The sequence below is a fragment of the Symphalangus syndactylus genome, chromosome 18 (genome assembly GCF_028878055.3).
Source record: "Symphalangus syndactylus isolate Jambi chromosome 18, NHGRI_mSymSyn1-v2.1_pri, whole genome shotgun sequence".
NCBI lineage: Eukaryota > Metazoa > Chordata > Mammalia > Primates > Hylobatidae > Symphalangus > Symphalangus syndactylus.
In genome coordinates this window covers 46,656,742-46,800,920 of record NC_072440.2, presented here as the reverse complement: position 1 = coordinate 46,800,920, position 144,179 = coordinate 46,656,742, and the positions used below count along the sequence as shown (strand labels likewise).

At 38.7% G+C, this 144,179-nt stretch overlaps 2 protein-coding genes across 2 annotated transcripts; one reads left to right on the top strand and one right to left on the bottom strand.

Moving 5' to 3' along the window:
• Positions 1–45,520: 45,520 nt before the first annotated feature.
• ITGA2 (integrin subunit alpha 2) lies at positions 45,521–114,511 on the top strand. Its single transcript, XM_063622351.1, has 30 exons — positions 45,521–45,611; positions 47,600–47,720; positions 63,503–63,612; positions 66,386–66,477; positions 69,796–69,910; positions 70,073–70,200; positions 72,822–72,970; positions 76,946–77,096; positions 77,392–77,557; positions 79,414–79,490; positions 81,259–81,397; positions 82,287–82,432; positions 84,172–84,315; positions 86,589–86,792; positions 87,512–87,648; positions 88,782–88,921; positions 91,763–91,914; positions 93,589–93,699; positions 94,265–94,347; positions 94,771–94,912; positions 96,318–96,410; positions 96,993–97,069; positions 97,153–97,236; positions 100,732–100,834; positions 102,464–102,574; positions 103,548–103,652; positions 105,293–105,406; positions 108,920–109,009; positions 111,842–111,958; positions 112,416–114,511. Exons 1-30 carry the CDS (start codon positions 45,521–45,523, stop codon positions 112,494–112,496), a joined length of 3,573 nt encoding a protein of 1,190 aa, XP_063478421.1. The 3' UTR covers positions 112,497–114,511.
• A 5,439-nt stretch (positions 114,512–119,950) lies between these two features.
• Positions 119,951–131,191, bottom strand: MOCS2 (molybdenum cofactor synthesis 2). The gene is made up of 7 exons (XM_055252113.2): positions 131,064–131,191; positions 130,518–130,639; positions 129,073–129,217; positions 124,078–124,205; positions 123,340–123,490; positions 122,309–122,432; positions 119,951–120,553 (listed from the first exon to the last, which is right to left on the bottom strand). Exons 3-7 carry the CDS (start codon positions 129,168–129,170, stop codon positions 120,488–120,490), a joined length of 567 nt encoding a protein of 188 aa, XP_055108088.1. The 5' UTR covers positions 129,171–129,217; positions 130,518–130,639; positions 131,064–131,191; the 3' UTR covers positions 119,951–120,487.
• Between the last annotated feature and the right edge of the window lie 12,988 nt (positions 131,192–144,179).

Genomic DNA, 144,179 nt, shown 5'->3' with positions numbered 1-144,179 from the left:
GCGTGAGCCACCGCGCCCGGCCCTGCAGAGATTTGAGTTAAATGTCAACTCCAGAGCTCAGATCTTCTCTTTCTCAGGGAAGTCCTATAGCAGGGTAGTCTATGACTTCTCCCTCCTCTGAATTTCGATGGCAATTACAGTCTTCCCCAGTCCTTATGGCATAAATGGTATTTTATTTACCTGCATTTACCCATATAATATCTATTATGGGCCCATGTGAAGGTAAAACTGGGCTCATATGAACAGTCACAAACATCCTTGGATATATGGACACTCTATGAACCGCAGTCTCCCTGCTGCTGGCCCTTAGAAATAACCTCTTCCAATTCTTTCTGCTCTTTGTTGTAGCTCACCAACAGAAGCCAGACAAGGCACTTTTTAGTAATCAAAGTAGTCCCTTCTTTCCGATTCTAGGTCATTGCTTTGTCTATCTTTTTAATTAAGGTAAGTTCATCATTCATGAGGCTCCTCAGTCCAGAGAGCAAGTTGACTCCCAGCGAATTCTCTCACCAATTCAGAGTCAGAGGCTGTTACTGCATGAGTATGTCTCACTCCACAGCTGACCATCAGCTCCTGAGGAGAGGGCACATTGCACTTCCGGTTCTCCCTCACTGTGCTTTCCATGCAGTAGTTGGCCATAACAGGAGCTCAATAAATAAATGCTGAATGGAAGGAAACAGTACCTACCTAGCATGAAGAAAGAATCGTTTCTTACCGCACAGGGTTCGAAAGTTGGCTGAAGGTGAAAATGAAAATGAACACTAGATTTTCCAGCACATGACTGAATTGCATTTGATGGTATTGTCAGGGAGGCTTCTTTGGACTAATAGAAATAATTAAGGAAGACGGACTGCTTCAGACACCCTAGGGGCTACTTAGCTCTCCAGTGAGGCATTTTGCTTTTATGTTTAAATATTATTTTCACTGATTATAAAAAGAAACATCCGTTCTCTTTTATCACTTTCTAGTCAAGGCAGCCAAATGTGCTTAGATAGATGGAAAGTGCCTTTTAAGTAAGTGATTACCTGTGAGGAATTAGTCTCTCTTCTTTCCTTTCCTAGACATTGCGGCATTAATATTGGCATTTTGTTTCTTTAAATGGCATCCTAAGGTCCCCTTCCACCACAGCTCCTTCCCAGACGGCTTACTGTAGACCAGACTTTTTACCCTACTCGTCTCCTTTTCTAAAGACTTTTATTTTCTTTTTAGTTTGCACTTTTCAAACTCCAGCCATAATTATTGGGGTATAATTTATACACAGTGAAGGTTATCCTTTTCAAGTCAATCGTTCAATGAGTTTTGAAAAATTGATATAGTCATGTAACCACCACCACAATCAAGATATAAAATCTTACTATCACTTCTAAAAGTTTCCTTGTGCCCCTTTTGTCAACTTCCTCTCCCCATTTCCAGCCTCTGCAACTGATCTGATTTCTGTCGCTTTAGTTTTGGCTTTTTGAGATTGTCATATGGATAGAGTCATAAAGTACATCGCCTTTTGTATCTGCCTTTTTTCATTTAGCATTCATTTGTGATCGTGATTCATTCATGTTGTTGAATGTATCAATTGTTCATTCCTTTTTATTACTGAGTAGTATTCCATCCTATGGATGTATTTTGTGATTAATGTTTATTAGTTTGTCTTCTTGTTTGTAATATTTGTATGCGTGGTGGGTTGGAAAAGATTTTGTTTCTATTCATAGTTGGATTTTTTTCACTTTGTATTTCCTATCAGACGATATGGTCCGATAGGAAGACTCATGCCTGGTAGTGAACATATTTACATGCCTTGCATTGTTCAGGCAGATATGTACTCAGATCCCATATGCTGTATAAATGACCTACTGCATATGTGTGATAGTTCTTCCTGTAGTTTTGAAGAGTGTGATCAGGGATTTTGTATCTCAAATTGTGCAATTTAAAGATGAGCAGTTTATTATTTAGTTATAATTATATAATTAATTATACCTCAATGCAGCTGTTAAATAAAAATATATAAAATCACTGTTAAAATCTTATTCTTATAAGAAAAATATACACATGCAGCAGGGGTTTGTGGTAGGGCTGGAGCTGAGATGTAGTGATATATGTAATGTGGAAGTAGGTAGTTGGAGAAGGCAGAGAATGGAAAAGGACAGAAGCCAAATTGCAGGGAAATATGGAGGGAAAATTCTGAGCCAGATTCAGAAATGGAGCCAAAGGTCAGGAGGAGACAGTGTTTCTGAGTCTACAGTGGTTCCTCTCATTTGAATGCTGGTGACCCAGCTATTCTGGATGCACATAGGTACCCTGCCAGTGGGGCATGGGGGAATGACTACAGATAAATAAGAATGTGTAACACATTGGGGTATACAAAAGACTTCTTTGGAATCCCTCTAAGAAAATGTTAGTCTGAGGGAAAGCAGCAGTCTCCTCAATTTCAGACAGACTCGAACAGACCTGGCACAATAACATCCAGTGTCATCACACGTTGTTGAAATGGACAGGGATCTACTCCAATTTTGTGATGGATAAGTACATGGGCCGCCAAGTAACAGGTCAACAGCAGCTAGGATTGATCTCTAAGCACAGCGAGAAATAACTCAGGGGTTGAGGAACTTAGTTCATTTGTGTGGCTACAACAAAATACCACAGACTGGGAATTTATAAAGAACAGAAATGTACTCTGTCACTGTTCGGGAGGCTGTGAAGTTCAAGATCCAGTCACTGACATCGGGTGAGGGTCTTCTTGCTGGAGCCTTACATGACAAAAGATGCAAGGGCAAAAAGGAGTCAAGCTTCCTCTGTCAAGCCCTTAATCCATTCATGAGAATGGAGCCTGCACCTCAACACCTCCCCAAAGACTTCACTTCCCAACACTGTTACATTGGGGATTAAGTTTCCAACACATGAATTCGGGCAGACAAATTCAGACCATAGCCGGGCCCTATATATACAAGTGGCAACAGTGAGAGGAGGACATCTGGGCATTTGCAGATAGGACCTCATTTGTACTGAGAGGCTGGTGAGGCTGATAATTTTCAGTTTACAAATGAGTAAAAGTCATTACCTCTAGGTTTATGGGCCACAACTCTAAGAAGGAAATGGGCCTCTATGTATAGGTTACAACTACAAGAAGATAATAAACTGCATTACCATGATATATCATGTGAAAGTTTATGGTTTCAGGGGCTTTTAAAATGTTAGTTCCTCTCAAATTTAAGCCTTAGAATGTCTTCATTTATCTACACATACAGAGTTTTTTGATGGTACAAGCCATCTTCCATATAACCGTACTTTTATAAAGATTCCTGATGCATCTAAAGAAAATGTGTCTAGGCTGGGCATGGTGGCTCACACCTATTCCTAGCACTTTGGGAAGCCGAGGCAGGCAGATCTTCTGAAGTCAGGAGTTCGAGAACAGACTGGCCAACACGGCAAAACTCCATGTCTAATAAAAATACAAAAATTAGTCACGTGTGGTGGTGTGTGCCTGTAGTCCCAGCTACTTGGGAGGAGGCTGAGGCAGGAGAACCACTTGAACCCAGGAGGCGGAGGTTGCAGTGAGCTGAGATCACGCCACTGCACTCCAGCTTGGGCAGCAGAGTAAGACTCCGTCTCAAAAAAAAAAAAAAGGTGTCTAAACGTTCTGTCGTTCCACTGAATAGCATAAGCCAGACTGAACTTCCATTTTTTCTGCTCATATTCAAGCATATTATTTCAGCTAGAACAAGATTCTATCTGGTAATGAGATTTCAAGCCCACTGAGCATAGCTACTGAGGGTAGTCATGACTGATTCTCAACACTGTGCTTGGCTCAATACTTTGCACATTGTAGATGCTAAATAAACATGTGGTAAGTGAGTGAATGTTACAAAACTGAAGAGAATGCAAGATTCTCAACTTAATCCAAATGATGGATAATGTTAGAAATAATAAGAATCTGTGAGAAAAAAGAGACTGGAAGTCTGGAGAAAAATTATGCAGAGAACTCAGATTCTCAACTTAATCCAAGTGAAGGATAATGTTAGAAATAATAAGAACCTGTGAGAAAAAGAAATAGAAAGTCTGGAGAAGAATTATGCAGAGAACTTAGAGACAAATATTAGGAGACCATGAAATAGGCCACCATTTGTGAGCCAGGAATACTAGCTGTTGCTTTCTCATACTGCATAGTAGGAAATGTGAAAGCAGAAAATATTTAGATTGTGATTAAAACTGAGATCCTTGGAAAAACTGAAGTTCAAAATCTTTCTGGGCTCTCCCAGCTTCACTGATTCCGTTCTTTTGATGGGCAAGCAAAGTTCACTAGTCTGCCAGTCAAATAGATGCTAATGGTAAAATTGGCTCTGTTTGACTTTTTGATGTTACACTTTTGAAATGTGTTTCCATCTAAAAGGACAGGCTCCAATCTAAATGGTACCAACAAAATTACTTCAAACAAAACAGGAGTTAATGTCACTCAAGATGCACTAAAAGTTAAATTGCAAAATGGCTGAAAAGGAGAGGTCTTGGATTCAGAAAAGAATAATAACTACCTAAAGAACAAAAGTTTGTGTTCTTGGCAGGAAATTTTAAAAAAAGAAAAATCATCTGGTGTGGTCATATAGTGTATCAAACTGAAGAAGACCCTTTCTTTACTGAGTTAAAATTAAGTCTATAGAATCCTAACTGGAGACAAGCCACGGAAAACTAAAGGCATTTGCCAGTTGAAGTTAAGGGGCAATGGAAATGATGAGTAATGAAGGAGGAAGTCAGCCTACAGAGAAGACAATAGAGCAGGTACACACAGAGAAGCAAAGCCAGCAAGTCATGCATTCCCTAAAAGTTGCAGAGAGTTAATTAGGTTCTTATCTTCCCAGTCTCCACTTTAAGTACCCAAGGGCTATAATTCCTGTCTTTGGGTTCTCAGAAATTTCTTCATATCCTTGCAATTAACTATTCTTTGACTTGGGCTAGTTTAAATATGATTTATTTCCCCCCCTGAAAAATAACTGCTAACTGGAACATGCAAGTTTTCTAGACAGAGTAGAGTAGCAGATAGCCATAAGCAGCCTTAATCCTTCATATGTCACATTTCTTTAAAAAAGTCTAAAGTATGGATGAACAATGTTTCCCCTTCATTGAGCTTTTCTGTGTCCTAAGAGATAAAATTCTTCTTCTTTTTTCAGGTTCATCTTAACAAATCAAGACATTAGTCACTAGTTGAAGAAGTATGTTTATTCATTTGGGGAACAAACATTTGCTGAGCATCAACTCTGTGTCAGGCCCTATTTTAGGAACTGTGAGTGAAAGAAGTTAATGAGACATGTTAACTTGGAAGTCCTTAAGATTTCCCAGAAGAGAGACAGATATGTCTTAAAGGTAGTCTAGTACAAGGACTAGAAACCTGCTCAAATTAGCTTCAGAGAAAAAGAGAAACTTTTATTAGGTTGGTCCAAAAATAATTGTGGGTTTTGCCACTAAAAGTAATAGAATGATACACAGATATTTCATGAAAGTGAACCTAAGAAGAACAGCCAGATCTCACACAACGGCAAACAAAATTAAAAGACCTAGAACAATCTCTCTCCGTGTCTCTCTCTTTCTCTGTCTGTCTGTCTCATGCATGCACACCTCAGTTTCTTGGTCTCTCATATCTGTCTCTGTTTTTGATAAACAGGGCAGATTGGCTTTTTCCACACTCATTGAAGAAAATGAATGGGCTGGGCATAATTCCAACACTTTGGGAAGGTGGGGTAGGGGATCGGTTGAGGCCAAGAGTTCCAGACCAGCCTTGGCAACACAGTAAGACCCCATCTCTATGAAAAGAAAAATTAAAAAATTAGCCAGGTGTGGTGGTGCATGCCTGCCCAGCTACTCGGGAGGCTGAGGTAGCAGGATCACTTGAGCCCAGGAGTTTGAGGCTGAAACGAACTATGATCACACCACTGCACTCTAGCCTAGGCAGCACAACAAGGCCCCATCTCAAAAAGAAAGAAAGAAAGAAAGAAAGAAAGAAAGAAAGAAAGAAAGAAAGAAAGAAAGAAAGAAAGAAAATGGTTGTACAAAGTGAACACAAATTTCCATTTCATGTGATCAGCAAAGATTCTAGAATCTCTATACCATGAATATAAATCCCTGGGAGATTGATCGAGCTTGGTCAGGTGTTTGGCTTAGTGACAAGGAGGCAGGATTATGTGACTCAGTGACTTCTAGAAGGGGATCATGGAAGACTCTGAGAAAGCCCTATTGGCAGAGCTGGCAAATAGCTTTGCATGTCTGCCACACACATGAAAACAAGTAAGGCCAGTCAACCGTAGTAGTGCTAGAATCGAAATATGAATATGATTCATCAGTGTATTGATGGGTCCAGGAAGCTAGGAAATCTAGAATTATTTTATTTGTTTTGTTTGTTTTTAAGTTAGGAGTGTCTCTTTTATTTTGGCTATTATGCACCCCAGCCAGTGCTTAGAGACTTGTGTGTGAGTCAAGCTCAGTGGATTCTAAGCTTTACTCACTCATGCCACGGATTCATTGAGTAACATTTGAGAAGTCACTGGTTACTCCACTTCAAAATTACTAGGACTTACCTAGAAGTTCATATTTACCACCCTTTTCAGGTCTAGGGAGAAGAATGTGGAATTGTTAGGAAACTCATTTCAATGTATTATAATAACTATTAATATTTATTAGAAATGTATTTACTAGATATAGGACCAGACTCTTATAACAAAAATGTATAAGATTTCAAAGACCCAGCATTTAAATGAGAAGGTAGAGTATAAACATATAACTCAATATTATATTACTCTGTAACACATACAAAAGAAAGTTTATTTGGGAGAAAAAACAAAAGCAAAAAAAAAGCTAGAGGAAACCAGAGCCAAGAAAGAAGAATGATTAGTTCTCAGTGAAGAAGATGGGAAAGGTTGGGCTAATAATATAAAATTTGACTGGAGCCTTGAAGTAGAATTTGAAACAATGGAAGAAAAAAAGAAAGCTATTCTAAGTAGAAAAATAAGGAATTGACAATGAACAATGGGAAAGGCAGGCCAGTGAATTGGTGAATTTGGCCTAAACATAGTGTGCAAGACGGAAAGATAGCCACGGAGCCCACAGAGGTGAGGTGGAGCCAAATCGTGACCTTAGGCACTAGGGTACTTTGAATGTCCTGAAGACATCTAATGATTTTCAGCAGATCAATCCTGCATTTTTGGATAATTGTGACAACAGGTGTAAAAGATGAACTGGAACAGGAGAGGAGGAAGCACAGAGAGATTATATGGGAGTTTGTCACCATGGTGAAAGATCAAAAGGGTTTGAACCAAAGAGATTAGCAGTGGAACAGAAAATAGGAGACGGCACAGAAAACACTAGCAGGGTGTAAAGACAGAATTGGAATGGGATGTTAGCAGGGGGCTGGTGGTGCACCTGGGGAAGAAAGCAGAGGTTTCTGGTTTGGGTGATTGTCTATGTGAAAACAAGATAAGCAAAGGACGGCAAGGCATGACAATACAACAGATCAGAAGGAAACACTGGGGAAACTTATCTGAGCCGTCTGCCCCAACAAAACTCTGTCTTGAGCTAAGGAAAAGAAAAAGAGGGGAAGGCCTCACTTCACCCCTGAGTGCTTTTTGGAGTAGGGTCTCTGGGTCTCTCAAGATCCTTTCAAGTGGCCAGTGAAGTCAAAACTATTTTCATAACAATATTGAGACATCACGGTGTTTTTCACTGCGTTGACATTTGCCCTCATGGTGCGAGAACAAGGATGGGGACTGGTGGTCATCGTATTCTTCATCACTGGGCACTCACAGGAAGAGAAAGGGAGAGGGACAGGGAGAGGCCAGCAGATCAATGAATTTTAATGCCACAGAATAGGAAAAACCATTGATATGGTTTCAGATTCCACATTGCAACTTTAAGAAACTACCACTTGTTGAGTTTTGGTGTAGTATCAGGGGATTATCCAGAATTATCTCCTGTTATTTCTAAGTCCATATCTGTGTAACACCAGATTAATCAATATAATTTCACCAAAACCACATGCCACAACAGATTGGATGCAGAAGCAGATCTGAGAATCCAAATGTCTGTTTTTAAGCCAGATATTTAAAATATTAGTAAAAATGTAAAGCAATGCCACTCTTCTCCTGGATTCTTTCATTTGGAGAAATATAGTTATTTTTCATAAAATGTACATTATTTATGTTCACACGTAATAGACTTTTTGTTAAAGGACTTACTGAGTAAAGGGCTCTTGAGACCAGAGTTTGAGAAGCCCCAGCTTAACCTTCCATATTTCCTGCTCTGAATGTGGTGTCCCTCACAACTGCACCTAGGCAGGAGCGCACCCCGGAAGGGGTTCTCCAACTACTTTGTCTCAGGAACACTTTATCCTCTTAAAATTAATGTGAGGCAGGAGTTTGTTCTTTGTTTCTAAAAGTTTTGCCTGGCTCTGGAAAATCGTAGCTCCTGACTTATTCTGCGCTTCATGCCAGTGTAATGTTAATTTGTCCAGTTCTGAGAACAAAAACCAAGAAGGATGCATGTTATTTCCCCCCACCCCCAGAGATAAAACACAAATTCCTGTCTCACATTAAAGGAACTGTCCTGCCTCCCAAACACAGGTCTGTTCCAAACACTTACTCACATTTCAGTGAGTCAGAAGGAAACAGACGGATATTCATCTCCCTGAAACCTGGCTGACTTCCTTCAAAAAGTCTGTAAGGAGCGTCAAAATTGTGTCACGGGTTAGTGAGCGGCCACCTAAGAGCTCTCAGGTGATAGCTGGAGTTGTAGTAAGCAAGTGAGTACCCCAGACAATTCAGAAAAAAATGCCTTCAGGTGTTTGTCAAGGTGAGTAAGTACAGCCAGTAAGTGACTGATAAGAAAACAGGAAAGGGCCTGGGACTATATAATTTGGGTTCAAAGGGTATTAGTCGTAACCCATCAGCAGCAACATCTGATGCATACCAATTTAATACTTTAACAATGTGACACTTCAGCCCTATCTATAGTAAAGAGAAGAGCTTGCTTTTTATGAATTATTAAGTCCTTCCCACCTTGAGCCACTTTGCTTCCTAGAGGCAGTATCTCAGGCATCTCATTCTGCTCATAGTAGCATTCCATGAAGATCTGGATTGATGACAATAATGATGATTATTAGACCCATAACTCCTTAAGCTTGATTTATGAAAACAGTTGGTTCCTTCGCAAAAGTAGTCACTGGAAGAATTCTGGTTTCAGTAATGTGCTGGAAATTTGTGGCCAAACTTTTGGGTAAAACATAAGATTCAGACAAGAAAAATTAATATCCTATTTCTTAGGTTTTTAACTAAAAATCTCGGATATAGAATGTTCTCTTTCCAGATGTGAGACTGAAATAATGGAAGAAAATGGTCACAGTCTATGTCACGGTGTAATGTAGACAGGGAGAGTCAGAAGTGCATGTGTGGGCTCTCAGCCTTCTCTCTGGCCTTGAAGTTAATCTCCTAAACTCGGTCATTAAATCAGCTGTTAATTATCTCGGAGGAGAGGAAGTAATGATTTCTCTCTCTCTGTCTCTCTCTCTCTCTCACACACACACGCACACACACACAGCTCTTGCAGCAGGTATTGCTTAAATATCACCTCGGATAATCATAACTTGTGAGCAGATCTTCTTTCCTGATGACTTAGTTTCTAACCTGGTCATTCTGCGCTTATTTTTGTCCCTTTCTCCACCCACTTAGGAAAAACAGAGAAAGGGACGCACCGCGCAGCCCCTAGGCACTGTGGTTTAGGGCTAGTGCCCTCGGCACCCGCTGCCAGAAGCCGGGCGCTGCCAAGGGCTGCGGAGGGGTCACGTTCTCCTGGGGACTGGGGCATCTCCTGCAAGCTGGCGACAGGCTGCGGGGGCGGAGTGGTGCCAGGGCGGAGGCTCGCCCGTCGGATGTGCCCACCCGTCCCGTCCAGGGCAGGAAAGCCTGCCAGGGCGCCATCCCCATCCCCACCGCCTCCAGGCTGCCGGGCCTGGGCCACTGTACGGGAGCCAAGGTGCGGTGCCCCGGGTGTGGACGAGCCGAGGTGTAGCCCGCGGGGCCGCAGGGCCGGGGTGGGGCGGGGCGCGGCCGGGGCAGATCCGGTGTTTGCGGAATCAGGAGGGGCGGGCCTGGGCGGGGCCTCGGCGCTGCAGGAGCTGCCCAGAAACTTTTCCCTGCTCTCACCCGGCGGGGGAGAGAAGCCCTCTGGACAGCTTCTAGAGTGTGCAGGTTCTCGTATCCCTCGGCCAAGGGTATCCTCTGCAAACCTCTGCAAACCCAGCGCAACTACGGTCCCCCGGACAGACCCAGGATGGGGCCAGGACGGACAGGAGCCACGCCGCTGCCGCTGCCTCTGCTGCTGGTGTTAGTGCTCAGTCAAGGTAAGCGGGGATTTCGCTCTGCATCGGCTGCCGGACGGACCCGCGCGGGTCCCTGGGGCTCGCTGGAGGGATTGGGCGGAACTAGGGAGCAAGCTCCGTGTATGTTCCCTCGGATTCCACGTAGTCTCGGGCTCCCAGCCACCAGGACCTTCTTGGAAAGAGATACTTCTTAGTCCCCTTCCTGCTCTCCCAGGCCTTGCGTCCCCATTGGGCGCGTCTCGCCCTGTCTGTTAAGCACTCTCCAAAGTCATCTCAGTGAGTGCTTTGTTTTAGGTACACACACGCACGCACACACACACACGCGCACATACACACACACAGTCACAGACACGCACGCACTCAGGCATGGACAGTGTGGGGATCCACGGTGTCCTGGAGACCGCGAGTCCTGCAGCCCAACTTCCCCTGGCTCACACAGGTGCCGCGCCTGCCAGGGACCAGGGGGACCCGGAATCCAGTGCTGATGGCGGCCTGCAGCTCCCCAGCGCGGTGCTTGCTGGCTTTGCAGAAGCCTCCGAGCGCCAAAATGCTTATTTTTCAACCCAAGGATGTGAATAATGCCTCTATTTCTTACTTGAGGACGAAGCGCTGTGTTTCTTCCCGGGGCGGGGAGGACTTGGAATAAACCGAGCGCCACTTAAATACTTGGCAGAGGGGAATTCTTCCTTCTCTTCTGCCTTCCTCTTATTGTTGTAACATTGTCTATTCGACGAATGTAAACTTAGGCTAGGAAAAGTTCTTTTCACTTCTGGATCCTAGATGCCGCAATGAGAGAATAAACCGGAGCAGCTGCTCTAACTGTAGTGCTGTGGCAGTGGGGCCCGCCCACCTCCTGAGTTCTTTTACACTAACAGGAGGAAATAAGGCTGGGTGGGGAGCTTTTGTGGGACCATCGCGAATACGTGAGTACTTTTTCCCTGACCATTAGGCAGAGCTAGAGTGTGGTCAAATTTAAGAATTGTAGTTTATTTGGAGGGAGAAGGAGACACGTTTGTATATTGTAGTTTGAACAGCGATCAAAACAAAACAAAAAAGTTGTCTCTGATTTTAAAGTGTGTGTGTGTGTGTGTGTTTTACAAAGAAGATAAACATTTCCTAAGCTGTCCTCCTTTGAGACTGACATTCAGCTACTTGCTATTCTTTATTGTGGAGGAATGAATCCTAGTCCACGTCAACCTGGTGGCATTTTCTCCGGGTCAGAGATAAGAGAGAAATAGCACCACTGTCCCCAGCCCCAGCAGAAAATGGGCATCTTAGGTTTTCTGTCTCACCTGTACTGGGTGCTTCAGATACTTTCTCCGGGAACCAGATGAGTTGTTTTGAGGGGCCACCAACCCTAATCTACGGATTTCAGGTAAAGTTGTACTTGACATTGAAAATGAGTCTCTGGAATACCACTAAAGCTAATGGAAATATAAACCCAAGCTTTTCATCTCTCTGTGATTACCCAGTATTAAAATAAGCTATGGGAACATAACGTCATTTTCTTATCTTTGAAGTGTTGAGGCTTGTTACATAAAGAGCAGTGAGAAACACTTTAATGGAATGTAGCACTGCAAGGCATGAAGTCAGGAACAGAGACTTAACCTGGAGTTAATAAGGACACCTCAGGGCAAGCAAGCAGAGATGATGGAAAATAACATCTGCAAAAGTTTTGTGCGTTTATTCCCTCCTCCTACTCCAGTCATTTGTATACTCAAGGAACAGGTTTTCTCTTAATTTAAGATCATCATAAGAAAGCTCTCTCGTTTGTGATATCACTTGAGGTTCCTGGAGGAACCTCAAGTTCACTTGAGGTTTTTTGATACCATGAGTATCCCAGGTTAACATGAATAAGTGAAATGTCTAGCTCAGTAGTATCTAAAATTTTGTATGGCATTACCCTTTCTGTATAAAATTTCTCATTCACTATCATTACACACGCACACATATAACTATTATAAAATTATATGGATGTACAATTGCATAATATGATCACATAGAAAAATTCAAATTTAAAAGCTATGTATGTGACAGAGCTTTATTATGATGATCTTAAGTTAAGAGAAAACCTGTTCTTTGAGTATTACAATATGCTGTGATTATATATACACAATTGTATATACATAATATACACATACACATACCTGTTAATATGTATAAAACACATGTGTGTTTAGACATCTTGTATCATCCCTAGCATACATGCAAACCACTTTAAAAACGTATCACCTTCAAATCTTATTTTAACACTTACATTCAAATTTGCTTTCCAGAAACCTTTTCAAAGGTGCTTAAGAAGAAACTGTACTCATAATTTAGTCCCATATTTATCATCTTTCATTGCTCATTTCTAAGTGCTTAATATCATGAAAATGGTAAATGGGCAGTCTGAGGATGAAAAAGAGAGAACATAAGAGGCCTAGATAATCTATAAAATAAATATAGGCCCTTAGCAGAAGGCAAATGTAATTTTGAACTGAAGGCCATCACGTATTTTCTCCAGTATGTTCACAGGTCAAGGATAGTCCTTCCACCCAGGTTCTAGACCGCATCTTTTCTTACTATCCCTGAAACCCTGCCCCAGCACTCATCCCTCTTCAGTGCACGTCTTCAAATTCTCTCCCTAATGTAACTTCCCCTCAGTCTGTAAATATTCTAATTTTTCTTATTGTAAAAAATATTTCTTTTGATATTTAATTTCCTCCTGAAACATCCTGTACTTCTGGCTTCTGTTCTCTTCCTGTTTTTCTCCTCCTTTCCTCGCTGCTGTCCCGTTATCTCCTTCACAGGCTCTTTCCTTGTTGGTGTTTGCAGAGTTTCATCCTGAATCCTCCTCTTCATTCTGCAGATTGTCTCTGGGCCCATTCCCTGCACAAGTCACTATCTCCAGCCAGCCTCCCCTTCTGAGTTCCAGATCAGTATTTCCATCAGCCACCAAATTTCTCCAGCTAGACAGTCTGTAAGTAAGCCAGATTCAACATTTCCAAAACTGAATTTAATACGTGTCCTCCAAAATTTTCTCCTCTATTGGCTACCATTGTTTAATGGCAGTATTATTATCACACAAACATGAAAGCCAGGAATTTGTCCCCATGTTTTCAACCTCACAGCCACTCTCCAAATTCTCTTGGCTCTCCTCCCATCCATGCAACTCCTGCCACCCAGTCAGTCCCTCATCTTATGTCTGCATGTAACTTTTAAGCTGGATTTTCTTTTCTTATCTCTCCAACCCATTCTCTTCATTTTCACCAATGATATCTTTCTAAGACACTTATACGTATCCAATTACTGCTTTGTTTCAAATGTTAGTGGCTCCCCATCTCAGGTGGGGTAAAGTGCCAATTTCTTGGCATGTCATAAAAAGGTACCTTCTACCTCTCCAATCTTTTCTTTACCGTATGCTTTCTTGAGCACAAATACACATTCACACACACACACCACACACACGCCCACACATGTACACACTCTAAAGCCATCTATATACACCATTCTTTGTTATGACTACACCTGATCATACCATATTTAGTGTGAAAATATTTTCCAAATACTCCCTTTGCCTTCATTGCATTGTTGCTTTCACTCCTTTTCACTCATCTCTTTGCAACTGACCATTATCCAATGCTAGAAGGGTCAATCCCAAGCAAAATTATAAAGTAGAGAACTTTTACTTTTGCAACAAAAAGGAAAGCTTGAGGTAACCTACCTTTGCTGGGTCCTTCCCTAAACCACCTCTCTGGTCTCATCCTCAGCCCCTTAATGGACTTAGGCCGCCCTCTGATAAAGTAACTTTGCTCCCCTATGGCTTAGCAGTTATACCTGCCCAACCTCAGCTAAGCTTTGCTCTCTTAATACTAGGTCCTGAGCCACTGTTTGACTTAAATTTATGGACTGGGGTTCAGGATTCAGTATTTACAATGGCTCATATGTTTCTGATGTATGGTCTGGTTTGGAAGTGATTGCTTAAATATCATCACTGCCTTCCCACTTTCCTAAAATTAAAATTCCAGTGCTACCCACCCCATACCACCTTGTGGGATGACCACCAAGACAGGTAGATTTCAACATCAAGAGTTAGTGGCTGTGAGCGGCTGTGTCAGTTAAATTCCTTCCAAAGTGGATGATGACTACTCCCTGTCTTCATGTGCTGACAGCCCTGGAGATATTAAAAGGTAGAAGCTTGTTAATGTAAAGAGATGAGCTTCTTATGATGGAATTTTAGACATTCGGCAAAATAAAGACACATGTTCAGTCAGTGTGTATAAAGTCAAGAATTTCAGGAAGAATGGGGAAAATATCTGGGGCCAAAAGTGTCCAGGCATCACACAAATTCTACCACCGAAGTCAAGTCTTGACTACCAACACTGCTCAGCTTGGGATATTACTAAAAGATTTAGCACAGCATAAAAGAAGAGAAACCATGAAAGATCACTGCTCTGATTGGCAAGTGAAAGAAATGGAAGGTGGGTGGGGTTCTTTTTTCCAGTTGTTACAGTGACCAATCATTTACCAGCAGAACATAGAGAAGAATGGCTCCCTACAGGGGAGAATCCCAGCATTGCAAATCATGAGACAGTAAACTCTGTGTATGACAGTGATTCCTGTGCCCCTTCAGGTGATCCATAGAGGCTTTATTGATTTGGCTACAGTGAATTTCATAAAACTAATACTTGATAATATTCTTATAAGGTATCTACTTTATGTAAGGCTGTGTGTTAGGCTCAAGGTGGAATCAGAGAAGACTTGAAACATGGCTGAGAGAGGTTGGAGTTTATTTGGAAACAAATCCAAACATAGGGAAAGGAAATTGTCTCAGCCCTGAAGCATACTTAACCAACTTCAGCCCCTTGTCATCTTCCTTTCTAGCAGAAGTCCATTTATTGAGTTACCATCCTCTTGTGCAGAGCTAAAAAATTGAGGCAATGCTGAAGGGTGATTAGACTGGTCCCAGGCATCTGGGCTGTGTCTGGTTTAGCCATGGGCATGTAATGCAAGGTTGGCCAATGAGATCTGCTGGGTGACTTATGGGAAAGCAATTTTCATTCCTAAGAGAGATATTTGTTAAAGAAAATATTGTCAAGTTTATACGTGAAATTTGGAACAACTACAGCCATCTTGCAACTGCAATGTCAACTAGCTTAAGGATAAAGCCAGTATATTGGAGTTAGCCTTATGGAAAGAAATGGACTTTGATGTTGTCTTTGAACTTCTGAATTATTGGAATTTAAGACTATAGTATGTCTTGGTGTCTTTAAAATTTTCCTATAATTTAAAACTTGGTTATATCATTTTCTATAACTTAGAGAGCTGTAACATAAGTTTCCATAGCATAATAGATGTCATGTGTTCACAATTAATGAGTGGTACAGATAACATGTTGAATTTAGAAGATGGAGAGATATCATTGTGATACATTGAAGTGTTGAGCCTCTTGAGATGTCTTCATGGAGACAGGTAAGAATCATTACAATTTAGATCTGCCACGAAGAACCTCAGAGATCCTGTAGTACAGTTTCTACCTTTTAAAATGGGTGTGAGTGATACTAGAAACCAAGCAGCATAACTAGCAATAGGACTCATCTCCTAGTTCCTGGGGCAGATGTTTAGGTTCTTGAATAGGATACTGACACAATGAAAACAGAAGGTCCTTATGCCCACAATGTGGTATTCAAGTTGTTCCCAGGGAGTGAAAGCTGAGTTTCAGCCACCAGACCCTGAAGGGCCTTGGAAATCATGATATAGAGCAGGGGTTCTATCCTGAGGACAATAGAAAGGTCTCAAAGGGCCTTGAGCAGGGGAGTGACATGATCAGATGAGGAGAGTGGATTGGATGGAGGCCAGGTGGAAGGCACCAAGATCATTTAGGAAAGAATATGTTTGGGTTTTAGTTTTAGTTTAGGAGACCAGTTGTGAGATGATGGTGGTAAAAACTCAGATAGTGGCAGTAGGGAAAGAGACTGGAGGATTTATTGGAAAGGCATTAAAGAAGAAGAATGAACAAGATTTGATGATTGATTTACTATGGAGGTAGAGAGAGAGGGAGAAGATAAGGCTGATGCTTAGGTTTCTGATATGGACAAGTCAGTTGATGTTGTGCCATTCACTGAGATAAGCAGTGCTGAAGGAGAGCACGTTGGAGGAAAAAGATGATCAGTTCAGGTCAACAGATTGAATTTGAGACGTCTGGATGTACACCTGGATGTATATGTCTAATTAGCAAATAGTTATATGTAGCGGTGTTAGGAACAGGCAGGAAAGTAAGATGGGGATAGAGATTTAGGAGTCATTGGCACCTAGAGAATAATTGAAGACATGACATTAACAAGATGAGTCAGGCAAAGGGACTAGAAGAGGGCTTTGGCCATGGCTCAAGGAACTGCTTTAGAGGGTCAGGTGAGGAAGAGGAGTTGTGAAGGGAGAGAGTAGGAACAGCTGGAGAAGTAGAAAGACAACTGCAAGAACTGGGGCAGCACAGAAATATTTGGAGAAGGAAGAGGTAGTGAATAGGGTCAACTTCTTCAAAGAAGTCAAGCAAGTTGAAAGTCTTGAAGGGCAGTCTACATGGAGTGAAAAAAGAGAAATCAGAACAGAGTGGCCAGAGGAGTAAATGGAAGATGAGGAAATGTAGAGAGTGTGAGAAAGTTTGGTATGACAGTAAAAGGGAGGAGAGAGTAGCAAGAGAGGTAAAATGGGAGCAGCTGCCTTTAAGCAAACATGGGAAAGGCTTGCATAAAAATTATTATAAGGAGATTTTTTACTTCTGTTACTTATGGTGCTGCATGGTACACTTGTAATGTTTTCAAATTGCATTGAGGTATATGTATGTGGCAGAGATTCATTGCACAAGAGAAACTGAGGGAAGGGTAGGAGCTTTGATGACCATACAAAGGATATTATCAGAGAGAAAGGAGAGGAAGAAACTTAGGTATCCAGCACCAGTAACAGCTTTGGCAGAAAGGAGCCCCTGCTTAGAAGCTACAGGTGATCATGGGAAGGTAGGCAAAGCAGACTCTGGGCTATGAAATAGAGAGGATATTAACGAATCAGGGAAAGGTGAAGTTGATCCAGGTATGCAAAGAGGGAAAGAAAGCAGAGGGATGGAAAAAGATACCTCCCATCCTCCAGGGTGGCTGCTTAGATTGATGAGCCCATGTATACATTTTGGTTTCAAACATACTTTTCACGCTAATGTAGTTATGATTAATAAGCTGTTTTTAGGGCATGTAATATATAACACTCCCAGTTGCAGAATTAATATCGGTGCTTTAGTCACATTTCCTAAAAAAACAAACAAGTTCTTTTAGAAATATAGATTTATGTTTCTCCAGTTAAGCCTGCAATTCCTTATTTCTATCTAGTTTAATAAAGATCTCCAAAATAATCTTGTTAGAAATAACAGTCCCATATATCAAAGAGAAATAGTGTTGTCTCTGAAAGATTTTGCTAGTAAAATGTGAAAGCTTTTTGCCCTGTAACTTAGTGTTGTTTTCAAAGCATTTTAAAACATTTTCATTGAATCATAAATTAGAAAAGAAGTTGATGTCTATTCTTAATTTTGTTAGTCATAATTAAAGTGCTTATATTCAAATGTTTTATCCAGTCTATGCCTGCTAACTCTTGAACATGTAATTTACATTTTAGAACCAGTATAAACTTGAACTGCATATTTGGCTAATGTTTTCAGCTCCATAGACTGTTGGGACAGTTAATGATTTTCAAATATATTTTACTTCCTTTGAGAGACTTGTCTGTTCTTTTGCCCAAATAGGTAACAGAAACTTTGCAATTCTATCAGCAAAGATTCCTGCATTATTATCTTGTTCTGAAAAGGTGACTGAAATTCTTTCATTTATTAAAGTGTTTAGAGATAGTTTTTGTTACAGAAGCCATATATAACTCCTGACCACTGAAAGGCTTTCTGTATAAAAATGAAGTTAATGTTTAAACAGAGCAATGGAAAAAAAGTGTTCAAAAAATGGAAATAAAACAGAGCAATGGAAATAAAAGAATCACTGTACTGTCAATGTAAGAGATTACTTCATTGTGTTTTGAAAGGCATGAGCAAAGCTATTGCACCGATGGACGCCTTGAACATTGGCAGTTGTCATTCTCCCGGATTCATTTGAAGGTGGCCTTTGTTTGTCTTTGTGCAGGCCTGATCTCATTTCCATGGATACCATGTAGAAATGCAGACTGAACACAAGCTGGCTTCGGGTCAGTTCAGTCAGACAACTCTATTCCAAATTGTTTACCAGTTGCCTTCAAGTCCTTTAGCCAACAGCTTCTTAGATGCTTGTTAGAATAGAGACCCCAAACCATCCTGGATTTCATAACCTCTTCTAAACCATATTCTGAATGCTGGTGCATAAAAATAGATATTTCAATACAATTGATTTAGTTTTCTATGTACTTATTAACATTGTTTTCTGGGTAGAGGAGGGGAAGGAAAAACTTAGCCTTGGAGATTGGGGCACTTTTATGTGATCTTTATTATTCTTTCAGTATAAAAATGTAATAAATAGCCCTAATGAGAAAATCTAATGCCACATTGAAAAATGATTAAAAATTTATGTAAGTAGTCATGGTAATTAAGAAATGCCTTTATTATTACACAGTATTTAATTTTTGCCCCTCAAATAATCAGGCTTTATTATATTAGTGTCATTTTATTATTTTTTTTGCTGTGGTTCAAGTGAGCTATCACCTTAGCTCTTTTTAAAAGTGAAGTCCTAGACCGAGTGCAGTGGCTCATGCCTGTAATCCCAGCACTTTGGGAGGCTGAGGTCAGGAGTTCAAGAGCAGCCTGGCCAACATGGTGAAACCCCATCTCTACTAAAAATACAAAAAAATTAGCCAGGGTTGGTGGCGGGTTCCTGTAATCCCAGCTACTCGAGAGGCTGAGGCAGGAGAATTGCTTGAACCTGGGAGGCAGAGGTTGCGGTGAGCCAAGATTGGTGCCACTGCACTTCCGCCTGGGTGACAGAGCCAGATTCTGTCTCAAAAAAAAAAAAGGCAAAATCCCATGAGCTCCTGCCTTTGTTCATGTCCTGTCTTTCTGGAATACTCTTTAGCCCCAACCTCCATTCTGGGCATCATTTAAATCTTAATTTCACTGAGGTTCATGCACCCTAGGAACCCTACTAATCTTCTAATCCAATTTAGGTATCACTCCTCACTTGGACCCTTCCATAGCAATGTTACATTCTATTTCAATAACCCATTCAGAACTCGGCTATAGGTCTTACAGACTGCAAGCTGAGAAGACAGGCCCATATCATCTTCACTTGTATCAAGGGTTCTTGGCACCATTTTGTTCAATGAGTGATGAATCTATACGCCATGTATGACAGCTATTGTAATGGGATTAAGGACACACTTTCTGAATGAAGGCCAAGCTGAAAAATTTCTACTTCTTTCCAATTAGTATATGCAAAAATAATTCTATTTGTAAGTGTATCTGAATTTGCTAAAATATTCCTTTAGTTGATAAATTTGTTTTCACTTCTTTGACAGAGTTTGTTTGCTTTTAAAATGTTTTTCCTTTTTCATAACATGTCTAACTAGGATAGCTCTGTTGACAAGTAACAAGATTAATGAAAGTATTAGGATAGTACAGATATCATTTTTTTCCCAAACCCTTTTCAGTTCCCCTTTTCTGTTCTCATAAAGCAACACCATAATTTATCTTCAGCTTGACTCTCTCTCCCACTGAATACATTCTTTAAGATTACCTTCTGTCCTATTTATCATTGTATTTCAGGAGCCTGGCTCATAGTAAGCACTCAGAAAATGATGTATTAAAAAAGGAAGAAAAAAATCAAAATTCAAATACAATAAATTGTAAAACCTTTATTTATTGTAAAATGTAACATACATGTAGACAAATGCATAAAAGGTAAATGTACAGCTTTTTAGGGTTTGGGTTTCATTTTACTCAAAATTAGTACTTTTGTTTGTTACTATTTCATGGACGCTGGCAGAAGACATGAAACTTCTAGGTCAGAGACAAAGGTCTTTATTACTCATTGCACAGCAAGTAACTTGATCAGCATATCTGTGTTGATACCCTTTGCCCACTAAGACACAGAGGGGCAACACAGAGGGCTGAGATAGATGCCTAAACATGCAGTAAGTTGCATTATAGAAAAGGAACACTGAGCTTGGTGAATCTGCTGTTTTGTAGCAAGTCAGAAAGCCTGTTCTTTGTCCCACAGGGAGATGTTACCTCATTCTTCAAAGCTGCTCACTGCAAAGACACCCCTGAGAAATGCTATGGTAAACAGTCATTAGGGTCTTGCATCTCAGGCATATTCAGCAGATATGTAGGTGTGTGAGATCTCCATGGAAGCATGTCTCCCAACACAGCTTAATACATTATTGTTTAAAATGTTGTGTAACCACAACTCAGATAAAAAAATAAAAATAAAAGATTTCCAGGATCCCAGAAGTCCTCAATATGTTCTTTTCCAATCACAAATCCATTTCTCTAGCCTTATTTTTTTGGCAATAATTTCCTTGCTTTCATTTATACTCCTACTAGTTAAATATACATCTACATTCAAGGGTTAAATTTTGCTAGATTTTAAGTGTACACACACACAATTATACAATGCATATTATTTTGTTTTTGACTTTTTTAACATTGCATTTGTGAGATTAATCTATATGTTGCACATAGATGTAGTTCTTTTGTTTTCACCACTGTACAGTAAATAGTATAGCATTTTTATCATACAGTTCTCCATCACTAGATTGCTAAGAGATTTTTTAAAGTGATAATTGAGTATTAACTTTTATAAATATTTTTCTGCATCTATTGGTGATTACATAAATTTTTCTTCTTTATTAATGTGGAAAAGTACATTGATTGATATTAAAATATGATGAAAACCTGGTATTTGTGGTATAAACCCAAGTTGATCAACATGTTCTTTTTATAGGTTGCTGGATTTTGTTTAGAATTTTTGTATTCATGTTCATGAGTGTGATTATCCTATAATTTTTATGTTTCTCACTCCCTCTGCTGTATTGTCCCTCCATATGTCTGCCTACGCTTCATTCTGGTTAGTTTCTTTTATCCTATATTACTATTCACTAATTTTTGTTTCAACAGTGTGTATTCTGGAGTTAAAACATTCATTGAGTTCTTAATGTTGGTTATTATATTTCGCAGTTTATGAGTTTCTATTTGGTTCTTTTCTAAATTTCTTTGCTAAAATGTTTAAGTTTACCTTGTCCCCATCACAACTTTTGTAAAGTTAGTGCTGGTTCTTATTTATGTTGCCTTCTTTCCCCTGGTGCCTGCTTGTCTTAGCTAGACATTATATTAGAAAAAATTATTTGACAAAATAGTTTGAGGCTTGGGTGATATTTTCCTACATAAAGCATTTTCTTTTTTTCTTTTTCTTTTTTCTTTTTTTTTTTCTTGATGAAGTCCAGCTCTGTTGCCCAGGCTGGAGTGCAGTGATGCGATCTTGGCTCACTGCAACCTCCAACTCCCAGGTTCAAGCGATTCTCCTGCCTCAGATTCCCGAGTAGCAGGGAATACAGGTGTGCACCACCATGCCGGGCTAATTTTTGTAGTTTTAGTAGAGATGGGGCTTCACCATGTTGGCCAGGCTGGTCTTGAACTCCTGACCACTTCAAGTGATCCACCCACCTCAGCCTCCCAAAGTGCTGGAATTACAGGTGTGAGCCACCACACCCAGCAAGAAAGCATTTTCATTTGCTTCTACTGAGACAATACCCTAGAAGCTTTGCAGTGGCAGTGTGATGACCAGTGAGGTTTATCTGAGGTGTGATTATTGCTAATTGAAGCAGCGCCCTGGAGGTACTAGAATTCCCTATCAGTTTCATGCAATTTCAGGGCTTGATTTTTTATAGGTTACCCAGACAATTCATTCAAGGGCTGCTTTACTTATGGTTCACATGTCATGTAAGGAGCAGTGGTTTTGAGCATAAACTCTATTCCTGGAGTGATTTATCGGATACCCCACTTTTGACAGGTCTTGGATTTCACTTTTCAGATCCTTTTTAGGATTGGCAAATCCCTTTCCTCACTGTCCTCTAGCAAGACAAAAAGTGATTCAACTCCCCAGCACTTTGGGAAGCAAGGCAGAAGGATTGTTTTAGGCCAGGAATTTGAATCTAGACCAGTCAGTATAGTGAGACTCTGTTTCTACAAAAGAAAAATTTAAAAAATTAGCCAGGAATCGTGGTGCATGCCTGTAGTCCCAGCTACGCCAGAGGTTGAGGCAAGAGGATCATTTGAGCCTGAGAGGTCAAGGCTGTAGCAAACCTGGATGACAGAACAAGGCTCTTTCTAAAAAAAAAACGTGATCCAACTGTCTGCCTGAGTCATTTATCTGAACTTCTTTCTTCACCCCATCTTAGCAATTTGAGGCTTTAGAAGACATTTTAAATATCTTGTTTTATATTTCTTCCAATTTTTCAGTGATCTTCAGTGGGAGAATTGGTTAAAATAACAGTCTTTTATTGCTAAAGGAGAAAATCTAGAGTAGTGTTATAGAGTACCCTTTTAAAAAAATATTGATTTTTAATTTTGCAAATTCCCCTCATAGTATTAATTGATGTGGCATTTTAACTGATCGAAAATTAGATTTTTTTCAAAATAGCTTAAAACAATATTCAATGTTGGTTAGCATTCTAAAAATTTAATTTTATAGTATAAAACATTTTTAACCAATAAATTCAACTCACTTTTTAATATACATCTGCATATTTGCTTGTATTAATTACTCCCTTTAACTGTGAAGTAAATGTGTCCATTGAAACACTAAACTTGATTAATAATTTTATTTTGTGGATTTTCTTTATAAAGTTGAATATTTAAATATCTTTAGAGAAAAATGACACATACTAAAATACTCAACAGAAAAAATATTTATGTTTCTTTTGATATTTACATGTGATTATGTGAATATAACCTTTTCATAGATATACTCACTATTTATATGCAAGTGAATACTGCACTTTTTTCACTTAATATATTTTGTATATACTTTTCCATGTGAGTTTTATATTTATAACTTTAATGCATCCTGCCATGCCATGGTTAACTATTGTCCCATTGTTGGATATTTAGGTTGTTTCCTGTGGGATATTTTGCCCCCTACTGTAAATAATGTGGCTGTAAACATCATTGTACAAGAAGTTTTTTCTTTTCTTTTTACTTTTGGATCATTTCCAGAAGGGGCATTACTATGTCAAAGAGTGTGTGTTTTTTAGCTCTTGTTGCATATGGAACAGTGTAGCCATCTGTAATGTGGAATTTACCAATTTCACCAACATTAGATTTTCGTTTACTTCTTGAAGTTTGATGGATATAAAGTGGTGTTCCATATTTATTTCCATTCTTTTTATTCATGAGGGTGCATTTTTTCAAGTTATGATTTAAAAATGCCTATCTTTTGAAAAAAATATTTTTAGATTAGGGTATTCTAGAAATTTGACCTAGAAGAAACCTCAAGATATCATCCAGTTCAGCGTCTTGCTTTATTCTTATGATAACCAGCCTTGAAGTGACTAAAGCCCAGGACTCCAACCTGAACAGAACACTCCAGCCAGTATAGTGTCCATCATTTTAAGCTACCCATTGGGTCTCCCTCTCCAAATCTCTTTGACAAACTGCCCTTTGTCTTTTATTCCCCACAGGCTGATTACAATACATTTTCACTTGAGGAATGGCAATCTTCTAGTTAAGATTTCCACACTTCCATGGGTCAGAACCCTTTAAGGGAGAGGGAAGACATTCTGTTTGCTAGAGCACTTGACTGTGAGTAACTGAATCTGTAGACTGTTCTGGTTATCCCTTGACATGTAACCAGTCACCCCAAAATTTAGTGACATAAAACCACAACCTCATTTATTATCTCTCATGGTGTCTTGGGTCAGGGCTTTGAGAATGGCTTGGCTGGGCAGTCTCACTCGAAGTCTCTCCCATACTGTTAGAGGGAGGCAGCTCTCTCTCTTCCTGTGGTATCCTCAAGCCTCTCTACGTGGTGCTCTCTGAGTAAGTTGACTTCTTGCATGGTGAGTAGGGAACCAAACCATCCCAAAAGAAACTGGCAGAATGGATGGGCTTTTATAACCTTGGTGCAGAAATCACATAACTGCATCTATTAATCAAAGCAATCACAAAGTCTCACCTAGATTCAGGGGGAGGAGACTTAGATTCCACCTATGGATAGGGAGTGTCAAAAAATTCCCAGACATATTTTTAAACAAAGTAGTAACTTAATGAACTTAATGGTCCTCACAAGACCATTCATTGTTTATTTTTTTTATTTTTATTTTTTAGAGACGGTCTCATGATGATTGCCTAGGCTGGTCTTGAACTCCTCAGCTCAAGCGATCTGCCCTCCTCAGCCTCCCAAAGTGCTGGGATTACAAGCTTTTGAGAGACCATGCGAGGCCCCATTTGTTGTTTAGACCAGTGTTTGGGCATGGATATTACTGACAATTGGGGCCAGATAATTTTTTTTTGAAGTAGTAAGGTAGGGTGGGGGTGTCTGGTCTGTGCATTGTAGGATATTGATCAGCAGCCCTGTCCTCCACCCCCTAGACGTTAATAGCAATACACTACTCCAGCTGCCCCACAGTGACAACCAAAAATATGCCCAGACATTACTAAATGTCCTTTGAGGGATAAAATTGCATCCAGTTGAGCACCACTGCACTAAATGAACATATATTAAGCGCATTTAACGTTCATGGCAACATAAAGAGAACTCCAACTCTGGAGGGTAAGTTAAATCCCATCATTTTTCTGGGTAACTTTAGATAAGCCACAGGCAAACAATTCCCTACCTTGTTGGGTCATTGGGAGGGTCAAAGGGGATTATAAGTGAAAAGGTATTTTTCAGATTGTAAAAGCATATGGAACATTATTTTAGAAAAATAAGTACACTTGGTATGCATCCATTTTTATCATCATTCATTTATTTAAGGGACCTTCTTAAAGGACTTTTATGGAGTGCCTATTGTATACCCACGGAGTGTCAGGCCTGGGGAACTGGAGGATTGAGGTAGCCAGCCCCCTTCCAGAAGCTCTTCTTTCCATTTCTAGTATCACCTGTACAGGAGAATAGTAGCATCTAGATCCTTAGTGAATGTAAAGTTTGACACTTAAAGCAAGGACTTTCTAAGAAAATTGCATCTTTCTTTTTTTAATAAAAGCAAGGGGAAATGTTATGCCACTGCATTCCAAAAGCAGTTGTAAGGGTCCTTTTGTGCTTTTGGTTTTTGCTCTAATGTTTTGTTTAAGGACTAGAGCCATAAACCAAACATTATAGAACTTAAATCTTTACACAGTGTGTGGTTATTTCCAAAAGGCCTACAACTTCTAAGTTTAGTTGCTTTGTTTTTTTTTTTTGGAGGGGGAGGAGAGGACTTTCTACTTGCATTACTGTCCTTTCAACATGAAGACAATGCTATTGGAAAATGAGATTTCCTGTGGTGATGTATGTGTTCAAAAGATCTAATGTGACCTATGATCATTTCCCGTTGCCATACATATTCTGAGTAATGATGAGATACACTTTAGAGTTTGAAGTCTATTTGCTTAGGTTCAGAGTCAGGGTCTGAGTAACCCCACTTCCTGTTTGTGTGACTTCCTGGAGGGTCCATGGACGGATAATATTTTCTTGGCTTTTGTGGTGTGCTTCTCATGTGCCTCAGCAAAATGCAGCAACATGTCATCCTCCTACCCATTAGACAGCAATTTTCAGAAACTTAAATATAAATTTGCTCAGGATATACTTTTTATGTTAGAGATGAAAGTGGGGGCCAGGCTCACGCCTGTAATCCTAGCCCTTTGGGAGGCTGAGGCGGGCAGATCACTGGAGGTCAGGAGTTTGAGACCAGCCTGGCCAATGTGGTGAAACCCCATCTGTACTAAAAATACGAAAATTAGCCAGGCATCGTAGCGGGCACCTGTAATCCCAGCTAACAGGAGGCTTAGGTAGGAGAATCGCTGGAACGCGGGAGGTGGAGGTTGCAATGAGCCAAGATTGCACCACTCCACTCCAGCCTGGGCAACACAGCGAGATTCTGCATCAAAAAAAAAAAAAAAGATGAAAGTGGGATAATAAATTGATATGCCTTATTAAATTTCTCAAGAAGCGTGCCCCCCTCAGTAGTGCATAATGATACTAATCGTAAAAACAAAAACAATCTACTAAGTACTTACCATTTGTTAGACACTGGGTCGAGAGTTTTATATGCGTTGTCTGACCACAATGAGGTAAACATATACATGATATCTATTTTACAGATGGGAAAGGAATAGCTTATACAAAACAAGGAACTTGCTCAAGGTCACAGTACTATTCAAACCTCAGAGGCCAAGCTCTTAGGCACTGTGATATACTGTTGGCTTTGCTCAGTAAATGGACCTTTCAGCTTAAAAAATGCTGTACATCACAAACTAACATAGAAACAGAAAACCAAACACAGCATGTTCTCGCTCGTAAGTGGGAGCTGAACAATGACAAGACATGGACACTGGGAGGGGAACAACGTACACTGGGGCCTGTCGGTGAGGGCGAGGGGAGAGAGAGCATCAGGATAAGTAGCTAATGCATGCTGGGCTTAATAGCTAGGTGATGGGTTGATAGGTGCAGCAAACCACCGTGGCACACGTTTACCTGTGTAACAAACCTGCACATTCTGCACATGTATCCCAGAACTTAAAATAAAAAGAAATATTACAGTTGCGAAATTATTAAAAAATGGTGTACATCTCTTAATGGTATTAGCATACTTCTGCCATGCCGTCACCCCGTAGTATAGTCAATCTTCCTTTTAGGGTTCTCCTATAGCTAGATTCTTGAAGTTAAATGTTCTGTCAAATTCTAAATAGAAAATACAATGTGTTTATTTGCATGAACATATGTGTATATAGGTATATATATTTTAAATTAATCTGTCTTTTAATTCATTGATGTATATACCTGCACAGTAGCCTGCATGCAAGCATTTTCCTTTGAATCAGTCTAGAATTCTGAGGATTTATTAGTTAATTAAACTGTTCTTTATTAATCTCCTATTATATCCGTAACTTATTGTTAGGTGGAAAGGCGAAGCAATCAGTGTTTATTCAGTAATTATTATTGAACCACGACCATGTGCAAGGCATTACTCTAAGTACTGGGGAATATATCAGTGAACAAAATAGACACAGCCCCTCTCTGTTAGGGTCAAAGGCATATTTATCATAAAACAAGTGAAGCTGAAGTTTCAGGGGCCCTCCCTGTGCACTTCCCTTCCTCTGTTTTCACAGTGCCAGATATTTTCATTCAACATGCAAAAGGTTAAGGTCACCGTCTCTTTTCTATCCTAACACAACATATATCAACAACAAGAACATCAAAAAAAATTCATTAATCTACTTCATCAATTCAGAGTTTCTGGATTAATCACTATAAAACAAAGCATGAGGTGCCTTGAAATGCTGTGGCTCCTATGCAAACTTAGAAAACAGTCCCAAACATGTGCATGGCATCACAAACAGGGAGGTGTGAAAGTGAAAGGAGCTTTTCCTAACTACGAATAATGATAAGTTTAAAAATTCAATTTAGCATGCTAGAAGAAAAAATGAATTATTCACTTTAGAGAATAGGACTTAATAAAATTGCTGTCATGTGAAGAGGTGATCTAGAGCACAGCCCCAAACTAGGAAAAAACGAGTTACATAAGTGTGTCAGGCAATCAGTTGGATTTCCAGGAAGTACACTACAGTAAGAGCTGCCAATAGTGAGCATCAAAGGATTTGGAAGAAAGGTATGCACAGGCTAGGATGGTCAGAAAAGACCCTAACCAAAAGTTTGTAGAGAAGTGGCTTGTGAACAGGGGTATAATAAAAGAAATACTAACTTCAGTTATGTCTGTTTTTTCCATACATTGCCTCAAGATATGTGAGACATATCCTGCTGATGAGCAAGTTAGGTGACAGGCACTGACTTGCTACATACACACAAAATATGCTATTTTGAGAGAGAAACAGGGAGAGAGAGAGAAAAAAAAAAGAGAAAGTTCATCCTTTCACATAGAAGCAATTTAGGAAGAAGTGGAGAAGCAGAAAGTGACTTCATGAGATGGTATTTCTAGTAACTCTTGGGCCAACACACTTTCTTCTGTATTTCACTGTCTTCCTCTCAGCCACTGAGAGACAGCAAGTCTACCAGATGGTGGCTTACCCTCCAGCAATCTTATGAGAAAGAGAGAATCTATTGAGTTGTTAAGAAGCACTGACTCATAATAAATGGACATTAGAGGCAATTGCAATGGGCTTTTGGAGATGTTCCTGCCCTGAAGATTGAATTCTGGAAATGGGAAAGGGCCTCCAAATGATCTAAACACATGCCACAGTACTCCAGGACTTGGTGCAGTTACAAAACAAAATGGAAGCCACTTTGGATTGTTTTCACACAAAATATAGACCTTAAATGATACAACTGGAATTACTGTATATCTGTCCTTATATTTATATCTGTGCATAAATGTATGGACAGAATTATCTTCACAACCTAAAATAGTAAATTGGAATTTTCTGGTGTAATATACTTCATCCTTGTATTAGTCAGCTCGGGTTATCACAACAAAATATCACAGACTAGGTGGCTTAAACAACAGAGACATATTTTCTCACAGTTCTGGAGGTTAAAAGTTCAAGATCAAGGCTCTCTCAGGTTGGTGTTGGTTTCTACTGAGGAGTCTCTTCCCGGCTTATGGATGGGCACTTTCTCACCATGTCCTCACATCACCGTCCCCTATGTGTGTACTGAGAGAGAAAGATCTCCGGTGTCTCTTCTTCTTGTAGGGACATCAGTCATACTAGATTAGGGCTTCACTCTTAGGACCTCATTTGACCTTAACCACTTCATTAAAGGCTCTGTCTCTAAATACGATCACATTGGGGGTTAGGGTTTCAATATAGGAATTTTGAGAGAGACACAATTCAGTTTGTAACACCCCCTTAGGCTTAATGGTTTAAGGGGTTTATTTCTGGCCATGGAAGTGACGCTCATGTATTTCTTTGATATGAACACAAAGTAAGTGTCAAACATATGATATAGGGACACACTGTAAAAAACAAATAGCTGCAAATCCTGAAGCAGGATATTATCGCCAGATGTCAACTAGAGTCAGTCTCTCTGCCTCTTAAAGTTGAGATAAGATTTATTCAAATCCCTATTCCATTCTTATAAGAAAATGCAGTTCCCTCTCAAGATTTCTCTGAACTCCCAGGAGATGTGCATTTTCATTGATTTGGGCCCTCACTTCCTGACTGCAGAGTGTTATTCTCCACTCTGCCAGGTCTGGTATTTGATTCTGACCCTAGGTACAGTCAATACATTAGCCTGATACTGTCTCATGGATGCTGCCAGATACTATGACATGCATGAGTCAGAGAAGGACTTTATTACTCATGGCACAGTAGGCAGCACGAGCACAAGCATGCATCTATCAGTTCCCCTTTCCCCACTCTAGTCTCATGGTGTTACATGAAGGGGCCCAGACAGACACCTGCACACAGTGGGGTGCACCACAGGAAAGAAACAATGAGCTTGGTGGACATGCTGCTTTATAGCAAGAAGTCAGCAAGCCTGCTCTTTGACCTGGGGGAAAAGATTATCTCACCCCTCAATATTATTCACCATAAACACAACGCTAAGAAATGGCCCAGGTAAATAGTAGTCAGGGCCTTGCATTCTTGATATACCCATTGTATTAAGTTGAATGGTGGTCTCCCCCAAATATGTCTCTATTCTAATCCCCAACACCTACGAATATTACCGTATCTGGAAAGAGGGTTTCTGTAGATTGCCTTGAGGATACTGATGGTAAAAACATGAAGGCTCAAGCTACTTCTGGTGAGGGCTCAGAAGGAAACCAGGAATATGCTGTTGGAAACTGCAGGAAATGTCCTCATTATACAGTGGCAGAATATTTAACCTAATTGGGTCTTATAGTTGGTCAGAAAGCACACAACTTTTAAGTCAGGAACTTGGATATTTAGCTGAGCAAATTTTCAAGCAAAATGTTCAAGGTGTAGCCTGTTTTTCCCTGCTAGATAGAGTAAATTGCGAGAGGAAAGAGATAATTTGAAGGATCACCACTTGATGATCTGGCAAATTCTCAGCCTATCTAGATTGATTATATATATATATATATACACATATGCGCTAAGTGTTATGGACTGAATGTTTGTGTCTCTCCAAAATGCATGTGTTGAAATACAATCCCCAGTGTGATGGCATTTGGAGATTGAGTCTTTGGAACATAATTAGATCATGTGGATAGAGCTCTCTTCCTGCCTTGTGAGGATGCAACAAGAAGTCAGCAGCCTGAAACTTGGAAGAAGGCTCTCACTAGAACTTGACCATGCCGCACAATGATTTTAGACTTCCATCTCCAGAACTGTTAAGAAATAAATTTCTGTTGTTTTTAAGCCACCCAGTCTATGGTACTTTGTTATAACAGGCAGAATGAAGACACTCATATTAGGAGTTTCACTGTTAGAAAAGCATCCTCTGAAAGCAAAGGGTGTGGGCTAGACATCCTTTTGTGGAAAAGATTAGGTATGTGGTTGCTGGATCCTCTCAACCATCTCAGCAGCAATCAAAATGGTGATGAGGCTATCCAGGAAAGATTTCCTGTGGAGAGCTCTTTTGTTTAGTGGCATGAATCCTGCATTACCTACATAAGAAACCTACAAATTTTTTTTAAAATGTTATCTCAGCAGAAACATTGCCATCTTTGACTGAAGGTGATAGAGAGGCAGAGGCCAGAGGAGCTGTTGAGAGCCTAGAGGTCTATGGTTGAGAGCCCAGAGAACAGAGGCTCGAACAACAGAGGATTATTCTCAGGCCTTGAAATCTAATGGAAAATTTCCTGCTAGGTATTAAATTTGTTTAAGGTTGGTGACCCTTTTACTCCTTCCAATTGCTGCCTTTTGAAATGGGAATGTCTATCAGATGCCTGCCCCACCATTATATTTTGGAAGCAAATAACCTATTTTCTAGGCTCACAGGATTAGAGTTGGAGAGGAATTTTGCCCCGGGACAGATCATGCCTGGCACCTGACTCACACCAAATTTAGATGATGAGATTTGGGACTTTTGAGCTGACAATATTTAGATGAGATTTTGAGCTCAGAGTTAATTCTGTAATGAGCCGTTTGGAAATGTTGAGATACCTTAATGAATGTATTTTGCATGTGGCATGAATGTGAATTTTGGGGGGCCAGGTGACAGAGTATAGTGGCTCCAAAAAAGACATGTCCATGTCTTAATCACTGGAACCAGTAATTGGAAAAGGGGTCTTTACAGATGTAGTGGTTAAGGATCTTGAGATGAAAACATCTTGGATTATCTGGGTGAGAGCTAAATTCAATGACAAATGTTTTTGTAAGAGTGAGGCAGAGGGAGATCTGACACACATAAAGGGGAGGAGGAGATGCGGCCACAGAGATAGAGACTGGAGTGATGCAGACACAAGTTAAGGAATGCTCACAGCCCCAAGAAGCTAGAAGAAACAAGAAATGGATTCTTCTCTGGAGCCTGCAGAGGGAGCAGAGCCCTGCCAACACCTTGATTTTGGACTTCTGACCTTCAGAACTGTGAGAGAATAAACTTCTGCTGTTTTAAACCACAACATTTATGGTAATTTGTTACAGCAGCCAGAGAAAACTACGGTATCCATTAAGACGTATGGAGGGGCCAGAGACCCATAGAGGACTGTCTTTCCCAGCAGACTAATCCTGTAGTTGTTCCTTTATTTTGCCTAAAAGGTTGAATATTCTTCCTTAACTTTCCCACAAAATCATTCATACAAAACCTTTGTGTGTGTAGTGAGCTTTCGCCAAGGTGTGGTGAGATCAGAGGCAAGCCAATTACAGCAATACAAACAGACTAAACTACTGTGTTAGGCATCCCTGTTTCTGCAAGTTTCCAACCACACCGCTATGTTGCTGGTCATCCTTTCTTTCCCTGTTGTCATTGTTCCTGCCTCCCTCAAAGTCCTATTCAGCTTCCTCCTTAGTGGCCCTGCCTCTTTATTACTGATGCCCTAAAATTTGTATCTGCACTTCAGTTTATCAAGGATTTTTCTACACAAAGATAGTTTCTCTGTAAAATATAAGTATAAAATATTTTCCCCATTAAATAATAAATGATTGTATCAGAGTAATAGTGTTTAAAAAGAACTTTGAGAGATTCAATGTAGTAATGGTGAATATGTGAGTGGGGCAGAGTGAGGGGAGTGGTAATAAGGGAGGAAGGTAGGATGGGACCAAGAAAACTCGGCATCAGAAGGATGTTGGAATTAGAACCAGTCAGAGCTAGAGAAGCAAGGTCCTCAAGGCTGAGAATATGGTCTCATGCATCCAGACATCAAAGTTACAAAGTGGAATAATTTGCCCACTTAAAATGTAAGTAATGAGTGTATTTGAAAACAAATTTGTCATCATTGATTTTAGCAAAATCTGTGTAAATTAAGTACAAAGAAATTGTCATGGTTATAAAAAAAATCCTTGGGAGCAGTAAAGCGTTATTTATATGTAAAATATCATTATAGTCTTAGGAAGTTGAGCACAGCCTGGCTTTCATTCTGCACCACACACTAGAGTGGAGATTCCCTCAGGATGAGGACTGTATTTTAAATTTCATTGATGATTAACAGTTTCTACAAGGTGGGAAAATATTCTCCTACTGTACACTCTTGCTGAGAATTTCTAATGTTTGTGGATGCATTTGGATTTATTTGGATAAAAAAGGATGAGTTTGTTCCTAATACACATGAGATAGATTTGGTTTTCTGTTCCTGGCACCAGATAGCAACAATATATCCAAATGGTGGCTTGGATTGACTGGAAAGTTTTAAATAACATTAAAAAAATTAATTTCTATTTTTATTTTTGGAGAAGGAAGAAATGATTCTGTCTTAAGCATCAGCATTTATTGCTTTCTATTGTTTTTATTTTTAAACAATACCATTCTTGGGCTACCACTGGTGGGCATTTAGGTTGACTCCATGTCTTTGCAATTGTGAATAGCGCTGCAATGAACATAGGCATGCATGTGTCTTTACGGTAAAACAATTTATAGTCCTTTGGGTATATACCTAATAATGGGATTGCTGGGTCAAATGATAATTCTGTTTTAAGTTCTTTGAGAAGTCACCAAACTGCTTTCCACAATGGCAGAACTAATTTACATTCCCACCAGCAGTTTATAAGTGATCCCTTTTCTCTACAATCTCACCAGCATCTGTTATTTTTTTACTTTTTATTAATAGTCTTGCTGACTGGTATGAGATGATATCTCACTGTGACTTTGACTTGTAGTTCTCTAAAGATCAATGGTGTGGAGCATTGTTTCATATACTTGTTGGCCACATGTATTTCTTCTTTTGAAAGCATTGGTTAATTTCCTTTGCCCACTTTTTAATGGGGTTGTTTGGTTTTTTGCTGGTAAATTTGCTTAAGTTCCATACCGATTCTGGATATTAAACCTTTTTCAGATGCATAGTTTTCGAATATCCTCTCCCACTCTGTAGGTTGTCTGTTTACTCTGTTGATAGTTTATTTTGCTGTACAGAAGCTTTTTAATTTAATTAGGTCTCACTTGTCAATTTTGTTTTGTTGTAACTGCTTTTGGCATCTTTATCATGAAATCCTTGCCAGAGCCAGTGTTCAGAATGGTATTTCCTTGATTATTTTCCAGGTTTTATAGTTTCAGGTTTTGCATTTAAGTCCTTAAATCTATCTTGAGTTGATTTTTGTGTATGGTGTAAGGAAGGGGTCCAGTATCAATCTTCTGCATATGACTAGCCAGTTATCCCAACACCATTTAGTAAATGGGCAGTCCTTTCCCTATTTCTTTCTTTTTTTTTTGTCAACTTTGTCGAAGATCAGATGGTTGTAAGTGTAAAACTTTATTTCTGGGGCTGTCTATCCTGTGCCATTCATCTATGTGTCCATTTTTGTACTAGTACCATGTTGTTTTCATTACTGTAGCCTTGTAGTATACTTTGAAGTTGGATAATGTGATGCCTCTAACTTTGTTCTTTTTGCTTAGATTGTTTTTGCTATTTAGGCTCTTTTTGATTCCATATGAATTAGAATTAGTTTTTTCTAATTCTGTGAAGAATGTCATTAATAGTTTGATAGGAATAGCATTGAATCTATAAATTGGATTGGGAAGTATGGCCATTTTAACAATATTGATTCTTCCTAGCCACAAGCATGAAATGTTTTTCCATTTGTTTGTATCATCTAGGATTTATTTCAGAAGTGTTTTATCAGTCTCTGTAGAGATCTTTCACTTCCCTGGTTATCTGTACTCCTAGGTATTTTATTCTTTTTGTGGCTTTTGTGAATGGGATTATTTTCTTGTTTTGGCCCTCAGCTTGGACGTTATTGGTGTATAGGAATGCTACTGATTTTTGTATGTCAATCTTGTATCCTGAAACTTTGCTGAAGTTGCTTATCAAATCTAGGAGCTTTGAGCAGAGACTATGGCATTTTCTAGGTATAGAATCATATCATCTGCAAACAAATAGTTTGACTTCATCTCTTTCTATTTGGATGCCTCTATTTCTTTCTCTTTTTTGATTGCTTTGGCTGTGACTACCAGTAATATGGTAAATAGGAGTGGTGAGAGTCAGCATCCTCATCTTGTTCTGGTTCTCTAAGGGAATGCTTCCCACCTTTGCCCATTCAGTATGATGTTGGCTGTGGGTTTGTCATAGATGGTTCTTATTACTTTGAGGTATGTTTCTTCAGTGCCTAATCTGTTGAGGGTATTTAACATGAAAGGATGTTGAATTTTATTGAAAGGTTTTTCTGCATCTATTCAGATGATCATGTGGTTTTTGTCTTTAGTTCTGTTTATGTGATGAATCACATTTATTGATTGGCATATGTTGCACCAACTTGCATCCAAGGGATAAAACCTACTTGATCATGGTGGATTAGCTTTTTGATGTGCTGCTGGATTTGGCCTACTGGTACTTTATTGAGGATTTTTGCATCTATGTTCATCAGGGATGTTGGCTTCAAGTTTTCTTTTTTATCGTGTCTCTACCAGGATTTGGTGTCAGAATAATGCTGGCTTCATAGAATGAGTTAGGAAGGAGTCCCTCCTCCTCAATTTTTTGGAATAGTTTTAGTAGCAATGGTACCAGCTCTTCTTTATACATCTGGTAAAATTCAGCTATGAATTCGTCTGGTCCTGGGCTTTTTCTGGTTGGTAAGCTTTTTATTACTCATTCAATTTCAAAACTCCCTATTGGTTTATCCAGTTTCAGTTTCTTTGTGGTTCAATATTAAGAGGTTGTATATTTCCAGGAATTTATCTATTTCTTCTAGGTTTTCTAGTTTGTGTGCATAGAGGTGTTCATAATAGACTGTAAGGGTTTTTAGTATTTCTGTGAGGTTGCTGACAATATCCCCTTTGTCATTTCTGATTGTGTCTATTTTAATTGCCTCTCTTTTTCTTTATTAGTCTAGCTAGCAGTCTATCTATCTTGTTTATTCTTCAAAAAAAAAAGAACTCCTGAATTTGTTGATCTTTTATATGGGTTTTTGTAAGTCAATTTCATTCAGTTCTTCTCTGATTTTGGTTATATGTTGCTTTCTGCTAGCTTTGGAATTGGTTTGTTCTTGTTGTTCTAGCTCCCATAGGCGTGATATTAGGTTGTTAATTTGAGATCTTTCTAACTTTTTCACGTGTATGTTTAGCACTATCAACTTTCCTCTTAACATTGCTTTTGCTGTGTCCTAGAGATTCTCGTATATTGTATCTTTGCTTTCATTAGTTTCAAAGAATTTCTTGACTTCTGCCTTAATTTCATTGTTTACCCAAAAGTCATTCAGGAGCAGGATGTTTACTTTAGATGCAATTATTTGGTTTTGAGCAATCTTCTCAGTATTGATTTCTATTTTTATTGTGCTGTGGTCCAAGAGTGTGGTTGGTATGATTTTTTTTTAATTTGCTGAGAATTGTTTTATGGCTGATTGTGTGGTCAGTGTTAGAGTATGTACCTTGTGCAGATGAGAAGAATGTGTATTCCATTGTTTTGGTGTAGAGAGTTCTTAGATGTCTATTAGGTCCATTTGGTCAAGTGTCAAATTCAAGTCCTAAATATCTTTGTTAGTTTTCTGCCTCAGTGATCTGTCTAATACTGTAAGTGGGGTGTTGAAGTTGCCCATTATTATTGTGTAGTTATCTAAGTCTTTGTAGGTCTCTAAGGACTTGTTTAATGAATCTGGGTGCTACTATTTTGGGTGCATACATATTTAGGGGAATTGAACTCTTTACATGATATAATGCCCTTCTTTGTCCTTTCTGATGGTTGTTGGTTTAAAGTCAATTTTGTCTGAAATTAGAATAGCAGCCTCTGCTTTCTTCACTTCTCTGTTTGCTTGGTAGATTTTTCTCCAGCTCTTTACTTTGAGCCTATGGGTGTTATCACATGTGAGATGGTTCTCTTGAAGACAGCATACACTCAGGTCTTGCTTCTTTCTCCAACTTGCCACTCTGTGCCTTTTAATTGGGGCATTCGGCCCATTTATATTCAAGGTTAACATTGATTTGTGCGGATTTGATCCTATCAAGTTAGCTGATTGTTATACAGACTTGATTGTGTAGTTGCTTTATAGTGTCAATGGTCTATGTACTTAAGTGTGTTTTTGTGGTAGCTGCTAGCAGTCTTTCCTTTCCATATCTAGCACCCCCTTAAGGACCTCCTGTAAGGGAAAGGTCTGGTGGTAACTAATTCCCTTAGCATTTGCTTATCTGAAAAGGATCTTATTTCTCCTTCACTTATGAAGCTTAGTTTGGCTGGAAATGAAATTCTTGGTTGGAATTGCTTTTGTTTAAGAATGCTGAATATAGGCCTCAAATCTCTTCTGGCTTGTAGTATTTCTGCTTATAAGTTCGTTGTTAGCCTGATGGGGTTCCCTTTATAGGTGACCTAGCCCTTCTTTCTGGCTGCCTTTAACATTTGTTCTTTATTTTTGACTTTGGAGAATCTGATGACTATGTGTTTTGGGGATGATCATCTTGTCTGGTATCCTGCAGGGGTTCTCTGCATTTCCTGAATTTACATGTTGGCCTCTGCAATGAGGTTGGGGAAATTTTCGTGGATGATATCCTCAAATATGTTTTCCAAGTTGCTTTCTTTCTTTCCCTTTCTTTCAGGGATACCAATGAATCATAGATTTGGTCTCTTTACATAATCCCATATTTCTTGGAAGTTTTGTTCATTCTTTTTTATTCTTTTTTCTTTATTTTTGACTGAGTTAATTTGGAGAACTGGTCTTTGAGCTCTGACATTTTTTCATCAGCTTGGTCTATTCTGCTGTTAACAGTTGTGATTGTATTATAAAATTCTTGAAGTGAGTTTTTCAGCTCTATCAGATGAATTTATTTCTTTCTCGAAATAGTCATTTTATCTTTCAGCTCCTATATTATTTTGTTGTATTCCTGAGATTCCTTGGATTGGGTTTTGACTTTTTCTCCTGAACCTTGATGATCTTCATTTCTATTCATATTGTGAATTCTAGTTCTGTCATTTCAGCCACTTCAGCCTGGTTAAGAACCATTGCTGGGGAACTAGTGCTGTTGTTTGGAAGTAAGGAGACATTCTGGATTTATGAGTTGTCAGAGTTCATAGGTTCTTTCTTTGTCATCTGTGTGGGCTGATGTTCCTTCAGTCTTTGAAATTGCTACTTTTTGGATGGGTTGTTTTTTTGCTTTTATCTTCTTTCATGCACTTGGAGGATGTGATTGTGGTGTTTAGTGAACTGGCATTGTCTCTGTAAGATTATAGGGAGCAAAGGCTCAGCCCTGTACTCCTAGGCTTCATACTCTAACTCTGAGGAACTGGTACTGGGCCCCCGGCTTTGTTCTCTGGTCCTTCAAGGTTAGGCATCTGCTGCACTGCAGGGGCCGAAGTGTTCATGCTCTATATTGTCCACAACACTCCGATGGGGGAATGCCAGCCAAAGCTCTCTGTTGAGGTGGTGGGAGCAGGATCCATGCTCACTTTTATGTGACAGCAGCTGTGGCAGCATGGCTGCGTGCACACGTGTCAGCTGGGGTGGGGCTCCAGAAGGAGCAGGGCGGCAGCAATCTGCTGGAGGTGCATGGTAGCAGCACAGCAGGGGCAGGGCACCAGCGGGGATGAGGTTGCCAGTATTCTTGGTGCATTCATGCCAGCATAGCAGGCTGCCCACACATCAGCTGGGGGTATGGTAGGATGAGCATGCACTGGCATGGGAGGAGAGACAAGGTCTTCTGGCATGTGTGGGCCAGCAAAGCAGTGTTGGGGGGATGTGGAGGGGTGTGAGGCGTGGGTAAGCGCATGCTGGCAAAATGGTGGGGAGAGGCTGCAGCTGGGGAGGCTGCCGCTGGGGGAGGTTGCAGGTAAACCATTGTGCGTTGGTAGGGGCTGTTCTGCTGGAGCCCTCTGATGCCAGGCATGGTCTGTCAGTGCAGGAGCTCTGATGAGGTGCTCTAGGAAGCACTCTGGTTGGGCATCTGAAGCTGCTCTGCAAGCGGCCGTGGTCAGCCTGGAGCTCTAGGAAAGGCCAGCAGACAGGAGATGCTCAGATAGGACTGGCCCCATCCCACGGGCAAGACTGCCCTGCTCTGTCCAGGTCCAACAGTCACCCTAAGGCTAAAGTCTCCTATAGGAGCACGGCAGGCCTTGAGGGATGGGCGTCCTTGGCCATATTCTGCTGTTGTTAAACCCTCTGGGCTCCCCACTGGCTGGAGTCTGCCTCAGCCACGTCTCTAAGCAGCTGTCTTTGTGTCAGCTCAGGTGTCCGTGGGGGTCGTGAGTTCTGCTGCTAGGATGCTGGAGGTCTGTGGCAGGAGCAGGCCACTCCTCACCTGTTCAACTGACCCCAGAAGTTGCTGGGGACCAGGAAGGATTCCTGGTGCTGGGCAACCCAATGTAGGGCTCCTAGCTTTCTCCTCCTTCAGCCCAGCATCCGCGTCCTCCCTCATCCACTCTCAATGCCTTCCCTGCAAAGACCTGTTCAGAGTGTGTGCCAGCCTTCCCAATGTCCTGGTTTCTCGGTCGGAGAGGTTTCTCCTGGCGGCCTCTAGTCAGCCATCTTGGCTCCCGTCCCAGTATAGTTTTTGAGTAACACAAAGAGGATTATAGAAAGCATATAAAATATTTGTAGAAATTACATTTATTCTTGAAGAGGTCATATCTAAAATTAGTGAAATACTCTTTAAAACATTTTGTTTTTTAGGCTGGGCACGGTGGCTCATGCCTGTAAATTCCAGCACTTTGGGAGGCCGAGGCGCGTGGGTCTCCTGAGGTCAGGAATTCGAGACCAGCTTGACCAATATGGTGAAACTCTGTCTCTACTAAAAATACAAAAATTAGCAGGGCGCGGTGGTACACGCCTGTAATCCCAGCTACTTGGGAGGCTGAGATATAAGAATTGCTTGAACCCGGGAGGCAGAGGTTGCAGTGAGCAGAGATCGTGCCATTGCACTCCAGCCTAGATAACAGAGTGAGACTCCAGTCTCAAAATAAATAAATAAATATATAAACGTCAAATAAATAAATGAAACATTTTGTTTTTTAAATGAAAATAAAGGGTACTTTAAAACAATAATTTTAAAATAAGTTGAATCATTTAAAAATGATTCAATGATTTATTGAACCACAAAGGATAAAAGAAGTAATTCATATATAATAAGCAAACTCATTAATTTTTTATCTTGAGCAAAATATATAATTAGTTACCCATGGTCACCTGTGACCTAAAAATATCAAATGGAAAATTTCAAAATTAAACAAGTCATAAGTTTTAAATTGTGCATCGTTCTGAGTAGTGTGACAAAATCTCACTCCATCCTGCCCAGGATGTGAATCGTCCCTTTGTCCAGCATGCTGTCTGAGGCCCCTGTCCATTAGTCATGTAGGAGCCATCTTGGTTATCAGATCAACAGTCATGGTATTGCAGGGCTTGTGTCTGAGTCACCCTTATTTATTTATTTATTTATTTATTTAGAGATGGAATCTTGCTTTGTGGACCAGGCTGGAGTGCAGTGGCATGATCTCGGCTCACTCCAACTTCCACCTCCTGGGTTCAAGCAATTCTCCTGCCTCATCCTGCCATGTAGCTGGGAGTACAGGCATGTGCCACCATGCCCAGCTAATTTTTGTATTTTTGTAGACATGTGGTTTCCCCATGTTGGCCAGGCTGGTCTTGAACTCCTTACCTCAGGTGATCTGTCTGCCTCCACCTCCCAAAGTACTGGGATTACAGGCATGAGCCACCATGCCTGGCCAAGTCATCCTTATTTTACTTCTAATGGCCCCAACGTTCAAGAGTAGTAATGCTGGCATATTATTATAATTGTTCTATTTTATTATTAATTATTGTTTTTAATCTCTTATTGTGTCTAATTTTATAAGTTAGATGTTATTATAGGTACGTTTATATAGAAAAAACAGTATATACCGTATAGGGTTTGGTATTACCTATTGTTTTAGGCATCTACTGGAGGGATGGGAGGGTCTTAGAACACATTCCCTGAGGATAAGAGAGGATTAATGTAATTCTCATTCCTGCACTAAGAACGATGTTTACCACATCATAAATATTCAATAAGTCTATTGAGTGAACAAAAAATAAATAGGAAAATAAAATCTGTTTATTAACTGTGTATATAAATTCATTAGTTTTGTATTATGGACAGTTTTGAATAGAGAGAGAAAAACCATAGAATCATGGAGAAAATATCACAAGTTATCATACAGATATGAACAAGTTTATACAAGACTTATTACAGACATAGAGTTCCATGGAATTGAAATGTTATTATGTGACCATTTGAGTTACTGAGATGAAAGACATTTATAACCATTGCACTTTTAAGTCTATAGGCATAAATGTAGGGATCCCATTCTTAGGACATGCCTAGCAAATGAAAGTAAAAGTCAAATGCAACCCAATGGGTCAGAGTTTCCTTTCTATATTATAAATGATATATTTGTGCATGTGACAAAAAGATTACACACTGCAAATGAGGTTGAAATACAATAGCTCATGCTTCTAGTCTTCTAGTCCAGGGTAGGAGAAACAATTTTCTTTCTTCCTTATTTTATCCTGATTCTTATTTTTATTTTATTTTATTATTATTATTATTATTTTTTTTGGTGAGGTGGAGTTTCACTCTGTCACCCAGGCTGGAGTGCAGTGGCTCGATCTTGGCTCACTGCAACCTCTGCCTTCCGGGCTCAAGTGATTAACCTGCCTCAGCCTCCCGAGTAGCTGGGACTACAGGTATGTGCCACCATGTCTGGCTAATTTTTTTTTTTTTTTGTATTTTTAGTAGAGACGGGGTTTCACTATGTTGGCCAGGCTGGTCTCGAACTTCTGACCTCAGGTGATCCACCCACCTTGGCCTCCCAAAGAGGTGGGATTATAGGCATAAGCCACCATGCCGGCCTTTTTATCCTGATTCTTATACACTAAAGGAAAATTTAAAAGCAGCTACATTACATTCACAATTGTACTGTTAGTTGTGTTACTATTCACATATATTTTTACCTTTTTCTTCTATTCCGAATATTATTTTTGTATTTTATTTTCGTTAAGCACTTTCATCCTCTTCACAATTGCTGTTTTTTTTAATGGCAGGATAAAACTCCATCTAGTTTATATGCTAACATTTGCATATTCACGCCCCTAATCTTGGACATTCAGATAATTTTAATGGTGGTTATTAAGAACTAATTTTTTTAGATTGCTAAAAATTATTAAAGCTGTTTAATATATATAAAATGTGTTTTCTTAGGCCACCTAAGACTGAGAGATGACATAAAATACAAAATTGTTATTAGCAAAATAGAACTTCTGTGGCCCAGCCACCTACTTACACACACAGAGAGCCTAAGTGTCTAAACACTGTTTTCTCATTCTTCCAGAGTAGAGAACATTCTCCCAGACTCTAGAGCATGGTTCTCCTGGAAACCTTTGCTGCCCCTAATTGTGTGCCCTGTGTCCTGGTCACTGTTGCACCACGGCCCCTGCCCTCGGCATGCTCTAGTTGTTCACTATCCTCTGCCCTCTTCCCTGTCAATTCTTCTGCAGCTACTGAGGACCTCAGGCATGGGAGAAATGTGCTCCACCTTCTTAAAGTAATGACACTCTGTGCTCACAGTTAGAGATAGGCCTTACAGTTGTTATGTTTTTGTTCAATATTTAATGGAGACATTGTTCCCCCTAGAAGTGCAGCATGCATCTTCAGGAATGGGCCAAATTGCAATCTGAGACGCTATGTCAAAACCACACCTCTATTCCCAAGTCCACCTCTTGCTTTGGCCTTTGCTCTCTTCTCTTAACCTAATTTTCTGCCTTTGTATGTCCCTGGGCACCTTTTGCAAATGAGTCCCTTCTATGAAAAACCCATCCCTGCCCCTGGCCCTTCAGTATATATAGATATGCTCAAATTTGCATTGACCACAAAAGTTAGACCCTTTTTTTTGCCACCCGTTACTACAAAATGCATCCTTCAGTTCTGACACTGATATCATAGACATCAACAAACTTCCCTTGCCAAATTTTTGTGGTTGAATATAAAATGACATGTTTTATTTTATACATTATTTATGCTCTTGTTGTTAAAAGACTTTTTCCTTTCTGAGTTTCACTGCATTTTTGTTTTGTTTTGTTTTGGAGACGGGGTCTTTGTTGCCCAGGCTGAAGTACAGTGGCACAATCACAGTTCACTGCAGCCTTGAACTCCTGGGCTCAAATGATCCTCCTGTTTCAGTCGGCCATTGAGATTACACATGTGAGCTGCCATGCTCAGCCTTTGCTACATTTTTAGAACAAAAGTAGGTTAACTATATCCAATCCCCAATCATGTTTCTCTTTTGAATTATAACTTAAAATTACGCTCCAGAAGAAAGTAGGAGAATAAATTTCATATTTACTAAAATTAATTATTAAGTTATTGTTTCCAAAAAAATTATTTCAGGGATGGTCAGGAATCCTCAGGAAAGGAGATCCTGTAAATTTTTGTTTGTTTGATTTAGAGACAGAGTCTCTGTCACCCAGTCTGCAGTGCAGTGGTGCCATCACGGCTCACTGCAGCCTGGACCTCTTGAACTCAAGCAATACTCTCATCTCAGCCTCCCAACTAGCTGGAACTACAGGCATGCACCACCATGCCCACCTAATTGTCTATTTTTTGTAGAGATGAGGTCTCATTGTGCTGCCAAGGACGGTCTTGCACTCCTGGATTCAAGCTATCCTCCTGCCTCAGACTCTAAGAAAAATAAGAAATCTACATTAGTTAACTTATGCTTGACTGTCTGGTTTACTTATGGATATTAAAATGGCAACCAGCCTGTTATAATCTAGGATGAAACACTATCCCCTTTTTATTGTGAAAATAGAGGAAACTAGTTAGCCCTGCATGAGACAAAATGTATTTGGTGTAAGCTTTGGTGAGATTTACTGGAATACTTTGGCCTGGTTACTGTCGACACATGTATGACAAGGTCACCTTTGTTAAATATGTTGAGTTTGCTATGCTATTATTGCATTTCCAGGCATTCACATGAGGACAAAGAAGGAAGATTTATACTCTGGGTGATAATAGGCTCCTGGCAAAGCCCAAGTCAGTTGAAGACTCACTGCATCTAATAGAGAACTGGAAATGTATAGATTAATGAAGCAACCTATGACTTTCTGTGCCAGACTTTTCGCCATTGTCGTACTCTTCTCTTTCATACCCTATGCCTATGTTTAACATGATGTTCCCGGTGCCTGGGATGAACTTTGCCTTCCTCTTTATGTAGTGAATTCCAACTTGTCCTCCAAGATCCAGATTAATTCCCATCTCCTCTGTGAAACCTTTGGACTTAGATTTACCCTCTTCTCAATACTGAGCTCAACGCTCTTTTTACCACTCTTTATTTTAACACATATATTTTGATGCCATTTTTTTAGTAAAATTACCATAATGCAAATGCAAAGAGAGCAGGGAGAGTTTAGTTTTATTTATTTGCAGTATCCTCAGGACCTTAAAAAATGCCTGGTACAAAGGAGCTGTATAAACATATGTTGAGTGATCCATTTTTTAAGTATGTATAGACACGTGGGCATAGCTTGGAGGAAGGAAACAAGGTGAACCAAATATGGTTCTTATTATCCATATGATTCGGTTGAGCTATGAGGACAGACACCAGAAGATATAGGCACTGGGACTGCAAAGAAGAAATAGATGTTGAATTAGACAGAATACTTCTATTAAATTTTTATGAGCTATTTAGATATCATATGCCAAGTGTGAAATGATGACAGGCATTTGAATTGTAAATACATATTAAGAGAAAAAGTATAGAGAATTGAGATTGTCCAGATTTATCAAAAGAGGCAGGATATAAAGGGAAAGATTTAAGTAGCTGAAAAGAGATTTACTATCAATGGAATGAAGGGATGGTGATAAAGAAGGCCATGCTTTGTGAGGAAAAATGAGCAGATCATTTATGAATAGAAATTCTGGACAATAAAGTTGACAGATGAGACAAACCTAGACTCAGAGTGGGTGACATTGCGCAAGAAAGACATTTAGCCTTCATGAGTTTCAGTTTCCTTATTTGTAATTTGTTGATAATAGCTTGGTTTTGCTGTTTCACAGGATTGTTGTGGCACTCAAATGAGTCAGGATGATTCTGACATAGGCAGACATAAGCATTAAGAAACAGTAGGATGAGAGTTGGAATAAACATTATAATTTAAATAGAGGAAAAATACTGGAAGGAAATACATCTGAATTAACTGAACTTACAGTAGAATGAAAAGATTATGAATGATTTTTCCCTCGAGTTTTCTCTATATTCCAAATCATTATTGAAGAACATATAGTAATTAAAATGCATTTTATTAAAAAATTATCCTAGGTGCTGAGAAAGTAAGAGTGAATAAAAGAAACAAGGTTTGACTTCTCAAGGAGCTTACATTTTAGTAGGCACAGACAAAATAATATGGCTATATAAGATAGTTTTGGATAATTGCTCTAGTAGTGATACAGTGATGAAGAAGGGTGCTGCTGCTACACAGAGGGGCAAGAGAGAGCAGAGACCTATTTGAGCAAAGTCCTACATGTCATGTTGGGGGAGGATGTTATAGGCAGTGGAACAGGCAGCTGCAAAGCGCATAAGCGGAATGAGCTGCGTGTGTTCAAAAAACAGAAGGAAAGTGAGTGTGGCTGGAACACAGGGAGGGAGGAGGAGAGTGGTGGGAAGTGAAGTCAGAAAGATACACCAGGGCTCAATCATGAAGGACCTTTGAATCTACAGTGAGGAAATTGGATTTTATTCTCAGTTCTATGGCAAGACCTAAGTTAATAATATACATCTATGCATATATAGTAACACATACATGCCTATATATGTGAACTGCTGTATAATTGAACTGCTAAATGATAAAATGAACTCCATCATAATTTCCTGCCATTAAATGATCTGCCCATGTCTAATGAATGGGGAAAAATGAGGTCGTTGTATGTACAGTCACATGTGTCCTTTCCAGAATTAGGTATTTTAAAGATGAAAGCAGTTTGGCATCATCCCTCCATGCTAATATATTAGACGATTGATAACATATTCAAATAGCATTTATTGAGCTCTCCACAATGGGGTGAAGATAAATGTTGATTGAAAACACCAGTATTTTGCATGCCAATTCCGATTCTCTGCTTAATTTGCTGTTATTTTCTTTTGCATTTTTTTGTTATTCAAAAATAAAAGGGAGCAATGGTGCACATGAAAAATAGATGTCAAGGAGAAAATTTGCAGATGTTAAGCTTTGTAGATTTTGCTATAGAGTATTTCAGAATGAGTATTTTTATTTCTCTTCATGGCAGCACATTATTCGTAAGAAATAAAAAGCTGAATTCCTCGTGTGGACAAATCCCTGATAGAGTGATTTTGGCACTTAGAGAGGCACGTTAACTACTTAAAGTCCCCGTTGCTTCATCATTGACTTCATTATCCTTTTGGAGCACTCTACAGAATCTGCTCCCAGAAATGCAGAGGCACAATGGAAGAGCAAGCCTTTTTCTTCCGGCCTTTCAGTGCCTAAAACAATAGACATATGAAATACTGTGCACTTGCAATGCTGCCTAGAAAGTAGGACATTTCTTTGTGAAAGCACGTGCTAATGGAACTTTGATGTCAGTTTTAAAGAGTCCATTCTGTCTTCAGTGTCTGCGAAGGTAAATATTGATCTTAAGCAACATGAGGCATATTCCTATCTCCAGAGAGAACATTAATATCCACACAACCTTCTTGCTGTAGGATGAAGAACTGGCAGCATTAATGCTGTCAGTGTCAGACAGAGAAACGTGATTTGCCTTACTCCTTTCCTTCATTCCCTTTCCATCAGAAATAAGAATTTAAAAAACAATAAAGTCTATCAAGGCTTTATCTGCCTTGGTCTTTGTTCTGTTTTTTGAAATGATTAGCATTTCTCAATCATTCAGAAAGAAGCATCAAAAACAAAACCACTTTTGACCGTTCCCACTGGAATAAAAAAGATATGACACCAATCCCTATATTTCATCCTCAAAAATGATAATGATCCCTTCTGAAAGAAAATGATAACAATTTTCAAGGAGCTATGATTTTCTATCTCCTTTGATGTAGTCATCAATGCCTTTTCAACAGATGTTTCATATAGAGTCCACGTCAAGATATTCAAGGTGATTCAGAATAAATAGATGATACCCTTCAGCCCTTGCCCTTGGGTGGCTTAGAGAGAGAGAATCTTGTTGTTTTGGGAAAGACAAATATAACTCAAATTACTTAAGAATACTTAGAGGTAATTTAGTGGTTTTAAGACTTGTGTTCAAATTTTGCCTTCATCCTTACCTCTTTCCAGCTATGAGATATACTTGTCCCCTGGAACCTCAAAATTGTCTGCAAAACAAAGATAATATTAGTAACTATCTTCTAGGGTTGCCATGAAGATTAATAAGATAATGAATTATGCATATATAGTATTTAGCTTGCTGCCAGGCCTCCAAATAAGTACTTAAGAAGCAGTAGTTATTTTTTCTGGGTAAACGTTGATAAGTAATAATTATTAGGTCAAGCAAGTTTTCTTAAAAATGGCCTTTGAGAATTATATGACACACTTATATTCATGAATTGTAAATATGTGCTGTTTCATATTTTTCTTAATAGGCATTTTAAACTGTTGTTTGGCATATAATGTTGGTCTCCCAGAAGCAAAAATATTTTCCGGTCCTTCAAGTGAACAGTTTGGCTATGCAGTGCAGCAGTTTATAAATCCAAAAGGCAACTGGTAAGAATATTCTCTTCTTTATGATTTCAATAGAAATACAAAATAAATTTCATATTTGACTTCAATTTCTTTTTCAAATTGGTGCCTGACTGTACTATAAATGGGTGGCTCTCAAATATCCTTAAATGTACAATCTTTCTTTGAGAGTTGACAACTGCAGATTAATCATTAATGGGATGGTATAATAGTTCATTTTTAAAAACCTGGATAGAAAATTTTCTCTAAATTTTCAAAAGTAAATTTATAATACCAGTTTTGACCATTAATACATAGGTAGGTAGATTGATAGATAGAATGATAGATTTGTCTTCATTTCTTATCATGTAAACTGATATTCATTGAACTTTGTAAATCATCACCTAGTTATTAATGCTATCTCTGGGCCATTTCTAAATGGTAGAATTGTTCCCTAAATTTTTTTCTTTAGCAAGGTTTTGTCTACTTGCTTCATTCTAAGTTAGCCTTCTCCCCTCCATGTGGTGAAGGGTCCTCACAAACATCAATGCAAAATGTACAAAGGTGGCTTTCTGTAGCATATTAACACCTTTTATTTTTGCCCCAAAGTGCCCCCAGTTTTTTCATGCTATGTGATGGTTACATTTTCAAACCATGGCTATTCTACCCTGGTGAAAAACAACCACCTCGGTGAAGATGGAAATCTAGTTCCCGTAATAATAATGCAAGTGAACCCAGAGAAATGTGGTGATTTGAAAGTTGTATTGGGGAAAAAGAGCTGTAGCTCCTATTCTGCCAGAGTTAATGCCCACTTGTAGACACGGGTCCTGCCATGGGGGCCTTATCTCCTTGTTGCAGCAGGAGGCTCCAGACCATCCCCACTCACCCTGGAACTTCAGATTCTGAATCTCCACTCTCTAGAGCTCTTTTCAATGATTAAATGGGCTGTCGTTGGCTTATCAAATAAGAACTGTAATGTATGGCCAAGTGCCGTGGCTCATGCTTGTAATCCCAGCACTTTGGGAGGCTGAGGTGAGAGGATCACTTGAGCCTAGGAGTTAGAGACCACCTGGGCAGCAAAGTGAGACCTCATCTCTATTAAAAATCTAAAAATCAGCTGGGTATGGAGGTGCATGCCTGCAGTCCCAGCTACTCAGGAAGCCGAGGTGGGAGGTTGGCTTGAGCCCAGGAGTTTGAGGCTGCAGTGACCTGTGTTGGCACCGCTGCACTCCAGCCTGAATGACTGAGTAAGATCCTGTCTCAAAAAAAAAAAAAGACAAAAACCATAACTGTAATTCATAAGCCTTTTTGTCTGTGTGAACTTCCATTTGATACTCTAAACAATTGAATTCAAAGAAAGGTTCAGGATCACATGTTGGGGCATGCCTGTCTATTTGATGAGGAAACAAAATGAAATCATCCCCTGAGACGGCGGCATTTCTCAGGAGGCATCGTGGAGGATGTAAATTGTGAGCTGGCTTTTAAGCAGTGGGGATCAAGAGGCTGGAGATGAGTATTAACTAATGTGAGGAGACTTGGAAAACAATGCATGTAGAGACAGTTTGTCAATTGTCTGGAAGGATAAGAACATCTGGTTTGAAACCAAAGATTAGCAATTATTATAACCATTTGGGATACGAGAGAGAGTTGCATGTCTAACAATTATCAAATGATGCTTTGATAATCATAAAGTGCTGAGGAGGCTAGAAAGACGATATGGTCGGTATATTTTGACCTTGGAATCTAGCAGATGAAGTAGCTAATGACCCACAGTTTTAAATATTCAGCTCTAATTTTTTCCCTCAGACTGCTATATTAAACAATTCATTCAACATCTCAACTTTAATGCCCAGTAGACATACCAAACTTAACTGGGAGAACACAAGTATCTGATTTTCTGCACAAGCTAATGAGGCCAAAAATCTTTGACTTGTCTTCTTTCTCCTCCCCTATATCTTGTCCATGAGCTAGTCCTGTTAATCCTGTCACCAAAATACCAATTATACCTGGCCGTTCCTCACTGTCTCTCCTGCTGCCACCCTGATGGAAGCCAACATCAGCTCTTACAGGCACTGCTGCAGAAGCTTCTCCACCTGCCCTCAGCTTCCCTTCCTGCCTGCATTATTCAGCTCTCTTTGCTCTAGCCAGCGTGAACTGTTAAAAACATGGCTCAGCCAGGAACAGTGGCTCACACCTGTAATTCCAGCACTTTGGGAAGCCACGGCGGGTGGATCACTTGAGGCCAGGATTTCAAGACCAGCCTGGTCAACATGGCGAAACCCCATCTCTACTAAAAATACAAAAATCAGCCAGGTATGGTGGTGGGCGCCTGTAATCCCAGCTACTCCAGAGGGTGAGGCAAGAGAATCGCTTGAACCTGGGAGGCGGAGGTTGCAGTGAGCCAAGATCAAGCCACTGCACTTTAGCCTGGGCGACAGAGTGAGACTCTATCACAAAAAAACAAACAAAAACCACAGCTCACTCCCTAGATTAGAACTCCTTAAAGGATGCTCTGTGATTGGGTGTCAGCCTGTCTCTCCTACTATCATCTTTTACACCTTCTCCTCTGCTTCTATGCTCCAAGGACTAAGTCTTTTGTCTGTTCCTTGAACATGCCTAGCTCATTCCTGTTGCAAAGCTTTTGCAAATTCTTTTCTCCTGCCTGGAAGAGTCTTCCCTAAGATCATCACTCAAATGGTTTTCATCTTTCAGTCTCAGCTCAAATGTTTCCTCCTCATAGACCTTTCAGAGCAACGCTATCTATATAGCGCTCGACTGCTCTCTGAGTCACTCTAGCCTTACAGGTGGATTTATTTTCTAACGATTAGTACTATCTTAAATGATCTATACTTGTTTATATGCTCATTATATGTCTCCTGCCACTGTCTCTGAGTTCAGGGACATTGTTTTGTTGACTGCTGCATTATCAGCACCCAGAGTTATTTATATCTGGCACTGAGTAAAGGGTCAATAATTATTTGTTAAATAACTAAACAGAAGTCCCAATTCTAAATGATTCATCCCAAGTGCCATACAAAGTGAGCTATAGTAGACTGACTTAAGATGTATGAGCTGAAAGGGAGCTTCAGATGAACTCCACTGTTCTAGTTCATAGACATGGCCTAGCTGAGGACATCTGGCACCGAGTTTGAAGCAATTCTTTTAAGTAACAGCTTTCCTGGACAGCGTAAATCTAAGAGAAAGAGCCATCATCAGTAATAGACATTATTAAAGGTGATAAGCCTTTCAAGGATTGTAAGGGGCTTGACCACTGGCCATGCCGTAGGTTGGAAGTTGAACAAGATGAAAAGGGACACAGAGTTGAGAGGATCCCACCAGGCAGAGTTCTGGGAACATGAGAGGCAGCCATATCTCCTTTCTCTATCCAGGATTACCTCTAAGTATCCAAGACATGGTTGAAAGACAAGTATATCTGCAGTTCATAGTGAGATCCTAGTGCTGGTAAGACCAGGGACACTGGACATTTCTAAATCCTGCCCGGACCTTCTCATAACATCCCTGAATGATGTATAAACACAGGACAATAGGTCTGGGAAGCAAGGCACCACTCTATCATTGGCTGGGCCAGTGCTTTGAACTCCAGTATAGAGCTTTCTGGCAAGGTGTAGCACTGAGATTAGGCTCAAGGCCTAACCACCAGATGATATAAGCATACCCCACCATGCAAGAGGAAGAGACAGCACCTGTCTGACCTGAAGGGCTGAACCATATGGAATTCAGAAGCAGGAAGGACAGAGAACAAAAGTTGGCCAGGCAAGTCTGTCTGGGTCCTTTCGTTGATCTAGTCTTATGAAGCAAAGAAACAAGAGAGGCAAAATCATGGGCATGATTTTCTAAACTACATGAGGTGCAAAAAATGCAAAACATAGTTGTTGGCCTTAAGGAGTGTAAAATAGAGTCAGTGAGGAAGATTTATATGCAGAATAGGCAACTTTGAATAATACAGAAGACATCACTCAATGTAAACTCCTTGCAGTTAATGGTGTTTGTTTTCTTTTAGAGTCACTAGCTGTAATAACTTAATATTAAGAGCTCATTTTCTTTTCCCAAGGCCTGGATCATTAGAGAGACAAGGTTTTCTCATGACCTCTGTCATTTGCCCACCCCTGCCAAGGTACCTTGCCACAGAGGGCAGGGCTGTGGCCAGGATCCAGGTGAGTGGGTTATCCCATTACAGTGCTAGAGTGGGCCACTTTAGGACAAGCAGTCTTCATGACTCTCAGGCTCAAGGAAAATTATATGAAACTTGGAACCCAGAATTGCCTGTTTGTTTTGACAATGGGCCCTGTGCCCTTCTCTACTCTTAATTTATGACAGTTGCATAGGCATTATGGAAGTAGCAGATGTGGGAAGGAATGTTTAAACATTGACTTTCCTTCTGATACTAATCAAGTTAGCTTTGGACACAGAAAGTGGTGTGACCATGAATTATTCCTTTAGCAAATTGTGAGTTCTTTTTCCATGGATTTATCATATAATACATACACACACATACACACACACACACACACACACAACTTTGTTTTCTTTGTTCTCTTACTGCTTATTCTGAAGCTGTCATTTTGGTACCTTTTACCTCTGCTTACTTTGACTTTCTTTATAATCTGTCTATCTAAGTCCTGACTTCACATCTTTCTCTCAGACAACTCACTGAAGGCTCTAGTCTGAGTATTCTTAAATCACACTCTGTTATTTTTAAAGTACAATTTTAGCTCTGTCATGTGTGCCATGTTTTCTAAGAATTTATGGGCATATTTACATCAGGATCTACCAGATTTTAACAAAATAATCTTAACTCTCTTGCTAGTTTCATTTATGAGACTTTCATTGCACTATGAACTTCAACTCTAGAAACAGTAGTGACATGGCTTTGATAATTCTGGAGCCTTTTTAAGAGTCTCAAGTGAGCGAGATAATTTTAAAGCAAGCTGACCTCCCAAGCAGAGTACCTGGGCAGCCCTCTGGCTGTAAGTAAGGCTGTGGTCTGTTCTCTTTTCGGTGTAGGCGGAGGGCCATCCCGCTTCAGAGCCCTCACTTCACACACAGGATGTTCCAATGTGGATGATGCAATTCTTATCACAAACAATCTACAAAGGATTGAGATATGTTTAAAATCATTTCCTGGAGTTTGTGGTGATATGCACTCTTTCTGTTTGTCTAATCTGAAGGCCTGTTGCAAGAACAATCTGAGCTCATTATGTGACTCAAAAACCAGAGAGAACTGCAATCACTTGTGTGATGAGGACTGACTGGGAATTAGGGTATTTCCAGTTGTAGAAATGTCTTTCATTCTAGCAAAGACTAGTGCATTCTTTTTCCTTAAAGTGAGAGGAGAAATAGAAAGAACATGTGTCATAGCAAAAAATAAAAATAAAAAAAAATCCACCTATATATGAGCTTATAGTTTTAACTTTTTAATCGAGAAAAATTTTAATAAAGCTCTACGTGTGTTATAAATATAACATTGTTATCCACAGATGTGCCTGTAAGAGAACTTTAAAAAATAAATAAAAAATGTTTAATTCTATAACAGACACCAAAGATTATGTCACATGATACTTTGATAATAACACCACCTGGTATTTATTGAGTACTGTTTCCTTGCCAAACATGTAATACCCGTCATTACTCTAGGAGCTCTGCAAAATTATTACCCCCTTTACAAATGAGAGGAGTGTGACTCAGAAAGGTTAAGTAATTAACCTAAGATTACAGAGCTGATAATTAATAAAGATAGGGGAAGCTAATGCAAAATGAGACAAAATGTTCCAAATGTACATATTTTTGTAAGTATCCAGGAAGGAGAGTGACAGGATATAGTTGGCATTTATGAATAATATTTAAATTTTATTTTATTTTATTTTATTTTTTTGAGACTAAGTCTCACTCTGTTGCTCAGGCTGGACTGCAGTAGCGCAATCTCGGCTCACTGCAACCTCCACCTCCCAGCTTCAAGTGATTCTCCTGCCTCAGCCTCCCAAGTAGCTGGGACTACAGGCATGCACCACCACACCTGGCTAATTTTTTATTTTTAGTAGAGACGGGGTTTCACCATGTCGGCCAGGCTGGTCCTGAACTCCTGACCTCAGGTGATCCGCCCGCCTCGGCCTCCCAAAGTGCTGGAATTACAGGCTCCACTGTGCCCGGCCCCTAAATTTTATTTTAACATAAACTTTATGAAGTAAGAGAAACTTTCAGAATCTTGAATGGAAAATTCTGTTACAGAATTTATAGCATCATTGGCTTTACCATCAGGTGTTTCCTGGGCAAAGATGATACTTTCCATCCATCTTTTCATCCTCTCACAGACAGGAATTTCTTGTATGAATATACTCAGGAGCCAGAGCACAAGGGTTTTACCCTCAGCTTCCCCATCACTCCCTGGGTGACTTTGTGAAAGTCACGCAACTTCTCTGGAGCAGAGAGTATGCCATCCCTATCAAACTGGATGTTATGAGCACCTTGTGTGAGAATAAAAGTAAAGCACTTCAGGGCTGGGCTCGGTGGCTCATGCCTGTAATTCCAGCACTTTGGGAGGCCAAGGCGGGCGGATCACTTGAGGTCAGGAGTTCCAGACCAGCCTGGCCAACATGGTGAAACCCCGTCTCTACCAAAACTATAAAAAAGTAGCAGGGCGTGGTGGCAGGCACCTGTAATCCCAGCTCCTTGGGAGGCTGAGGCAGGAGAATCACTTGAACCTTCCTATCCCCTCAACCAATTTTCATCTGTCATGGATGAGCTTCCATGCATATTGGATTAACTTCAGTCCATTTCTTCTTCTTCTTGGCCAAGAATGCTATTCCAATCCTCTTTCCAAAATAATCATGTCTTTGTCTTTTATGATATAGCCTTTTAAATATTAGCCAATTATCATCCTTTATATCTCTTTCAAAGATAAAAGTCTCTTGCCATTAGGTTGTCCTGGCAGTGCCATTTAACATGCCAACTTCATTTATTCACAGAGTTTGCTTTTATTTTATTTAATTAATTAATTAATTAACTTATTTGAGACAGAGTCTCAGTCTATCACCCAGGCTGGAATGCAGTGGCTCAATTTTGGCTCACTGCAACCTCTGCCTCCCGGGTTCAAGTGATTCTCATTCCTCAGCCTCCTGAATAGCTGGAATTACAGGCATGTGCCACCGTACTAGGCTAATTTTTTTTTTTTTTTTTTTGAGACGGAGTCTCACTCTTTTGCCCAGGCTGGAGTGCAATAGGGCAATCTCGGCTCACTGCAAGCTCTGCCTCCTGGGTTCATGCCATTCTCCTCCCTCAGCCTCCCAAGTAGCTGAAACTACAGGCGCCCGCCACCATGCCCGGCTAATTTTTTGTATTTTTAGTAGACACAGGGTTTCACCGTGTTGGCCAGGCTGGTCTTGAACTCCTGGCATCAAGTGATCCCATTTCAGCCTCCCAAAGTGCTGGGATTACAGGCGTGAGCCACCGAGCCTGGCTCTCCTTTTATTTTAAATTCATAATATAAATATTCCTTTTCTTCTTCCATTCAATTTTATTTTTTACTCATAACTTAGTCCAGTGTTTGATTCTGTAAAGACATTAGAAAACCAACTGTAATATATTCTTACACTTTTATTTTAACTTTAAATACTTATTGTTAAAATTTTTATAAATAGTTATTATGCTATTGCTGTACAATTAAGCCATCCTCAACACTATTAATACAGGTATCCAAAGTGGCATGTCTCATATCAACAATGACAACCCCCCGAGAGGCGGAGGTTGCAGTGAGCCTAGATCATGTCACTGCACTCCAGCCAGGGCAACAGAGTGAGACTCCATCTCAAAAAAAAAAAATATCTATAGTAGGAAGGACACTTTAAATATCTCCTGATTTGCTTCTTCATCCCTTCACTCTGGATACAAGTTTGTGTGTGCACCTACAAACACATGAATACATACATACCCATTGTTTGTGACTCGCACGTGAGACAGATATGTTGCTCCAGAATGTCTGCTGTGCTTTAATGATCTATAAAAATCCTCCATGCCGCACCAACAAGTCTGACAATTTTAAGCTTTCCTCTGTGATAATGTGTGAATATCTGTTTCTGGAATAAAGTTCATTTACAAAGGTGGTTGGGACTTACACACACACCTTCCTAGTATCTGGTTGTCTAAGACATTTATATCCATCTAACTCCATCTACAGAAGGATCTGGGGAATGCTAAGTGGCACAAGTGGAAACTATTTATTAACTTGCTACGCCCCATATGATGGGAAAGCAAACAGTGCTTCTCTAGAAGAGTTCTAAGGGAACTTAATATGGTAAAAAGAACCAGCGATTTTGAACAAAAGGGCAGGGGTGCAGATATATAGGTTTTGCTTTCACTTAGACCCTTAAAGTCAGTTTCTTTAAATGAAAACATAAGTAGTTAGACACTTGACCTCACAGAGTGTTTATAAGGATCAAAGGAGATCATGCACATAAAAAATGCTTTATGAGCTATAAAGCAGTTTACAAATGTTGCTATTCCAGTTTTTATCATTGATGAAACAACTATCTGCCAAAGCACCTAGTTGAAAGGTACTAGCTCGTGAGCTTTGATTTGCAAAATGTGGTGGTCTTAAAATTATCCCCCTCTCCCTCCAATAGCCAAGAACAGGAATTTGTATCATCACGAGGCTTTAGGGTTAATATTTTAGCTTTTGATTTTAACTTCAAGAAAACTGCATGTTGGATGAGAAGAAGTAACATAATTAGTTTTTATTGATTATATTTCTTCTAGTGCCAAAGCCAATTTCTGGAATTTTTATGAGACAGAACAGTAAGCTTAAGATGTTTTAGCAATAGTGAAGTCAGTGGACTCTTCATCACGAAACTGAAAGACGTTGAGGGTCCAGCCATCCCGCTAACTGAGGAAACAACGTGGAAGCGTAAGAAGTCTGAGGCAGCAATAATGAGGCCTAAATACTAAAATTGCCTTTCAATATATGCCAAAGAATTTAACTATTAAATTTATAATAGCAGTATTTCCAAGTAAGACCTAAACAATGAAATGACTCTTTTTACCTGTCTTCCTTCTTCCCAGAGACGGGCAGCCTTCACGGGTGAATTCTTTCCATCACAAACTCATTTTACGTTTACCAGCAGAAAGCAGGTACCGTTTAGAGCTCACCAAGCACCTTGTGTTGTCCGTGGCCTGGAACTAAACAATATAAGAAACAATATTTATATTTATATACTATAGACTTTGAAAATCTTTACATGCATGTAGATACAGTAAGTTTCTAATCCAAAGTAAAATATCCCCTTGGATGGCTCACACACCTCTCAAACTTAGAATATCTCACAGTGAACTCTTGAACTCTCCCTATCGCAAAATCTTGCTCTACTGACAGCATCCCCTACCATACTAGTCTGATGGTAGTGACTAGTTTCTTTTAGTTTCTCAGCCAAACACCTTTAGGCTGTCTTTGACTCGTATTCATTCATTCATTCATTCATTCATTCATTGAAAGACCAACTCCTCAAGAAGTCCTGCGGCCCCTACCATCACACTCTATCTAAAACAAGACCACCTCTTACACTTTCCCTTCTGCCAGCCCTGTATGAGCACTCCATCATCTGCTGCCTGGATGATTGCAGTTGCCTTCTAAGTACTTTATCTGACTCACCTGTGCTTCAATGCAATCACTCCCAACAGCGTGGCCTTCAAAATTCTTCTACAATATGTCAGAACACATCATGCTGTACTCAAAACCCTCCAATGGCATTCTCATTTCCCTCAGTTGGAAAGCTGAGGCCTTCTATTAATCATTACATACGAGTCACTACATGATCTATCATTACCAGTAGGACAACCATCTCCTTCCACTATCCCCCTCACTCATTCTGTTCCAGCCACAGGGCTTCTGCATTTGCTGTTCCCGCAGCCTGGACTATTCTGCCACTAGAGTCTTAAGGTTTACTCTTTAACCTCCTTCAAGTTTTTACTTAAATATTACCTTCTCAGTGAGGCCTTCCCTGACCATTCCAATAAAGATTATACTGCTCTCCACCCCACACTCCTAACTCCAGCCTGCTTATTTTTCTCCCAAAGCACTGATCACTACCACTATATGTTTTACTTACTTATTACATTTACTTTCTATTTTCTCCCACTAGAATGTAAGCTCCTCAGGCTAGAAACTTTTTTACTGATTTATTCACTAGTATATCCTCAGTACCTAGAATGAGGTCTGGTACATAACAGGTCTGGCCACCACGTATAGACTCACAGATTGTATACTGCACAAGGCCTGGACACACCATTCAAGGAATGGTGTCCCCTGGGGTTGTGTACCATTTCAGTCCCCGAGAGCCCAATAAACATTTGTTATAAAATTCAATAAAACAAAATGTTTTGCCCTACTATCTTAAGTACATCTCTGTCAGTAATCTCTGGTAAAATCTCTAGTACTGAAGAAAACACTTGGAGAATTTACAGACTCACAGACCAAAGGAAGATATTTATAACAGCCCGTAGCTTGTGGGTTTAAAACTGTCCTACCTACACCACCATAAATACTGCTTGCTAACTAAACAAAGTATTTTGAATTCCACTGGAGGTAGGCAAATTGGCTGTGTTTTGAAAGTCTACATAATCACTATTTTCCCACAAGATAATTGAACAGTAAGTGTTATTTAAAGTAGTCTTGGAAGAATTCCCAGTTTCACTGGAGGAAAAGAAAAGTTTATATCCTGGGATTTTGTTTTGTTTTCAGAATCAGCACACAGGCCTGTTCATGCAACTCTTTTGTCTGGTTGGGATTAAATTAAATCCATTACTTCAAAGAGGTTTTGCCATACTTCAACAGGTATACTCACCAGCATATCCAATTTCCCACCTTGGTAACAGTCTCTTCTGGTGTGTCTCTTCCTGCACGTAAAATTTCATAGGGAAATATAACAGCCTCCCTCATCTTCCTGTCTGATTAATTTAAGAATGTCACAATTTTCTTGGAGTAGTCATTGGTGATGTCATAGCCTCTTCTTATGAGGGTGAGTTGTCAGGAACTAGGATTTCACCAAGGCCTTAGGGAGTGAATGAGGAGGAGAGTCTGCTGGAAATGTTTCTAATAAAGAAGGTAAGCAAAGGTTAGTGACTTCTCTGTAGTCACCAACATGACCTGTAGCCTACTTACTAATGTGGCTCACAATATTTAAGAAATGAGTCATATATGATGAGGAAACCCTTGTTCTTCAAGAGTTACCAAAATGGTCTGGTTTTCCACTGTTTTCTGTTGCCTTGTGTTAAGAGTTTAAGATAGCATAGTACTGTCAGAGATGTATTTGCATGTATCTTTCAGGGAATTTCAAGTGCTTCCACATCCTTCTTGTTAAGTGCCACACAACTGCACAGATGCTTACTTTTCTCTTCTTTCTGATCAACTTAGAAGAGCTGCAGTTTTCACAGAGGTAGTCATGATGTTATGGTCCCTCCTGCGCTGCAAGGTTATCAAATCCTGAATTCTTAGAAAAGGTGGTAGGAGGTGACAGGGAGAGTGTTCAGGGAGTGCTTAGTTGAGAGAAAAAACCAAATAGTCTTCTCAGGAAGAAAATGGCTAGTTATTGCGGCTTTGCTACCAGAGGCTCTGATAAAAAAACAAAACAAAACAAAAAAAAAAACAGTTAAATTTTAGATCAGACACACTTCTCTGTTGTTTCTCAGCAAGCCTCTCTTGGGCTATGGTGAGGATGGTTGGAAATGTGCATAATAGAATCACCCGAATTTGGTATTTGCATTTGGTATTGTCTGAACATACCCTGTTCCTACCTGTCATTGAGTTTGTATTTGGTGTTGTCTGAACATACCTTGTTCCTACCTGCCATTGAGAACAGTGTAGCCTAGGCCCCACAGTATGGATGTGCCTTCACAGGACAGCCGTGCTTGGTGTCCAGTCTGCAGCCCCTTCATATATCACACAAGTGTGGCCTGACTCCCTGTGTCTGGTTTCTAATCCATGCTAGTTCTAGAACCCACCTCATCTGCTGAGATCATTTTCCCAATCTGGGCCCTCTGTCAGGACTTCCTGCAGCTAAGAGGAAGGACGCTAGCCTAAGGGTTAAGAACCTGGGCTTCCACACTTGGTTTTCACTAGCCGTGGGAACATGAGCAAGTCACTCATCAATCTGTGTCTCAGTGATTCCATCTGTAAAATGAAGAGTAAAATGGAGATAAGATCATCCCCGGTGGCCAGGCACAGTGGCTCACACCTGTAACCCCAGTGTTTTGGGAGGCCAAGGAGGGTGGATCACTTGAAGTCAGGAGTTCCAGACCAGCCTGGCCAACATGATGAAATGCCATCTCTACTAAAAAAGTGCAAAAAATAGCTGGGCATAGTGGTATATGTCTATAATCCCAGCTATTCAGGAGGCTGAGGCAGAAGAATTACTTGAACCCAGGAAGTGGAGGTTGCAGTGGGCCAAGATCGTGCCACTGCACTCCTGAGTGACAAAAGAAGAGACCATCTCAAAGAAAAATAATAATAATAATCTCTGGCTTCTTCTGCAGATGAAATTAGATTATCTTTGGAAAGCCTTACACATAGTACCAGATGTTGTAAAATTTACTATAATTAATAGGAATTAATTAATGAATGCCAAGGGGCAGAGCCACACTTCCTATGATAGTTCCTTGCTATAAGTTGCTATTTTGTTCTCTACATTTACTCCATAGTAAGCTTTTGTTTGAGAAAAAAATGCCAGTTTGGTGCATAGTAGATATGCAGAGGCTGGGTCAGGAACAGATGACACAATAACACAATGGTAACAGAATGTATAATGCTTTCCTCTCAACTTGGTTGATTTGTTTTTTTTTTTTACTTTTAATTGGACCAAACAAGCAAAAATACATGCTCCCCAGAAAAAGAGAAGTAAGGATTTTCTTTGGGAGGTGGAGGCAGGCGGATCACCTGAGGTTAGGAGTTTGAGACCAGCCTGGCAAACATGGCAAAACTCCCTACTAAAAATACAAAAATTAGCCAGGTGTGGTGGCGTAGGCCTGTAGTCTTAGCTACTTGGGAGGCCGAGGCAGGAGAATCACTTAAACATGGGAGGCGGAGGTTGCAGTCAACCAAGATGGCGCCACTGCACTCTAGCCTGGGCAACAGAGTGAGACTCCATCCCAAAAAAAAAAAAAAAAAGTAAGGATTTTCTACTTAACTTTTCCTTAACCAGGAAACTCTTTTTTAAATAATAGCATAGAATCATCCATTCATTTGCTTGTTCATTTGTTGTTGTTTTTTTTAACTCATTTGTTCAACAAGTGGTTATTCATTGCTACAGGCACAGAATTCCTAGCCCTCATGTACCTTTCCTCTCTAGTGAGGGATTTAGTCAGTAGGAAGGCAGCTATGGGGCAATATGATTTTTTTTTAATGGGAAGTGGAAAGGTCAGAGGCTATGTAGGTACTTAGAGTTACCTAGAGTTAAAAGAGCCGGGGGACTTCCTAGAGGAAGTGGTGTCAAACAGGAGATCTAACTAATGAGTAGACATTGCCAGGCAAGAAACAGCATGCATGAAGGTTTAGAAGCAACAGAGACTCTGATTTGAAAGAGGAGCTAAATGCAATATGACTGAAATGTGATTTCAGGAAGACGCATAGAAAAAGCCAGGGTTAGAGAAGAAAGTTACAATCAGATTCTTTCCTTTTTACACTTTAAGATATGTCCAGCATGCAAAAATCAGAGTTATTGCTGTGTAATACTACTATGAAATGAAGACCTGTACAGATGGAGAAACTCAAGGCTCTGGAAGACAATTTTCTTGGTACCGACTCTATAAGATTCCTGATTTCTTCTGAGCCATCATGAATTTGAAAGACATCAGATATGCTCAAACACGCATTCCAATTCTGCACTGGTTCCCTCCCTTCATTAAAGTGGCTATTGGGACTTACTAATATCCAACATTCAGATTTCTGTCTTTTTCAAAAGCCTTAACTTATCTGCCTGGTATTATTGTAAACCTAACTATGGTAATATTTTAAAAGGTAAATTATGGTAAATTATTAGCTCATGAGAAGAAAAAATCTTTCAGCTCTAACGTTAAGGCTAACTGAATTAAAGTGTGCTAGAATGCTCTATATTAGTTTGAGAATAATTTTATAAGATGAACGAGCAGAGAACTTATTACTGAACTATTAACTTTCAAAATAATCTGCATTTTCCTTTTTCCCTGATTGTTCATGCTATTCTGTCTGCTAATACTTCAGGTTAAAACCTTCATCCTTTGGTGTCCATTTTTGTAACCTTGGACCATTTTAATGTTTTTTTCTACTGGTAAACTAGATCATATATTCCAGGTCATTTGAATTTTTATTTTACTTGTCACATATATCTAGTTTTACTAGGTTTAGAAGACAGCAGTCTGCTTTAATCCTTTTGTATCTACTGTACCTCAACATGGGGCATATATTGTTTAAATGATAATTATAAAATATACAGAAGGCTCATGAAAGAATTTTAGTTTCTTTGATATTTTAATCCTTCCCAATATTGACATGAAAAAAAACAGGAAGCAAATATGCTTCCATATTAATTGAATGCTGCTGAGTAACCTGCTGCAGTTTCCAAAGATCAAACTGATACCTGGGCTCTTTCTGTGCAATCTTCTGTGGTTCTAAGTGTCAGGTGAGTGCTTCTGCAAGAAAACCTGTAGTCTCTAGGTGAAGTTCTGAAGGAAGTGAAACGAACCAAAGGAAGGACGTAAACACCAATCTCATCCTGTATTCTAGATATATGCACTTTGTTACACATAAAGATAGTTTGTAACGTATTTGTTCTGTATTTTTGCTAAGTATCCCCTTATAAAGACAGTTAGCATAAAGCCACTAAGATAAGATATCTGCTCTCTAAATGAGTCAGCATATGAAAATGCTTAGGGCATAGAAAGCACTCAGCAGGCCAGGCGCGGTGGCTCACGCTTGTAATCCCAGCACTTTGGGAGGCCGAGGCAGGCGGATCACGAGGTCAGGAGATCGAGACCACGGTGAAACCCCGTCTCTACTAAAAATACAAAAAAATTAGCCGGGCGTGGTGGCGGGCGCCTATAGTCCCAGCTACTCGGAGAGGCTGAGGCAGGAGAATGGCGTGAACCCGGGAGGCGGAGCTTGCAGTGAGCCGAGATTGCGCCACTGCACTCCAGCCTGGGCGACAGGGCGAGACTCCGTCTCAAAAAAAAAAGCACTCAGCGAAGGCTAGTTGTTGTTCTTGGTTTAGATTTGGTTTCATTCTTTAGAGCTGTGCTGAACAATATGTAGCCATGAGCCACATGTGACTACTGAACACTTGAAATGTTACTTTTCCATATTGAGATGTGCTGTAAGTATAAAATCTACACTGAAGTTCAAAGACTTAGGAAAAACAAATGTAAAATATCTCATTACTAATTTTGATATTGCATGCTAGTTTTGATTGCATGCTGGTTTGGATATATTGAGTTAAATAAAATATATTTTTAAAATTAATTTCACCTGTTGCTTTTTATGTTCTTAATGTGGCTGGCTACTAGAAAATTTGAAATTATATACGTGGCTAATATTCGTGGCTTGCATTATATTTCTATTGGACAGCATTGCTTTAGAGAGACTTTCTAGGGTGTGTGGCAACACAGCAGTATTACAGACATTGATCAAGGCTCTTTACCAGCTAAGCAGAAAGGAAGCAGGTCAAATCATAGCTGAACAAATATAAACTCTTCACACTGAAATTTAAATGTGTTTTTCACTGTTTGTGATCAGGTTTATCTTTAAGAAACTATACTTAATACTCTGTGTCTAATAAAAAAAAATCTGTTTCTAGGTTACTGGTTGGTTCACCCTGGAGTGGCTTTCCTGAAAACCGAATGGGAGATGTGTATAAATGTCCTGTTGACCTATCCACTGCCACATGTGAAAAACTAAATTTGCAAAGTAAGTTTAAATTTGCTTGCAAAGCAAGTGATTTGTCTTAGACTCAACTGAAAAATAATATCAAAACAATCATTGTTCTGTCTTAAAGAAATATAGACAGCTTTTTTTGCCCTTATGTCTTTAGTAATATGGGGCACAATCGTATCCAAATTTCCAAAACAGTTTGGAGACTTGACTTAACAAGATGCGTGGAAAATGTGCTGTCTCCTGGACCATTTACCTCGAGACCATGGACTGGTTTCCATCAAGATTTAGAATAATTTTGATGATTACTTGCAGAAGTCCGAGGCTATCCATATTTCTTTCTCTTCTCTTTGCAAAATAAACCATTAAGTTTGGAAACATCAGTACAAGGGCTGTGTTTGGAGGTGCCAAAAACACTCTGTGTTTCTTGTTATGTCTAAATGATGGCATTCTAATAAAATCCTCAATTTGGAATTATTTGCTGTTTTAATTATCCACATCTCAGATGCCTCCTATTAATGCCAAAAAATTACTAAAGGTTCAAGGGTAGACAGCTAAATGAGTGACATTTCCATGTAATATGCTGATACAAGTAAAAAGTCACTCAATTTGATCATCATCACATCAGCAGCAGCAGCAGCCTAAAAAAGCAGCCCTGAGGAATCACAGAGTTCTTCTGAAGAACTGAGGCATGAATTAGAAAAGAGTGTTGTGAAAATCAAGGGAAAGAAAAGTTTCAAAAATAGACTTGGAAACAAGGGCAGTGGTGTTTCTTACATATCTCTGTAGACCTAATATCTATAATAATTTATGGCACATAATAGGGCTCAATAAACATTTTCAGTGAAGTAGAAGGAATATCAGTAGTGTCAAATGCTACAGAAGTTGAAGGGGATGAGGACTGAGTAAATGTCTTCAGCTTATTTAAGCAGGTTGTGGGTGATCTAGATCAGTGATCTCCAAATTTTTTGAGCACTCAGTATATATGTGTGTGTGTGTGTATATATATATATAAATATATATATATATTTCTAATAACACAAATATATACATTTGGAGTGAGTGTTCAAAGCTTTATTATAAAGTCCAAAAATTTTAGTATATCACCGCTAACATATCATATCACTCTTAACTTCTGAACACTCATTCTTAATGTATATATTTTTATTATTTTTAAAGCTATATACATGTACTGGCCTATCTTCTCAATAATACCTTCACATAAAAACAAATTTTAAAGAATAGAAGTTCTATTATTTTCTGTCTTCATTCTAACAGATCATATTTTGTGTAACTTACTCACCTAGAGGATAAATCCACCAGTGTTGTGGGGAGAAAATAGATAACAAAGAATTTAGGAGTGTGTCAGTAGTGAATGTAAAAGGAGTGAAAGTTGACCTCCATTTCCAGAAGTTCAGCAGTGAAGGGGGGAGCGGGGAAAAACAACTCTATGGGATAGCGGAGTTAGAAGATTTTTCTAGTAAACAAGAGGTGATACTTTTTCTAGGGAACATGGAGGCAGCAGTAAAAAGGGATGATTTGTCCAGGATAGAGTTAACTGATTAAAATTAATGTCATTTGTACCTGAGAAATAGAGTCTTAGAAAGAGTTCTTCCTTCTCTAAGACACAAAGGAAGGAGAGAAAAATTAGGAGTTCTACGAATGATCTTTACACAATGATTAGAGAAACTGAGATTACCCTGGAAGTCTGATTCATCTTCTCTGCAGTAGCCGCCATTCACTGAGTGACGGAATCTGAGTTGAGGTTGAAGGCTTGAAAAGAAGGGGTGAACTTGGCCGGGCATAGTGTCTCACACCTGTAATCCTAGCACTTTGGGAGGCCGAGGTGGGTGGATAGCCTGAGCTCAGGAGTTCAAGACCAACTTGGGCAATACGGTGAAACCCCATCTCTACTAAAATACAAAAAATTATCCAGGCATGGCGGCATGTACCTGTATTCCCAGCTACTCGGGAGGTTGAGGCAGGAGAATTGCTAGAACCCAGGAGGCGTAGGTTGCAGTGAGCCAAGATCGCTCCACTGCACTCCAGCCTGGACGAAAGACTGAGACTCTGTCTCAAAAAAAATAAAAATAAAAATAAAAATAAATAAAAGGGTGAACTTTTACAACAGTCACCCTGGGAAACAAGGGAAGGAATCCAATTAAGAATAAGTGACAGAGTCAGTGATGGCTTGGCAGAGATTAGAAACATGACTGAATAATGGTATTACTAAAAAGAATTGCAATGTTCAATAACTCGAGAATGGATACAGTGGTTGATGCCCTAGGTCGGTGGAAGACAGGAGGTGGAGAGATTTATTTAGTATATTATATGACTAGTCTAATTTCCTTTTAACATTCGCCCACTATTGCTTTGAGCCAGATTCTATCATGGGGCATTCTTTGATAACGTTTCAAGGATATTTTTACTGACCCAGAAGAAAAAAAAAAAAAGGCATTAGATAGAGCTACTATGACTTTCAAAAGAGAGGCAAAAATGGTGTCCTCAAATGTGTTTTGTTTTGCCAGAATATTGTAAAAAAAAAAATCATAATTAAACATCTCTAAGTCATACCCTCTCCAGAGCCCACTCCTTATTGTCTTATGCTCTGCAGCCTCGCACATTAATGTAGGTTACCAGATCACTGAAAGCATCGCATTTCCCCACACTTCATTATATAACTCAAGTGCCTATATTGATGACACTAAATTCAATGCTACATGCAAACATGGGTGTGCCTTTTTTTTTAATATCTTTAAGTAAACAAGGAATTTTTAATCACTTTTAAAAATTATTTTCCCTTTGAAAGCTTCAACAAGCATTCCAAATGTTACTGAGATGAAAACCAACATGAGCCTCGGCTTGACCCTCACCAGGAACATGGGAACTGGAGGGTTTCTCGTGAGTGTTTACTTTACAAATCATTATTCCTCTCAAGAAAGTATGTAGACAGTGTCTTCTCACCATCCCTCCCAATCTGGGGATTTAGATGCTTAGAACTTGCTTTTTGATAAATTATGCTATTTATTTGGTTATCCAATGTTGAATATTCAAAATAATGTTTATGTGTAGACTTTTTAGGATATTCAGCAAAACCACTGCTACTGAATGTTTTGAAGAAAAGGGAACAAAAAGAACCCTGATTCTTTGCCCTTGGAAAGTGTGCTGAGTATTTGTTGATAACAGCAGAATCCCAAATCTCATTTCTACTTCCTGTAGGATCATTCAAGATAGGTACTGCTAATTAAAAAAGTAGGTTTCAAAGCTAAAAAGTATTTTTGGTTTTTAATCATTTCCTGTAATTGTTGAGTAATCTGGTGTTATCCGAGGCATGGAGCAGTCTCTCATGTCAGTGCTCACTTTCATTTAGTTACAAAAAGAGTAAAAAGACGTCATTGATTAGTGAAATAGTAAAAAGACATCACTTTAGTGAAACAGAATGCCTTATTTAACAAGTGCTTTTGGAACAATTAATTGATTAATATTTATATATCCAAATACACTGTCAAGTGAATTGAAAGTTAATATAAAAAACTAGAAAAAATGGAAATTTTCTGAAGGATTGAAAAATTTCTGAGTTTGGAGCTAATAGAAAAAATAATATAGGAAATTGTTGAAAGGATTTGACTATATAAAAAAAGGGAAAACATCACACATCAAAAAAAAAAAGTTTGAAGACAAATAAAAACACAATCTTATTTGAAATTTCCATTGACTCACATAGGTATGTGTATGTATGTATAACCCTGTCAAAATTGTCTTAGAGAGGTCGAGCATGGTGGCTCATGGCTGTAATCCCAGCACTGTGGGAGGCTGAGGCAGGTGGATCACGTGTGGTCAGGATTTCAAGACCAGCCTGGCCAACATGGTGAAACCCCATCTCTCCTAAAAATACAAAAATCAGCCAGGAGTGGTGGCACACACCTGTAATCCCAGCTACTCAGGAGGCTGAGGCAGGAGAATCACTGGAACCCAGGAAGCAAAGGTTGCATGCAGTGAGCCGAGATCGTGCCACTGCACTCCAGCCTAAGCGACAGAGTGAGACTCCGTCTCAAAAAAAAAAAAAAGAAAAAATATGTCTTAGACAGTGTAATTCAACTTTACATTAGTTTTATCTAAACCATTGGCACGCTTCCTTAAAAATCCTATGTTTTATAACTGTATTATTCTAAAAATGTAATCAATTTTGAACAATGTCATTCTATTTTTACTAATGGATATTATTATTCTGATGACTGTGCTGCCAGTAAGTGAATTAGATATTGCTTGTGATATGTGTTAACATCAGTGCATAAATGAATATTGCAATGGATCTTTATGGTTTATGATATTCCAAAGTCTTTACAATAAGGTTGCTTTAATCATTTTGTTTGTTTGATTTTAAGGTTGCAAAAATTTTTAAAAAAGAACATACTGATATTTAGAGATTACAGAATTTGCCTCAAAATTTTTAATCTATAACTCCAGATAAAGTAAAAAATAAAAGTTAAAAAGCAAGAGAATTTAAGAGATTAATTAACAGTCCAGGTAGCAAGCAGAGAGGCAGAAAGAGAGGGGAGGAGAAAGAAAAAAGAAAAAACCCAAAGTTTCCTTTACATACTTAAAAGGTCAAAATCATAAGATACTCTTAAGAATTATGTGGAAAAGACTGACAATCATCACATTTTTTTGAAACTTCTTAAGTTCTGGGCTTAAAGTAGGAATGTAGTTCTGGCACTTACAATTGGCATATTTTAATTTCAACTTCTTAATGCTGTTTTCCATTGCTTTTAAAACAAAAAAAAAAATTTTGAATACTTCATGAGTTCTTTTTCAAAGTGATTTAATAAAAAGCTTAGGAATGGTGATATAGAAACCAATAATTGGTATCTGTTATTTGGTAAACTAACCAAAGACATTAATAATGACTTTCTTCTAATTAATTGGCAAAATAAATCAGTTTTATAGGGAGAAAACTATGCCTTGTTCATTGCACATGAAATATGGCCAAAGCTGCTTCCCCTTTGACAGTTAAACTGGGTCAAATAAGTTTTCTTTTATTTTTCCAATTACTTCCTGCAAGCCCATACTCTTCTGTTCAGTTTTAATAACTGATGCACAACTTTACATAACGTTAAATTCTGTAGGCCTTTTTTAGGATCTTAATTAGATTTCTCTTTTGCACTTGTCTCCTTTTTCATCTATCAATTTTAAAGTTATTTAATCTAATGTTTCCTGTGTCATTTAATCATGATTTAATCAGGAGTTCTTGGCATGCAAGGACTCCTGAAAAGGAGAGAACTGGGATTGCATTAATGGAGATATTAAGGATTGGAGCAGGTATAATGTGAGCAAGAAGACAAGTGCCATTCAGCGTTAGTGACTGCAGTTAATTGGGAAGTGGGCAAAGTTAAAAACTGGTAGTCAGTGAACCTCATTTGTGTTTGCTTAGCATATGGAGTAATTTTGAACTGAATTTTCGCACAACATTTGCCCTCTCAACTCTCTTTTATACATTAGGGAATCTGGCAACACAACCTATTTCATACCAGTGGGCAGGCAGAAAACACAGTGGTCTGTACACAGGCATGGGTTCTTCATTCACCATGATGTCTATACCTGACCCCAAGCCCTCTTCAAGCATTACTGCCATTAGGTTTATTGTTTCTGCTGAGCAGTATGAATGGAAGGAACTGCAGAAAACTAATGTTCAACAAGAACAATGATAATGATGCTGGCTAACAATATTATATGGCATTTGCTATTTACCTGGCATTGTTCTTAGTGTTTTGTATCTATAGACCTATTTAATCTTTACAACAATCTTAAAAGATAGAATGTGTGATTATCTTCATTTTACAGATGAAGCACCTGAGGCCCAGGTAAATGAAAGACAAAAAGTGAACTTGCATGCATTCTCCTCCTTGGTGTTCTCTGGAAGGAAAGTACCTGTTTTATCTAGCTTGTTGGGAGACCTCATAGGCTCCTCCCTTCACTGACACCTGCTCCCAACAGTCTCAGCACTCCTCCTCCTGCGAGGCTTGCCACTGGGCACAGAGCACCTGCCACCTTCTCCATCACATCTGCTTTCCCCAAGGGCATTACTGACTCATTGGTTTTGAGTTGACAATTATTAGTATCTTAGAAAAGAGTGGAGATGATTTCTGAGCTCCATAATGGAGAGCTAGAAGTTAGCATTTGTCATGTGTTTCCATTGATTGTTTTCTCATTTCTTTGAAGACATGTGGTCCTCTGTGGGCACAGCAATGTGGGAATCAGTATTACACAACGGGTGTGTGTTCTGACATCAGTCCTGATTTTCAGCTCTCAGCCAGCTTCTCACCTGCGGCTCAGCGTAAGTTATTAATGTGCAGATGGTCTGAGCAATGCCTTACGGTTAGAGGGGGAAAAGGTTATCAACTAGTGGCACCCAAACCCTCCTTACATCTCATTTTTATATGGCTGTATAATGTGACTTACCTGTGGAAATCTGCTTCTTTCCTCTTTTCCTGTGTAGCCTGCCCTTCGCTCATAGATGTTGTGGTTGTGTGTGATGAATCAAATAGTATTTATCCTTGGGATGCAGTGAAGAATTTTTTGGAAAAATTTGTACAAGGCCTGGATGTAGGCCCCACAAAGACACAGGTATGGCCGGCAGAAATGCACAAACTAACTTATGGCTTTCTTTCTGAAAAAAATATTGTTAGCTATGAAGTCTTAATTTTTATATTTGCTGAATCCCCATTTTAAATGCATTTGATGGTAGTTTTTAAAGTTAATTGAAACTTTTACTACATTGGGTTATTCTACCTATGGCTTTGCCCAATGCTGGTCTTTTGACCTTAGAGTTCCATTTCTGGCACAAGCATTAAAGGTATGGGATATAACTTTTTTTTTTTCTTTAAGACCGAGTCTTGCTCTTGTCACCTAGGCTGGAGTGCAATGGCGCGATGTAGGCTCACTGCAACCTCTGCCTCCTGGGTTCAAGCAATTCTTTTGCCTCAGCCTCCCGAGTAGCTGGGATTACAGGCTCCTGCCACCACACCCAGCTAATTTTTGTATTTTCGGTAGAGACAGGATTTCACCATGTTGGCCAGGCTGGTCTTGAACTCCTGACCTCAGGTAATCCACCTGCCTCAGCCTCCCAAAGTGCTGGGATTATAGGCATAAGCCACCATGCCCGGGCAGGATATAACATTTTAATCTTCCTTTAGTTTCCTGTCTTTCCCTTCTAACCCATGAGTTACATTTTAAAATTCAATATGTATTTTTATGTCCATTTGGACTAATAATTAATTTCTTTTGTTTATTCCTTGCTGGTAAAATAATTATTGAATTCTGAAATTTGTATAAATAAGTCACTAAGCATAGTTCTACCATTTATGATAATATTTTATAGTTATTTATCATATTCCAGTTTAGCTTGCCCTTTTGCCTACAGAAAAGGTCTTTTCAATAATTTTATATAGCTCTTTATATTTTAAGAAGTCTTTAATTTGCTTTTATATCTTCTTGAGGTAGGCACCTAAAGCTCAATAGTATTATTTTAAAGTTCAGTTGCTGGTTTTGGATTTTTTTTTTTTCCTTTCTGATTGAATCTGCCATTTCCTGAGCCATTCTGGTTGTAGCAGTATACTGAGCCAGTGTCAACCCGGACCAGTTCACCGTTACCAGTGTATGTTCATGCATTGCATCTGATACTCTAATGTTCAACATCTAATACAAATTGTTGACATATTTTTCCCTAAATGCTTTCCAGCTATCTTTATTGAAATTTGCTTCTCTGCTTTCCTGTTCGCTATTTAAACATGTTGTTATATGTTTCCCCCATTGAAATTGCTTTTCAGTACCAAGAGTATCTCAATACCCACAGAAGCTTTGGAAATTTCCCTGTGGGCATTTTCCAGGACATTCTGCTAAATAAAACTGCATATAGCACTGGTTTCCAGAATAAAGCCCCTTATAAGTTTTCATATGTGTTTCCTTATTTCCTCTGTTTCTAAATGGGTTACCCTCATAGCGTGACTAATTTTATTTAAGTCTCCTATATAGAATTCACAGTCTTCCTCTTTTGTGTCTTCCTACCACAGTGCATCTGATTCCTCTCCAGAAGTGGTTTAACTCAATTTCTTTTCTTACAGCCTAAATTTGACCTTCCTGTAAGTTCTAACCTACCACATTTCTGTAAATCTGTTTTCTTTTTCACACAGAAGTCCTGGGGCTGTGTCATGGGATTACTACCATCTTCCTCTCAGATTAGACTTTGAAATTCTCAGTTATTTTTGATTCTTTCCTCCCTCTCAAGTCTTACATCTCTAGAGAAAGGGGTCCAGGAATATTGTATTTCTCACTATCTTCCCAGTGCCTAGCTCACTGCCCCCTTGGCAAAACACAGCAGATGGAACCCAGACATCCAGTCCTCGCCACTTCCACCTCCTTACATACTGACCTGTATTTCAGAGAGCCTCTTAGTGCCATTCAGAGATCCCTCACTGCCACTCCTGTTCTAGAAAGCCCATCTCCTGGGCTTAGAGGATGATCTCCATGCCTGCAAACAAGGACATTAACAGAAGGGTGTGACCTTGTTGATCTCTAGGATTAGGGAATGCTTCCAAACATCTTGTTCAGAAATTCTCTCAAATAAGATGCTCTCCAGCGGCATTTTCTCTGAAAGCCAGAAGCTCCCTGTCCCATATGCACATATAGCCTCTTCTTTTCAGAGTTGCTGAAGCCCATAATAGAGGAAATCCAGCACAAGAAATAGACTTCAACTAACTACACTGATTAGGAGCACATTGGTTTTTTGTTGTATCCAATTCTAATTATTTATTACATAGTTACTATCCTTTGATGAGATGTTACTCTTCATCTGCGATTGCTTATAGTTGTTTGCGAGCTTCGGTCCGTTGGTAATTAGAAAGTTTATTTATATCAAGTTTAATCTTCCTGTTAAAAACAGTGTTCTAATAGTCATCCATATTAAAATATTATAGGGCAGTATTAAAAACTACAAATATTACTCTTGGGAATCAAATCATACACTGTAGCACATCATCTTTCTTGACTGCTGTTGTACACTGATGGCCTCTAACAGAGAAGAAATTATTCCATCGAAAGAAAAGTAACTATCAAGAACAAAGTTGGGAGTGATGCCTTAAAGCTACCGGCCCATGTCTAAATGTACTTTTGATTTTTATTTTATTGGTTAAGTAGAAATTATTTTTAATGTAATGACAGCCCATTAATAAATGTCTCCTCTTTTGAAGGTGGGGTTAATTCAGTATGCCAATAATCCAAGAGTTGTGTTTAACTTGAACACATATAAAACCAAGGAAGAAATGATTGTAGCAACATCCCAGACATCCCAATATGGTGGGGACCTCACAAACACATTTGGAGCAATTCAATATGCAAGGTAAGTTTTGGTGCTAATAGGCCAGTGTTTTTTCATAATACAAAACATTGTATTTATGTAATGAATAAGAAAAAGTAAGGAAAAGACAAAGAAAAATAATATACCTGGTACCTAACTTAAATCAGAACTAATAAAGAAAAAAACATCAGGGCATTCTATGTCTTGAATACTTTGAGAAGGCAGTTGGGAAAGTTAAATCTTTGATTTTAGGATATTTATAAAATATTACATGATGTTTAAATGAATTTATATGAAGTAAATGAAATGAGAAGACCTTAGATTAAAACAGTAGGAAATGGGGCAATCTGTCATAAATTGTTAATATTCATCAGAGATTCAGACAAATTGAGCTTATGGATCATTCGGTGCAAATTAACAAAGCCCACAGAATCTTAAACATATGAGTTTAAGTTTGTTATGCTTATTACAATCAGTGGGAAATGTGAAATTATAACTATACAGGACTCTCTTGATTCTTATCTCAATTTCTCTATTTTCTCAGATCCACTGACCTTTCTCTTCACTCTATTTTTTATTTTATTTTTGTTGCACTTTAAGTTCTGGGATACATGTGCAGAACGTGCAGGTTTCGTTACATAGTATACACATGCCATGGTGGTTTGCTGCACCCATCAACCCATATCTACATTAGGTACTTCTCCTAATCCCTCTCCTAGTCCCCCACCCCTCGACAGGCCGCATTGTGTGATGTTCCCTTCCCTGTGTCCTCATTGTTCAATGTGCTCTCATTGTTCAACTCCCACTTATGAGTGAGAACATGTAGTGTTTGGTTTTCTGTTCCTGTGTAGGTTTGCTGAGAATGATGGTTTCCAGCTTCATCCATGTCCCTGCAAACCAGATACCTTCACAAAAATGCTAAACACACTCCGGTTGTTAAACAAATTAATGAGAACAACAAGCTTGCCTTCCCTTAAACCTATTCTCTCTCTTTGTCTTGTGCATTCCTTCTTTTCACCACCATAATTCTTTTTGAAAAAAGCAACTCTATTCCCTCCCTCTACTTCCTTGAAACCTACAGTTCTGCCACTAGATAAGCATGACCCTCTTCATCCCCCAACCCCGTGGTCCCACCTCAAACCTCATCCTTTGTGGCTCCTCTGAACATTTGATAATGATGAACATACACTGCTATTCCTAACCAAGTTGCCATGACACCACAAACTTCTCGAACTCCTGCCAAATTCTTTTGCCTCTTCAGTAGCTCCTTTTCCTGTTTTTCTTCACTAAGCAGAGCCCTCTCTTCTTTACTGCCCTTCTCCTGTAGGAATTCTGTCCACTGTCATGGCATCAGCAGCAGCACTGTGTGGGTTATCTCATTGCTATGTTGTCAGCCCTACACTGTCTCCCAAAACTCACACTGGCATCTAGCTGATGCTGAATATTTTTATTCGGAGTGTTGGCTCACTTGCCAAATTCAATCTGTCCCACACTGGCCTTATTCTTTTCCCCACCACTCCTCATGAACTTGCCATTTTGATTCATGCCACTGTCTCTTGCCCAGTCATTCGAACTAAAAATTTGGTTTCCTTTATTCTTTCCACTCTTCCTTACGTCACACATCTGGTCAGTGGCCACATCCTGTCATTTCTATTTCTGCATTTCCCATTTTATCTGTCTTCTTTTTCTGTGTGTGTATTTCAGTTGCTACTTCCATCAACTGGTGACAATCCCAAATGTCTCAAAAGCAGATTCCCCACAAGAGAAGATATGATTGGTTTGGTTCCTCATTACTGTCTCTATTCAGGGACAATAAAGGTTTTTTGGGCCAGCCCATCTCACAAGCTGCTGGCCAGTCAGTAGATCAGCTGCCATTATGTGAAGTGCCCTTCCTGATCCAGCAAACTGGACTAAAAGGACGAAGAAGTTGAGATGAAAAGTGGCCTTCCTGGAGTTAGAAACTGTAACGGCCCGGTTTTCAGCAGGGAAGGTGGGAGTAGTATTTTTCCCTGGAAGGAGCCTGGGACCCTGGCGAGCTTTGTTCTCCAGGACAATGGCCACTGTCCGTTGAGGAAGGACTTGCCTGGCTTTCATCATCTTTCAAAACTTTGGTTTTCTCCCTCGTGCCATTGTCTATCTCCCTCTTCCCACTATTTCCCAAGCTAACAGGTTTTAGTCTGCCCAGTGCAAGGAGAATCACCCAACATTTTACTCATCCCTCCTAGAATGTAATTGCCTGTCTCTCTCTCTGTCTCTCATCTCTTTCTTTAAAACATTGAAGATAATCTGAAATTATTTCAGTAAATGTTGCCATGTTTTCATTCACCTCATTTCATTCAATGCCTACAGTTGCAGTTTATTGTTTTAAGCACTGCGGGTAATTAAAACTAAATGAGACACAGTTTCTGTCCTCAAAAACCTTAGAATCATATATGAAATTTACAGTGTATCATAAGGGGTATGTGACACTCAAAAAGGATCTGATGTGGATAGTGTAATTCAAATTTGGCCAAAAAATGCAGAATATTTTCTATGTTTCTATAGTCTACATTATAAAATACAAAAAAGATTTTAGGAAATAAAATGATATGCTCAGTTTTATAATAAACTTAAACTCATATGTTTAAGATTCTGTGGGCTTTGTTAATTTGCACCAAGTGATCCATGAGCTCAATTTGTCTGCATCTCTAATGAATATTAACGATTTATGACAGATTGCCCCATTTCCTACTGTTTTAATCTAAGGTCTTCTCACTTCATTTACTTCATATAAATTCATTTAAACATCATGTAATATCTTATAAATATCCTAAAATCAAAGATTTAACTTTCCCAACTGCCTTCTCAAAGTATTCAAGACATAGAATGCTCTGATGTTTTTTTCTTTATTTGATGCTATCTATTAAAATTTGAAATGTGTGTATCCTGTGTCCCAGTAATTTTACTGCTAAGATTTTATCCCATTTGAAAAAGTATGCCAAGATATATGCACAGGGATATTTATTACAGCCTTACTTGTAAAACTCAAAATGGCCTAAACATCCAATAATGGGGAACCGGTTGAATAAACCAGTCTTTCTTCATATGGTCCTTCAAATAAAATATTATGCAGACATTTAAAAAAAGAATGAGACCTTCATATATATATATATACATATATATATACATGTGCTGATATGGAAAGGTCTCCATCAAAGTGAAAAACAACTGTTTAGAATATGCCCTCATTTGATGCAGAGGCATAAGAATGATACAGTGGACTCTGGGGACTCAGGGGGAAATGGTGGGAAGAGGGTGAGGGATAAAAGACTACAAATTGGATTCAGTGTATTCTGCTCAGGTGATGGGTGCAAATCTCACAAACCACCACTAAAGAACTTATTTATGTGACCAAATACCACCTGTTCCCCAAAAACCTATGGAAATAAAACGTTTAAAAAAAAAGAATATGCCCTCATTTAAGTAAAAGTTTAAGGGGTAGACTATGCCTGTACCTATATTACATCTAAATAAAACATTTTCTAGAAGGAAACGCAAGAAACTGATAATGGTGCTTACCTGTGGAGAGGGGTTTAGTGTCACATTTGGTTTATACCTTTCCAAATACTTTGTTTTTTTTTAACTGTGGATATCTATTACTTTAAAAAAAAATAAGTATTGAAAAAGTAAACACAAGCCTAATGCATAAAATTTATAACAGAAATATCTTTGCTCTATTGATTCATACTGATTAATTCAACTTTCTTAGAAGAAAAGAATTCTAAGGAATACTGGGATAAATACATGCACACATATACACACATATGCCCTGACACACAAGACGTTGTTTTTAATGTCAAGCAAGACTTACATTTGTATATGTTTCTCTACAAGCTACAAATGGAAAATTAAATATGTCGCCAGAGTTAATACGGGGTGTTTAAAGAAGCTAGTTTCATGTTTCTATTTTAAACCAGAGGTTCTCATATTAACTTCGTATTTTGATAGCAAGTCTTTATTTAATTTTATCTGCCACAGAAAATATGCTTATTCAGCAGCTTCTGGTGGACGACGAAGTGCTACCAAAGTAATGGTAGTTGTAACTGACGGTGAATCACATGATGGTTCAATGCTGAAAGCTGTGATTGATCAATGCAACCACGACAATATACTGAGGTTTGGCATAGCGGTAAGTGGCTTTTCTTTTTGCTTGTCTTGCAGCTATTGGGTAAATCTTTCTTTATAGCATCACTTCTCAAGGCTGCACTTTCCCATTGGCTGTTAATAGTTGAATATAAAAGAAAGTTCTTACTCTATCTCTGCTTCTTGATGATTTTCAATCCTGTCTACTAAATAAAGGGTTGTGGAAATGTTGCTTGATTTACTTTTCCAGAGGGACTATTGTGTTCAAAATAGACTACAACGTACTCATAGGGAAAATGTACAGCAGTAATGACTGTACATTCTCTTCCTCTATTTTCAAGGTTCTTGGGTACTTAAACAGAAACGCCCTTGATACTAAAAATTTAATAAAAGAAATAAAAGCAATCGCTAGTATTCCAACAGAAAGATACTTTTTCAATGTGTCTGATGAAGCAGCTCTACTAGAAAAGGCTGGGACATTAGGAGAACAAATTTTCAGCATTGAAGGTAAAAAAAAAAAACCTCCTTTCAAGAATTTCCTTTCAAAATGTTTAAATAATTGTTTATTATCACATATTTACTTTATCAATGTTAATTTGTATACCATGTATAAAAAGAGCTACTACAATCAGTAAGAAAAATGGATGAAAAACATGAATAAATAGTTTATAAGTGATAAAATACAAATGACTGATAAACATAAGAAAATATTCCCAATTTACACAGTATATTTCTAAATACTTTCAGTAAGTATTTAAAAATATAAATTAAACCAACAATATGTTTTGCCTAAAAGATGACACAGAATAATAATGTTTAATCCTGGAGAGATTATCAGGAAGCAAAGAAGCTCATACACTGTTGATAGGATGATAAATTGTTATGACTTTTGAGGGACAATGTATTAATATCTATCTATTAGAATCATAAATAGTTTTACCTTTTTATACTGTGTTATGTAAGTTCTAAAATCATTGAATTTGCTTACAGTAAGCATATATATTTTTAAAATTAGAAAAATGCAGCAAAGATTTTTAATAGTTCAGTTTTTGAGGAAGCATTTTATTTATAGGACCTAAAATAATTTACTTAGGTGGCCTTGGAAAATCTAGTTGTGCAGAAAGATCATGTGTTCAGGAGCTCCCTGTGTGGAGGACTAGCACACGCTTCACAGTTGGTTAAAAGAAAAAAAACACACATGACCCAAATCCTAGTTCTTGATGGTTAACCCAAATAACTCTTTGCAATAAAGACCATATGTTATTGAAAACCTATGTATCAGGTACAGCCTTACAGTCTGGGGCTAAAGGAATTGCATAAATTATTCATTCATATAGTCAAATCTTGATTTGATTATCCACTGGAATTACCCAAAAAGCTTTATTGCTTCTTCAGTATCCAATGGTGCTTCAAAGTTGTTTAAATAACCATTTAAATCCAATGTACCCTGAAATAACACAAAATCACTAGGCTATCCACACTGATAATTGTATTTGTTTGTAGTGGAATGAATGAGAACAATTGCAATCTACAAGCTAGCTAGAAATGATTTTGAGCATTATTTGTTATTATGGACTTTGGGGAGCATTATTCTATTTTATTAAAAATTATCTCTACTCATCCTGTGTAAATTATCTTCTAAATAAGACTGTGTTGTACAGTACTGTTTGTCTTCTTTTCTGTATTAAAGTTTAGCTTCCTTTTTGTGAAGATTAGTGAAACGTAGCCATTTTGATCACACTGTATGGAAAATAAGTACCAATTGCGTCTTCCAGTGTTAGTGACAGAGGCAAGCACATATACAGAACCAGAACAAACTTCCCAATTGGCAAAATTCCTACTCAGTCTTGAATTCTGATTTCTAATAGCGAACTCAATTATCTCCCAGCGGTCTTCACTACAGATCAATTGCCCAGCACTACCAACTGCATCTGAGATATGTGTACATTATCAGTACCAATATTTCAAAGCTAAAAATTCAGTTAGTTTCTTAGCTAGTAATGATCAAGTTTTTAAAAAATTATCATCTCAGTTTTCATCTTACCTTATACCCTTTGTTGAGTATCCTTTGGTATCAAGAACATCATACATATTCTGCTAAATACATTAATGTTCAGTTAAGATTAATGCCAACTTTGAACACTACCTTGGAAGTATTGTTATTTCTATAACCTGCTAGAACACTTTCTTAGTAATTTCTTCTTCCCAGAATACACAAGCTCTGTATTTTGGGGTGAGTATTAGAACAGTGTGTGTTTGTGTTTGTGTTTGTAGGCGTGTGTGTACATACGTGCCTGCTTGTGTTTGAAAACTTGATTTAAAATTACTGACAGTAATAAAATTCTTAAAATTGAATGTTCCAGGTACTGTTCAAGGAGGAGACAACTTTCAGATGGAAATGTCACAAGTGGGATTCAGCGCGGATTACTTTTCTCAAAATGTGTGTATATCAGATAGCTTCAGGCCATGTTGTCATTTGGCATAACACTTCCAGACACAGTAGCCTTATACATAAAATGGGAAGACAGCCATCTAGGGATCAGCCCTTCTGATTCCTAGTCACGTTCATTTAGTTTCTTTGTGCTGCTGATTTACCTCTCAAATTTGAAGGTTAATAATGTCTTCCCTTCCCTGTTTCACAGGGATCTTATATGGGGGAAAACTGATAGTATACAAGAAAGTCTTTGAGTACTCTGGGGCACAGACTGTATATTAAGGTATTATTCCTGCAGGAATTTTCTTTGAATCAATTAACTACTGGAAATGTTTGTTAAAAACATGTACTCTTGTCATCACTGTCATGGTCGAATTCTGAGTTGTCATAGTATCTTTTTCTAAAAGCAGACAGAAAAGAGTTGAAAAAATAAGGAGGTAGGAAAAATGTGAGATGGAATTGGAGTACCACACTGCCTTTTCAGCTCAGGGAAGTCTATTTCTATCTCTCAGAAACATCCACCTCCTGGGCCCCTGATTCTAATTTGAGTCAGGAGGTGAGAGAGATAGTGAAAGGAGGGGAAAAAAAAAGAAAGAGATCCTGGGAAATATTTGAGGAACAATAAGAAGTCAGAGGATTTGACTGGCAGGTCAGAGGACCAAGAACAGCTTGTTTTCTGCCTCGAATCAAAGGAACTGACTTTTTCTGGATCGTCAATCCTTAGAGATGCTCATAGAAGTTATGGATCTTTCCCTCAGAAAAAATGTAAATGAATCTATGCACGGAGAATTTTTCCACACAATCCCAGCAGGTTTTTGTACATACGCTGAAGTCCTTTCATGCACCCCAAATCCAGAGTCACTCAATTTACTACAGTCATTCACATAACTTCATGGTCTCTTATCCTCAAAGTAGAACACATCTTTTCCTTACTTGCTATTTTTCATGGCTTGTATTTTTTAGTCCAACATCTTATCTTTGGTATGTTCTAAGATAGAAGAACAAAAAATTAAAAATAGTGTATCTCATCCTCATCAAGTCTGCCTCCTTTGATGATTTATAGCTTTGACTGTTTAGATTGGGTTTCAGGTCAATCCAGAGTAGGCTTCCTCCTTTGCCCTTCCCACAGGGCTGACAAATGGTTATTTTCCTTCCAATAGATTGAATGTCACAGCTAAAGGTGCCTCTTGTAGCTATGCTATTATCAAATAGATGGAATATAGGAATGTACTGGAACATTTGAGAAGGGGTCAGGAAGAGAGAGGAAGAAAGCTGAAAATAGAACAGGTCGGAAGAGGGCCTCCCGAGCCGTGTCTGGGATAGCAGCAGCATCTCCGTCTCTCCTGTGTCAGTACTTCCTGTTTCTCAAGCATGTCTCACATCCGGCTGTGAGCTTTCCTTATAAATATGTGGAGTGAGAGACTCACTTCTGACTCCTTTCTAAAGTTCATAAGGGTTTACCATTGGCACATATATGCCTTCGAACGGGAAATTTGAAGATGGCTATGTACCTGTCCTGTACTACAGGTTATTACAAACGTTTGTCTGTATAACATGTCATACTAAATAAAGTCCAAAATAACACAGCCAATGGGAAGGCTTGTTCTCTAGCACAAATATATTAAGACAATTCTAAGATATATCAATATATGTTCATATATATTTCATCATTTTTAATAAATCTAAACAATTTATTTCAATGTTTTGCCTACCCTGCATTCTTATGTTTTAAAGGTGATTTGTTTTAATGATCTTCATTTTTCAATTATTTTAGGATATTCTGATGCTGGGTGCAGTGGGAGCTTTTGGCTGGAGTGGGACCATTGTCCAGAAGACATCTCATGGCCATTTGATCTTTCCTAAACAAGCCTTTGACCAAATTCTGCAGGACAGAAATCACAGTTCATATTTAGGTAAGGCATAGTAATAATTGGCTCAGAAAACTGAAGTTCCCTTGCTTTAAACCAGCTTTTTGTTGAATCTCAGGGTGAGTTCAGCAAAACCCTTGAACTGTCATCTAATTATCATATTTATTACACATATATATGTTGTCTCTTTGCCAGTCGGGCCTTAAGGCATAACTACTTATTGGAATACTATATTATACTCACTAGTTTCTTCTGGCTGGCCAAGTGGTTGTAATTCCTGGAACATGATTGTGTTCCTCCAAAATGGAAATAGTTCCCAAAAGTCAATACAGTAAGTTATAGTCTTATAGTATTTTAGAGCTATTAGTCTTCTTGTTCTTATAATAAGCAGCCACTGATTTTGCAGACTTACTATGGGACAGTGCCTGAGCTGGCTAGTCTGTCTACATAAACATTTAAATCTTTTCAACAAGTCTTTCAGGGATGTTTTGCCTTTGAGAGATAGCAAGATTAACAGCTTGTCTAACGTTCAACAACCTAGTAAGTGGCAAATCCAGAATTTGAACCTCAGACTGTTTCCAAGACCTGTGTTCTTTCTACTGTGCAATACTACCTTTTAAATACATTTATTCATTCGTTCAAGAAATATTTGTTGAATGCCAGGTTCACAGGTGGCTGATGAGGACAGCCTGGAATCTAGAGGCAGTTTTACAGGTAGAAGTCCCACCTACACAGGGAAGTGCTGCAGGTCAAAGGACAGGAGCAATTCATCTTAGAAAAAGGAAGACATGTCCTCACTGATGTATTCAGGAGCACTAGAAACTTTGCATCACATCTAACACAAGAGGATCTCTGGTCACCTTTACTCACTTCTTTTAACCTTATTTTGCTCAGATATTCAATGGTAATCACTCTATTGCTCCTTCCCTTTTAGGTTACTCTGTGGCTGCCATTTCTACTGGAGAAAGCACCCACTTTGTTGCTGGTGCTCCTCGGGCAAATTATACCGGCCAGATAGTGCTATATAGTGTGAATGAGAATGGCAATATCACGGTTATTCAGGCTCACCGAGGTGACCAGGTAAATCTCACTGTTTAGCAGGTGAAATTAATTTTATGGGCAGCTGGGCAGGTGGGGAGTCGGGTGATCAGAAATGGAAAACAACATGGCCTGAGTGCCTACTCTGTGATTGGCTCTGTAACCTGAGTTTACTTAGTGTATTCCTTAAATCATCACAACAATACCAAGAAGACAGCCCTCCCTTTTGACAACTTGCTGGGAATTTAGCTAGCTTTCTAAAGTCACACAGCGTCCATGGATTGAGCTGTCATTAAAACTCAGTCCTTTCTGGACTCAGAGGCTGTCCTGTTTGATTACATCCCCTTCATGTTTTTGACTCCCCGGACTAATAATGCATGGACATTATTGAGTTGTGATGGCAGGCACCTAACCACTGCTTTGTAGGTAAGCACACACTAGGAACAAGTATTTGGAGAGGAAATAATGAGAAGAAGGGAGCAGCATAACATTATAAGGACTGAACTTTTACATCTGGAGCTGTCAGAATGTCCTGTTGGTTTTGAAGATTCTAAAAGTAAAACAATTATCTTCTCTGCCACTTTCAGCTGATGGGTGACAGTTTGGTAGTCAGACCCTATGATGAATCCCAGGTATGGCCCACTACAGCAAAGGTCTGTTGCTAGAGCAAAGGCCAGCTGATTGCTTCCTGTTTCCTTACTACACAGTTTTGACCCAGGGGCTTGACACACATTTAAAATGAGCATCACTAATCCCTGACAACCAACAAAAAGTGGTTTCCTTCTTTAAGCTGGAGAAACTTACAAAGATTTCTCTTCTCTGAGATTAAGTGTGATCCTGCTGTTGCTATGGATTTTCTAGGAGTAAGAAGACCTGATTTCTTGACTTCCATGACCACAAATTAGCTATGGTCACATACTTTTTTCTCTTTTTTAATATTTTAAAGAAGTCCTTTTTTAATTTAGACAATAACAGTGACAGTGTTATGGAAGGAATCATTTCTTAGTCATTTCTAAATCCTTAAAAAGTGTTCACATAGGCATGCATTGAACGTTGTTGAATGGGATGAAGGTTCAAAGTCTCAACTTTTCTTATTTTAATTTATCTCCACCTAGTCTTCCTGTCCCAATCTATCCAGCAACTACTTACCTGTTTCATATCATGCCAGGTACACTTACATCATCATATGTGCTTTCCCACTTCCCTCTGCCTAGAAAACTTCACGTCCTTCTTACTTTGAAATTTGAATGATATTTTAACTTTCTAAGCCTTCTTGACTCTTCTGCTTTCTGATCACTCAGCATTTGGGACTTGCCTCTATCACAATTTATTTTACTATAGAAGCTTAATTATTTATTCTCCCTGCCTCTACCCCTCCTGTCTTTCGCTACGACAAACCTCACATACCTACAAAAGGTTTGCCTTGTAAGTATGTCTTTGACCCCCTGGCATCAGAAACACCTGGAATGCTAATTTAAATTGCTGTGTTCTGGATCACATCCTAGACATTACATCAGAATCTCTAGAAATGGGTCTCGGGGATCTGTATTTCAAAGGCATTTTCTTGGAGATTCTTGTGCACACTAAGATTTAAGAACCAGGTGTTAGATGGTGTTAGAACCCGAGGGAAGGGACTATGCTGTCTGTCTTCATGTTCCTAGCACTTTGTAAATAGTAAACACTCAATTTTTGTGTATTGAATGAGCAAGTAAATGCTCAGTGTAATATTAGAAGTATATGAATCTTAGGAATTCTAAGTTTAACATGTTTTATTACTCCAGATTGGCTCCTATTTCGGTAGTGTGCTGTGTTCAGTTGATGTGGATAAAGACACCATTACAGACGTGCTCTTGGTAGGTGCACCAATGTACATGAATGACCTAAAGAAAGAGGAAGGAAGAGTCTACCTGTTTACCATCAAAAAGGTAAAAAAACACATTAAACTAATAGTTTAATTTGCTTTAGTACTGGTAATTTAACTTGCATTTGGAAAGAAAAATTTATTATTATTTAATGATAATTTGCACAGATAGTATGGTTTACAATTTCATCATTTTTGAGGATGTCCCCATTAAGTTATGATTTTAAAAATCACATTAACAGGAAAAACTAGAGTTGAATATATAGTGTACTGCCATTTTCCATGGGAGGTCTTTGAATATATAGTCTCTTATGCAAATAAAGCCGTTATAAGTGCACATCGTTTATTGAAATATGCACACACAAAAACATTTGCGTATTTCTCTAGTATCACATGTAATTTTTTGCTATAAAGACAACAATAACAGGGCAATGCTTTCTTGTTATCAGTTGACAGTGAAAAACACAAGTTGTACAAGCACTTTGTAAATTCCTTGTGATCCCAGATGCTTCCTACATTAGTTTGTCAGGAAGTGTCATTGCTTAGTGTAACATTTAGGCGTGTATCCAACTCTTGAAGTTTCAAGTCCTTCCACAAAAAAACACCATACGTTAACATGGCAAAGCATAATTTTTCCACTTTGTGGACTGAACTCTCTAAATCCATGTATATAAGTATAGGGAACTCCATGAAATAAAAAAGAAAACCAAATTAAAGGCACAGATTGACATAGAAAATTATATGCTCCTTAGTATATAAGAAAAAGAGAAGCTGATGTTAAAGTAGTAAATATTATGTTTAAGTATTGTGATATTTTGTACTACCTGATTTATTGATATTTATGTAAAAATTAATCTTTTAACAGAAGTAATTGATTAAAACAATTCTAAAGCAATTATACATATAAAGATGTGTAATTGAGTATCAACAAAGGCTGGACCTAGTTACTTGTTGAAAAACTGACAAATCCCCCATTTTTAGATATTTCTTACTTGTGAGATATACTGAATTATCATTAATTGTTGAAAATGAACGGATCTTTTAATACCGTGTCAAACTAAGTAAAAATTTTTATAAGATTATAATAGAGGAGAAAGAATCAACACTGACCCAGTTTCATGGTTGAGAAACATTGCTTTCTTGTGAAGTCATGAAATATTTCCATACTTCATTATAAAATCTAAGAAAAAACCGTGTTTTACAAGGAAACGTCTTTTCCTTTGCACAGAATTAGTGTTTTTAATAATGGAGATATTAACAATCTCATATTCTACTTCCTGTACCACTATAATTATGTCACTATTTGGTAATTTTTACAGAAAGCCTAAATCAAGATGTTGTGTTTTATTTTGTTCTGTGTCTGCTTTAATTTCATTCACGATATTAGTAATTTTCACCAGAAAAATTTTCAATCAAAAGGTTGGAAATAGGTGAAGATCGTATTATTGAGAGGAAAATGAGACCAAGAAATGGATGTTGTTCAGCTACAGTAAAGAGAATTATCTCCTTTCACCTTGGTTTGTGAGCAGTTATTTATGACCTTACTGAAATTCTTATTTATAATTCCGATCATAAATAGTTCAGGTTTAAAATTCTATCCATTTTTAACATTAAAAAATTAGTTTGTGGCTCACGCTTGTAATCCCAGCACTTTGGGAGGCCGAGGCGGGCGGATCACGAGGTCAGGAGATCGAGACCACGGTGAAACCCCGTCTCTACTAAAAATACAAAAAATTAGCCGGGCGTGGTGGCGGGCGCCTGTAGTCCCAGCTACTCGGAGAGGCTGAGGCAGGAGAATGGCGTGAACCCAGGAGGCGGAGCTTGCAGTGAGCCGTGATTGCGCCACTGCACTCCAGCCTGGGCGACAGAGCAAGACTCCGTCTCAAAAAAAAAAAAAAAAAGAAAGAAAAAAAATTAGTTTGGTCATCGATTGCTCTGAATTTTATTTTCTTTTTCATTTTATCATATTTCTTTCACTTTTTTAAATAGATGGGGTCTTGCTCTGTTACCCAGGCTATAGTGCAGTGGTGTGATCATAGCTCACTGCAGCCTCTAATTCCCGGGCTCAAGCAATCCTCCCATTTCAGCCTCCTGAGAGCTAGGACTACAGGTGTGCGCCACCACTCCTGGCTAACTTTTTACAAAAATGTTTTATAGAGACACGGTCTCACTATTGCTCAAGCAGGTCTCAAATACCTGGCTTCAAGTCGTCCTTCTGCCTCAGCCTCTGGAGTCTTTGGGATTACAGGCATGAGCCACCACACCCAGCTGCTCTGAATTTTAATTATACAAGTTGTAAGGTTTGCTTTAATCATGCTTTTGTTTCCCCTTTGCAAGGGCATTTTGAGTCAGCACCAATTTCTTGAAGGCCCCGAGGGCATTGAAAATGCTCGATTTGGTTCAGCAATTGCAGCTCTTTCAGACATCAACATGGATGGCTTTAACGATGTGATTGTTGGTTCACCACTAGAAAATCAGAATTCTGGAGCTGTATACATTTACAATGGTCATCAGGGCACTATCCGCACAAAGTATTCCCAGGTAATCCATGAGCTGTATGGTGATGTATGTATTTGTGGGTCTTAACATATTAGACATAGAAAGCGTCATGTAAACCATGCAATCCGTCCCTCTTATTTTGTAACTTCATTGTTTCACTCAATAAACAGTAAGTGAGCCTCTACTGTGTGCCCAAGCACTGTTCTAGACTCTGGGGATGCAGTAAGGACAGGACAGACACAATTCTGATCTTTGTGTGCCTTATATTATATTGGAAGAGACAAATAAAAAAAAAAGAAGTAGATAAGATAAAGTGTTCCAGATAGTAATAAAGGAATTTTTTTAAAAAGCAAATGAAACTAAAATAGGAAATAAAATTTCAGCAATAGTAGTATCAGGTGGTTGAAGGGGTGACTAATGAGGCCTCACTGACCAGCCAATTTTGGAGTAAGACCGGAAGGAAAAGAACTAGGAAATTAACCCTGTACCTCAACTTGCATCAATTTGCTCCCAGTCCACTATCTTTTCACTGGTTTATGATTTTTTATTAAAGATTTATGCTGTCCCTTTGATGAAAATGTGGCTGTAAGAGTGATGCAGAGATCAGATAAGATGTGATTAAAAAACTAATCTTTAGAATTTGTAGAGAATAAACAATCTGGAAAATTACTATATAGAAATATAATAATGAAATTCAGAGGCTGCCATTTTCTGGTTCAGCTGTTGTGCACTATAATTTCGTGTCAAACCTGCTCTTTTAGAAAATCTTGGGATCCGATGGAGCCTTTAGGAGCCATCTCCAGTACTTTGGGAGGTCCTTGGATGGCTATGGAGATTTAAATGGGGATTCCATCACCGATGTGTCCATTGGTGCCTTTGGACAAGTGGTTCAACTCTGGTGAGTCAGGAAGAGCCAGACACAAACTAACTAAAGATTACCTGCTAAGAAAGCAGAACAGATGTCTGTACTGGGAATGCCACATGCATTCTGTAAGACTATAGGGAATTGATGTATCATAGTTTGCATAAAGGAATAAATGTGTTTCTCCAAGTAGGAAAAATAGATATATTTGCTTACCATTAGAAATACATTTCTCTCCTCATATGGTGAGTAAAACAGTACATAGAAAACATAAAGTTCTCGAAATGGTATCCAGGCTATTTCTGAATGTTACCTTCCTATAAATAGCCTTATCTCAGCATACAGAAGGGAAGCCTCATGAGACTGCATTCAAAAATACTGAAAATTCAGACCACACAAGTAAAGTGTAACTTCTATGTGACTGAATGGCATATTTTAAAATTATTAGTCATAAACAATAAGCCATTATTTAGGTTTAGCTGATTTCTCATTGACTTCCACAGGAGTTGAAGACTCGGAGGGAACAGTAGGAAGGTCATGTGATTCAAGGTCAAAAATAAGTATATTGGGCTGGCAAGGGAATAGAATCAGAAGGAAGTTGATTATTCAATCAAGAATCTCCATTCATTTGTCTCTGTCAAAAAATGTGCTTTAAATGTCCAAATATTTGAAGAACAGAAAAATAATATTCATTGATTATTTTTTATTTCTGAGTTTAATGATACTATTTACAAATCTCACTTGTGCTTTTAAAGAATGAAGTGCATTATTTTTATTGCAGAATGAAAGTTTTATGTGGAAAAAATAAAATTCAAGAATAATACTTAAGACTTTAAAAAACAAGAAAATATATTTACTGAATAAATCAGTTAAAATCATTTCAGAGTAGCATATCAAGAGTAAATACACGTATCCCAGAACCTAAAGTATAATAAATAACTAATATGTTAAACGTGGATTGTGTTAGTGATGCAGTCACAAATTTAAAAAAAAAAATTATCTCTGTCTGCCATCTTAGAGCTTTCAAATATAAACTACTGCTAAAGTGCTTTGATAGACAGTAGAGAGAAAAATTCAGTAATGCTGGTACTGGGTCCTCTGTGATAAAGGATATAATACGTGTGCTCAGTAATAACATCCATCCATCTGTTACTCTTTATGTCTTTTAGGTCACAAAGTATTGCTGATGTAGCTATAGAAGCTTCATTCACACCAGAAAAAATCACTTTGCTCAACAAGAATGCTCAGATAATTCTCAAACTCTGCTTCAGTGCAAAGTTCAGACCTACTAAGCAAAACAATCAAGTGGGTGCGTAGATCTGAAATAATCTGTATAGAAATTGGTTGGCTTACAGAGTTTTCATCCTGAATATAACAGATTTTGGTTTGCAGGCCAAGAGAAATAAGGGTCTTTAGTTACAGACACTTAAGTTTCCTTACACTGGAGATGCCTGAGAATGGTTCACTAGTCATGGAAGTTTCGTTTAGATCTTCCTTCCACATCTCTAGAAGGTTCTGCTGCAGAAAGTTGTAATCTCTATGACATAACCAAGGGCCCTCCTGCTTCCATCCTTTGAGTTTCTCTCACCTCCATTTCTCTTACTTAAAACCTTGAGCATACACAGATTATGCTGAACTGCCACTCAAATGACTATATCACGTTGGCTATGCCATGATCTATATAGGACAGGTTCAGTAAAAGTATCAAGTATTTTTCCTGTTGTTGAGGAATTAAACATGAAATAATGAAAGAAAACATGAAAAGCAATATATAACTTTTACCCAGTGTTTTAAATGTTCTAAATAGTACAGAGAAATGAGTAAAAGTCTGAATTATGTCTCATCGGATGGGAAGGATGAGGAAATCATTGTGGGCAAGCGTCAGCAGGAATTGTTGTCTTTTCTCTTGGGCTGGCCAAGTTGTCTTTCAAGGCCTGGCGAAGGTCCTGCCTCCTCTTCAAAGCTTCTTCTAAGCACACTATCTCACCTTCATCTCTCCTGCCCCAATAATCTCACCATGCTCAATACATAGCTTGCAATTTAACACTTGATTCAAAGCTACCTTCTTTCATTAACTGCTGCTTCATGGGTCCCAATTCCCCTTCCATCAGAATTTGGCTTTAAACTTCAGAACCTGTAGTTCCTATAGGAACTCAATTAAGTGACAAATATATTAACTTAAAGCTGAAAATACAGAAGCAGGTTATTTGCCATAATTCATACCAAGATACAAATAAGGTGAGAACACAAAGCAAAATTAGATTCAAATCTTAACATGCTTTCCAGATTTTCCTACTTTTCATATCCATTTGGAAGTTTTCCATGCAGATGTTCAAAGATTGACCCAATTTTGAGTAGCATATCTCACTTGACCTGCCATGTAGCACATCTAACTGAGCACACATGATAGTTAAGTCAAAAACCGTTGCTGTATAAACATTGTGGCTAGTCTGCCTAATAGATTAACTTGGGAAATATATTAGTTGGCAGAAACAGCAAACTGGTCAGCTCTTCTGGCCCCGAAGCATAGATGTGTCTCATGTATCTTCCCTTTTTGACTATACTTCAACCCTTATGGCGATGCACACTCAAAAATTCTACTTTCAGAGAATTTCCTTCCCATCCACAGGCTGCCGAGGGTTTCTGGCCTTTCTTACTATTGGGCATCTTTCCCTTTAAATCTTTTTTCCTGATGCCTTCAGGTCCACACAGACAAGCCAAGTGAAATGATTGTGAGCTCATTTGTCACTTCATTGCATGGCAATAATAGTATGTAAGACATGAATCCCATCTTCACAACTGTGGAAAGTGAATTTATAAAGCATATGGTTTCTATCATTTATTGCATCAGGTGCACACTTCAATTTAAGATTAATAACATAGCCTATGAAGCGATGTATCATTTTTACAAAGCTGCTTGAAAAAAAAAGTAAAGCATTATAATGTGGACTAACTTTGTCCTAACTGCACTCACCTCCTTGCCATTGTTTTTCCTTTACATCATCTTCACAACTTATTTTTAGTTTATTTAATTCCTTAATATTTTATCCGTCATTGTTGGCATTGTTAAGTCACTGGATCAAGAAAAATTGTGCAACGTATGTGATAGATTTTTTCAAGGTAACATGTAGAATTCATGTTTTGGGAAGTATATACAACCTTTAAAATATTGAAAATAATAAAGTAAGATAGAATAACCCCAAATAAGGCAACAAGGCAGCTGATGCTGTGAATGGCACCAGGTGTTCTCTCTCAATTTTGGACACACGGCCAGTGGACTTTAGTTGAAGGTAATAATTCTGATAGTTTAGACATCGGCTACTGACATCAGTTATTATCACATAATTTTTTTTCATTAGTTGGTATTAGAAAACAGAGGTTCAAAGAGGGTAAGTAAATTGCCCCAAGTCACAGAGCTCCTAAACAGCAGAATTAGGGTTCAAACCAAGTCTGCCTGATTGAGACTTTGTTGCTGCAGTGTTGAATGCATTTCCCTATGTGAGCATCTAGAATAGGTCAAGCACTGTCCATGTTCCCTTAGAGTATCTCAGTTAATCTTCACAATAACAATTATTCTTACAACTGGATGGAAGCAGAAAGAACATGAGCTCTTATTTCAAAAATACCCAACTTTTACTTCTGACTAGCCATGTGAGGTGAATTATTTCACATCACTTATTCTAGTTCATTATTTGAAAAATAAGATAATAAAATTCACTTTCCAGATTCATTGTAAAGCTTGTATGGCACACATGAGAATGTGTCCAACATCGCAGGCACTCAGCAACTCTTCCTTTCCATTCTGTGTCTCTGTGTTATGATTAATGAAACCCGTGCTTGTGGGAGTGAGCAATTTGACCAGGTTCATCACAGTAGGTTTCCTGGCGGCAAGTCTAGTTTCCTTTCCACTGCTCCCAGCCACATTTCTCTGAATCACATTTCTTTGTATGCACAGTCACCTATGTCACATCAGAGCTGGAATGACAAATGCTTTGTGGTGCTAGCTATGGTTCACAAGCCACCAATATGAAGACTATTTCCATATTTTCTTGATGTGGGATACTTTGTTCAAGAAGACACAATAAAGCAAAGATGCTTTTTGCTATAAGTTGATTTGAAATAACATTTCTTTATGATTTTTTTATCGTAGCCATTGTATATAACATCACACTTGATGCAGATGGATTTTCATCCAGAGTAACCTCCAGGGGGTTATTTAAAGAAAACAATGAAAGGTGCCTGCAGAAGAATATGGTAGTAAATCAAGCGCAGAGTTGCCCCGAGCACATCATTTATATACAGGTAAGGCCTCAGGAACATCCCTTTTCACTTTATTTCTTCCTAAAGACAAACGAGTGGTAAAAGTCAAAAATGGAAGCTTATGAGTTAGAAAACGCTCGCCCTTCTAATGAATGCCTTTCTTATGTAATTCCATAAATAAGAAGCATATTTACTTTATGCTAATATTTATGGTCACAATCTATTATTATATAAATCAGCAGCATCAAATTTCATTTGGAATTGCAATGAAAGGGCTAAAAATATAATTCTTAAAGAGATCATAGATACAGTGTTTTCTTAAATGTTTAACAGAGAGAACTTTCCATTGGCAATAACTGTTATTTTGATATTTTCCTATCAGGGAAAAATTTTATTTATTGTTCAGCTGCTGAAAAATAACTCCAATTGTGGTTTCTACTATTAGATTTAAGTTAACATAGGCGAAATATAGTAGATTATGAGATAACAATTATTTGTTCTAATTGTGTGCTGTAATTACTGTATTTAACATGGATTTTGAAAATTTCCCAAGTAAGAAAAATGCTTTTCAGGAGAAAACTTCCAGCCAGAAATTTATTTTGTTAATGATGTGAATATTTCCACCTTGGAAACCACATAATGGCATTTGAAAGGATAATTTACTCAGGAAATCACTTTTTTAAAAGGATATTTAAGTACTTTCTTAGAATACGGTTCTCAGAATTTAAGGTGCGAAAGAACTGCCAGGGAAGCTTTTGGGAAATGTATATTCTAGGTTCTTACCATCAGAAATCCAGGTTTGAAGGCCCAAGGAATATGCAGGTCTAAGGAGCACCCCAAATATTTCTGATGTAAATGGATGGTACAGAGAGGTCTTACTTCAAGAAATGCTAAGTGTAAACACTAGAAAAACATAAAGTTGATGGTTAGATGAATTAAAATCAGTTGAGTTGTTTAGTTCATTTTTCAATTTGAAGGTTTCTTGTTTGTGAAGACATAGACTTCTTTTTTGTTAAGGTGACAATTTTATAGATTCTTTAAAGGAAGAAATCTTGTTTCCCTTCTCTCCCATCCTGTGCTAAGTGGTGGATAAGATTATACATATAATCCCTAGTGAGGAAATGGAGACAGCCAAGCTATTTTTCCTTAAAGTTTAAAAAAAAAAAAATCCTTTTTCACTATTTGATATCAATGCCAGTTAAAGTACATCCTACTTGCTAAGCCCACAGCCAGCCAAGGAAACATCTCCTCATAGTCCAGAGCTGTCATGGTAGACAGGCCCCCAGAAGGAATAAGTCCTTCTGGGAGGACTTCTGGGAGGCCCCCAAGAGTTAAGAGTAAGTCCTGCCTGTGAATGGACTAAAGAAGATCCCACTTCTGAGGAAAAGCAAATTCAAATGTTAGGGTTTCATTTGTATATACATAGTGCTGTCTTGACAAGAACTGATGAGCTTAACTAAGAATCCCTGCTTCAAATTCTTACTAGACCCAAGTCTCGTTTGGTTTCTTAGTAGAAGAGAGGCTAAAAGCAGAATTAGGATGGAAGAAAAGAAGCGAGAGTCTTGATTATTCAAAACAAAGATATTCTACATAATTGAGAGCTGACTGTGCTCTTAACTGTAAACACATTTGTAATCATTTTCTTGTTTTAATGCTGCTATGCCCTAATAAACTGACTCTGTCTTTCCCTGTATGTTTGTGTGTGTGTATGTTTAGGAGCCCTCTGATGTCGTCAACTCTTTGGATTTGCGTGTGGACATCAGTCTGGAAAACCCTGGCACTAGCCCTGCCCTTGAAGCCTATTCTGAGACTGCCAAGGTCTTCAGTGTAAGTGCAGCTTACACTTCCTGGATTTAGACTGGCAAACAAAGTTTCACAGTCACTGCAATAGTGTCTGAAGGATACTTAGGATGCAGCCTGTAAATTCTTAATTTTCTAAATGAACTACAATTCCATATGCGTAAAGTTCACTAACACTTAAGTTCCATGACAGCAGGGATTTTTGTCTTTCTTGTTCACTGCTGTGTTTCCAGTCCCTAGAGCAGGGCCTGGCCTATTGTGTGTGTTCAACATATATTTGTTGAAGAAATAAATAAAAACAAAGCAAATGCCTTGTGCTCACACTCAAAAAATATTACCAATACATATGAAACTCTGTGTATAGCTGTCCCCGCCATAGACACTTTCATCTAGCTCCCCCTGTGCAAATGATTATCTTGAGTTTTGTGTTTATTAATGCTTTTCTTTATTATTTTGTTAAACATTTATATATTCCTAGAACATTGTTTGGTTTTGTACTTTACGTAAATAGAATAATACTGTATGTATTCTTCTGTAATTTGCTTTTTCAACCCAAGAGCAAATGTATGGATCTTTTTTTCCTTTTTCGTAGATTCCTTTCCACAAAGACTGTGGTGAGGATGGACTTTGCATTTCTGATCTAGTCCTAGATGTCCGACAAATACCAACTGCTCAGTAAGTTTTACTTTAAAGCTTGTTGTAAAATATAGAAATAAAAGACACACTAGATTACTTTATTCAAATGAATGTTTATAGAGTTTTTCTACAAAAGAAACATTCATAACTAATAAAGACCTTTAAAAACTAAATTTCAATGTCTACCATCCACATAGGAGTAAAACAACAAGAAATATAAAATTACTGTATTTAAATGGTTCCATTCCCTCTAATATAATAGCAACAAAGAACAAAATCCAATTGCATTTACTTATTTGTTGTCAGTATCATTTTGATGCAAAGATAGTTTATTACACAGCAATTTTCTCAGTATTCTAAGTAAGTCTAAAGAGTTTAGTTTTTTAATGAGTGAAATTTTAAAATACCGGCCTTTTTATTTAACAGTAATGGCTTTTCCCCCCTCCTTTTTACTTTTAACAGAGAACAACCCTTCATTGTCAGCAACCAAAACAAAAGGTTAACATTTTCAGTAACGCTGAAAAACAAAAGGGAAAGTGCATACAACACTGGAATTGTTGTTGATTTTTCAGAAAACTTGTTTTTTGCGTCATTCTCCCTGCCGGTATGTGATGAGACCCTGCGCTTACCTCCACCATGCTTCCTACTTATGGATCACTGTCTTCTCTATGTCCTCTGAGTTGTTTAAAGAAGCACCTTAACCCTCAGCATGATCAATCTGAACTTTGTGGCTTCTGACTAGTTAAACCACATGAGAACATAGTCTGGCTCTGTATCTAGATTCTGCTTGACAGCTTGGGTCAGTTTTTCCCTTATCCTGAGACTTGGCAGCAGTAGCCAGACACTCCCATAACTCTTCTTGAGCCATCAGTGTGATGAGGCTCCTGCATTCTGCACAGATGCAGTGCACTTGCTCTAAGACATTTGAGTCTCAAAGCTTAGCCTGAGCTTTGCAGCTATGGTTGTTGCTGCTGCCAAGATGATGCATGCCAGCAAAGCCAGCTAATCACATTGACTTGATCGTTATACCAGAAGCACACTTGACCGTGAGTGCGCCCTGGTCCCTCCCCTACCACCAAATGATGAAGAAAAAAGGGAGAGAAGGAAAAGCTGAGATTTTCCAAATGAGCTATTTGATTAAAGGATTAAACAATGATTTCATTTAATTGAAAGTTAATGTGATCTTAATAGGCTTAGAGTTCTAAACCTAACCTGACCTTGGTGTTTAAACATCCTGTGCCAAGTGGCAACTACTTCTTTTAAAGGGGGAAAAAGGCCGGGCGTGGTGGCTCACGCTTGTAATCCCAGCACTTTGGGAGGCCGAGGCGGGCGGATCACGAGGTCAGGAGATCGAGACCACAGTGAAACCCCGTCTCTACTAAAAATACAAAAAATTAGCCAGGCATGGTGGTGGGCACCTGTAGTCCCAGCTACTTGGAGAGGCTGAGGCAGGAGAATGGCGTGAACCCGGGAGGCGGAGCTTGCAGTGAGCCGAGATTGCGCCACTGCACTCCAGCCTGGGCGACAGAGCGAGACTCTGTCTCAAAAAAAAAGGCGGGGGGGGGGGAAGAAAACTAAAAAAAAAAAAAAACCCTCAAATTATTTAAAATACAGACAAACCCCAATATATGATTTTACTTTCTTCTCTTGAAAATGCTTTCAATAAATTGAGAAAAACATATTCCTAAAGCCAGCATTTCAAAATATTGAATTAAAGCTATTTGTGCATCTGAAATATAAAAACTATCATTTTTTTCTGGGGATAAAAATACAGTATTTAATTTTTTCTTTGGTTTGCTGGATGTCCTAGGTATCTTTAGGGTTAGCAATAAAAATAGTATATTAGCCACTTGGGCAGTATAAAATTTCAAGTCGAGGTATAATGAATTATTTCAGTATGAACCAACCTTACTGCTAAAATGCCACTGTACCTCTTTTACCAGGTGCGTGCATACACACACAAATGTTATATGCCAATTGATCATTGTTGTTTCCTTGGTCTTGTTCAGGTTGATGGGACAGAAGTAACATGCCAGGTGGCTGCATCTCAGAAGTCTGTTGCCTGTGATGTAGGCTACCCGGCTTTAAAGAGAGAGCAACAGGTACAACTTGCATTTCATCCTGCAATCCATACAAGCCCTCCTCAGCACATATGCTAATTTACCAACATAACATCTTGCTATCATAATTTGATAGGCATCACAAAATAACTGGCTGCATACTTAGGGGAAGTTTTCAATATCTAAATGTTTTCTTTAAATTATTAATAAAAATGGGATTTTCTCCATGCAATTCATTCAAAAAGGTACACACAATATGCAAAGTTCTTTTTGTCTAAATATGTTGAGCAACATTGGTCAAAGCACTATACACAGAGTCACGGAGATCATTTATTAACCCCTAGTAACAGGTTTCACATCAGCTCAAAGCTTCCAAATTCAGACAGGTATATACGCCTGGATAACTTACATGTGTCACTTGGAAGTCAAGCTTCTCTAATTCTAATGTGAGGCATAGTAAAACAAGGTGGACAAATAAAGATATTCTACAAATATGAAAGCTTAAGGTATATAAAATTCAGAATCAAATTTGAGTGAGTTTACTTTTATGAGAAACATTATTTTTTCACGTTGGCCTCTGAGTATGAAGCATCATAGACTGAGAAATTTTAATTTTATCTTTAGGTGACTTTTACTATTAACTTCGACTTCAATCTTCAAAACCTTCAGAATCAGGCATCTCTCAGTTTCCAAGCCTTAAGGTAAAACATAATGAAGTCATGAATGGAATGATGGATAGCTTTAAATTTTTCTCTAAGTAATTTACTAATGTTTCTTTCTATAGTGAAAGCCAAGAAGAAAATAAGGCTGATAATTTGGTCAACCTCAAAATTCCTCTCCTGTATGATGCTGAAATTCACTTAACAAGGTAGGTGAAGCAGTGGGTAACCTGTTATCACTGACACCAACTCTAGATCAGAAGATTTTTGGTGCATGGCTAAATAAGTCCTCTGTATGCTCATTCTTAACTGAAGAATTTGAATTAAAACTCTTGTCAACTAAAACGGAAGTCCACAGACATATTGGTACCTAGGAAAACCTTGAGTGACTCGTTAGGCTTATTAAACTAATGAGAGTAGCCCAGAAAGGCAGAGAAAGATCCCTGTAGCCACACATCACAGGCACGCTCCACATTGCAGGCCCTCTGAGTAGCTGCAAACATTCTCAAAATGTTGAAACAACTCTCAAAGGTCCTGAGAGTTGTCTTCACTTTCTTCTCACTGCCTGCTTCCCATTGTATATGAGGTCTCAAGCAGTATCCCCATTCCTGGACATTGAAGCCCCAAGCACAATGTTTTGCACATAGTAGGTCCACAATAAATATTGAAACTAGTCACAGTTTGAATATTCAAATATTGGAACTAGATCAAGTCTAGTTTCTGAGTGAAAAATTCCTAACATATTAGATTAGGGTTTTCTTCCAGCCAGGAGGAAATGAGGTTTTTTCCAAAGGAAGTCATCCATAAAGAAATGCTTTGTTCCCTGTTTTTACCTGCCCAAAGCAAGCAAACCTGAGAGCAGTGGTGTAAATGTCACTGGTTGATACAGGCTGTCTTTAATTGTTCAGAGGGACAGGTGTCTTGGTAAGTGGGTAACATACGAATTTCACAGGTTCTAATAGGTTGATATCACTTTAACTCACACTTAGAAGTAAGGTGAGTTCATGGCACAGACAAACTGGAACACAGTTATGCAGGTGCGCTGGGCACAGGTGATGCCATCCTACAGGCCTGGGAACCAGAGTTCTCTACCTGGTGAAGCAATAGGACAGCTTCCCAGCACAGATCAATGACCCAAGAATAGCACACTGCAGCACTTTCCCAAGAAATCCAGTGACAGCAGGTTTGTCTAACTTCTACCACATCACTCCAGCCCCTAAGAGCATGGAATCTGTAGATCGTCCAATAGCTCTCTGAGCAAAAACAAAAAGGAAAATATGTCATCATGTCTAGAGCTTGAGCCAAAGAGCAAAGATGAAAAGAATGCTTCTGTATCAAGTGAGTTGCAAACAGCACAAGCAGAAACAAAATTCAGTCCAAATAATAACGTCTCTGAAAATGTCATCAGTAACTGCAGACTTCAAAGGATCCCCACTTGCTAAAATAAGAAATTGGAAACAAATGCAACCAACTCAAATTGATGTTACCACATTACCTGAATTTTTTCCTTCTTATATTTGATCCTTTATTCTAAATATTTTTTGTCAATACAGTCTTTTTATTATTCTACTCTCCTACAATGGCCAATATTTTCCCAGATATTTAAGAATGAAATAAATATAAGATTGCAATTAGACTTTACTTTTACTAATTATCATGTTAGGCAGGTATTTTTGTAATGGCAACTTGAATTCAAATGTATTCTAATGTTCTTTAAAATATATTCTCAAAAAAATTAACATAGAGAATTATAAAGAACAAAAGTTAAAATGGGTCCTAGTCCTACTACCTAGAAAACCCAAACATTAGAGAAAGGTACACAGTGAGAAGTCATCCCTCCCCACCTTCCCTAGTGCCACTCCCCATAAGAGACTAACAAGACCGTTTTCAGAATATCTTCCAGATACAAGGTTGCTTATCTACCAGGATATATGCATATAAAACACACACACACACACACACACACACACACGTGCACATTTTATTACCTGAAAGGAATGATAAAACACTCTTCTGTACCTTGCATTTTACATTATCTTAGAAAAGTTTTCATATGAGGACATACAGATCTAACTTATTCCAGTCCTGGCTGGATCATAATTTATGTAACCAATTCAATATTAACAAGATATTTGGTTGTTTTGCATTTTTATTTTGTTTTGTTTAACCATCATAAGCAATGCTGAAAAAAAATTAACAAACATCTTTGCAAACTTTTGGAAAAAATCCTACACAATAACTTAGTGTATTTCTTAGCAACGACTTTGATACTGTATAACTGTACAGTTATATTGTAAAAAAATTATGGGTAGAAATAGCGATAATAGTATTATTTCTGAAGCAGGATCCCCCTGAGTATAGATAATTACTATTATAAATATATTGATCAACACTTAAGTAGCTTAAGGAACACTTAAGTAACAAATGGAAAAGTGTCAGATCTCTTTAAAATGCAAATGCAGACCATATTAATTTAGAAATTGGCCCCATTTAGGATCTCACACAAAGATCTTCTGGAAGGCATAGGAAATAATTCATGCACACACATCCAAGCTTTCTGTTTCAAATCCTAGTCAGTTTTCCCATTTTCCATGTCAGGCTGACAAATCATTGTTTCCTCTCATATATAACCTTGACGAATACATCCACTCAGGTCTCCCTGTGACATAGTTTCCTTTTAAGGGTATGGAAAAAAATCATTAAGGCATAAAAGAGGGAAAGACAAGGTTTTAGTAAAGAAACCCAAAAAATTCTACTTCAGAAAATGTCCACCCCAAGTTTTTAAGAAATAGAATCAACATTCTGCAATTAACGTAAATCGTCCAGTGGGAATAAATGGAAAGGATATGCACAGTGTTCTCAGACCCCTACCCTCACCGCTCAAACCCTAATTCCCCACCCAAAGAAGCTACCCTGGTTGGAATCCCACCTCAGAGCCCCAGAAATGAGAGAGAAGAGGGGAGGTCCCCAGTTTCATTCTAGTTTGAGTGGTCCTGTGAGGGTTTCTCTGATCTCATCATCACTTTGCTTGCAGAACTTAGTTGGCAATCTTAAGCAAAGAAGTTAAGATCAATCCAGTGGTTTTAGGTCCAGAATACTAAAACCTCTGGGTCAGCCATCTTAAAGGTGGTCTCTACACTAATGGTGGAAACAGATTTGACCAACCCCATTCAGACCCAAACCATTTGAATTGGTTTGCAACTAAAGAAGGATAGGAAGAACGAATAATACAGGCATCCGGTAATGAACACTGAAGGAGCTCAATACCCTATTATTATATTTTAGCCACACCAAAGTGAAAACCCCTGGCTTATAATTCCATTCATTCAACCAACAAGTACTGATTGTCTACTATGTTAACATACTGGTCAATATAACAGTAACCTTGGGAAGACTTCTGCCATCAATTCTAAAGTAATACTTTTGTACTTATTTAGAAACTTGACAATTGGTAGACATGTAATGCACAAACTCTTAGCAGAAAATCCACAAAGAAATATGTTTTGAAAGGAATTTATGTTCGTCTTAGAAACATACATTGGAACATAAGCCCATAGGCAAGCATTTCTTTTTATTTGGTGCTTTTGTAACTAAAAGTAAGATTTACTTTAACCTAAGCTATAAGATACTTAAATAAAAGAAATATTAACCTTCAAGAACAAAAGCAAACTAAAATATTTGGCTTTACAAACATCATCCAACAGATCTACCAACATTAATTTTTATGAAATCTCTTCGGATGGGAATGTTCCTTCAATCGTGCACAGTTTTGAAGATGTTGGTCCAAAATTCATCTTCTCCCTGAAGGTTGGTAAGCCTGTCATAAGGATGGCAAATCCAGGAGAAAGTGAGAAGAAAAAAATGAGTCTGGAAATAAAAGGAGAAAGTAAAAAGAAATTGAAATACATCCATGGTTCTCAAACTTGGGTGTGCATTAGTCACCTGGAGGACTTGTGAAAACACAATGCTGGGCTTCATCTCCAGGGTTTCTGATTCAGTAGGTCCAGGGTGGCCTACACATTTGCATCTCTAACAAGCCCCCAGGTGATGCGTATGCTGCTGGTCCAGGTGCCATACTTTGATAACCAATAGGCTAGATCATAGATAAGTAAACAACTGGGCTTTGTGCATAGCTATGTGTCTTGGGTAAGGGAAAATTGATATATTTTGAAGGCAAATGTTCGACATTAACCAACAGAGCATTACTATAAAGGAAGGTATTGCTGTGCGTAAAAGTCTTTGGCATATAATTATTATGCCAATTTATCCTCAGAGACCACTTCTGTTTGAGTTTACCATTTGTAAACAAATCTGTACAGTAATACTAGGTAGTATCTAAAAATATTTTTGAACAAAATTCTATTTACTATTAGTAAGCCATTATGAATCTAAAGATTACTACCAGTTAAAGATAAATTAATTTGTGAAAGAATAACTATTTTATATTGTAATTAAAATTAAAGAAACTTTGGAAAGTAAAAGGAATTTATCCACTATCCTAAGCCAATACCATTTTATTTTTGTTCATTTCTCACTCGTTTGTTAAATGGTTGCAACTCTGCAATTTTGTGATAAATCTTTAGAAGAATCTTTATGATCTAGATATTATAATAGAATTTATAAAATGTGGATGGTATTTGGCAACTATGTTCTTTAAAATGGGGCATCTATTCAGTTCGTGGTAATAACATTCATAGAGTGTGTAATAAGTATACAACAGCCATTGTATCAAGTGCTTTACATATGTTATCCCATTTAGTTCCCAGATCAGTTATGAGCTTGGTATTATTATTCCCAGGGATGTTATTTAAAATATTTAAATAACCAGTAGGGTATAAGCCCTGGCCAATTAGAACAGAAACCCCCACCCATGAGAACAGATGCTATATCAGTGCCCTGTGCCAGCACATACCTACTGAATTTCTGATCATCTTTATTTTACAAATAAGAAAAGCATAGAGAGGTCAAGTTCCTTGCCCAAGCCACACTGCTAATCAGCAGCAGACTGGGACACAACACCCTGGCAGCCCAGCTCCACAGATGGCATTTTTAATCATTTATACCACATGTCTCTCAAAGTCACAAATTACTTACCCATTAACATTGTAGATGTTGAGTTTTTTTCCATTGAGCCATTTATGCCTACTGTTCCATTATTGGAACACTAAGCATGTGGGAGTTACTTATATCCTACCGCTCAAGGTCATTGCCAAGGTATGACCGAAATTTCAAAAAAATTGCAACCTCAGGCATAAATGCGTTTTAAGAGGTGAGACACAGAGACCTGAAGTGTGACTATAAAGTGATGGCTGACTTTCATTTGGACTCAATCTTACCACCTCGTAGTTTCCCTTCATCAACACAGGGGTTACTGGTGAATTTCCTTGCATCACATACATCCTGTTGCAGTACTGGCATGTTTTATTCTCCACACAGGTAACAACAGGAAGTGTTCCAGTAAGCATGGCAACTGTAATCATCCACATCCCTCAATATACCAAAGAAAAGAACCCACTGATGTACCTAACTGGGGTGCAAACAGAAAAGGTAAAGATTACAAAATTGCCTAAAAAATGTGCACTTTCAAGATGTAAATAACCCATGAGATTAGGGTGATCATGTCTGACATTTTACAGATGGGAAACAGACGGTAACTCCTATGCGGCCCGGGTGCCAACTGACTAGCAGTTAATTTCATATTAGAAGAAGAATATTGTTACAAGAAAACAAATGGCTGAGTCTAGGGAATTGTGGGTGGCAGAAATTATTCCAAAAACCCCATTTTGGCCTGGTGAAGATCTGACTTTGACAGGCCCTGTGAAGGCTGGGAGGTAAGAGGCTGGACCTATATGGGGAGCATAGCAGGCCTTCACAGCTGCAGTAAGGAGCTGGTCTTCAAGCAGCCAGCCTGGACTTTCCCCTGGTAATACTCAACCCTGGCTCTTCATTTTAATCCCTCTGTTTGCTCTTTTAAATAAGAGTGCCCAGACCTAACCCAGGCAATTAAATCAGAATCTCTAGGGATAAGATTCTGACACTAGGGTTTTTCTTTAACCACCCCCACTCCATCCACCCCGTGGTTCTAACACGCAGCCTGGGCTGAGAAGCACTGCTCTAGCCAAACCCCTTGACATTGGCTCATCTTCAGTCCAATAGCTGTATTATTCAACAGTTGTATTATTTCTGTAGTGTGCATAGGGGGCTACAGAAAAATCAAAATCCTAAAATGTTCCAGAGAAAATTACCCTGAATTATTCACAGTGTTTTGCTATTGTAGATTTGCCTCATCATATGTGGGCTGTAAGAACCTAGCCCACCTCATCAGTTCACATCAGGAGCATTTAAATACTTCATGTTCACCTGGAGATTATATGAAGTGTGGCCAGGTCAGTGGCGTTGAAAGAAGCCTAACAGCCCTTCCCAGGCCCCTGCAAGTGACAGCAGGATTTCCTAACATGTTGAAAGGAACATCATAAACTGTTTTGCTTCTGAAGTCTGATCGGGTGTTCTTCTTTTATAGGCTGGTGACATCAGTTGTAATGCAGATATCAATCCACTGAAAATAGGACAAACATCTTCTTCTGTATCTTTCAAAAGTGAAAATTTCAGGCACACCAAAGAATTGGTGAGGACAAGTTAACGTGTGAAAGCTCCCCTCATTCATTTATTTCACCTGTGATCAGGACGCTGCTTTTCTCCTACCAGCGGATATCATAGAACTTTCTTATTTTGCCTTTGATGCTTATGTGAGTCAAGATTTAGAAAATACTAGGTTGGTGCGAAAGTAAATACGATTTTGAATCCCGCGATTACGTTTGCACCAACCTAATATGTGGTCAAATCTAGGTTACTGGAATTAATCTTATGCAACTTCTTATAAAATATAAGTTCCAGACTTCATGACATCAGAAAAACTCATGTGAAGCTATTGTGTTTATGCATTGTGCACTTTGGAAACAAAGCAAAGAGCTGTGAAGGAACTGGGTGTGTGCTGCAGAGGAGAAGCCCCTTAAATCCCCCTTCCACATAATACTGATGTTTTTTATTTAGCTGTGAAATATGCTGCTGCACTTCTCTGTTTTTCAGTGTTTTGTTATTTCCTGTTCTCAAGCTATGCCTGCTTCTTTGGCAAAGAGACTAGTCTAGCATCTGGCATGGTGCCTGGCACATATTAAATATTCAAATAAGTAAACCTTTAGTAAGCAATAACTCCTAAACAAACCTCAGCTCTCCCCTATGAACAATATTGGAATTCTCCTGGTTTTCTTTGATTGCAATTGTTTTATTTTGTGAAGGATGGGGAAAACAGGAAACCAGAAGAATGAAATTATTTATTTTAATGTGTATTAATCTACAAGTAGGTAAATGCATGCTGTAACAGAAGTGGGCCATGCTACCTTTTGGCCTTGAACATAGGCCAATATGTCATAGATTTTCAATTAATCACTTCATTTTTTAATGCAGTTTTACATTCATGGAAGAATTGGGTGGAAAGTACAGAAATTCCCATATACCTCCTGTCCCACACAGCCTCCCCCACTATCAAAGTCCTGCACCAGAGTGGCATATTTGTCACAATTGACGAAACTACATTACTATATCATTATCAACCAAAATCCATAGTTTACATTAGCATTCACTCTTGGTGTTGTTAAAATCCATGCTGTGGAATTTGACAAATGTAAAATGACATGTATCCACCACTATAGTATCATACAGTGTATATTCACTGCCCTACACATCATCTGTGCTCTGCTTATTCATCCCGCCCACCCCACTAGCCCTTGGAACCACTGATCCTTTTTCTGTCAACTTTTTTTAAAATCTAGGGAGTCTATAATTAGGTTTAATGACTAAATTGTAGTATATTTTGTGTATGTTTAATAATTTATTTAACTAGTACATTGTTGATAAACAAGTTACAGTTTGGGGGGTTTGGTTTTTAGGTTTTTTTACTCTCAGAAATAGTAGTGCAATAAGCAGGCTTGGGGTACTTTGTTCCACACATTGCTGATTATATCCTGAGGCTATCTATACAGACAGGAAATGGATGGGGTAAAGGGTGTGCACTTGGTACATTTTGAGATATAGTCCCACAATCCCTTGAAGGAGGGCAGGAGAGTTAGAACTACTAATAGCTCATGAGATTGCCTGTTTCCCTAGGTGTGTCCCAGCACTGAGTTTTACCTAGCTTTAAAATTTTCGCATTTATTTTTAACTCCTACTAACTCACTCTCTCTTTTACCTTTGACTCCATACTATAAGAACTGCAGAACTGCTTCCTGTAATAATGTTACCTGCTGGTTGAAAGACCTTCACATGAAAGGAGAATACTTTGTTAATGTGACTACCAGAATTTGGAATGGGACTTTTGCATCAGTAAGTATCAGTTTTATTTGTTAGATTTATCAATAGCAAGGAAACGTAAGGCTGCACTGACAAGTTCTTCCCCTTTGACAAAATAAGTATTCTGGCTAATGTCTGCAATGGCCAAATAACCCAGAGCATTTTACTGTGAAAGGCAGCACACTTCCATCCCTTTCCAATGCTCATGCAATTTGGCAGTGGCTCAGAGTCATCTGGGATACTTGTGAAAGGGTCTGTTTCTCAGACTCCATGCGACCTACCACATCAATGGGAATGGTGTCAAGGTCATCTCTGCAGCCCTGGGCTAAAAGGGGCAGCCTGCTTTGTCCCCCTCTAGGAGCTCTCCCACTCTCCATCTTTCCAGTCTCCTCTGCCACACCCAAATCAGAATGTCTGTGTCTCTGTCTCACTCCTTGAGCTCTCAGTTAATTGTATGATTGATCTCAAACCACCTAGTAGATGAATCTAGCATAAGGATATGTCTTCCTATATTACAGCCAGGTCATCACCCTGCTCTCCTGTTTTACCCTTCCCCTGCTGGGAGAGCCCAGTGGGCACATGACTTTCTAAATCATCTCAATCCCCATGAAAAGTTTGAAGAAAAAGCCAAAACAATGTCCGTTTTTTTCCATATGGCAACTGTGAGTCTTCTGCTCTAGTGATATCTGCTTTCAACAGGGATGTTGGTAGCCAGAATTTCAGTCTGGCATGAAAAAATATAAGGATAGACAGGCCTCCTTAAACTAGACTGCTTGTGTGGCTAGCATTCCTTTTACTGACATGGGCTCCAATTGAGGAAGAGAAACAGAAATTAGTCTGAAACCTCCTGGGGATCTCTGTAGCTCTTACTAGTTTGTTTGTTTGTTTGTTTGTTTTTAACAAATAAATTAGTTCCCAAGGTGCTTACAACCAAATGCTACTCATTTTTTTTTTCTTTTTACCATTTCATGATCTCTCCAATAAACCCACTTCCTGCTGTAGAGTTTTGTAAAACTGGAGAACTCAGCACCCTCCAAACTCATCCCTGGAGTCAAATATAAGCAATATTCTTGGATAAAGACATAGAAGAAAACGGAATAGTAAAAGTTAGAAAAAATGCAGAATTGGGGGAATGGGGAAGTGAGGAGTTGAATATTTCTTCTGGCTTGCTTGCTTTTACTTTGTTTTCTTGTTAGCTGCATTTGCTTTCAAGCCTTCAGGACAATTCCAGGTCCTTTAAGATGTGAAGCGTGCTGTTAGTTGTGCCACCTTCCCAACTGCTGCAGTGTGGTGCTCAGTTTTGCCCCATTGGTTCTTGGCGCCTTGGATTTGAGGAACAAATGTTTTCATAGAAAATTTTGCCAACTGGAAGGAACGCTGACTGTTGCACATCAAAATGCACACATGCCAGCTCTGTAAAACACATTTGGATTTTCTTGAGTTTAAGACTACATCACTTTAACTGTGAGACTTTTTAAAGTACCTTCCCAACGATCTTCAGAAGCAGTTTATTTCTGGGAGTAAACTTCCTAGAAAGTGTAGTATTTATGCCGCTTTAATGTGGCTATGGTGGTTAAACTAAGAAAACACCCTTGAGATGTCAAGGTATGTCAAGTGACATACAAGGATTGGTGTCAAGTCCTACATCTCTTCCTCCTTCATGAAAAGTCAAATGTTTATCCTCACCTTGCTTCCAGCAACTTAAGCAGCAAAGTGGATGTTTCTCAGACCGCTTAGGAGATCCAGTCTGAAATATGGATCTCATTTCCTGTATTTGAACCCATTAATGTACTGCCTTTTGTTGCTACCCTTTCTCTGACATAGTGCAAGGCAACTTAACATTTCAAGTAATTTCATTACAAAGTGATTGATCAGGCCTCCAAACTGATGATAGAGTTGCTGCCATTTGTAAGGAGAAGCCTTGTTGAACGCTAGCAGGTACATTACTTCACTCTCCAGATGTGTGTGGCATGCCTACCTCTACTTGTTAACCCTGCAAGATATTGTATGCCTATAAGAAGGGCCTATTTTGAGAATGCTATAAGAAAAATTCTTTCATCTTTAGTCTTTGGGGATTATGAAATCGGCATTTACTTAACTGCCACTTTTTTTCTTAAACTTAAACTATTATCAATACTCTTAATGTTTCCCCCAATAATATGTTTAAGAGACTGGTGAGCATGGTTAATTACTGATCCAATCATCTATCTTGAGAAAATTAACAGTAACCAGAGACCGAGCCAGTGGAAAGGAAATAAATTGCTCAGTTTTTGGAAATACATTCTTTCTGGCTCCCAGATATTGTTTAGCAAATTACCTCATAGAGTATGTCCAATAATGTGCCCTAGTAACCAGAAAAACTGAGTCCTAGTAGCCACAGCCTGTGAAAGCAGCTCTAACATCTAAGTGCTGCATTCTGCTTCACAGTAGCATCAGACCTAATGTAGAGAAAATAGTGAAATATACACATCAATAATGTTTCTATTGAAAAAATAGACCTTTTTTATTTTTTTAGACTGAGCCTTGCTCTGTTGCCCAGGCTGGAGTGCAGTGGCTTGATCTCAGCTCACTGCAGCCTCTGCCTCCTGGGTTCAAGTAATTCTCCTTCTCCTGCCTCAGCCTCCTGAGTCGCTGGGATTACAGGTGCCCACCACCATGCCCGGCTAATTTTTAATATTTTTTAGTAGAGTCGGGCTTTCACCATATTGACCAAGCTGGTCTTGAACTCCTGACCTCAAGTAATCTACCCGCCTCAGCCTCCCAAAGTGCTGGTATTACAGATGGGAGCCACTGTGCCCAGCTGAAAACTAGGCTCTTTTTCTGTAACTAAATGGAGGAATGAATGTAAAGTTATTTCGAATTAGTAAGTTACCAGTGACATCAGCATAAAATATCCTTCCTATATACCTGCCCCAAATTAAGTATTATTTGATAGAAACACTTAGATAGGAAATCTGAAGTTATACTGATGTGATATAACAAGCCGAAAGGTTCAGGGCCATGGGTGGTCAAGTTCAAGTGCACTTTCAAACTATCATTTTACACACATGTACCCAGAAGGAAAATTCTCTTCCCTTTTAAATGTTGGTTTTCCATTCCATTGTGTGACTTATTCAGGTAAGTATACAAAGATGCCAAGTTTACAATTTTCTCTCATGTCACAAGCTTTATTTTTTAAAAAATCTGAACTATGATCTTCCCACTTAAAAATATTCATTTTTAAATCCTCACTTTTCAACCCAGTTCTCAAGTTCAGATCTCCTCAGGGAGATATTTTAACCTCCTCATGTGTGGATCCCACCCCAGAGAGCTGATTTGTGTTGGCAAGGTGCAGGCAGACATGTCTTAAAATTACCCCAGGTATTTCTGACCGGCAGTCCTGTTACACAGGACTGGTTTAAGCACACATAGATTCTAGACAGGTCTTCAGAACCATTTGCTCTTGTCACATTCCACCAGGAAATAAATACATAAACCATAAGCATGCCAGTTTCTCTGCATTTGCTGCTGCTAGGATAAAACATATTCCTTATTCTTATGTTCCAGTCAACGTTCCAGACAGTACAGCTAACGGCAGCTGCAGAAATCAACACCTATAACCCTGAGATATATGTGATCGAAGATAACACTGTTACGGTGAGCATATCATACCCTTCCCTGTGAGCCTCAGGGTCTGTGATGGAATTCCATTTCTAAAAGCCTGAAATAGTCACTCTTCTTACCTACGTGTTATGTAGAAGTATCTTACCAAAACTTTAAAGATCTGATGTTGATTATGTTGAGATTTTGGCGGGGGTGTGTGCTACTTAAAAAGTTCAGTGATACACTTGCCTTCCTCCATGCCCCCCACCCATGTCAGCAAAGCTGGCTTTCCTAGGAGTGGAGATCCAGTGAGAAGTACAACAAAAGGGGCTCTATGTTCCTTGGGACTCCATGGTGTCTCTCCTCTTGACTAAGCCAGCAGCCCCAGTTCTTCCTTTCTCCTCCTGCTTACACAAAATGGTCTGGAGCTTAGGCCACAAAACCTAATCATGCTTATTTAAATCATAAATTGCATTTTGAAAAAATTTTAAGGAAAGGTACTGAAGCATGCTTAATAAATAATGCATTTATTAGAGGGTTTTTTAAAATAGTTCTCCTTACAACTAGACACTGACACTGTGTGGCATGTCCATTCATTAGATCTTACATTCTGGAGGACTATAAATGCTCCCCTTGATTTAAAAAAAAAAAAAAAAAAAAAAAGCTTTTACAGAGAAATGTACTTTCACAGAAAACAAAGGCTCTCTGTTCTAAGAGCTGGCATGAGATAATTTTCCTGTGCACCGACTCTCTGGTTAGAATATGCCATGTTTAGATACAGCGGGATTTCCATGCCCAGCTAATCTGCTGGCAGAGCCCTGAGCATTTTCCTCCCAGTGCTTGTGTTACGAGGTGAAAGCCTTTAAGAGTCTGCCCCCAAGGCCAGCTTGGCAGTTGGCTCAGTCCACTGCTCTGGCTTGGCCAAAAAGTTATGGCCCCATGAACTATGGGCCTCCTCACTCCATGCCTGAGAGTGCAGCTCACAGCACTGGGGCCCCACTCTTGTCCAAGGGAAAATGATTCCACACAAGAGAGCACACTTCTCTGCCTCTGGTTTAGGAGCCTCAGTGAAAGCCTACACCCTCTCTTCAGAGACTGGGGCCTGGAAAATCAGAAATAGAGCCAAAGGAAACGCAGACTTCAAATTCAAAATGCTATGAACTTAGCACAGGGGAGAAGTATTATAGATTTTTTTTAAAAGCTCATTTTAGAAAAGCATAGTGTTCAGACAATATGTGAAACTCTACTGAAGACTGTTTTTAGAAAGCAGTATTAAATATATTAATTGGAAATTTAAATGAACAATTTTAATAAATCCATTAGATTCTTCTTTTATTGGTTTTCTCTGAGCAATACTAATAAATAACAGAAGCCAATTACTAGGTGCAAAAGTAATTGTGGTATTTGCCATTAAAAGTAAAGAAAGGCTGGGCATGGTGGCTCAAACCTGTAATCTCAGCACTTTGGGAGGCCGAGGCGGGCAAATCACCTGAGGTTGGGAGTTCGAGACCAGCTTGGCCAACATAGTGAAACCCTGTCTCTACTAAAAATACAAAAATTAGCTGGGTGTGGTGGTGCACGCCTGGAATCCCAGCTACTCAGGAGGCTGAGGCAGGAGAATCGCTTGAACCTGCGAGGCAGAGGTTGCAGTGAGCTGAGAAAAAAAAAGTAAAGAAAAAGTACTTTTAATGGCAAAGACTGCAATTACTTTTGCACCAGCCTAATATTACTCAGTTGTGTCTATGAAAAATTTTTTAATCTAAACAATAATTCGGATACATTTTTGAATAAGGTATCTAACCTAAATAATAACTTCACATGTTCCTAAGTGTCTGTTACATTTATTTGAATGCCTGGCCCACTTAAAAATCTGATCCACAAAATGCTATAGTCATGGGTCCATAGGGATCCGTGGTTCCCTGGGTTAGAAAGCTGTGGAAAAGATTTTGACGGCCATTAAGCAGTGAGCTACAAGAATTTATCATCGCCTTATTCATAAACTTATAAAGCCTTATATTTTAGCTCTTGAAGACACAAATGAAAGGAAATACAGTCACCAAGTTTAGCCCAGCCCATAAATTTATGACAAAAAGCAGCTCATCTGCCATTGCAATTTAATGTTAAATCAAGTAAATAAAACACATATTATCCTCTCCTTTGCTTCTAAATATAGCTCTTTAGGAATATTTTCTAGAGAGAATGCTTGAGACACTTTCCCCAATTAAATAAATTTCCCCTAATTAATTAAAAACTGAATATACAGTTTTACTGTTAAAACTCAGGGCAGCCGTTCCACTACAGCATCTCAAAGATTGCCAGGAAGCAGATACAAAGAATCCTAAGTAGCCTCAAGGACAACATTCCCACTGAAAAGGTCAACCTGACCCTTGAGATATTATTTCTACTTTTCCAACAATATCAACTTGGAATGAGGTTTAAGTGAAACTAGTATTTCAAACACCCAGTACAAAGCTGCTGTTTCATCACCATGAAGTTGGGTTAAAGAGTTTCTTCAACTCCCCTCCCCAGAGCTGTTTGCTTTCACTTGATGATGCTTTCACTTGATTTGAATGTATGCCAGAAATGGAAGTTTCTATTTCATAAGTAAAATAAGCATCTGAGATTGTCAGGCATGATGTAGCCACAAGACACTGATGTAGTTAAAGCGGAGAAACTAGCAAAGTTGTATTTTTTAGCTGGTTGGACTTTGCAGGAGGATTTTCTCTAAAATTATTCTGACAGTGTTTGAGATACGCCATCATGAGCAAGTCACGTCACCTTTCTAGAGCTGTAGACCTTCACTTACAGAATTAGAGAATTGGACTAGACCATCTCCCCCCTTTTTTGTGGTATTAAAATAACTCAACTGTGAACTTACATTTCCAGATTCCCCTGATGATAATGAAACCTGATGAGAAAGCCGAAGTACCAACAGGAGTTATAATAGGAAGTATAATTGCTGGAATCCTTTTGCTGTTAGCTCTGGTTGCAATTTTATGGAAGGTAAGAAAAGCTTCATATTTTAAAATACAGGGCTCCTGAAGGCCAGCCTTGAATTTGCTTACAAAACATCAACCTCAGGTTTTATATGGTACCTTCTCTATCACAAGGAAAAAAGAAATGCAAGTTTGTTTACAATTTCTTACTCATGTCATAAAAACCAACCAGTAAGGATTTTTTCTTCTTTTAAACCTTCCTTTCATCCAGAGCTCTGAATGTTTTGCTCAGCTTCAAATAAGTAGACGCTGAAAAATGTAGCTTTATGCAATGCAGCTGAGCTCTCTGGATATAAATTTCCTTCTAGCAGGTGATAGATATCAGGTCATCAGTCTGCACACCTCCCTTCAGAGCCTCAGGGATTCCCAGAGGTGCGTCAGAGGACGTGGGCAGCCAAGGCGGTCAGAGGCACCTTACAAAATAAGCCACAGGTGGTAACATTCTTATATCATCACCTTTACAGCTCGGCTTCTTCAAAAGAAAATATGAAAAGATGACCAAAAATCCAGATGAGATTGATGAGACCACAGAACTCAGTAGCTGAACCAGCAGACCTACCTGCAGTGGGAACTGGCAGCATCCCAGCCAGTGTTTGCTGTTTGCATGAATGGATTTCTTTTTAAATCCCATGTTTTTTTATCATGTCATAGGTAAACTAACCTGGTATTTTAAGAGAAAACTGCAGGTCAGTTTGGAATGAAGAAATTGTCGGGGGTGGGGGAGGTGCGGGGGGGGCAGGTATAATGGGGAAAATACTTATTTTATATGATGGGGAAAAAAAGTAATCTTTAAACTGGCTGGCCCAGAGTTTACATTCTAATGTGCATTGTGTCAGAAACATGAAATGCTTCCAAGCATGACAACTTTTAAAGAAAAATATGATATTCTCAGATTTTAAGGGGGAAAACTGTTCTCTTTAAAATATTTGTCTTTAAACAGCAACTACAAAAGTGGAAGTGCCTGATAGTAAGTACTTCCACTTGTGTATATTTTAATGACTATCGTGTTAACAAGAGGGGAAAACAAAACACAGGTTTTTTCCATTTATGCTGCTCATCCAAAGTTGCCACAGATGATACTTCCAAGTGATAATTTTATTTATAAACTAGGTAAAATTTGTTGTTGGTTTCTTTTAGACCACGGCTGCCCCTTCCACACCCCATCTTGCTCTAATGATCAAAACATGCTTGAATAACTGAGCTTAGAGTATACCTCCTATATGTCCATTTAAGTTAGGAGAGGGGGCGATATAGAGACTAAGGCATAAAATTTTGTTTAAAACTCAGAATATAACAGTTATGTAAAATCCCATCTGCTAGAGGCCCATCCTGTGCCAGAGGAAGGAAAAGGAGGAAATTTCCTTTCTCTTTTAGGAGGCACAACAGTTCTCTTTTAGGACTTGTTTGGCTGACTGGCAGTAACCTAGTGAATTTTTGAAAGATGAGTAATTTCTTTGGCAACCTTCCTCCTCCCTTACTGAACCACTCTCCCACCTCCCGGTGGTACCATTACTATAGAAGCCCTCTACAGCCTGACTTTCTCTCCAGCGGCCCAAAGTTATCCCCTCCTTTACCCCTCATCCAAAGTTCCCACTCCTTCAGGACAGCTGCCGTGCATTAGATATTGGGGGGAAGTCATCTGTTTAATTTACACACTTGCATGAATTACTGTATATAAACTCCTTAACTTCAGGGAGCTATTTTCATTTAGTGCTAAACAAGTAAGAAAAATAAGCTCGAGTGAATTTCTAAATGTTGGAATGTTAGGGGATGTAAACAATGTAAAGTAAAACATCTCAGGATTTCACGAGAAGTTACAGATGAGGCATTGGAAGCCACCAAATTAGCAGGTGCACCTTCTGTGGCTGTCTTGTTTCTGAAGTACTTAAACTTCCCTAAGAGTGAATTTGACCTAGGCAAGTTTGTTCAAAAGGTAGATCCTGAGATGATTTGGTCAGGTTGGGATAAGGCCCAGCAATCTGCATTTTAACAGGCACCCCAGTCACTAGGATGCAGAAGGATCACACTTTGAGAAACACCACCCATTTCTACTTTTTGCACCTTATTTTCTCTGTTCCTGAGCCCCCACATTCTCTAGGAGAAACTTAGAGGAAAAGGGCACAGACACTACATATCTAAAGCTTTGGACAAGTCCTTGACCTCTATAAACTTCAGAGGCCTCATTATAAAATGGGAAGACTGAGCTGGCGTTCAGCAGTGATGCTTTTAGTTTTAAAAGTCTGATCTGGACTTCCTATAATACAAATACACAATCCTCCAAGAATTTGACTTGGAAAAAAGTGTCAGGAAAACAGGTTATCTGCCCATATGCATATGAACAACCTTGACTACCCTGGCCTGGCCCCTGTGTTGGCAGTCCAGGGCTATCTGTACTGTTTACAGAATTACTTTGTAGTTGACAACACAAAACAAACAAACAAAAAAGGCATAAAGTGCCAGGGGTTTATAGAAAAAACAGCGTGGTATTCTCCAGTTAGGTATGCCAGAGGGCAATTCTTTTAACAGCTGTGAGAATTTGCTGTTTCATTCCAACAAAATTTTATTTAAAAAAAAAAAAAAAAGACTGGAGAAACTAGTCATTAGCTTGATAAAGAATATTTAACAGCTAGTGGTGCTGATGTGTACCTGAAGCTCCAGCTACTTGAGAGACTGAGACAGGAAGATCACTTGAGCCCAGGAGTTCAAGTCCAGCCTAAGCAACATAGCAAGACCCTGTCTCAAAAAAATGACTATTTAAAAAAACAATGTGGCCAGGCACGGGTGGCTCACACCTGTAATCCCAACACTTTGGGAGGCTGAGGCCAGTGGATCACAAGGTCAGGAGTTTGAGACTAGCCTGGCCAACATGGTGAAACCCCATCTCTACTAATAATACAAAAACTAGCTAGGCATAGTAGCAGGTGCCTGTAATCCCAGTTACTCGGGAAGCTGAGGCAGGAGAATCACTTGAACCCAGGTTTCAGTGAGCCGAGATCGCACCATTGCACTCCAGCCTGGGTGACAGGGTAAGACTCTGTCTCAAAAAAAAAAAAAAAAAAAGTTAGTACTGTATATGTAAATACTAGCTTTTCAATGTGCTATACAAAGAATTATAGCACATCCTTCCTTTTACTCTGTCTCACCTTCTTTAGGTGAGTACTTCCTTAAATAAATGCTAAACATGCATATACGGAACTTGAAAGCTTTGGTTAGCCTTGCCTTAGGTAATCAGCCTAGTTTACACTGTTTCCGGGGAGTATTTGAATTACTATAAACCATTAGCCACTTGTCTCTGCACCATTTATCACACCAGGGCAGGGTCTCTCAACCTGGGCGCTACTGTCATTTGGGGCCAGGTGATTTTTCCTTGCAGGGGCTGTCCTGTACCTTGTAGGACAGCAGCCCTGTCCTAGAAGGTATGACGTTTAGCATATGTTTAGCAGCATCCCTGGCCTCTAGCTACCCGATGCCAGAGCATCCTCCCCCTGCAGTCATGACAATCAAAAAATGTCTCCAGACATTGTCAAATGCCTCCTGGGGGGCAGTATTTCTCAAGCATTTTTAAGCAAAGGTGAGTATTCATACAAGAAATTTAGGGGGAAAAACATTGTTTAAATAAAAGCTATGTGTTCCTATTCAACAATATTTTTGCTTTAAAAGTAAGGAGAGGGCATGAAAGATGTCATATTCAAATTTCCATTTCATAAATGGTATACAGACAAGGTCTATAGAATGTGGTAAAAACTTGACTGCCACACAAGGCTTATAAAATAGTAAGATAGTAAAACAGCTTATGAAGAAACTACACAGATTTAAAATTGTGCATGACTCATTTCAGCAGCAAAATAAGAACTCCTAACTGAACAGAAATTTTTCTACCTAGCAATGTTATTTTTGTAAAATAGTTATCTGTTAAAACTGTGAAGAGTAAAGAAAACTAAAGCCAATTTATTAGTCACACAAGTGATTACAATAAAATTATAAAGGTTATAATTTTATAATGTATTTACCTGTCCCGATATATAGCTATAACCCAATATATGAAAATCTCAAAAATTAAGACATCATCATACAGAAGGCAGGATTCCTTAAACTGAGATCCCTGATCCATCCTTAATATTTCAATTTGCACACATAAAACAATTATATAAACAACTTTGTAGGACTATACCCTTTTGTGTACATTCAGGCATACCCATTTTCATCAATTTGAAAGGTTAATTTAAACCTCTAGAGGTGCATGAGAAACATGGGGGAAAAGTGTGAAATATGTGAAAATATTAACTATTTCTTTGAACTCTAAAGACTGAAACTGTAGCCATTATGTAAATAAATTTTCATATGTACCTGTTTATTTTGGCAGATTAAGTCAAAATATGAATGTATATATTGCATAACTATGTTAGAATTGTATATATTTTAAAGAAATTGTCTTGGATATTTTCCCTTATACATAATAGATAAGTCTTTTTTCAAATGTGGTGTTTGATGTTTTTGATTAAATGTGTTTTGCCTCTTTCTTTATGTTCCACAAAAACTGTAAAAATAAATGCATGTTTGTACAAAAAGTTGCAGAATTCATTTGATTTATGAGAAAAATGAAATTGTAGTCAACATAGTTAATAGTTTTTCTCATATCCAAGTATAACAAACAGAAAAGTTTCATTAATTGTAAGCCACTTTTTTCATACCGCATTATTGAATATTGTTACAATTGTTTTGAAAATAAAGCTATTTTCTTTGGGCTTTTACAAGTTATATATTTTACTATTTTTATCTTATACATTCACTTTGCTCACATCCAAGACTCAATTTAAGACGACTGAGGCTATAATTTGCCATAAGTGTCCAGTCTATGTTTCTAGCAGTGACCACAAGGTCTTTTGTAAGACTCTTAAACTGCCTTTGAAGTTTTGAGACAGTGTAAAGCATTGCTCCTCAAAGTGTGGCCCAGGGACAGATGGTGCTGCATCACCTGGAGCCTGTTAAAAACACAGCTCTCAGGGGCCACTCAAAACTATTCAAGTCAAATTGTAAGTTCCACAGCATCCCCAGGTGATTCATATTGCATTGAAGTTGAGAAGCACTGCTCTAAAGCTTACCTCTTGAAATAAAATGTGTGCTTGGAATAGAAGGGGGAAAAAAATCAGCCAAACTGCTGCAACATGCAAAAGCAGAGTCATCTGCATAGTTTAAAAGAAATCATAATAAGCAGGAAGGTTTAAATATTTTTGAGTAAATATGCTGAAATAAATATGCTGAAGTTATAAAGTAAGTACACGTTGGGCTCACAGACTGCCATCGCTGTACAGATGGCAGAGTAATGCAAAGACAGGGTGGAAAGTGTGTGTGTGCTGCCATAAATAGCGATGCACCAGCATCTCCATTCATGTCTGCGGCGCTCTCTCACATGCCTCCCTGCCCATCGCAGGTGTGCTAAGTTATCTCAGGAGGGCAGCTCACTGCAGCACAACCATCAATAAGTGTGTCTGCTATATATCTCACATTAAAATACAATCTTGGAGAGCTGAATGTGGGAATTGCAGCTACTTGGGAGGCTGAGGCAGGGAGGATCCTTTGAATCCAGGAGTTCAAGGCCAGCAACATGAGACCCCCCCTCCCAGCTCTTAAAAAATAAAATATTAGAGAAAAAGAGCACTAAGTTTTATTTCTTTGTTTTTTCACAGAGCAGGTTAGGAAATGCTGTTAAAGACCTGTATTAAAGCAATCATTTATGTCCCATAGAGTTAACTGGAAAATAATTTTATACTTACTTTTTAAAAAGTACTTCTTATTTATTCTACATCACTTGTTAAAAACTACAAATTGCGTTTTCAAAAACTCCTTCCTCATCCTATCATAATCTTTTAATATTTTTAAGGTGTCAAAGATTGGACATCATCTTACACAAAATCAGGGCCTAATTTTCATTTAGGAACCACTACAGCCTGACTTTAAAGAAAATGGCTACTAAACTGAACTTTTGGTTCTATGCAAAATTAAATCTAAGACTCAAGTTGCTAAAAGCAACTTTACTATAACTTTTACTATGGCTCTGGCTCTACCGCCCTCTGCTGGATGATCCACCTAACTACATCACACAAATCATTCTTAAGAGAGATCTTTACCGTACCAGGTGCTCAGTAACTGTGTAAGATGTCTAAATCACTTATTTCTCAAAAAAGGCTGAAAATATATTGTGACTCTATACATCATATCCAAAGGACAAAAATGTCCACAAAATAAGTCACTCATTGAATATCTGCTGTTACTTTCATTCAAAGATGATAAAAATCAATTTCATTTTACCACCTGTTCAAAAATACTTGAAACATGAATAATTTGAATTTCCTATTTCTTAAGTGAACTTACCTAGCAATCATGCAAAGTCACGGCTTTAAAGTGACCATGAAACACTGCAGGCAATCTGATTAAAGGCTAATTTTTTTTTTAGATTACTTTTCTAGTTATTTGAAGCTAAGTTACAGAGATAGAAAAGCTACATATCAGAGTGATAGTAGCCCCTTAATATCTGAACCACCAATTAACTCTGCCACTCCTAAGTAGGCAAGGGTCAGTAAAGATCCTATCTAAGTCAAGTGCAATGCACTAAAATCTTTCAAGGTCATTCAATCCCAGTTCTGGCATGCCCCGGGTTAACTCCTTAACCTCTCTATTGGAGACTTTAAAAGCTAACAGTCTCAGTTCCAAACTTAGAATAAAGCCTACTTAATGAAGGCATGATTCTTTTAAAACATAAAGAATGTTCTATGTTCTTTAAAAACATCATTACCCTCAATAAGGAACTTCTAAAGAAATATCTAAGTAGGAAAGTCTTGAAATCCACATATACCTATCAACATTGCATATGACATAATAAACCTCCATTTAACAACCTATGTCCAAAATCCTAGAAATGTCTAGTGACCCAGTAACCCCATGATAATGTGCTTTCAGATATAATGCAACAACCAACACTCACCCCTTCTCTCCAATGGGGACAGGCTGAAGCTCGATGGCAAGCAGAGTGACACTGAACTGTGAAGGTAAGGCTGAGACCAAACAGGCAACCCGAACACGGCACAGGAAGTAGGCGGAGGGTTTGTCTGCCCTTCCAGTATCCTTCTGGCCCAATCTCTCCAAACGAACTAATGAACAAGCATCAACTGATGTAACCAAGTGATTCCTAAAGTCAGTGTGGCTGTCCTGTGGGTCCCAGCCACAGATAAGATGCAGAGTGTTCCCCAAGGTATTTTAGGCTGGCAGAAAAAGATCACTGGGTGGGTGCCTGGCACAAAACAGGCATTCAATAAATATTTGTTGAATACATGGGTTCCTTAGGTAAAAGATGTTTTCACTACATATAACAAATAGGATTACTAGGTTTCTTATTTGTCCCAGACATAAGAAAAAAATCCTTCAATCTAAGTGTCTGAAAGTATGGCTTTTGTTCTTAATATGCATAATGCAAATTTTGTGATGATGCCAACTGCCCAAATTTTGCCGGTATTTTATTATTTTATGAGCTATGTGTTTACTTGAAATTTGCTGACAGTAGATCGTAAATATTCTCACCACACAAAAGAGGGGACTATGTGAGCTGAGGAATATGTTAATTAGTTGGATTATGGTAATCACCTCACAATGTATATGTGTATCAAAAATCACATTGTATACTTTAAATATATACAATTTTTGTCAAGTATACCTAAATAAAGCTGGAAAAAAAATTTTTAAGAACTATATGGGACTTATATATACAAGTCTATCAAAATACTATAAAGCTTAACCAATTAAAAATTGGGGCATTGTTTACCTAAACATTTCAACACAAACCACCTTGTTGCTAGTTAGCTTTATGACAATTTTGTGCTGATTTGTATATTGATACAAAATTAACAACTAATAAAAAAAAGTTTCCTGGTAAGATTATAGATTCTGAAATCCCAGAAATTTCCATAATGAGAACTATTTTCGGCAATTTAAAGAAAAAATACTCTTTTTAAACTTTTGAAATCATGGGTTTTAGTTTATTATTTTTAATATATTTCTGAAAATATATAATATCAAGACTGATAATGATTTAATACTTTCCAGTTCTGCCAACATTCCTGTCATGCATCCTTAATAACAATGCTCTCCCTGAACCGGGACAGGAGTGGGGGTGAGGTGGGGTTGGTGGGGGAGTATGTTTCTGAGCTAGTTAAAGTCACTGAGGAGGGCCAGTACCTCAATGTGTGTTGAGTTACAATTAGAAATTAGCCATGGAAGTACATGTCTACCACAGATACCTTTCCTCACATTTAAATTATTCCATTTCTTCCTACAGTCCTCCTTCTATCTTTAGTTCCATTTTAAATAACCCTTCATCCTACATCCTACATCTTGCTTCCTTTTTCTCCCTTTTGTCCCGCTAGTATAACATAAGAGATTGTGCTTCAGTAAACTACCCTGATGTGGAGAGAAAAAAATCAAAATGTGATCAATAATAATAGTTTAACAAAGTTAAGATTGCATGCTCTAAAAACATAAGAGATTAATTGCTGGAGGCCCAAAAGCACTCTTTGTTTCCTTTCCAAGATGATGACTCTTCGTATATTTCCTAAAAAACAAAATCATAACTGGTATTAAAAATAGACCATTCTAATATATGAATATAAAATATATTTGAATAAATCAGACAAATGAATAGCACATCTATTTCAATGGCTCCTCTTTTAACAATCATGACGAGAGACATCATGGGCAAGGTTACATAGGGGAAGATAGAAAGTCTTTAGTTTTAAACATTTTTTTCTTTCCAAACATACCTACTACTTCAACATTTCTAAATATGTTTTTCCAAAGGCAAATATCTTCATTAGCTGTTGAATTAAGTGATCACCTCTCAGAAGTTCTTAAACAAGTTTGAGCTGCCCTCTGGTATGAGCTGTTCTTTGACATATGCACTCTACCTACCTGCCACCCTTCCCTATATCACAGATGATCTCAAAGCACAGGCCGAGACTAGAACCAGACTAGAAGTTAGATAGTTTGTGGAAAGGAGGGGTAAGGAGAACATATCACTTTCTCCTCTCACTCTCTAGTCACATTCCATTTCTGCAGGGAGAGGAATTCAAATTCAACTGTCCTCTGAACTCCTGCACTTCCTCGGACTCTCTATGGACAAACAAAAGCAAAATACGAAGCCCAGCTAGTCCTCAAAGCATGAAAACAAGAATATGCCCCAACTCCTGCTCATTATCTGTATCTCTGGGGTTGTTCCCATCTACTTTCTGTCCACTGACTGTGCACCCTTTCCTCCCTGGTAAAGAAAGCTATCCCTGCCTCCCAGGCTTGCAGCTGATCTTAGAATGCTCTTCCTACCTCTCCCTCTCTGGGGGCCTGCCTCCTGTTCTATCAAAATTGTGTCAGCCTTGTTCATAGCAAGGGAACAATATATCTGAGCTTCACTAAGTTTCCTTTCACATATTCTATCCTCTAATCCTTACGTATTCTCTTATAACAATGGGCTTCAATTTTATTCTGAAAACATGGTCACCATATTTCCCAGGCCCTGGTTATGAGTTCAACTTGCTTATTTCTACCACTGACTGAGGCAGGTCCCCTGGGAAGGAGGGGAGAAGTGCCCTTTAAAAGCCTTGGCTCTCTGCTCTGGTCTTTTGATCTACTGAGCTGTTCATTAATTCCTCAGCTCTCTGTCAACCACAACGCTGTAGGCAATTGTAGACCATTCTAGACATTGAATGTGCAACCATAGAACAATCCCACTGTTAATGTTACTACACCAGGGGAGAAACTAGGGAGTTGGGCATTTTCATCCCATCAGAATGCTCTATTTAACCAGAGAATTACTTGCCCTTATTGACAGAAAACATGCCAGAAGTTCCTATTTCTGTTTTTAAATTCACTCACTGCATTTTCTCAGAGGGAGCAGTATGTCACCTTTTTTTTTTCTTCCCTAAAAAAGACCTCTAGGAAAAGCCTCTTTCACTTTAAAGAATTTCTATTTTAGCCATTACCTAAATAGCTAATGCATTATTCTCACTCTCCAACAGAAAGACCCTCTAATTCAAGGGAATTATAATCTAAGGGAAATAACCTCATATATGAACCCCTCCAACAGTCCAGACTAGGAATTCTCACTGTTACCACTCATTGAGGCTTACTGTGTGCCATGCATTCTTTGGGGCACATATTTTTCATGCTTAACAAATCTTGGAAAGAAGATATTTCACAGATAAAGAAAACAAGATACTATAGTCAGTAAAAAGTCCATAAATATAGGGGGGTTTATCTAAAAATTCCTGAGAAAAATCAGGTCCACATGGTAAAATGTGTTATTTTCTTAACTTACCTTTTTCCATATGGGCACCTTGGCTTTTAAAGTATCAATGGCATAGCTCACAGCTTCAAGAGATGCAGCTCTGTGGGCTGAGGACACAGCAATGATTATGCTTGCTTCTGACACTGGAACCAAGCTTTAACAAGATGAAGAGAAAAAAATCACCATCATCTCTGAATCTACGTGTTAAAGAATCTGCTAGACAGATGAAAAAAATTCCAGGTATGCAGTTTTAGAATTATATTGTAGTTCTATTTTACGTAAACATACAGTTAGAAAAGAGTAATTAATTGCAGTAGCATTCAGCAGAGGCAGCAGATAAGGCTGCTGCTACAGCTAATTTGTTAGAAAAGGGTAATTAATTGCAGTAGCATTCAGCAGAGGCAGCAGATGAGGCTGATGCTACAGCTAATTTGTTAGAATCTATCCACTAAACCCTCCTGATGGGCACCAAGGAAAATCGGAAAATCCTTTCATTGATACAGCACACATCTGACTCAACAAGGCACAGTGCCAAGTAATGCCTAGAAATACAAAGTTATGTCCTAAGGAGTATAATACAAAATTTTAAATCATACATATCAAGTAATAGGAGTGACAATATTAACCATTAATAAAACCACTGGTTATTAATAACAAACGAGTAACTAGCAGAGTATGATAGATATAGTCTCAATTACTGGCTTCTTTTTAAAGCCAAGAACTCTTCTCTTTTTCGGGGTACAAAAAGGCCAACCACTTTAATGACTTTCAGAGGCATTTATATCAAATAAGAATCTGTCACAGATTGTCATAGGGCCTGTAAGTCTTGGCACAGGTGCACTTTGTTACAGCAACAGAGGCAACAAGAGCTCTCCCAATATCAAAACCCACTAGGCAGGCACTAAAGGTACTAACAGCCATCCCTATTGTCCTCCAAAAATAATACATGAATATTCCTCTCATGGTAATATAGAATTCCTAAGAAAGATTCAAGAATCAGAGTTAGTACAAAGATGGAAAACAATTATACTTAACCTTTAAAGTGATAAAGGAAATCATACCCAAGTCTATGGAACACTGCTATGTGTTTGACCGGCCATTTCTGCCTAATGTCACTACAAATCTTTCTGACTTCATTTTCCGCCATGGGTAGATACGCTTCATATTCTAAGCTAATGACTTTTTTCCCTTCAAAGTTATTTCTTGTAGTCCCTTTAAAAATTAAAAAAAAAAGAAAGAAAAAGAAAACAATTAAAATAAGGTTTTTCCCTACAAAAGAAATAGCACGTTAATAAAAAAGGAATATTTTTAATAGTAAACAAGCAGCATACCAATTCTTCTAAAACTACTTTGAAATCTTCTAAAAACAAAATTTGATTAGGAAAATAAAACAGATCATCACAAAGATGACAAGGAAATAAAACAGCACTGATTAAGCAAGCTTATTAAGAACACTCACCTGGCAAACCAGGCAAAATTATTCTTCTAACAGATACTTAAAAGGAAAATATTTATGTTCCCAGGACTATCAAGTACATTTTTACCTTCAATTTTGGAAAATCTAGAATTCTCTCTCCTAACAATGACTTTTATCCTACTTTTCAAAATGCCTTGTAATTTAATATAGGTTAATTTGAAGGTTACTAAAACAAAACAAGAACTAAAAAAAAAGTCTACCCACCATCATCGGTAATCTTGGTTTAAAGTTCAGTATTTCAAACTCTTCCGTTAACACTGAACATGGAAAGCACATGCTAATTTCTATTGTCTTGTACAGTGCAATGAAAATTACAACTCACCTACAAATAGGGATATTGCACCACAGAGCGGAGACATCACCAACTGTGAGACTTCATCTACTGAAAGTTTCTCGGCAGTAAAGTTTATAACATCTTTAGATTTCTCTTCAACTTCATCCATATCTTTCCTAGAAATAATACGTTAACAAATCTTAACAAAAGTCCTAGGGGTAAAACACTCAACAACTTATAGGCTCTTTCAATTTATATTTTTTTCTACATTATGTCGATGTAAAAGAAGAGGCTGTGGCCAAAATATAAAGAGTTTACATGAGCCAAATCAAGGACAGTGGCCCAGGATACTTCCAAGATACCTCGGGGAGTTCCCTTGGGGAGCACTCCCTCAGCCTTTGTTGCAAGCAGGTTTGTAAAGGCAAAGGGAACAAAAAGTGGGCTGATACAATGTACAAAGTTTCACCAAGAATTCTCATTGGCATACAGAGATAATGTTGATCACTGATTGGCTGTACACTGTTGAACTATAGCGTGGGAACAAGTTAGAGTGTCCAGCATATGGATTTTATGGTTTCTCAGCTTCAGCTAGTCTGCAGCCCTCATAATAGGTGGCTTCAAGGGACCAGTGGCTCACACCTGTAATCCCACCACCTTGGGAGGCCGAGGCGGGTGGATCATTTGGGGTCAGGAGTTTGAGACCAGCCTGGCCAACATGGTGAAACCCCGTCTCTACTAAAAATACAAAAATTAGCCGGGTGGTAGTGGCACACATCTATAATCCCAACTACTTGGGAGGCTGAGGCAGGAGAATCGCTTGAGCTTGGGAGGTGGAGGTTGCAGTAAGCTGAGATTCATCGCGTCACTGCACTCCAGTCTGGGTGATAGAGTGATACCCTATCTCAAAAAAAAAAAAAAAAAGAAAGAAAAAAGGAAAAAAAGGTAATGATGCAGCTTAAGGGGGGGTGACATGACTGCCATTTCATTCTAGTGCCTTTCTGTGCCTCTTAATGTTTTATCTGACGGGCTCACATTCCTCAGATAAAAAGTTTCTTTTCTTTTTTTTCCCACCATTAAATGTGTTAGGAGGCATGATTTGATCTGAATGATAAAAATAAGCAAGTGTAAAAATTAGCAAAACTCAATTATATGTACAAATATTCATAATGAATCAGGCATGACATAAAAAGTAATCCATTATTAACATGATCACTAAAATACAATCTATCTCAATGCCAATATATTCCAAATTCTGTAACTGCTATTCATATCTCCCATCAAGATACAGTGGAGGTATCGCCACTTTCACCTACATGCCCTTCCCCTCTCACCACTATGGTACCAAGCACCTCACCTAAAGCTGCCTTTTTCTTTATCCAGCAAAAAAGGGAGAACAGAAGTGACAGTGATTCTACTGGAACTGGGTTCCCTTCACAAACTGGCAAAACCCCAGGTAAGTAACTGAGGAAATAAGGGAATGAACTGCACACTTATTTACTAGGTATTTTGCAAAGCCCTTTGCCATGCATTTCTCATTTAATTCCTCAAACATTACACATACTTACTAAGGACCAGAGACTAGGGCCAGGCACTAGATATCAACCAGGGAGAAAGAAGCTCACGCTCCTTTCCTAAGGGTGCTTACATTCAAATAAGAGAAACAAAGCACTACAGGAGAAACTCAGAATTACAAATAGGGATAACTTATGGACGTAAACAGGCTTCAGAGACAGAACCTGGGGTCTGGGGGAGATTTCTCTCAAGAGGCTGTATGAAAAGTTGCAACCTGAAAGATAAGGAGGAAGTCTTCTAAAGAAACCAGGGCACAGGCCCCCAGGCAGAGAGAGGGAGTGGCCAATGCCAAGCCACTGGGACAAGAAAGGGTGTGATGTGCTCCAGAACCTAGAATGAACGGAGAGAACTGGGCAGGCTGAGGCTGGACAGGTAGGTAGAATCTTGCAGGCAATGAGGAATATAATTATTAATCCTGTAAGGTTTCATCTGAATTGAAAGACGAGAGAAAGAAGGCTCAGAGAAGTTAAGGAACTCACTCAAGGTGCTGAAATTCCAACCAAGGAGTCTTAGTTAAGCCAATGTTCTTTTTCCTATCTCCTTTCCACCACGGAAACAGCACAATTCTTTATATACCACTGGATTCCAGGATTTTTCATCTGCTACACAAGCCACCTAAGTGTCTTCCACCTCTTTTTCTTGCAATAAAATATAGGTAATACAAATATGGTCTATGAGCTTCAAACCATACTGAGTTCCCACAACTTCTGATTTTACAAGACTACTAAAACCTAGCTGGCAGGTTTTAAAAATGCATTAATACCAGTCCTGCGAAACACATTCAAGCAACACACAACGCTCTTGAGTAATCTTCGTAACCTTTTCAAAGAACAGTTGTAATTACCACAAATACCCCTTTAATGGCAGCCTATAGTTTTCTGAATAAATTCCAAATTCCAAAAAAAACTGCATTTTTAGAACCTCCTGAAATCATGGTGGTGATATGGTGACCACAGTTTTTAAACAGCATTGAGATACATATCTGACAAGAGATTCTTCTATTATTTCCAGATAGTAGGCCTGAGAAAGAAGCCTAGTGTTGACATGAGAGGCAATCTGTTTTACAGATTGATTCTTCATTTCTTGTGGCATTGACCTCTAGGAGGATGGGGAAAAAAATGGGTGAAAAGAGATAAAAAGGCATCCTTGACTTGTTCCTTTCTTTAATGGAACCAAGTTTTTGCCATTAAGTATGATATTTACTCCTGATTTTGAATAAAAATCCTATCAAATTAAGAAAGTCTTCTTTCATTCCTAACTTACCAAGAGTTTTTATTCAGGGATGACTGTTAATTTCTACTGTTTGTTCTTCAGTTGACAATAAATTAAGCCTCATTCTGTCTGTACTTATAAGAAGCCTGAACTCTCCACACTATACTGAACAAGGTTCTTGTATATTATCCTACCTGAATATGGACTAAGTTGTTTAGAAAGATGACAAGGTAGCATGGGTCAAAGAGCTACCTGCAACACAGCCATAACAATAAAGCTATTCCTTTAGTCCTGGGCAATGGTTAGCTTTCTTTTCAGGCATTATTAGCTGTGCAATTTTTCTACATTTTCCATGGCCAGGAGAGCTATTATCTAGTATTAGCAAGTGTGGTTGGAAAAAAGTACACAGACAGTCCAATAATATGAGTTCAAATGTTGTCTTTTAAAAACCTCTTGAATCCTCAGCAAAAAGAACAAAGCTGGAGGCATTACGCTACCCAACTTCAAACTATACCACAGGGCTACAGTAATCAAAACAGCATGGGACTGGTACAAAACAGGATGCACAGACAAATGAAACAGAACCCAGAACCCAGAAATAAAGCTTCACACCTACAACTATCTGATCTTCAACAAACTTACAAAAACAAGCAATGGGGAAAGGATACCTTATTCAATAAATGGTGCTGGGATAACTGGCTAGCCATGTGCAGAAGACTGAAACTGGACCCTTTCCTTATACCATATACAAATATTAACTCAAAATGGATTAAAGACTTAAATGTAAAACCAAAAACTAGAAAAACCCTGGAAGACAATCTAGACAACACCATTCTGGACATAAGAACAAGCAAAGATTTAATGACAAAGAAGACTCAAAAAGCAATTGCAGCAAAACCAAAAATTAACAAATGGGATCTAATTAAACTAAAGAATTTCTGCACAGCAAAGGAAGCTATCAACAGAGTGACTGGACAACCTACAGAATGGGAGAAAAATTTTGCAAACTATGCATCTGACAAAGGTCTAACATCAGCATCCCTAAGGAATTTTTTTAAATTTATGAGAAAAAACAACCCCATTAAAAGTGGACAAAGGACATGAACAGGAACTTTTCAAAAGAAGACATACATGTGGCCGACAATCATATGAAAAGAAAGCTCAGCATCACTGATCATTAGAGAAATGCAAATCAAAACCACAATGAGATACCACCATCTCACACCAGTCAGAAGAGCTATTATTAAAATAACAGATGCTGACAAGGATGTGAAGAAAAAGGAATGCTTATACACTGCTGCAGAGAGTGTAAATTAGTTCAATCATTGTGGAAGACAGTGTGGCCTAGAGAATGTGAAATACCATTCAACCCAGCAATCCCATTACTGAGTATATACCCAGAGAAATATAATCGTTCTGTCATAAAGACACATGCACACGTATGTTCGCTGCAGCACTATTCACAATAGCAAAGACATGGAATCAACCTAAATGCCCATCAGTGGTAGACTGGATAAAGAAAATGTGGTACATATACACCATGGAATACTATGCAGCCATAAGAAAGAATGAGATCAAGTCCTTTGCAGGGACATGGATGGAGCTGGAGGCCATTATCCTTAGCCAACTAATGTGGGAACAGAAAACCAAATACCAAATGTTCTCACTTATAAGTGGGAGAGAAATATTGAGTACACGTGGACACAAAGAAGGGAACCACAGACATTGGAGCCTACTTGAGGGTGGAGGGTGGGAGGAGGGAGAGGATCGAAAAAATAACTGATGGGCACTAGACTTAATACCTGGGTGACAAAACAATTTGTACAAGAAACTGCCATGATACAAGTTCCCCTGAACTTAAAAGTTAAATAAATTCTTTTTAAGTTGGCTCTTTCACTTATTAGCTATGTGATTAGCTATGTGATCAAAGGCAAGTTTTTTAAGTCCTCTGAATTTGTTTTTCTACCTGCAAAATATGGATATTAATATGTCACTGTGCCTGACACATAAGATCTCAATAAACTATGCTAAATGAAACATACGAAACTGATATGTTTATTGTAATTAAACTGCTTACAATAGACTTGATGCAGAAATGGTGGTATTCATAAACCTGTTGGCACCAATGAAGAGTTGCTGCATCAATAAAGATTTGGTACAGACTGACAAAGAATATACATTAACAGCAAACCACATACACTTTATCATCTGTATGATCCTTCCCCACACGACTGATTAAGAAAAACAAATCTCACATACCTAGATGGCTCAAAAGCACTATCCTCCGCTAATGGGGGGGATAACGGCAATTTCGTCTCCAGGTTGAAGCAGGAGGAGCTGATCTCCAAGCTCGACATATTCTTGACGAACAGCAAGTATTATCTGATTTCTAACATCAGCCAATCTAAAGGGGAAAAAATATGACTCAAAGTATCAACGCTATGATAGACCTCAAATCGCTTCAGCTGCAATTAGAGATATTACATAGATATAATTATATAAAGCATCACCTGCAAAATTACCAATTAAATTTACACATAGTATATGGAAAAAGGACATATCCACTGAAGAACATACTTATACATCACAAAGATACGTTAAACTGCTGTCAACTCTTTATTGGATGTTGTATGCCTTGGGGAATTAAACAACAAAAAAATGCACAAAAAACCCACCAGACTGGAGGCAACACTCAAACCAGGTCAAAAGAAAAGTTTCCAATCAGTACATGGCCTTTCCAGGGTCCTTCTATCCATGTGTTCAAGCACAAGTATAGCTGCCCACAAACTATGCCTGTACACATTATCCTACTCGAATACGGATTAAGTTGCTTAGAAAGATGAAAAGATAGCATAGGTCATAAAGCCACCTGCAACACAGCTTTATTAGCGTTCCTTTATACCTGAACAATGGTAAGCTTTCTTTTCAAGCACAGTGAAAATGTATACAAGACCAGCTGTCACCTTCCAGGTAAAGCAGAATGGGAGACCCCACTGTGTTTCATTGATTATCAGGCCACTGTAAGAGCAACTTAAAAGATATGAAATCATGAAGTAGTTTGCTTTTAAACACTTATTGCGGAGTATCTTTTACACAGAACTAGGACTTCCAGGTTAAACATCTATACAAGCTTAAGTGACACCATTAACATTCCTGAATCACCCTCAAATAAGTCACTTTTATATTTTGTTCCAAAAAGAACTTGAAGTGGGAATGACAGAAGTAAAATTATACGTTTTGCAAGAACCAGAAAAAAAAATTAAATATTACAAAAACTGAAATTCAGCAGCATCTAGGATTTGTTGTAACTCATTTTTCTTTTAATCTTAGAAATTTCTATGTTGAGCTCTCTAAAGAGGGGCAGAACAAAATGTTTAAAGCACACATTTTTAACAGAATTTGTAACAATTTCATTTAATGTTATAAAACTGCAGAAGTGACATGTGCAGTGTTTTGTAAATTATCAAAGAGAATATAATCATGTCCCTCTGGGATTCACTGTGTTTTGGGGTAAAATATCTTTAATCTTTCTTAAAATACGGTGCACATTTAGAGTTTTTCAGGTGTTCCAAAAAAATACAACTAACGATTCTTTTTGACATTAAGCACGGAAATCGAAATTAACCTTATTTTTACTTTTATCATTTATGTATTTTGAAAATATTTAAATGTTACTCATATGCATTCTACAAATTTTTAACTACCCAGGATGTCGAGTTTCTATCTCCTTCCACAGCTGCAATGCTTTTATTTCTTGCGGCACAGAAATGGTCTCTGAACGAACTCCTGTTATTTCAGCACTCTTTGCAAAATACAATACTTCAACCTGAAAGTAAAGAAAATGCTTTTAATAACAACTCATACTCGTTTTCTGTCAATGTTGAGCAGTTTTCTCATTTTCCAAATGTATTGCTTTAATCAAACACAAATTTTATAAAGAAAATTAAATAACCCATAAAAAATTTCAGTATACCTACAAGTTCAAATTCTGAAAACTTGTTGTTTTAAATACAATTCAGACTAATTTCTGGATGCCTTTTAGTTTTACAAGCTTAAGTGTGCCATCATTAAAATCCTAAGTATTTATCTTCTGGGAAAACACGTTAAGCCTGCCTTAATTGACATAAAAGTATAGCACCTTTTATAAATACGTAAGCAAAGAACAAATGTCTGAGTCAAGAGATGAGTTACACAAATAAAATAAATGAACAAATAAGCAAAAAACCTGTTTCTCACGGTTGTCAAATCACCTTAGATTCCGGTATGCATAACATTGTCCCCAGACGCTAAGGATTAAGTTATGCATCATAGTAAATCTGACATTTACAGAAGCAAGTAGGTTTGAAACACAGGACAGACTGGAATTTGCTAGAACAAACTTGTGCCAGCAGCCTGGTATGTAAGGGATCCGACGAAGTAAAATAGGCACCTGTCACTCCATGCAAACGACTCTTTACGAAATAATTACAGGTTTGCAAATGATCAAGGGTGTGGAAATCCACAGATGAAGCACAGTTCTTCATAAGAATTCTCCATGAGGTGCGTTTCTTTTCAGATTAAAATTTTAGGTTCAACAAAATGAATAATCTGGGAAAGAGGTGGCCACAAAAGGTGGAGGCGCCTTCAGAACGAGCCCGTCCTTGCTGCCGTGAGCGGACAGGAGTTCTCGGAGGGGACCCGACTTCTGCTGGGGCAGCGGCAGCAAAGCCCGGAGCCAGGAAGGGCCCTAGGACGGGGGCGGGGGCGCCTCTGAACCCGAGACGCCGGCCAGGTTGGGGGCTAGTGGGGAGGTCCGACTGACCAAGGCTGGGTATGTAGAGGGAAAGGGCGGGAGAAACAAGTCGAGGAGGGCTCCGCACCCAGGCCCGCACACACACCCGCCACCCTTACCTGGCACAACGGCACCATGCCGCCTGGGACAGCTGGACCGAATCACAGCCGCAAAGGCGCAGGCACGGGCCCACCAGGAGCGCAGGCGCAACCCGAGGGCGCTCAGGCCCCGCCTGCGCCTGCGCCTGCGCCTGCACGGAGCATGCGCACAACCAGCTCCGCCCCTCGCCGGGCTCTGGCTGTTTCCTTCAGGCGCCTGTTCCACGCCAGGATTAGTTTTGCTTCGCAGATGGGCCGTGGTGGTGAGAGCGAGCAATCAGAATGGAAATGGAGAAAGGGCTTATCATGCATGTCCTCCCCAGGAGGGAGGTCGTGGTGCAGGCGAGCTGACGCCAGACTCCCCTGGACACTTGCCGCCTGCGTTATGGAGGATTAGCTAATAACCTTTTAGGGGCCTTGAGGATTTTCCACTGGCTCACCTTTAGGCTTCTGACACTTTTACCTACGGTATGTGAACCTCGAAAATTTGAGACAGGTCTCAGTTAATTTAGAAAGTTTATTTTGCTAACGTTGAGGACATGCCCGTGACACAGCCTCAGGAAGTCCTGAGGACATGTGCCCAAGGTGGTCGGGGCACAGCTTGGTTTTATACATTTTAGGGAGACAGGAGACATCAATCAATATGTAAAAAGTACATTAGTTCCTTCCAGAAAGGCGGAGACTGTTAAAAGCAAGCCCCGCCCCCCCCAACTGGGGGCTTCCGGGTCACAGGTAGATAATAGATAGTAGCATTCTTTTGAGTTTCTGATAAGGCTTTCTAAAGGAGGCAATCAGAATATGCATCTATCTCTGTCAGCAAAAGAGGTGACTTGAATAGAATAGGAGACAGATTTGCCCTGAGCAATTCCCAGTTTGAAGGGGCCCAAGTTATTTTTCTTTCACAGGTATATGATTGGTGTTTCTTAAAGACTTAGAATATCCGCCTAGTCAGAACATTCGAACTGTATCACTTTTCCTGTTTATTGGCTGCTCGGTAATTGTATACTGTCCATCCAACTTGCCCAATTCTTGCCAACAAGAACTCTTGGCTTTAAATTGCTTGCGTCGTTAAGTAAGTTACACATCCCTTTCCTTGGAGCTCACAGTCCTGGGTAGGAGAGTTTTAAATATGAATGATAATTCCCTGTAATACTAAAGATATGTGTTACATTTCAAGGGTGGAAGCGGAAAGTGGCTGTGTCGCCTGGGGAGTGAGAAGATGCTGAGAAGGTAAATCTGCTAGAATAGTGGCAGTAAATCACAAGAGTGGGAGTAGAACATGAAGAAATTTCACTTGCCTCTGACAAGCCATAGGGATATGAAGAAGCATAATAAGTTCACAGAAGGGCAAGTAGTTGGCAAGGCAGGTGTGCCTCCAGCAAAGAAGGAGGTGTTGAGAAGTGAGGCTGGGGAGTCCTTGATAGGAAAAATTGACAAGGAGCAATGAATACCAAAGTTGCTAAACATAAAAGATAAAGAATTATATTCACACCCAGGCATAAAAACAAGGGAATGACGATAGTGGCCTTAGACCCCTCAGTGACATCTGATGCCAGCAGGTGGCAATGTGCAGTGTGTAAAAAAGGCTGAGAACGAAATAATGACCCCATAATATAACAGCCAAACTGGTGGGGCATGATTCTCCTAAATCAGCAAAAACTCAAAAAACACAATACCCAAGAACCCTTCTTAAAAATCCTTCTTGGGCAAAAAGTCCACTCAATCAAGAGTAATCAAAGTAAATAGCAATAAAGGTATTAATATGGGAAAAATGAAAAACTAAAAAAACTGGCATTGAGATTTTAATCCATTCAAACATAAAACTAAGATATCAATTATGGGATTATGATTATAAAATAAAATGTGAATGACATCAGAATATAAAAAAAAAGGAAACTGTCCAAAGTGGGAACATACAGTTACAAAATATCAATTCAGGTTTCTTTACATTTTTCATAATCTTTATTTTAGGAAATATTTTAGGAGCAACTATGTCTCACAAATAAACAATAATCTGATGATTTGTAATCCTATCAGTTTCACCAGTTATTTTGTTGATAAATTCAAGTAAATATATGTCAATAATATTGCCTTGCTTTCATTTTTTTATTTTCTAATTCCTAATGAGGTGAATCTTTCCATATTTTCATTGAGCACTTCTCTGTGAAGTTTCTGTTCACGTCGTTTATTCATTACGCTGTAGATATGACACAGTTCTTTTTTTTTTTTTTTTTTTTTTTTTTTACAAAATACAGACCCATCTATAATTTGTGGATATGCAAGCAAAACTGATACCAAAAAATTCCAGGCTTATTCCATAGGCTTTGATTTTATGTTTCTTATGAATTTATTAATTAAATCAGTGAATCATCACAATGGTATATAAATTATTTAGTAATAACAAAATGACTTTATGAACATTTGCATTTCACTTAAGCTACAATTTTTTGTGAAAACATAGTTGGAGCCACCATTTTCCCAGTTATTTTTACCATAAGGAATCCTATTTGGTTAAGAAAAAAAACAAGTTGAGGCAAAAACATTTCCATTTTGTTTTCGGATTGAAAAAAGATGAGATTCCATGAGACTAGAAATGTAGGAGCATCTCAGACCTTCACAGAACAGTCTGTTAGAAGATCAGAAACATAACATTGCTTGTGAGAGGTGAAGCCAGCTGGACTTCCTGGGTCGAATGGGGACTTGGAGAACTTTTCTGTCTAGCTAAAGGATTATAAATGCACCAATCAGCACTCTGTGTCTAGCTAAAGGATTGTAAATGCACCAATCAGCACTCTGTAAAAATGCACCAATAAACGCTCTGCATCTAACTAAAGGATTCTAAATGCACCAATCAGCGCTCTGTAAAAATGCACCAATCAGCGCTCTGTGTCTAGCTAAAGGATTGTAAATGCACCAATCAGCACTCTGTAAAATGGACCAATCAGCAGGATGTGGGCAGGGACAAATAAAGGAATAACAGCTGGCCCCCCCAGCCAGCAGGGGCAACCTGCTCGGGTCCCCTTCCATGCTGTGGAAGCTTTGTTATTTTGCTTTTCACAATAAATCTTGGTGCTGCTCACTTTTTGGGTCCATGCCACCTTGAAGAGTTATAGCACTCACTGCGAAGGTCTGAGGCTTCATTCTTGAAGGCAGCGAGACCAAGAACCCACCAGAAGGAACCAACTCCAGACACACATGTAGTAGCAAATTATCAAAAATGTTCATTGCCTTTTCTGAAAAACAATTTTCCCAGAAACATCTGGCAGAATCAGAGTTCATTGTGTCAAAAGAAAAACTTTAGACAAATTAAAATGAGCAAAGAACAATTTGTGAATTGTGCCCCTCTCCCAACCAGAACAGGTTCAAAGAGACTCCAGTGCTGCCACGTGGTGAAAGAATTATGGACAAAAAAAGCAAATAAATTATAGGAAAAGAAAATGAGGTACAGAAACAGCTGGATTGGTTACAGCTTGGTATTTACCTTACTTGAACAAGGTTTGAACAGTTGGCTGCCTTTGATGGGCTGCAACACAGTGATTGGTATAAGAGTAGGTTACGGCCTGTTTACACATGCAGTTAGGTTACAGTTCACTGTGTGTTGAGAAACCTTTAGGCCAAACTTGAAATTTGTAAGGAGGCAGCTTTAGGCTAAACTTGATTTAAAAGTTATTAGATGTTCTATCAGTTGTTTCACCAATAGGTAATAGGTTTTTATGGTTTTGTTTTCTATGCTATTAAAATAGTATGTAAAACTTGTCACTTGATTCTGATTTATCATGTTACAGTTCAGTCTCTAATTGAACTCAGCCTATTTTTTTCCCTAAAATCCAACCTATTCATCCATTTACACAGATTTTTTTTAAATCTAAATATATCAAATGGCTAAAAATGTTTAGTCACATTCTTTTTCTATTGCTGCCCATATATTTTCTGCCATCATTTTCAGCTACTAAATAGTATCTAGTCCTAGATATCTGGTAGCCCATTATCAGGAACTCTTCATGAAATGCTTTAGTGACCTTGTTTAAGTCAGTAATAAAGTTGAGGTCATATTCTATGACCAAAAAAAATACAGGTAATAGATTTTCAAATCTCAGCCCATGTCTACTCCTTTATTTCCCAGTGTGGCAGAATTTTTGAACAGTGAAAATATTTCTGTCTGAGGAAGTTTGGACTATGTGGTGTGAGATCCGTAGACATTGAACTAATGTCATTAACATATTTTAATATTTAAATTTCTTATTAAAAAATAGATACTGCAGTAGTTACTTTTTGAAGGACTATCGAAGCAGGATATTTCCCTGACCCCTTCATGTGACCCACGTCAGAGGTGTTTACTCAGCCTGCTGCCCACAACTCCTCATGGGAGGGAGCGCACAAGTGAACGAGGGTGAGTACTGGAGTGCACCAGCACTGGAACAACCCGGCCACTTCGGCGCTAGTGAGATCAAACTCCACTCACTTGGACGCACTGTGTTCCACGCCTCGTGGGAAGGAGCATGCAGGTGAGAGGATGCAGGAGTCAGGGTGAGCACTTTTGGGCTCCAGCAGGAGCAAACTCTGCAGGGCCCTGCAGCAGCGACTGAGGAGCTGCCTGTGACTCCCAATACCCAGAGGACATGTTATAGTGCTCTTTTAGCTCTACCATCCGTAGGTGGCTTAATTGTAAACGGCTCAGTGGGCCCTTTGCCTTTTTGCATGAGGCAGCTGCCCTAAGCAAGAGTAAAGGGCCAGTGTCACAGCCTTCTGTATCTGCTCTCATGACTCCTGAGCTCTTGTCCTGTATTCAGGGAAAATGAGGTTACACAAAAGAATTGATGGATGTAAATGTGGGGTATTTTATTTCCGGTGAAAGTGGCTCTCAGCAGGAAGGAGAGCAGAAAAGGGGATGGGCTGGGTAGGTAACCTTCCCCTGAAGTCCTGCCATCTCTGGCTGGATTTTTCTCCAAAGGTACACCATCAAAATGTCCCTCTGAAATCAAGCCACTTCTCTGACATCCAGCCGTAGTCCCTCAGGTCCAGTTGCTTCTCCTCTCTGCTGGCTGAGTCTGTGGTCTTTATAGCACAGGATGGCCGGCAGGGTAGGCCATGGGTAATTTAGGAAAAAGCAACATTTGAGCAGACAAAAAGGGGAGAAGTTCTGTACTTTGGGCTGCGGTTTCAGGCTTTTTGGCTTGAGGGTGGGCTTTTGTCAGGGACCCTCCCTTTTCTGCCTAAAATTTCTCTGCCTCCTGCCTCTATCATTGTATCACTAGTTTGAAGTAAACCCATCTGGAATTACTGATTTTAACAAATCACACAGAATTTCAAGCACCTTTCTATGCAAATGACTTGTGAAGACATGGAGTATAGTATGCTGTTAACAAACAGCCCAGCAGTGTGCCTTGAACCTTCTAGGTGTACAAAATATTAAGTCAATTTTATAATTGAAGGAGGTAATTTTAAAATGCTACATCCATGTTGTGTAATTTTATTCATTGGTCATTTTAAATAAAAACAAAAGCCAGAATAAACCGTATATATTGTACTTGTTGGTTTATTCAAGGAAATTTAGGTCAAAAGAAGCACACCTCCTTGTGGTTAGTTATTCCAACTGCAAATCATTCACCTTAAAATGAAAGAACATGGCTACAGGAGCTTTTTGCAAATATGTTCTTCACTGATCATTTTCTAAAATGTATATATCAAATCCCCCAGTTTCAGATGCCAGAGGAAAGCCAGATCTTGTAATTTCATTTCTGCAAAGATCTAAGATATGCACAACAAATGGATTTTAGAAACAGAAAAATATACCACACAGATGTTGTTGAACAATGAAAACCAAAGTTTTTTGTTTTTTTTTTTTTGAGATGGAGTCTCACTCTGTCACCCAGGCTGGAGTGCAGTGGTGTGATCTCAGCTCACTGACATGGCTGCCTCCCGGGCTCAAGTGATTCTCCTACCTCAGCCTCCCGAGTAGCTGTGATTACAGGCATGTGCCACCACGCCCAGCTAATGTTTTTGTATTTTTAGCAGAGATGGGGTTTCACCTTGTTAGCCAGGCTGGTCTCGAACTCGTGACCTCAGGTGATCTGCCCACCTCAGCCTCTCAAAGTGCTGGGATTACAGGCGTTAGCCACCGCTTTTAAGGAGCATATTGTGGGCTCTAGAAAGCTCCTAAAACTGCCTTTTCAGATGTGTTAAGAAGGAGAGCTGAGGAAAGAAGTCTGCAATATCTTACCAAAGGGAAGTTGGTGAAGCAGAAGTCTTCATCAAAATAGAAATAAGAACTGAGGCAGTGAAGGTAAGAAAGGGCCTGAGCCCAGAGTCCTTGGTGGATGGCCCAGGCAAAGTTCTTCTAGTCTTAACAGTGCCCAGTAAGGAAGCCAGATCTACCTTTCATTAGCCTTTCAGCTCTGGCCGTAGAAATGATTGATGCCTGAGTATACGGCAAGAGTATAAACTGAGCTACATCTCCTTAAAAGTAGCAGAATTCAGAGGTCCAAGTTGAACTAAGGATTGAGGATTATCTGAATCTCAAGTTTATTCCTGGACTGAAAGAGAATATACCTGGTGATGTGATGTGTTATGAACTGCATGTCTGTGTCCCCCCAAAATGCACAGGTTAAAATCCTAACCCTCAAGCTGATGGTATTTGAAGGTGGGCATTTTGAGGTAATTAGGTAATGAGGGTGGAGCCCTTATGAATGGGATTAATGCCCTTATAAACACGACCCTAGAGAGCCTGCTTACACTCTCTTCTATGGGAAGATACTGCAAGAAATTGTCCATTGGCAACTCAGAAGAACCCTCACTAGAACCCAACCATACTGGCACCCTCATCTGAGACTTCCAGTCTCCAGAACTGTGAGAAATAAATTTCTGTTGTTTATAAGCCAACTGATCTATAGTACTTTGAAATGGCAGTCCGAACTAAGACACTAAGTAAACCCAGACTGAAGACCTTGAACAAAACTGCAAATGAGAAACAGCCCAGTTTGGCTAGTGGAGGATGTCTTCCAAGTCTATTCTCACCCCACCCCATGCCCCTGGGCTACAGATAATTCTTCACTGCACTTCAGGGGTCAGCACAATTTTTTGTAAAAGGCCAGACTGTAAATATTTAGACTTCCCAAGCCGTGTGATCTCTGTCACAACTAGTGAGCTCTGCTATTGCGCATGAAAGCAGCCTGAGGCAAAGAGCAAAAGAGTGAGTGTAGTCTGCTTCAGTGAAATCATTTGCAAAAAGAGGAGATGGGCCAATTTGTCCCACAGGCCACATTTGCTGACCCTTACAGTGTAGTTCATAAAGTAAGGAAAAGAGAAAAGAAATAAGGGAGAATTCAGCCACATTACCAGCAGGATAACTAGGTTTGGACAAATAAGTTTCAGTAAAATGAGAAACAAACAGGAAAAACATAAACCAGTTTAAGGAGGGAAAATATATATTTCAGCCCAAAATAAATAAAGCTAATATGAAAAAGGTAGTGTGCAAATAATAGACAAAAGGATATGTTCTAGTGGAAAGCAAACCTCCTCCCGAAGGGAAAATTCCCTAGTGTACTTCACACCCCAAGAATTTGCAAGGACACTAATTTGTATAAGAACACTTTGAGGATAAGATAAAATCATAACATAGAAATAAAAGGTTATAAGAAAGTGTTAAGGACTAATATGATAACAATTACAGAAGCAAGCAATAAATAAATGAGAAAGGAAAAAAATGCCACAAGTGGTAGAGACTCATTATTGCTTGAGAACAGCACTGTCCCGAAGAACTTTCTGCAGTGATCATGATGTTCTGTAACTGCGCTGTTCAATACAGTAGCCACAAGTGCCTACTGAACACTTAAAGTGTGGTTAGTGGAGTCAAGGAATTGAATTTTAAGCTTTATAATTTATTTAATGAATTTAAATTCAAATAGCCACACTTGGCTAGCAGCTATTGATTCAACTGCAGTTCTGGAGGAAACACTGGAGTCAATTTCAATGAACACAGAAAAAAAGAAAATAGGTTAAACAAATACAGATAACATGATAAAGACAGAATAGATATAAAACCCACAGAATATAAAGTTAATCTGTGTCCCTGAGTAAGAATAAGCAAATGGAATATGACATACCTTTTAGGTTATAATAGAAGACAACTTTCTAAAGTAAAGGAGGAATTTACATTACAGATTCAAAGGACAGTGTATTCCCATAAAATTTAGAAACCTAATGAAATATTTCCTGGTCTTTATTGAATTTTAAGAATAAAATGTCTTCAGGTATCTGGGAAGAATGTAAAAAGTTACACCTGAATGAAAATTGAGCTACTTTGTGATTTCTTCACAGTCACATTTATTATCAAAAGGCACAGAACATTGTCTGCAAAATGCTGAGGGAAAGAAACTGAGCCTAAAATGTCTTACATTCAGACATATTATCATTAAGCTATAAAGACAGCAGGCAAATATGAAGTAACTTGGGAAATACAGTACACATAGGACTATCTTATGAAACCTTCCATATAATAAAATCTAATCAAACAGGAATTAAAGTGAAAGCCATTGTAAAAAAGACCAATGGCAAACCGAACTATTTAAATATACAACCAAGTTTAAATAAACATGGAAATTATGGTTATAGAATATAAATGCATTTTAACTTAAGAGGTGAATATTACAGTATGCTGAATTACCTTAGGCCTGGTTCCCAGAAGTACCACCTGAAATGGGAAAACAAAGTCATTTATTAAGGAAATGCTCCCCAGAAATACTGGCAAGGAAGTGGGAAAGGTAAGTAGGGAAAGGGGAGAAAGCAAACAAGTATACAAAGGTGAAATTTCAGGCAAAACTCCAGCAGAGCAGAGATGAGGATTTCTGATTAAACACAGTAGGTTGAGCACCTGTTTACCTCTTCTCCCTCTGAAAAACGATGTTAAAAGGCATAAACCCACAAGGATGAGGAGGCCAGGAGAGAAAACAATAGAAAAATGTTGGAAGCTAGATAGTAGGTGGGAAAATGCCAGTTCTGGTCATGATGGAGTAGCTGGATTCATGCTTACCTTTTCACAAAAACTGTAAGAAGTGAAAAGATGTATTAAACAACTGTCTTTGATGCAGGATTTTGGCTCCTTTGTTCAGCTAGGTCCGGGTTCTTGTCTCATGACCAGGAAGAATTAGGCACACAGACATCAAAGAGTGAGTGGAGTTGAATTTATGAAGCAAAAGGAAAGCTCTCAGCAAAAAGAGGGGATGTAGGGGTTGGTTCTCCTACCTGAAGACAGGAAATTTCCCCAGTGTGGCTGAGCTTGGGGCTTTTTATGGGCTCAGAATAGGGAGTGTGTGCTGATTGGTTTGTGAGTATCCAAAAAAGGTCAAAGTGAAGACGCCACTCAAATATGGGCATGACAGTGTAGAAAACTAATTAGGAAAGGGTAGATATGTGTAAAATCGGTGTAGAATGGGGAACAATCAGAGGAAAGTGCGCCAGATGGGAAGGTGGGTCCTCAATCCAGTTGGAGGATATCCCCGGGACACTTTCCAGCTTGAAGGTCAGGTTTCACTGCGGACCCGCCCCATCTGCCTAGGCATTATCTGCCTTCTTCCACTATCATCAGCAGGCACCTGATAGCAAGGGTTAAAGTTCCCGAGAGAAGGAAAACACACATGGCAAATCTCATACTCATTTTAGCTTTTTTCTTTGAGGACATTTTCTAAACTCTTGCACAGGGAGATCAAGCTAGGGAAAACAGCAGGTAGATTGAAAATAAATTAACAGAGATACATGGTGTAAACATTAACCAAAAAAAGCTGATATGACTACATTCACATGGAACAAAATAGATTTTAAGGCAAGATGTAGTATTAGAGAGAAAGCATGATATTATTAATACGTAATAATAAAAGGCCCCATTCAAGCAAAAGACATAACAATCCTAAATTAACTCTTTTGGGATTTACTTGTATATTTTGTTAAGCAGGATCAAGCCAGTGTTAGTCTAGGGTTAATTTTACCCACTACTGTGGCAGAATTCTTCTGAGTACTCTACCCAACGTCTTGTGAATTATGAAGTTTTTCCAGTCAGCTGCCGGGGACAGGCACTAATCCTAGACCTGTGAGTTCTATGGATTTTTTTCCTGATTCTCTACCTTGGTTCTTTCTCTGGCATTGGGTAGTTTGCTCACACATGTACTGATCAGGACTCAGCTGGATGCTTAAAGGAGCCCTCAGCGGGTCTCCAGAGCTCCCCTTCTGTTCACATCCCTCCTCTCTGGTGGTCTAACTTACTTGGCTTCCCCAGATTCTCATCTCCTTCTTCTCAACTCAAGGAAACCACTGGTTTCTGCCTGGTTTCTCTCTTATTTACAATCTGGAAATTCTCACCAAGCAGTGAGCTGTGCCAATTGTATTGTCTACCTCATTGGTTTTCCATCTCTCAGGAGTCACTGTTCTTCAATCCCTGATGGTCAGTGTCCTCCAAACTGCTGTTTCATATATTTTGTCCAGTTTTTTAGCTGTTTAAACCAGAATGGTAAATCTGGTCCGTGTTACTCCATTGTGGCCAGACAGGCTTTTTCTACAGCATTATATCAAATAAAAGCCAAAGAGATCATTCCAGTTTGTTTCTTAGGATCTAAGGGTCTGGATACCTGGATTTGTATGCATACTGACAGGTTAGTGGCTGAGAATTTAGGGTCAATTTTTATAGGTATATATCTTCAGTTGACTCCTATATTTTGCTCTGCATTCTCACACCCACACAGCTTTGTGCTCTATCTCACACTCCAGGTTTCGGAGGCATAACCAGAGCCTTCTCAGTTGTAGCCCTTTGTTTAAACACTCTAGACTGTCTTCCAGCTCCCTCCATCCCATTCCTCCAGCTGCTTTTCCTCTTCCAGGTATCCACTGAAATCTCATTTTCTCTCTCTCTCTCTCTCTCTCTCTATATATATATATATATATATATATATATATATATATATATATCTTCTCTCTCATTGTGGATATATCCTGTTGAAGTTTCTTCAATTTTATTTAAATAAGCATGTGGTCAGTCTTCTATATGGTCCATAAAACCCCACCTTTACATTTTTAATGCTAGTCAATTCTCCTAGCACCTTATCTATTTATTTTCACTCAGGGAATCAATCAAATTATTAAGTAGAGTGCTAAACAAAGCAAAGCAACCTAATACGTATTTAACATTATCCAAGTCCAGCCTTCATCACATTTCACTTAGCTTCAGGAATCCATTTTAAAATTAAGTTCTTATCACAAAAATTAAATTACAGGGTTATTGCCTTTTATGTACATTTGAATTACATGTACTAGAAGTCATCCAAATAAAAAACAGTAAAAGTTTAGTTTTGTCTAACATTTTGAACAATGGTAACTAAAATGAAAATAAATTCATTAAAATCACCCAAATTATCAAAATCAATTAAAAATTAATAAGAAATTGCTACTTTTAAAACATGCTGTCTGAATACATGCTATTTTTGTTCTTGCCACATGGTGACACTACTTTAGCTAATAAATTACAAATACTATCCTTCAACAGTATGTCTTAAACTATGCATCCTTTGAATGCTACGAAGTCTTCAGAAGTGAATTCCTAGCATAAACTGTGATCACCAAGTTTATAGACCTAACCGATTCCATAGTTAACTGAATTATTGAATAGTCAGGGCTCAACTACCAAGGTTTCCAGGGATTCCTCACTGTAGAGACGAGAAGCTACTGTTTCCTAAAAGTTTTTGCTTTCAGCTTTCAGAGATGTCCTTAATGCAAAGGCTAGGGAGGTCAAACTTACAAAGATCTGCTCACACAAATATATGAGTCCAAGTTAGCTAAGAGCACTCACACTGTGTGAATCTAAATGCTGAGAGATAAAAATGTGCCCCAATCAGTAATCAAAGATTATTAGAAAAATATTGTAAAATATTAGAGAAGATGGAGATCTCGTCCCCTGATTCATCAGGTAAGGTTATCAGGGATAATCAGTGAACACAATTTAATTTCATATAAGAAATAGTTGTTTAGTTTGTCCTCCCACCCCCAGCCCCTGGCTATTAAATCCTTAAACATCAAGGACCCTTTCTGGCCACAAGAAAAGCTGGCCCAACCTGGGCAACACAGTGAGACCCCCATCTCTACCAAAAATTTAAAAAAGCGGTCAGGCTTGGTAGTGCATACCTATAGTCCTAGCTACTCGAGAGGCTGAGGCAGGAGGATGGCTTGAGTCTAGAAGCTTGAGGCTACAGTGAGCATTAACACTGCACTCCAGCCTGAGCAACAGAATGAGACTCTGTCACACACACAAAAATAAAGGTTGAAGGAAGAAAAAGACAAACAAACAAAAAAGTAAAGCTAGCAGTTTTTGAGAGCCTTCTTGGATTAAGTATTATGCTCTGTGCTTCTCGTTTTTTATGTCATTTAATTCTTACAACAACCCTGTGAGGTAAATACAATCATTCTTATTTGACAGATATGGGAGTCTCAGATACTTACCTAGGGCCATTCATCTAACA

Bases quoted from the DNA above. Each gene is read 5' to 3' on its own strand.
- ITGA2 (XM_063622351.1), top strand. From the start codon at position 45,521: ATGTTGGGGGAGGATGTTATAGGCAGTGGAACAGGCAGCTGCAAAGCG. The intron at 63,613-66,385 runs GTAAGTTTAAAT...TCCCTTTGAAAG, and splicing joins TGAAAAACTAAATTTGCAAA to CTTCAACAAGCATTCCAAAT. The intron at 81,398-82,286 runs GTAAGGCATAGT...CTTCCCTTTTAG, and splicing joins AAATCACAGTTCATATTTAG to GTTACTCTGTGGCTGCCATT.
- MOCS2 (XM_055252113.2), bottom strand. From the start codon at position 129,170: ATGTCGAGCTTGGAGATCAGCTCCTCCTGCTTCAACCTGGAGACGAAA. The intron at 123,491-124,077 runs GTGAGTTGTAAT...TAATTTTTAAAG, and splicing joins TGCAATATCCCTATTTGTAG to GGACTACAAGAAATAACTTT. The intron at 122,433-123,339 runs GTATGATTTCCT...ATCTTGTTAAAG, and splicing joins GCAGTGTTCCATAGACTTGG to CTTGGTTCCAGTGTCAGAAG.